The following is a 135678-nucleotide window of genomic DNA, read 5'->3' as shown; positions in this document are numbered from 1 at the left end:
GGGTTTTAGTGCCTGAAGAAGAAAATCTACCCTTTTTTTTTTTTTTTAAAACCAAGCTCTGGCCACTTTTATTAAAGAAAAATTTTGCATGATTTACTTTTCACCAGTCTATTCTGGCATGCTTCTAATGATATCAGAATCCCCTGGATCAATGACAATCAGTGTGCAGACTCTGTAGTATTTTCCACATGCTGGGCCCAGTTCAATCTCATTACCGCTGTAGTGATGGACACCGGTCTTGGCCAACCTGGCATAGTACTCTTTCAGATTTCGTCAGGACTGGACAGTTGTTGGTGAGGATGAGCAGGTTCAGTTTGTCTGATCATCTTCAGAGTCTGCTTGCACCCTAGCATGAACTTTCCACTTTTCATAACAAGTTGGAGCTGAGGGTTGATCAACTCCCGTGACTTTTTTATCTTTTTTGCTGCCACCATCTCCCTGCCTTAGGTGGGGGACAGCCCCCAACCAAGAGCAGCCACCAAGATGGCTGGGGAGGGAGAAAGGAAGGAGTTCCCACAATAAGAAGATCTACTTTTACCAAAGAAGAAAAAGTAAAGAATTGGGATGAAACTAGCCCAGGGGAAAAAGAGAAATCACATTACCTTGGCAAAAGAAGTAGCTCTGGATAATCTATTTATAGCAGTTGTTCAAATTCTAGGTGATCTTAGTTCTTCTCTGAAACAATACCCTCTTTTAAAGGGAAAAAAAGATTTTCAAATGTAGAATAACTCATTATTTCTTTACTGTCCTTACCACTTAATTTCCTTATATGTTGTCTAGAAATAGAAAATATCTGGAAAGAAAAATATAAACATTAAAGAATCTTCTAATTTTTTTTTGAGGCTAGATTTATTTCAATCTTGATAGTCACATTGAAGCACATGATTACTCTACAAATGATCCAAGTAAAATATGTGTTTTAATATTTTTATTGATCTGTTGACATTATATACCAGTTTAATAAACATTTTTATTTTATTATTATTTTTAAATATATTTTTATTGGTTGCAGAGAGGAAGGGAGAGGGAGAGAGAAATAGAAACATCAACAATGAGAGAGAATCATTGATCGACTGCCTCTTGCACACCCTACACTGGAGATTGAGCTCGAAACCCAGACATGTACCCTAACCAGGAATCAAACCGTGACCTCTTGGTTCATAGGTCAAAGCTCAACCACTGAACCATACCGGCCAGGCCAGTAAAACGGTTTTATAAAAGGAAACCCATATGAAGTAGACCAATAGTGGGCAACTGTAAGTGTATTTTACTTTTGTATCTCCATAAGTGGAAGATTGGAAATATATTTCTTTCATTCCATTTACCTTTACTCCCGTTTTAGAGATAGATGTACAGGAAAAGTTAAGAATTTAGTCACCAAACTTACATTTTCAAATATATTTTTATTGATTTCAGAGAGGAAGAGAGAGAGATAGAAACATCAGTGATCACGGATTGACTGCCTCCTGCATGCCCCCCCTCCCACACTGGGGACCAACCACACAACTGGGGCTTGTGCGCTGACTGGGAATCCAACCATGACCTCCTGGTTCATAGGTCACAGCAGCTGGGCCACGCTGGCTGGGCACCAAAATTACATTTTAAGAGAAACAAGTTTAAAGGGAGTCTGGAAGTGAATATGCACAGAGCTACCTAGTCTGGGGTACAAAGAAGTAGTGTTTGTGGATACATTGGAAAACATGGTTCTGTCTGGCTTCTGCCCAGTTTCCCAACAATACTCGGGCCTGGTCTCTGTCCCTCTGAGCCTTCAAGGTCTTAAACCTCTTTCATACAACCAATCAGAGTTCAGGGACTCTGTTAAAATATACATGAACAAGTTACTAGTATTTTCCTGCCTTTAAAGCCACGTGGGTTGTTTATGTTATAATTAAAAATGGCAAGCTTTCCCTGCCGATGGCGCTCTCGCAAACATGGTGAACGTTCCTAAAACCCGCCGAACTTTCTGTAAAAAGTGTGGCAAGCTTCAACTCCACAAAGCAACACAGGACAAGAAGGACAAGGATCCTGTGTGTGTGCAGGGAAAGCGGCATTATGACAGGCAGCAGAGTGGCTATGGCGGCAGACTAAGCCGATTTTCCGAAACTACAAAGAAGACGGTGCTGAGGCTTAAATGCTTTGAGCCCAACTGCGGACCTAAGAGAATGCTGGCTATTAAGAGATGCAAGCGTTTTGAACTGGGAGGAGATAAGAAGAGAAAGGGTCAAGTGACCCAGTTCTAAGCTTCATGTTTTGTTTTATTATATGACAATAAAATCTTGATATGTTCACTTCCAAAAAATGGCAAAATCTCTGTTGGGTTTACTTGGTGAACAATAATCAAGAATAATACAAAAGGAAAAATATCTTTAATTGGGAGAAGGAGAAGAATGAAAAGCTGCTTCAATTTCATGAATGTGTTGTTGGAATTTATACATAGACAATTTATATATGTTAATGAAATTAAGCCAGATTTCCTCCTAGACATTCATCTGCAACATTTTTTGAGAGCAGACATGTTCTGAAATAGCACAATCACGAGAGTGGCATTTAGGTGTGTTCTCTTTCAGGGTTAACACACTGCAATTTTACTCAGTCTGTTCATGTGTTTAATTGCCTTCTGTTATTATTTTTTATGCAAGAAACCCAGCCAGAGTCCAGTGAATTGGAGCAATTATGTTTGGCTTGCATTCCTTCAAGGGAGAACAGAGCCTACAAATTGCAATGAAGCCTACCCTTCACTGTGCTTTCAATAATCTGCCTCAGCCTGGCTGGCGTGACTCAGTTGAACCAGAAGGTCATAGTTTGATTCCTGGTCAGGGCACATGCCAGGTTGCAGGCTCAATCGTCAGTGGGGGCTGTGCAGGAGGCAGCCTATCAATGATTCTCTCTCATCATTGATGTTTCTATCTCTCCCTCTCCCTTCCTCTTTGAAATCAATAAAGTGAGTTTTAAAATAATAATAATAATAATCTGCCTCAGACCACATGTACAGGCAGAATGGAGGACTTAGGACATTGTTCAGACAAACCAAACCCCCCAAAATAACTTGGAGGAGAAAAATACCTTTTCTAAAATACAATATAGCTACTAATTTACACTGATTGGTTTTAAGTGTGTGTTTTATTCACCAGTTGTTCATAAATAATTGCTCACCACTTAGGTATTTAATATTCATGTGATAATTTGTGGGTGACACTAGTTATGAAAATGAAAACAATGGTTAGCACTACATGAAAAGACTGACTCAAATTGATCTCAGTCTTAATATTTGTAGAATCATTGTAATGATAATTGAGTAACAGGGCCACTAATTCCACGAGACTACTAAATAGTATGGAAATATCACTATACTGCAGCCAGACTTATAAAACAAACATTTTTGTGTTCCTGATTTTATTAAGTTCACATATCCAAGACTAGATATTTTCTTTTCTGTCTTTCTGCAGTTTTGAACTCTGATAGCTACGCAGTAATGCTGGCTTTCCTTCCGCCTCTTCACACCAGTTCCCACTGGGGTTGGCCCAACAGGCTACCCAGATCAGCTCCCAGGGGCTGCAGGAAAGCAGTTCTAGGTGGGCTCAGAAAATGCACAGCACATCTAATGTGTCTGAGTTCCTTCTCTACAGTAATGCTGGCTTTATTTTTTTCTCACTATTTTTTTTCTCAATAGTTAAGTATGTTGATTTCTAAAATATTACTTATATTGATACTTATATGTTTTACTGTCAGTTTTACCCCACAATTTAAGTCCTCGCTCTATCACCAATTCCTATATTTACTTATTTGACTTAAATTTAAATTTTGTCTCCTTAAGAAAACAGATCTATTTTGGATTTATACTATATTTAACTCCCCCCCACCTCCTTATCTTTTATTTAGATTTACTTTCCTGTTCTGTCAGTTTGACTGGGCTAAGAGATACTCAGATAGCTAATAAAACATTATTTCTGGATGTGTCTGGAAGAGATTAGCATCTGTATCGGTAGACTGAGTTAAGCAGATCACCCTCACCAATAAGAGTGGGCAACATCCAATCCATTGAGGATCCAAATAAGACAAAAAGGTGGAGGAAGGATGAATGTGGTCTCTACTTGAGCTGGGACATTTATCTTTTGCCCTCAGACATCAGTGCTCCTGGTTCTTGGGCTTTTGGACTCAGGCTGGGTCTTACACAATCATCCTCCCACATTCTCAGGCCTGCAGTCTTGGACTGAATTAAACCACCAGCTTTCCTGGTTCTCTGGCTTGCAGATGGCAGATCATTATTGCGGTTCTTGGCCTCAATAGCCATGTAAGCCAGTTCCTTATTTATATATATAATCTATTGGTCTTGTTTCTCTGGAGAACCCTGATACAGATACCCATAAAACTGTAACAGTGCTGGTTACCTTTTGCTTACCTTTGGGAAAGGAGTTGGGAGTGAGAATTGGGTGAATAGGAACTCCAATATATTGCTCTATAAACGTCTGTATTGTTTGGACCATTTGCAATGAGAATTTATTTGTGTATTATTTGTGCAATTTTAAAAAGAAAGAGAGAGAGAGAGAGAAACAGCATGGAACTGCTGTGAAACCAGCAAAATTTTGACAGATGGTCTGTCAGAACTACCAGGAAAAAATTTAAGCATTGGGAAAATAACAGAGAAGAAAATGTCAGGGAAATATCTTCAGTTAATTAACACTAAGAAAGAAAAGGAGGGGAGCGGTAGAAAAATAATCTAAATAATTAGAGACTAAAACTAAAGCAAAAGATCTGAGGGATCTTGAAGAGCTGCTCACCATGACCACAGCCCATTGCATCTGTGATTTATGAAGATCTTTTTGTCAAGTGAAAACATCCTGAATCTTTCTTACAGCTCTATTTCAGAAAAGCTGGAAGGCATCGTTTCATTTCAACACCCAAGAGGAAACGACCATGAGCCAAGAAAGATTTAAATATCCCCAGAGACAAGAGTTTTGCTTGCCAACTTTTAAGGAGCCAACATTACTTGTCATGATGAACCAAGATGCTAAGCAGAGAACAGATTCTCAAGTAAAAGGCAGGGACCAAGCAGAGTACATCTGCAAATCAGATGTTTTATTCAAGAGGCATTGTGTGTGTGTGTGTGTGTGTGTGTGTGTGTGTGTGTGTCTTTAAAATATTTAAATTAGAAAATTATTTCAGTCCTAGCTGGATAGCTCAGTTGGTTAGAGCGTTGAACCAAGTTTGGGGGTTCATTCTCCAGTCAGGACACATACAAGAAGCAACCAATGAATGCATAAATAAGTGGAACAATTACCTCTCTCTCCCCCTCCCACACTTGCTTAAAATAAATACATAAATAAATAAATAAATACATAAATAAATAGAAAATTAGTTGATACATGCTTTTTCTATCAAAATCAGACCACATGGAGGGGAGATTGCAGCAGCTTTCTGGATATGTAGCTGTCCATGTCACTGAGCTCCCTTATTCTCGCACATTACCGAGCAGTTTATAAAACACTTTCTCATGCATTATCTGAGGGGTTTCACAACAAGAAGTCTAGGGCTAGTAATGTTGATTTTTTAAGTGAGGAGGCAGCTCAAAGGAGTAGCTTCAACGAGGTGTTCCCCCCACACACACACACACCACACACACACACACACACACACACACACACACACACGATAGCTCAGGCAGAGATCGCTAATGTAGTTGATCTTTCCTTGAGCAATGCTTGTGTATTAGTACAGGAGAAAGAAAGCAGGTAGTTTTGGATGAAGTAGAGGAACTGGGATAGAAAATAATATAAAATAAGCTCGGAAAAGCATGTAAAGAAGGGAGAAAATGAGCAGTCTTGATTTAGCTGGAGGGTTTTTAACTGTTATGATTAAGCATACCAAACGCCACTGTAGAACTCTGAAAGAGAAAAGCCATGATGAAAACAGTGCTTAAGGAAAATTATTTGAAGAATTTAGCATAAGAGAAAACAGAAATATATTGTATTAGAAACAATGAGAGTGGGGCTGTATAGCAAAAGATTATGAAAATCAGAAATATCAAGCACAGGAAGATTCTTGAGGCCCTGGAAAGAAAAAAACATTCAGACTGTGAGGGAAGAATGAAGAACGAGTCAAAAGATATACACCAAGCTTTTATATCAAGTACACACACCAGAGTGACAGTGACGCTAGTAACCGGTGGAAAGGTTGAGAGGGTGGATAAAGGTGACCCAGCCAATTACTGATAAGCTTCAAGTCTCAATAATCAAGGGAAACTCTTATAAGGAATTGGTTGTATAAATCCAAAAAGCCATTTGTTTAGTCAGGTGATCATGACAATCAGGAGAATAGGGAGTTGCCCAGACATAAGGAACACCAGAGAGGTTCACTCAGTAGTAGCCAACAAAGAGAGCTCAGCCAGGCAGGGCAGATCCAGCAGATAGTGAAGGTTTCAGCAAACAGCAGCAGCCAAAGTAGGACTGGTGGTTGCATAGGCCCCAGCCCGTCTGGCTCAGTGGATAGAGTGTCAGTGCCCAGACTGAAGGGTTGAGGGTTTGATTCTGGTCAAGGGCATGTACCTCAGTTGCAGGCTCAATCCCCAGCCCCTCCCACCCCCCTTTCCTTTCACCCTCTCTAAAAATCAATGGAAAAATATCCCCAGGTAAGGATTCACACACACACACACACACACACACACACACACACACACACACAGTTGCCTAATATTTTTTTGTGTTGCTAAGCCTTAATTTACTTAGCCATTTAATCATTTTATACTTGATAATTTGATTTTTTCCCTTTGATCTTTGTTTATTGAAACAATGTCATAATGAACATACTTGTAAATATTTGTGTGTGTGTGTGTGTGTGTGTTCTGGGGATAAACTTCTTTTTTAAAAACTTTGAAAAAACAAACAAAATACTTGATACGGACAGCTTAATTTGCCTTTAAAAAGTTTGTGCCAATTTTCACCCCATCTGCAGAGCCTGACGGTGCCCATTTCTACACATCTGCATCAACAATGAATAATAATCATTTTATTAATGGTATTGCCAAATTGCTGACCAAACCAAGGGGTTTGCTTTATTTTTTATTAATGAGGCTGCACACTTATAAATTTCTTACTAGTCATTTGTTTTTCATAGAATTTTCAAATACCCTTTTAAGGCAAACTATGACAATCACAGGAGCCTATTTTCAAGAACTACTGCTAAAATCTCAGAACTAATATTTTTTGCAAAATCTGTTTTCTATTTCCTTTCAAGCTTGTAGCTGGGTAACAGGGACACTTGGCTTTAACTCCCAATAGCTCTTCACTATTTAATTGATGGGATGGAAAACTCTCATGGACATCTGAGACTATGTTAGTAACAGAGCCTTTGTTATCTTCTCCTGAATGCTGTTTTCTAGTCAGTCTTCATTGCAGTTCATTGAAAGGCTAAGTTGAATAGACTCTACATTGTATATTTTACTACTACCTATGATTAGGAGCCATCACTTTCTTCATGAAATAAGACATTGGACAATGGAAGTATTGACTGTAATTAATTTTCAAACAAGACAGTGGGTATATTTCTTTTCCCAAGGCTAGTGGTGGTAAGGGTAGGGAATTGTAGTAATTTCAAACAGAAATCATCCTACTTAGAGACCACAAAAATTGCTATAGTGAAAACCTCTTTGATTGCCCAAATTTCTCTTCTTCTGGGAGCTCTTACCTCCTCTTCTAACCCCTGAAGTCTACTTAAATTATCACCAGCAGATTGGTTCTGCTGTGGACAACTGTCCAAAACTGGGCCATTCCCAGTCCTTGGGAATTGGAAAACTCTCTCACCAGGTGGCTGGACCTGTAGGCTAATAAAAATTTGAGATGTTTTGGCAGCCAGGTTTTCTGCAATGTGAAAATAGAGAAAGCTGGTCAGCACATAAAGGTGGTAAATGAGAAATTGTACAGACTATTTCCTTAGTTCATTAGGATGCTACAGGCTCTAGTTCCAGTCCACTGACATGTGTGACTGACTATATCTTTATAATACACTAGAGGCCCAGTGCACGAATTCATGGCCTGAGGGGATTGGGTGGAAACTGGCTCTCCAACATCCCCTGGGGGTCCTGGATAGAGAGAGGGCGGTTCTCAGGTGACACACCCCAGAATCAAGCTCCCTCCTTTCTGGTTCCAGGTGCGTTACTCGCAGCTGCCAAGTCACAGCAACTCTGCAGCTCCTGCATTGAGCATCTGCCCCCTGGTGGTCAATGTATGTCATAGCTACCAGTTGGCTGGTAGACTGGTCAACCAATCAACCCATTGCTTAGGCTTTCATATATATTGATTCTCTCAAATCTCTCTCTCTCTCTCTCTCTCTCTCTCTCTCTCTCTCTCTCCCTTCCCGTCCCTCTTCCCCTTTATATCTTCTTCTTAATCACTCTTCTTAGTTCAAGCTAGGGTTGGTTTCTAGTGCTTGCAGACAAGATAATTCTAAATAATACAACCCAAATTTCTTTTTCTACCACCCTACCTGAAAATACAGAACATGCTAATTATTTTTTTTAATATATTTTATTGATTTTCCACAGAGAGGAAGGGAGAAGGTTAGAGAGTCTGAAACATCAATGAGAGAGTAACATTGATCAGCTGCCTCTTGCACACTCCCTACTGGGGATGTGCCCACAACCAGGGTACATGCCCATGACCGGAATCGAACCTGGGACCCTTCAGTCCGCAGGCCGATGCTCTATCCACTAAACCAAACTGGCCAGGGCACATGCTAATTATTTTAAACTGGTGAAGAAAGGATATGTTTCCCCCTTCTGCCTTTATCCCATCTGCTTGCTTTTGTTTAGTAGAGCAAAATACTTGTAACTTATTAGCACAGTGTTCTTGTAAATGTAATCAGTTTAATTGTGAATGTGATCAATTCAATTAGTAGATGTAATCAATTTAATTGTAGCAAAGTATTATTGTGTGATTGCCTTGAATATTCCTCTTATTCAAAAGAATTCTAAATCTTCTAAAGGACATTCCAACTAATTATTTTTCTAGGCAAAGGAGGCATGTTCTGAGGCATACTCTTTTTTAAAAATAGATTTTTGTTGATTTCAGAGAGGGAGCGAGAGACAGAAACATCAATGATGAAAGAGAATCATTGATCAGCTGCCTCTCATACACCCCACACTGGGGGCCAAGCCCACAACCCAGGCATGTGTCCCGACCAAGAATCTAACTATGACTTCCTAGCTCATAGGTCAACACTCAACCACTGTGTCACCCTGTCCAGGCTCTGAGACATAATCTTGAAAAAAATTTTCTATTCAAAAATATTTTCCTGTTTAGGGTGATGAAAACATTCTGGAATTCGATAGGAGTGATAGTTGCACAACCTCATAAATATATTTTTTAAAACCACTGAATTATACACTTTATTTTTTTTAGTTGTAATTGTAAGTATTTCATATGTTCCCCTTATTCCCCCATTGACCCCTTCTAGCCCACAACCCTCCCTCCCCAGACCTTCACCACCCTATTGTCTGTGTCCATGAGTTATGCATATATGCATACAAGTTCTTTGGTTGATCTCTTCCACCCACCCACCCTACTCTGCCTTCCCTCTGAGATTCCGTAGTCTGTTCTATGCTTCTATGTCTCTGGATCTATTTTATTCATCAATTTATTTTGTTTATTAGATTCCACATGAGTGAGATCATGTGAATTATACACTTTAAGTAGTGAACTTAATATGTGAATTAAATCTCAATTTTAAAAAGCAACAACAACAAAACTAGTCACAATGGATAATACATGTTTAATTTAGAACATAATGCAATAAAATTAAATTTCTCGATACAATACAGAAAAAAACATCTCTCCCCAACTACTATGCCAAAATTCCTCTAATTCCATTATTAGAGAAATTGGTCCTTTAATTGTGGCATTGTCACTTCTGGACAACCTTATTAATAAGAAAATACATTTTACAGGGGTATATTAAGAAACCAGTACTGGCCATTCACTACATTAGTTAACTTAGGCAGTGAGTAGCAAGCACTTAGATAATATGGTGGGAAAGATAATATGGTGGGAAAGAATAAGTTATTTTCAGTGTGGACAGTTGATGGGGAAGGAATTGTGGTGAGAAGGTGGGCAATGGTCAAATAATAGACTATGTGATGCTAGATTCTGAGCAACTAGAAGTTAGCATTAGTATTTGGGGTCATGATAGAGTAATGGGGTATCAGATTGAGGTGTAGGTAGAAGGAAGAAGAGGAAAGAGGAGTGTGAAAAAGGACAGAAGTCCTCAGAAGGGCATACAAGCCACACTTCATGTCCCTTACAATTGGCCTAGAATGGATCTAGTAGCCTGTTATCCACCTTCCCAGAATTCAGCACTTTCCATGGAAATCGATGTCAAAGAAAAATCTTAGAACAAAACTAAATTATTAATGGCCCCTGAAACAAAATGGACTTTTTATCTCTCTGACAACACCCTGGTTCTCCTTTGCTTGTTAACTGCTGATCACACAGCTTACATTTCGCTTGGTTCTCCAAGTGGCACAAGGACTTTTTGAATTCTTGCCATATTACAGAAGGACAGGATGGAGTTTCCGAAATGAGGTGTGATGGGTAAGTCTTAGTTACACATGCAGCCCAGCATTGGAAAACACAATAAAAAATAATTTTTAAAAATAGTTTTTATTAATCTTTTAAAATAAACTAAAGTTCCCATCCAAGATTAAAGTGAATTTGGTGGTAGAGGGTTAAGTAAGGACTTGTGCATAGAGAGTTTAGGTAACATGTTCCTTTCTCATCAAAATGTTTTGGGATGAATTTGTCCTAGCTTTTATCTTCGCTCATGTAAATAACTGCCTGTGCCGTGATAGGTAAATGGAATTAGCTACCGCTTGAGATAAGGTATATTCCATGAATGAAGTAGTTAGAGACTGAGAATTGTTATAATAATAACAGCTAAAATTTACTAAGTACTTACTATGCACCAGGGTTTGCTCCAAGCATTTTACACATACTAACTCATTCAAAGACTTATCACAACCCTGTGAGATAGGACAATTAGTATCTCTATTTACAAAATGAGAAAACTAAGGTTCCAAATTTAAAGTAAAATTCAAGGAAGCAAATAGGTTTGGTTAGTTATCTCTTATCCCTAGAAATTCTCCGTTCAATGTTAAAAATTGGAGGCTCTGGGTTTTGTCCCATCATATCAGTTCTAAAGCATCTTACCGTAAATGCCTTGTCCAAATGCCCGAGGACCGTCATGATTCTGCATGAATTCTGTGGGTATAGATCTAGAGTCTCCCAGACTACAGTGAACTCTGATACTTTGCTCTTGTGGCCTGAATGCCATGGGAAGGGCCTCTGACTTTATTCAGAGTGAGGTGGCAAATCATTTGAGCATTTGAGCAGAGAGGAGTGTCATGACTTTATTTTTGCTTTTCACAGATCACTCTAGTTAATATGTAGAAAATAGACTTAGGAGGAGGACAAGGATTGAAACAGAGAAACCAATTAGAAAGGCATTGAAACAGTCCAGGTGAGAAGAAATAATGGTCTAGATTAGGGAGCTGGTTGAGGATGTAACGGGAAATAGATGTTTTAAAATATGCCTGGCCAGTGTTGCTCAGTGGTTGAGCATTGACCTTTGAACCAGGAGATCATGGTTTGATTTCTGATCAGGGCACGTGCCCAGGTTGCCGGCTCCATCCCTAATAGGGGGTGTGCAGGAGGCAGCCACCAATGATTCTCTCTCATCATTGATGTTTCTATCTCTCCCTTTCTCTTTCTCTCTGAAATCAATACAAAGTATATTTTAAAAAATATATATCTCTCACAACTAGAACCATTAGGTTTTGCTGATGGCTTTACTGTGGGCTATCAGCCAAGTTTCTTGTCCTTAGGGACTGGTTGAAAGGTAGCTTTTTTATTCAATAATATGGAGAAATCCATAAAGAGAAGGGTAAGAAACCAAGTTCTTTCTTTGGATATTTTAAGTTTGACATGCCCTTTAGACATTAAGTGGCAATATGAAGTAGACATTTAAATATATGAATCAGTAATTTTCAGGAAAAGCAACTTTTTCTTCCTCCTCCCACCATGTTCTCAGGCAAAGATTTAACTTATATTGGGCTACAAATTATGGTGGCCATTTTATATATCCTCCCACTAGAAATAGATTAACTTCAATAAAGGACAAAATGTTATGCCATTTTCTGGTGGCAAAATTTCAGGCATTCACATTACTCCAATGTAGAGTGAATAAAAAGGGCATCTAAGTGCTGCTTGGGTCATATCTCATAAGTAAGTATTTATAGTACTTTATAGTCAGTCCTCATGAAAATCTCAATGCTTAGAAGTAGACACGCTGCCCTAGCCAGTTTGGCTCAGTGAATAGAGCATTGGACTGTGGACTGAAGGGTCCCAGGTTCTATTCCGGTCAAGGGCACATGCCTAGGTTGTGACTCATCCCCTGTAGGGGGCGTGCAGGAGGCAGTGGATCAGTGATTCTCTCCCATCATTGAAGTTTCTATCTTTCTTTGCCTCTCCCTTCCTCTCTGAAATCAATAAAAATATATTTTAAAAAAAGAAGTAGACACCCTTTATGGAAATGTCAATGAATACCTTGACATTAACCAGTTTGCAAAGAAATTTCTTGGATTAAGTATGTTCTCAGATTAAACAGATAGTTGGTAAAACTCATGCTTAAAATACACTCACTTCCTTTTGCTCATTGAATGACATTACTTATTTAATATGGATGAAGGAAAGAGGTAATTAATATTTTCAGGCTGAAACTTTATTAGGAAATATATAAAGACACAAAAATCACAACATCGTATCAGAATGTGTGAGAAAAATACAGTAAATAAAATGTGTTTTTTAAGTCAGATTTTTTTACAAAGTAAAAATGCCACAAATTTTCTTTGTAAAGTACACTGAAAGTTAAATTTTTGTAATTAGGCTTATAACTAGAAAACAAGGGAACTTTCTCCAAAATGTTCCAACAGAAAAGTGCTAGAACCACTCTTTTTTAAAAAACTGATTTCTTTTTAAAAAATGTTTTTATTGATTTTTTTTTAGAAAAAGGGAGAGGGAGCCCTAGCTGGTTTGGCTCAGTGGATAGAGAGTTGGCCTGAGGACTGAAGGGTCCTGGATTTGATTCTGGTCAAGGGCACAGGCCCGGGTTGCAGGCTCGATCCCTAGTAGGAGATATACAGGAGGCAGCCAATCAATGATTCTCTCTCATCATTGATGTTTCTATCTTTCGCTCTCACTCTCTCTTCCTCTCTGAAATCAATAAAAAAAATTTTTTTTTTAAAGGGAGAGGGAGAGAGAATGAAACATTGATCAGTTGCCTCCAATGGGGAACTGAACCTGCAGCCTGGGTACGTCCCCTGAGAATCGACTGGCGACCCTTTGGTGCACAGGACGATGCTCAACCAAGTCACACTGGCCAGGGCTAGAACAACTCTTATTTGATTTTTATATTATTGTTTGTTATTCCAAAATGTCCTTCAAAATAAAAACCCTTATCTTATTATGTCTTGCACTAAGTTTAGTGTCGTATTTAACATATCTAAGACAATACTTTACAAAATATCTTACACAATATTTACCTAGTTGACCTCTACAACAACCTTTTGGAACAAGTGTTATTAATATCTCCATTTGCAAATGAGAAAATTTGAGGCTCAAAAAGTCAAACAACATACTTAAGATTATATAATCAATTGAAGTTTTAAACTAGTCTAGTTCTTCAGATTCCATATCATGTTGCTTCTCTGCATTTTTCCTCCTCTCAACCCACAACACTCACTCAAATTTGACCTATTTTTCTCTGGCTTGAAACATTAACTTTTCTATATATAGAAGCTTTCTCAAGAACATACTGCCCTTGCCAATATATTTGCCCTTGCCAATATATTTACCCTTTCCAAGGGTGAAAGGACAACCAAATGCTCCCTGGCAGAGAAAAGGGAAGAACTTGACTGTGTATGTCATTTGTCCCTCTTCCTCCCCTATTTTCTTCTTCTACCTACAAATCTTATCCAGTTCTCTGTTTTGAGCATATTTTCATTTATCTCATTGAACATATTTATTATAACTGCTTTAAAGTCTTTTTAATTCCAACGTCTGGGTCATCTCATAGTTGACCTCTGTTGATGGTCTTTCCCTTGAGAATAGCTCTTACTTTCCTGTTTTGTGTTATTGTTTTTTGTTTGTTTGTTTGTTTGTCCTGGACATTGTGGATGTTACATTGTAGAAACTCTGACTTCTATTATATTTCTCTGAAGAATGTTGGCAGTGTTGTTTTAGCGCACAGTCAACTTGATTAAACTCAATGCACACTTTATCTCACCTGTGGTGGGTGGCGGCTCAAATCTCAGTTCTTTTGTTTTATCGTTAGCTTCACTGCTTGCAGTCTGACACCAGGCATACATAGTTCAGGAGTCAGCTAGAATCGTGGACAAGCTTTACACACTAAATTTTTGGCTCCCTTCTCTATCTTTCCTCTCTGAGATTCCTCTGTCATGCTCTGGCTGCCCCTACTTGTAACCAAGCTAGTTCTTCAGACCAGAAAGATAGCTAGCTTGCTATTAGCTTCTCTGTCCCTGCTGTGACTATGGTCAGCACTCAGGGAAAAGCTGCAAATAAATAGGAAAGTCACTTTGTCATAGTCCCTTCTTCCAAGTTTGAGCTCTTCTCCAGAAACTTACTGCTTTTGTCCAGTCTTCTTGGCCCTCAGGTAGTTATCTCCCCCCCCCACACACACACACACACTCCTCCCCGTGCCCCCAAGTTTATAATTATTACCTGCAGGAGGTTGATCTGGTAGCCATACCTGAGATATAACTGGATGGTTCTTCTCCATGCATGTCGGATGCTGCCATCTGGAGGCTTGAATGAGACTGAAAATCCAAAATAGCTTCACTCCTATGCCTCACACCATTCCTCTCATCCCTCCTCCTCCTCCTTCCATATCTCTCCTTCTAACCTTCCTGATTGTATTTATTCCACTCCTCACCTTCCATTAGTATCTTATTTTTACACTTTTAAGTTCGACTGAGTTCAATTTGACCACTGTGTGTTTCATGCTCAATTCTGGGCTGTGTGTGATGGATTACATCTTAGAATGTCTGAGGTTTAGTTGGGGAGGATAACCCATAACCTGGAAACTTCTGAAGCAAAATAGAGTATTTGCAATATTTATATTCTATATAAACTTTGTTTCTGATTAATTTCATCACTCTTATCTAGTTAATGGAGCTATGTACTTGAAATAGCCACCAAAATTGCTAAGGATGTCTGCAATACCCATCAAATACCCACAAATCTTTAGACACTCAGATGTAGCATGAAAAAATGGCAGAGAATAAAATATCCTATTCTGATCAGTGTGGCTCAGTTGAGTGTCGACCTATGAACCAGGAGGTCACAATTCGATTCCAATCAGGGCACATGCCTGGGTTGCAGGCTTCATCCCCAGTGTGGGATGTGCAGTAGGCAGCCGATCAATGATTCCCTCTCATCATTGATGTTTCTCTCTCTCTCTCTCCATCTCCCTTCCTCACTGAAATCAATAAAAAATATATATTTTAAAATCAGGAGCTGAAACTCCCCAATGTCCTAGTTTAAAAAAATATATTCTAATAATCATCAGTCAGCTTCTCTTGTAGGAAACAACTTTTGCTCCCTTCTTAAACTTCTCCTTCTTGATAAACTTAAGACAACTTGATGCAGAGATCCAGAAGTAATGATTCCTCTATCCTCATTACACTGCTATGTTAGCATGTAAAGGTCATTTACTCTCTCCGCAGAGAAAACAAACAAACAAACAAACAAAAAACAAAAAACAAAAAAACTTCCCTAAGATTTACAGAGTCCATTTAAATATGATACCTGTTTGAGAATTAGAAGAATGAACTGGAACTCAAAATCTGCAATGAAACAGTTTTATATGCTTTGCACTTAGTTTAAAATCCTCAATCATCTAAGAATTCTATAAAGGTCATATGGAAGAAAATAGTTTTTAAAAAAGAATGAATGGGCAACATTGATTTATAGACAACATTGAAACCTTACTCAAGTTTCCTAATCTTGCAATTTTAATTGGGGGGGAGGGGTCAATTGGGGAAAAAGGAGACATATGTAAAACTTTAGACAATAAAAAAAAGAGTCAAGGGAAAAAAATAATTTCAGGCCCTGACCGGTTTGGCTCAGTGGATAGAGTGTCGGCCTGCAGACTCAAGGATCCCAGGTTCGATTCCAGTCAAGGGCATGTACCTTGGTTGCAGGCACATCCCCAGTGGGGGGTGTGCAGGAGGCGGCTGATCGATGTTTCTCTCATCGATGTTTCTGGCTCTCTATCCCTCTCCCTTCCTCTCTGTAAAAAATCAATAAAATATATTTTAAAAAAATAATTTCAGAAAACTGAAAATATTCTCTCCCATCAGAAACATCTTCATTTTCCTTTGTTGTTGTTGTTTTGTGTGTGTGCACATGAGAATCATGACTCCAGTGTCACATACACTTGAGTTTACACCTTGGTGTGCTGTGCGACTTTGGTCAAGTTATCTGGTTACCTGAGCCTTGGTTTTCTTTTCTGTAAAATGAGCATACTGTCACTTACCTCAGAAGGTTATGTGATTTAATGAGATAAATTTACTGTCCATACAGTGGGCACTTAATAAATATTAATCTCCTTTTCCTGCACTTCTCCTTGAGAAAGGGAAAATAAAGACTTAATGTCACTTCTCAAACTCACAGTTAAAGAATTTTGGTTGTTATCTGGCTTCACATTCCTGCCACCTGCACAGAGAAGGAGTATTCCGGTAAATAGCGAAAGCTTAATGGAGTACTTAAGAGCCTGACCTTAGCAAGGACAACGATAATGATGATGATGACAACATTGAAACCTTACTTGAGGCACATATTTTAAGGCCTGACATTTTAAAATTCTGTCTTTAGATATTCAAATATGTTAACCTCCTAGCATAATGCCTGAGCTATTCAAATCATAGCCCACTTATTTAGTATCCAGGTCACGAAAAGGAAACAAATATCTATCTTTAATGCTTAGCCAGAAATACTAAACATTTGTCCTTTTTGATGAGAATGATGATACCTCTGAGTCCAAAGTCTTCATCTTATTAATAGAGGAACAGCACTGCTCAGTGGGCTACATAAGAACTGCACCTCCAAATGCAAGTGTGGTTGGGGGGGAACTTAAAATGAATCGTTTGGCTTTTATGAAACAAGTCAGTTCCTTAAAGCTTCAGGATAGGCTGCAGTCCCAAAAGCATTGGGAAGGGCACTCCATCCCGCCCAAAACTCATTGCTTGCTCCTGGGGAACAGCAACCAGCCTGGTGTAGGGGGCGTGGTGTGGACGTGAAATAGAAAGAGGTGATGAGGTGGAGATTTCCTAGGGACATTTCTGAGTTTGCTTGGAAAAAATACTTTCATAAGCTGCTTGGGAAGGAGAGTGAGATATCAGGGCCTGCTCAAACAACAAAAGATGTAAGCTGAATGGATATTGTTGTTGTTTTATCCTAAGAAGGAGGGGGTAAAAGCAGAGGAGAGGAAAAGGGCTGAGTAAGTAGGGCAACAGAAAGCCTACACTCCCCCGAAATCTCAGAAAATCCTACAGAATTCACAAACACTTAGTGTAAATGGGCTTTTTGTAGAACTCAGTGACAGGAGAAAGACAAAGAGATCCCAACTAACATCTGAGTTTCTGCCGAAAGCCTCATCTCCATTGCTGACCTTTTCTTTTGGAGGGGTGGGTGACATCAACAAATGACAAATCTCTTTTTTTAAAAAACACACCATAATTTTATTGATTACAGAGAAGAAAGGAGAGGCAGAGAGAGATAGAAACATCAACGATGACAGAGAATTATTGATTGGCTGTCTCCTGCATGCTCCCCACTAGGGATCAGGCCTGAAACCTGGGCATATGCCCTTGATGGGAATCGGACCCAGGACCTTTCAGTCCACAGGCTGATGCTCTACCCTTCAGTCCACAGGCCGATGCTCTATCCACTGAGCCAAACCGGCTAGGGCACAAGTGACAAATCTCTTCATCAGTCTCTTTGCCTAGCCCCTAGCTTCTCAATCTTTTTGCCTCTTTGATAGACAACTATGTTACTGACTAAAAAGCAGGCCCTCAAAGTCTAGACATCTGACTGTCCAACGGCATAGGAGCAACATTGTGAGATAGGTGTGAGAATTATCATTCCGTCTTTGGGAGAAATGGAGTATCATTATGTGATTTTCCAAAACAACACTCTGAATTTAGCATTGGTGCCATCTGAATTCCTGCCAAGGAGAAACATCTAATCAGGGGGTGATTGAGCAAAGTGCCCTTCGCCTGCTATGATAATGCTGCACATAATCAAAAAGCAGTTATTAAGTACTTCATTACATGCAGCGCTGTGCTGGATGCTGCAAGCCCACGGAGAGAACTCCGTGTACCTGGCCCCTCCTCTCTAGCCGACTACGGTGTGGAGAAGAGGGGCGGGGAGGGTACCCACCAGGAAGGATGCTAAAATTTCACAATTTTATGACTTCTTCACGTGTGCCAAGTCCCCTGTAGAGATTCGACATGTGCTTTAATACTTACCGTCACCTTAGGAGGTGAGTATCATTTTATAGGTAAGAATAATGAGGCTCAGCCCTAGCCCATCTGGCTTAGTGAATAGAGCGTCAGCCTGCAGCCTGGCCCTGATTAGTGTGCCTGCGGGAAGCAACCGATCAATGTGTCTCCACCAGCTCTCTGTCTCTCCCCCTCCCTTCCACTCTCTCTAAAAATCAATGGAAAAATATCCTCGGGTGAGGATTAACAAAACAAATAAATAAAATAATCTTTTTTTTTTTTTTTTAAAGAATAATAGTGAGGCTCAGAGGGGTAAGTTGTAGAACTGGAATGTTCGAGCTGAGTTTTCTGACTCCAAGGCTTTCCCCTGCACCACCTTGCCTCTGGGAGGACAGGTGGACAAGGGAAAAGGTGCTCTGAATAAAAGAACTATTTAAAACGATAAGATGGCGGCCATTTGGGGATGGAAGGCAGAGATAAAATAAGTCAGATAACTTGGGGTCAAAGAAAGAATGTCTTGTAGACATTCTGAAAAAGACTTTTAAATCAATACCCTAAATTTTTATGTAAGACATTTTGCTTATTAGCTCAGGCTGGAAATGCACCATAAAGCAGAGGCCTGAGGAGTAGTTGCCCCTTTCTCCCCCACTCCTTTCCTCATTTAGAGATGCTGAGATGCCTTTGGCCTTTAAAGCTTATGCTTCAGACAATGAATCTGCCCCAGACCCACAGGCATTCTGGGAGTAAAGCTGCAAGTTTACAGCAGGATCCACAACAAACCTACCCAACGAGAAATCTGCTCAAATGAAATCCCCGCTGCTGTTAGCGGCCTGGTAGTTTGCTGAGGACCCAGCTGAGGGTCCTGTCCCCGTGTAGCCATTTGCTCAGTGCCTGGTATGGGTCCGCCTCGCACTGCCAGCAGGTAATGTTGGTGTGCTTGGGTGCCTCCCCTGCCCTGCCTCGGGCACCTTACATTATTTATCTCCCTGTGCCCCCTACCAGCCCTGTTGGTGTTTCACCTACACCTTGACCTAATGAATACAAAGCACGCGTGACTGCTAGTCCAGTGCCCCTCTGATCCCACACCTCTCCTCAACTTTTACCAGGGCTGCATTTCTGTCATCTCTCCTCTTCCTTCCATCTGTCTCCTTCTACCATATCCTTCTTGCTCTGTTGATCTCACCTCCCACCTTCCATTTAGTATTTTATTTCTATATCTTTCCTCTCATTTCTCTTTGGGTTCAATTCAATGACCACTTGCTGCGTGTGCATTCTGGGCTGTGTGTGATGGATTACACCCTAGTGTCTGAAGTTTAGTCGGGGGAATAGGAATAACCATGAAACTCTTATTGATGTCAGGAAATAATTAGTATTGGGAATCAGTTAGAAAAATGGTGTGAACTAGAATCTAAATAGGCGAGGAAGGCTTTTGTCTCCTTATAACCTTCTAAACTCTGGGATACTTGGATTAATTTATCACTTGCTAATTTATCACTTACTAAAGGATAAAGGTCAATTGGATGTGAATAATATGAGAAAAAGAAATCTTCTTTAAATATTCAGGGTTGTTACAGCCTAGGCCAGGTGGCTTAATTGGGTAGAGTCTCATCCCAATATGCTAAAGTTGCAGTTTGATCCCCAGGAAGGTCACCTACAAAAATCAGCCAATGAATGCATGTTTAAGTGGAACAACACATTGATGTTTCTCTTTCTCTTCCTAAAAATTAATAAATAAAAAACTAAAAATTATCTTTAAAAAGTAATGAATAGTAAAAATTTCAGAGTGTGAAAAAAATTTAACAGGAAAGAAAGCATACTTCTATACTAGAGACTCAGTGCACAAAATTCGTGCGGGGGGGGGGGGTCCCTCAGCCCAGCCTTCACCCTCCCCAATCTGGGACCCCTCGGGGGATGTCTGACTGCCGGTTTAGGCCCAATCCTTGAGATCCTCTCACAATCCGGGACTGCTGGCTCCCAACTGCTTGCCTGCCTGCCTGCCGGATTGCCCCTAACTGCTTCTGCCTGCCAGTCTGGTTGCCCCCAACTGTCCTTCCCTGCCGTTCATCTTGTGCCCACATGGCGGCCATCTTGTGTGACAGTGTGAGGGTCAATTAGCATATTCTCTCTTTATTAGAATTCTTAGTCTTTCTCAGTAGAGATAACTATGAATGATTCTGGTATATTCTTGCAGAAATTTTTCATAATTGTACAAAAGCAAATATGTAATAGGTATTTTCACACAAATGGAAACATTTATATATATATTTGCAAAATGAATTGTTCTTACCTGGCTATCATTCTGCAGTACATATAAATCCATGCATATGGATCTACCCCTAGGCTTTTAATGTCAACTTCTATTGATACAATATTTAATTTAACTAGTTACCCATTGACAAATATTTAGGTTATTACTGTTTTTAATAAAGAGAAAGTTTTGGAAATAATGTTGCAACAAATATCTTTCTCACATTTTTTAGTACAACTGCAGAAAAAAATCTCCAGTCAAAGGATAAATAAGTATTTAAAACCTGTGTAAATGTTTATTTGGTAGGTTTGTCAAATTGCCCTCAAAATGTTGCAGTAATTCACACTGCTTCTAATAATGCATGAATGTTTCCCACACCCTCACGAATACTTTTGTCTTCAGCAATCTGATAGGTAGGTAAAATGGCATCTTTTGTTGTTTTATTTTGCATTTTTAAGATTATAAGTAAGGTTAAACATATATTTCTTATTCTGTTTGCCTTTCTATTTCTGTGAACTACTTGCTTTTATCATTTGCCCTTTAAAAAACGTTTTTAAACATTGATTTGAAGTGCTCTTTGCATAATAAGGAAATTACCTCTTTATCATGCAAGGTAGAGTTAGGATCATGCTATGATTCACAATTACATGATAAGCAGTTTTGTGTGTATTCCAAACTTAAAATTCTGTTTTTATTGTGATAAGATATTTATAACATATTTGCCATGTTGACCATTTTTTTTTAATGCTCACCCAATGATATGTTTATTGATTTTAGAGAGAGAGGAAGGGGGAGAGGGAAAGAACATGGATAGGTTGCCTCCCGTACACCTGGGACTGGGAATTGAACCCACATCCTATTTGGTGTGTGGGACAATACTCCAACCGTCACCAAGCAGGAGCCATGTTAACTAATTTCAAGTGTACAATTCAGTGGCATTAATTACATTTATAATACTGTGCGATAATTACCACTATTTATTTCCTCTAATTTTCATTACCTCAAATAGAAATCTTTTTTTTTTTTCAAACAGAAACCTTTACCCATTCAACCATAATCCCTCACTTCCATCTTTCCCCAGCCCTGGGTAACCTCATCTACTTTCCATCTCTAAGAACTTGCCTATTCTAGATATTTCATATAAGTGAAATTACAAAATATTTCTCCTTTTGTATCTGGTTTATTTCATTTAGCATAATAATTTCAAGGTTTATCTGTGTTGTAGCAAGTATCAGAACTTCGTTCCTTTTTATGACTGGATAGTATATTACATTTTAAAAATCTATTTGTCTATTGATGGAAATGAATTGTTTTCACCTTTAGGCTCTTGTAAACAAGTCTGTAGTGGTCATTGGCAATACAAGTGCCTGCTTTCAATTCCTTTGACTATATACGTAGGATTGGAATTACTGGGTCTTCTGGTAATTCTATGTTTAGCTTTTTGAAGAATTACCAAACTCTTTATTAGCTCTAAGACTATTTTTGTGGATTCATTAAGATATTCTTTATATGTAACATCATGCATTTTTTTGAATTATTTTACTTCTTTCTTTCCAATTTGAATGCCTTTTATTTCCTTTTTTAGTTAGCCTAGCTGTTGCTCAGTGGTTGAGCGTTGACCTTTGAACCAGGAGATCACCATTCCCAGTCAGGGCACATGCCCGGTTTCCAGCTCTCACTGGTCGGCTGCCTCCTGCACGCCCCTCCTGGGGAAGGAATCCGTCCTCCTGCCCCGGCTCTATCACTGAGCCCAACCGCCAGGGCTCACTTTTTCTTTAGTTCCTCTGGGTTCGGGGTCATGCATAAATAGTCTTCACTGTAAAACTGTAATTTTTTTCTAGAAGTTCTGTCGATTCATTTTTATGTTTAAATCTCTGAACTATGAGGAATTTATTTTGGCTTAAGGAATGTGGGAGTGATCCAGCTTTATTTTCTTCCAAATGGCTATTTTTCACTAAATAATCCATCACCTGGGGAATACTTATTTTAAAAAATATACAGCTCAAGTTGAAAAAGGGTAAAACTTTTTACTCCTAGAAATATTATACAAGGAAAGACCCAGACTCCGGAGAGCGCCTCCTGACACGGTGAAGTCTGCGCATTCGGAACCGAATCAGAGCCAGAAGAGGGAGCTACTGCTGAGGAAAGCCTGTGAGACGGGCCACTCGTTGGGTTTCTTTACTCTCGCCCATTGGTGCGATCTGTGAATATGTCATAGGGATTAGGATCTTTATTCTCTTCGTGCCCCCTCTACCGGTTTTAAGCTAAAAATAGGAACTCTAAAATCCTACTACTTGTTCTAATTATGCATGGAGCTCTGCCTGCAAACAAAAACTAAGAATGAAAAGAGTAAACGTTTTATACTTACCTGGCAGGGGAGATACCATGATCACGAAGAGTAAACGTTTTAAAAAGAAGTACGGGGCGGCCGAAAATATTTAAATTATTGGACTTGTAATGCGTCCTTTCATGCCCAGGTCTCTGGCCAATAGCGGACCTGAGCAGACGGGGAATCCCGAGGAACCGAGGTCACGCGGCAGCTGCGGCCCACGGGTCCGGTCTTCGGGGCGGGACACGCCCCTCCCCTGCCTCGACCAATCGGAAGTGAGGAGGCGGGGCCACGGGAGACCCGAGGCGGGGCAGGCGCCTGAGCGGGTGTGTCTGGAGTGGGGGCGGGCAGATCCCTGAAGGTGGCAATTTCCCGGGCCCACGGCGCCGGGGAACAGGTGGAGAGGCCGGGCTGGCCCGGGCTTCGGCCTCAAGCGTCGGGAAATGGCTGCGGGGGGCAGGCTGGAAGATGTGAGTGCACGCAAGTGGCGGGCGGCTGGCCCGGAATCCCCTTCTTCCTGTACTGGGCGCGCTGGGCGGAGACTGCGCGGGGAAGCCACCCTCACCCCTGGCGTCCGCGGCGGGAGGCGGTGCTTCCTGCGCGGGGCAGGCCTGGGGCGCGGGGTTGTCAGAGGAGGCATCAAGGTGGGGTGGGGTCGGCGACAGGCCGGCTGGGCCTTGTTTTCCCGGTCTCCGCCGGGTGGTGGCTGCGCGCGTGCCGGGTCCCAGGCGGGTGCCCAGCCCACGTGCCTGGCGCGTCTGTGATCCCGGAACTGAGAGCTTCCCCTGCGCGCGCCTGGCCTGACCGCCCTGGCTCCTTGCGCGTCTGGGCGCCCGGCCGCTGGGCTCCGCTCTCTTCCGCGGGGGCCTTTGGGGCGAATCTCCGCTCCCTGCGGGTCCCCTGCCTTGGCTCTGAAGGGCTGTGGTGTGGACCTGGCGCAGCTGCAAAGGGCAGGCGAGCAGCCAGCGTCCCACGGGCAGACCTGTGGCCATCATCACCAGGAAACCGACTTTGGAGAAAAACAATGGGCTGTTTTGAATTTAGGGAGGCTTGGTAGGAATGAAAGGAATGAGTCTGTTTTTCAGATGGATCCAAACCATATTACTAAAAAAACCCCAAACAGTGCCCTATTATATAGTGTACGGAGTGATAGCATAATTGCAAAAAATATTTCCTTAAGTATATTAAAACATTTTTAGGGGAAACATATTTATGCTCAGAATTAACTGAGTTACCCTATGGGCACAAAATAAGAACTTTGCATTATCAAAAATGCAAAGTTGACAGTTTACATTAAAGCATTCATTTGGATTAACAAATTAATAGAAATATTACTGCAGTCCTATCACTGCATGAGGTCCATCAGGCAAGACATATGAAACACAGTTCCAGCCCTACAAGAGGTAAGATTCTTTGGTAAATAGCGGCCATAGTTCTATTATCTTGACTAAATAATGACCAAACAGTTTCTAATAAGACTAAAAATTCCTCCTTTTCCCCCAGCGGAGATCATGGAACACTAACTGTAAAACCTGCAAGTAAATTTGAGACACATATATTTAAAGAAAAATTGATTTTCTTCTAAATTTTTAAGGGTGGGATGCATGAACTGACAATGTATGGAAATGAAATGAATATCTAAGTAAAGACTTAGAAAAATGCATGCAGTAAATGCTTCTTGGCTGATGCTAAGCTACGCCAGGGTTATTTGATCTGTGTAGCTTTTAGCTTCAGAATGAGTATAATCCCAGAAACCTGTTTCACCAACAATTACATAGCTAGGTCACTTTCAATCTGAGCAAGTTGCCTGCTTTCGTATTTTTGTGGGTATGAATTCTACCATTCAGTAAAAAGCTAAAAATGATCTGCCATGTATAGGCCCAGACACGTCAATGACTTAAAAGAGTCATTGTTAAGGTTAATTGATTGCAAGCAGTGAAAACCACTCTGGCTAACTTAAGGAAAACTGGGATTTCTCTGAAATAGGGCAGATGAACACCCAGGCCTCCGGAAGGACCCATATTGGTGTGGGCAAAAACGAGATATCTTCTACAGGTAGGAATGTAGTTGTCAGTAGTGAAAATGAAGAAATTATTTGTATTCAGGAGGCATCTTCCCTCCACCTTTCACTTGCAGATGTGAATTAGAGAATGATGGGGTGCTGTTTGTATGGATTTACTATATTTTCTGTCGGAATCATTGGACAGTGTCATTTGACATAGACATTATGTATTTATTGAATATTAAATGGGGGACAGAGAGAAGAAACTGTACTTCGGCCCCAACCCCTTCAATGTAGTCAGGGAACATAATACAAGGCAGCATAAGAAATATTCCAACTAAATATTAAGGGTACTGTGTCTCATAGGAGTTTTAAAGTAGAAAGAAAACACTTGTCTGGACAAGTTTTATAGAGAACATGAGTTTTGTTGGGTTTGGATCTTGAAAGATGAGTTGGATTCTGAAAAGATAAAAGAGTGTATTTGTGGGCATGCCAGAAAGCCCAGTCAGGCTAGAGGAGAAGGAGCATGAAACGGAAGACAAATAATAAAGTACAATAGTTCCTCAGCTAACATTGATGAGACGTCTTAGGAATTTAACTCTGGTTGATATCAATTAGCCTATGGTAAAATTGGTTTCATTATACTGCGTTTTACTTAAAGTTACAAAACCTATTGACGATGTTAGGTGAGGTCTTACTGTAGATTCTTGTTTTACAGTTAAGGTCTCAATGCTGGCTTTAGTTTAAGCTCCCAGGCCCCATGTGTTCAAGAAGTTGGGCAATAGTTTATCCATTCCACACACACATTAAGCCCCTGCTGTATATCCGGTGCTATAGTTACAAAGAACATAATACAATACAGAGTTCTGCCCTTATGAAGCACACCTATTCCAACAACTTTGATGTCTTGTGCTTAGTATCATCTATATTATAAAAGACCAGTGGCCTGAACGCTGAAACAACCTAATGACTGGTCCCTCCCCTGGCTTGTGAGCTGCTCATGGAGGCGAGGCGGGGCGGGTGGGGTGCAAGCTACTAGCAGCAGAGGGCTATGAGCGGCAGAGGTCAGGGCGTGAGCTACAAGTGGCAATGGGCAGGGCAACCAGCTGAGGCAAGCTTCTTGAGCACAGAGTCTGGGGTCCCCCGGTGGCGCGGCGGAGTCTGAGTCCCGCCAGCGCAGGGGGGTCTGGGTGTTGTGCAATTTCGCGCACTGGGCCTCTAGTCTATATATATAAAAAGCCAGTGACTGGAATGCCATAATGACTGAAATGACCGGTTGCTATGACGCCCACTGTAGCCAGTGAACCACCCGATCAGGGGGTGGGGCCAGCCAGCCAGCCAACCTCCTGCAGCCCCTCCCCCTGGCCGGCCAGCGACCCACAGCCCCTCCCCACAGCTGGCCCCACCCATAATCAGCCCCCACCAACCCGATCGGCCCACCGTCTCTCCTCCCAGCCAGCTCTGCCCCCCCACCCCAACCAGGGGCAGAGCCCGCTGGCAATTGCCCTCAGCCCCTCCCCCCAGCTGGCCTAGCCCTGATAGGCCAATTAGGGTGGGCCAGCCAGCCAACCTCCCACTGTCTCCTCCTCCCGACAGGCCTGGCCCCGATCCGCCCTGATTGGGGCCGGGCCAGCCAGACCCCACCTGTGCACGAATTCGTGCACTAGGCCTCTAGTAAGCTATAAAAGAGCCATTGAAACTGATCCAGAAATGACATTCTCATGCTAGAAATAAGAGACATTAAAAATTATAACTGTTTTCTATGTGTTGCAAAGGTTTTAAAGACACATGGAAGATATAAAATAGATCCAAGTCAAACTTGTAGAGATGGAAACTATAATATCAGGTGAAAAGGGCAGTAGGAACAGTGTTGAGGCATTAGAGAAGACAGCATTTTTGCTGGGACAGGTATTTGAAAGGTGAGGAAGACTACTTGGAGGCACAGCAGTTGGCATCAAGAGGGAGGGAGAAAGGTGGTGAGAGGCAAATCCTGGAAAGTAACTTGGGAATGGACTGTAAAGCACCTAGCCAGACTAAGTGTTTGGACTTTGTCATGCGGATAATGGGGAGGTACCCAAGGTTTGGGAGAGAGAAATGTGAATGTTTGTTTTGGAAGAACTCTAACTACAGTGAGAGAATTGCTAAGGTCTACAGATTGGAAGGTATTAGCATAGGCCATGAAAAATGATGAGAGCCTTGACTGAGATAGAATAGAGAGGAAAGAACAGATTTGGGAGTTAACATGGTAATGAATATTGTATTATATGGCAATGCATGATATACAGTATAAAGACTATTATATGGTAATGAATATTACATGGTAATGAATATTATCAAAGAAAAAGCAAGAATTAGAGATAATAGTAGCTAATATTTATTGATTGCTTACTCTGTACCTAGCAGTGTTCTAAGGACTTTTATGTGTAGTTACTTATTTAATCTTCCCAACAAAGCTATGAAGCAGGTGCTAGAACTATTCTCCTTTTAAAGGTGAGGGAACTGAGGCACAGAGGGATGAAGTAGCTTGTCCATAGCTGGGAAGCAGTAGAACTTACATTTGAACCCAGGCAGTTTGTCTTAGGAGCCTGCCCTTCACCACAGCACTTACTGCTGGTTGTCCCTACAGCTCTTGATAATCTCTCCTGATTATGATGACACCATCACTGAGTGAGGAAACACTGCAAGGACAGGTTTGGAACGTTCATTCATTCATCACATGTTCGCTGAGTGCCAACCATGGGTACTGGCATTACAAAGACATAGGAAGTGGGGACACAGTGGGTCTCAGAAAGTCTATTGGGGAAGACATAAGTAAGAGACCATCACAGGATAGTATGCGGGAGGAGTCAGCACCAAATGCTTGGGAAGACTGGGCGGGGTGGCATGATCCAGATGCTTGGCTGCCCCGGAAGGCTACCCATGGGAATTGCCCCAACTGAGCCTGGAAGGCTGCATGGACATTAGCTAAGGAAAGAGCTGTGGAAACTACAACATCTGCTGACCGAGAAAGAGCCAGAGGCAAAGGAGTCTTGAAGAGAAAAGAAGTAATCAGAATTGCACCATGAGTTTTTGGCAAACTAAACAGGAAACTGTCTAGGCATTGAATGTTAAAAATTGCAGACCAGTGGCTGGGTGGCCCAGTTGGTTGGAGTGTGGTCTCATACACCAAAAGGTTGTGGGTTCAATTCTCAGCCAGGGCACATACTGAGATTGTGGGTTTGATTCCCAGTGGTCCTGGCAAGTTTGGGAGGCAACCATGTGTTTCTTACATTGATGTTTTTCTCTCTCCCTTTCCCTCTCTAAAATCAGTGGAAACATATCCTTGGGTGAGGATTTTAAAAACTGTGGAGCAGCATTGAATGCCTGAGATTGGAAATCAAAGCCCCACATTACTGAATTATCTATATAATTAATCCTAGTGACCAACATACCACCCTCTACCCCTTCCAAAGTAGAAAGCCCTTATCTTCTGTCTCCTAATCCTAGTCTCTGGTTTCCCTTTTGCAAATTAAGGCATCATTTCCCTTTCATTCTAGGATACCTAGGTAACCTAAATTTGGTGCATTATCTGTGCTATTCATTTGCTAACTTATTACTCCCCTATAGTATCCTGTGCACTATTATTCTATTGCATGTTGTTTAGTCCTGCATGCCTTTACCCCTGGCCTCCCCAATGAAAATGTAATCTCCTTTTGACTGTGTCTTAAGTTTATATAACAGTTTTCCCTAAGAATCTTTTTTTAAAATAAAGTTTTATTGATTTCAGAGAAGAAAGGAGAGGGAGAGATGGAAACATCAATAATGAGAAAGAGTAAGCAATCAGCTGCCTCCTACATGCCCCCCCTGCAACCTAGGCATGTATCCTGATGGGAAATTGAACTGTGACCTCCTGGTTCATAGATCGATGCTCAACCACTGAACCACACTGGCTAAGAATCTGACATTGAGAGATTATTGTATGCACCAGAGACTGGACAGTATGCTGTTCTGTCAAGACAATACTGTTAAACATGATTAAGTAGATTTTGAAGTAGCAGTTGAACTTTTCCCAACTACTTCAGTGACATTGCAAGTGGTTGTTCTCATTGAGAATCTGACATCTACAAACTAAAGTCTCCTTGGAAGGTCTGTCAGGGTGCTCTGTTTCTATTAGTGCTCTAAAATATTTCTATCATAACTGAAAGTTTGTTTTAAGGCCTCTGAATAAAGCCTTCACCAGTTTTCCAGAATTTTATGGAGCACAGAGACATAGTTGAAGAATTGCAACCATATGTAATTATTTCATCAATAATACCAATAATGTTAAGTAAATCAATATCTAAGTATTGAGGGCTTGAAGAAAATTATTTGCTTTAGTCTCATTATGTATTACCTTGTTTGAAGATGAATGAATTAAGATGTCCTCTACCTGTTTTAATGATTGTTGTTTTCACCAATTTGTATGCAGAAGTTATCTAGAGGCTTATGTGTATTTTCAAAATTGGCTTTAGGTAGGGAGTATTATTTTTGCCTCTAACTTGTATACTGCTTTTTAAAACTTTATAAATTCAGTAAATTTGTCTTAGGAACATAATCCAGAAAGTGGCAATTATAGCTTGCTTCCTTTTTCCTGCACCCCAGGGTTCCTTGGATCCATCCCAAAGTGTTGAAGATGACCCCCTTCTGGACACCCAGCATCTTTCACATTATTCCTTACATGCTCATTTTAGACCCAGATTCCATCCTCTTCCTACGGTCATTATAGCAAACCTTCTCCTGTTAATACATGTAAGTTTGCCGCGAGAAAGTGATCCATCTAGAGGTGATGTTCTTTTTTTTTTTTTTTAATCTTTATTGTTGAAAGTATTACAGATGTCCCCTTATTTCTCCCATGCCTTCACTGCACTATTGTCTGTGTCCATTGGTTTATATGTATATGCATATAAGTTCTTTGGTTAGTCTCTTCCTACCACCCCCCAAACCCCCTGAAATTTTTCATTCTGTTGCATGCTTCAGTGTCTCTGGATCTATTTTGTCAGCTTCTTTTATGCATTAGATTCCATAAGTAAGATCATGTGATACTTATCTTTCTCTAACTGGTTTATTTTGCTTAGCATAATATTCTCCAGGTCCCTCCATGCTGTCTCAAAGGGTAAAAGATCCTTTTTTTTTAAGATCTGAAACAGCCCAAGTGTCCATCAATAGATTAGTGGATTAAAAACATGTAGTACAGCCCTAATTGGTTTGGCTCTATAATAGATAGTAGTGTCAGCCTGCAGACTGAAGGGTCCTAGGTTTGACTGCAGTCAAGAGCACATGCCCAGGTTGCAGGCTTGATCCCCAATGGGAGACGTGCAGGAGGCAGAGATCAATGATTCTCTCTCATCATCAATGTTTTTTTCTCTCTCTCTCCCTCTCCCTTCCTCTCTGAAATCAATAAAAATATATTTTTTTAAAAAAGATGTAGTACATTTACACAATGGAATACTATGCAGCTGTAAAAAGGAAGGATGTCTTTGAGACAGCATAGAGGTGACGTTCTTAAAAAAATACATAAGCTCATCCGGTGTTTCTCAGTGATTGAGCTTCAACCCATGAACCAGGAGATCAGCGTTTGATTCCTGGTCAGGGCACATGCCTGGGTTCTAGGCTGGATCCCCAGTGGAGGGTGTGCAGGAAGCAGCCAATCGATGATTCTCTCTCATTATTGATGTTTCTCTCTCTCCCTCTTCCTTCCTCTCTCTGAAATCAATAAAAAATATATTAAGTTGGTTATATTTATTAACATTTAAAATGTGCATACTAGCCCTAGTTGGTTCAGCTCAGTGGATAGAGCATTGGCCTGCGGACTGAAGGGTCCTGGGTTCGATTCAGGTCAAGGGCACATGCCTGATTATGGGCTCAATCCCCAGTAGGGGGCATGCAGGAGGCAGCCTATCAGTGATTCTCTCTCATCATTGATGTTTCTGTCTCTCTCTCCCTCTCCCTTCCTCTCTGAAATCAATAAAAATATATTTAAAACAAAAATAAAATGTGCATATTTTTCACTCATATCTCTACTTCAAAGAATTTATTGTGGGCATGTTTCCAGTATTATCCAGTTTCTTTAAGAGATTTAATACCGTAGTAATTACTCTGTGGCAGAGTTTCCCAAACTTCAGGGTGGATCAGACTTCCTGGCAGGCTTGTTGAATCGCCCCCAGATATTTTGAGTCAGTGGGTAAGAGGTGGGGCCTGAGAATTTGCATTAATAAACGGCCCCTGGTAATCTTGATGCCACTGGCCTGGAAACCACACTTGGAACTACTGCTCTGCAGCTTACTTCTTTTAGTCTGACGTATAGACATCCATCCAAACTGATGCACAGGGATTCCGTTAATTCTTTCATGGCTGAGTAATATTCTACTACATGGGTGGGTGTACCTTCATCTATTCAAGAATTCTATTGTGGATGGACACATAATCAATTTTCAAGTTTTGCAGATTTGGAGAATATTGCAGTGAATATTCATATCCATGTATACTAGGTACTGGTGCTTGTCCTCCTGAGGGATAGAGTCCTTGACGTAGGATTTCTGGGTCAAGATATTTCCAAGTGATTTTTCAATAGCAATTCTGACCAGCCAGCAATATATGAGTATGTCTGTTTGCTTGTATTTTGGCACCAATCTTTTACCTTTTTGTCATCTAATTGTATAGTTTTTATTGTTCTTTTAACACTGAAACTGGAAACAAATTTATTTTATTGTATTTATTTATTTTTTCCCCTCCTACTCCCTGGAAATTGTGAATGTGTTACCTGAATGGCAGAAGGGGTTCTGTGGATGTGCTTAAGTCAGGATGTGAGATGGGGAGATTATTCTGGATTGTACAGTGGGCCCAATGTAATCATGAGTCCTTAAGAGAGGGAGACAGGAGGGTCAGAGTCAGAAAAAGAGAAGTGACCATGGAAATAGAAGTCAGAAAAGAGAGATTTGAAGATGTCACCCTGCTGGCTCTGAAGATGGAGGAAGAAGACATGAGTGACAGAATGCAGGGGTCCCTAGAAGCTGAGAGAGACATGGACACGGTTCTCCTCTAAAGTCTCCAGATGAGCAGACTCATGAATTTTAGGCAAATAAGACCCATAGAAATAAACTTTTAAAATCATGATTTTTCTTTTACCTTTAAGGCACTCAGTTAACTGTTTGTTTGTTTTTTTTACTCTTTTCAGTAAAAGAGAAGTGGGCAGGAAACTGTCTTTAACATTAAGTGTCCATTTCTGTTATGATCAGATTTAAAGTGATTTTGTTTTCTTATTTGTGATTTTGTTTTCTAAGTTATCTCCAAATTTTTCTTCAAATTTTGTTTTAAAAGTTTGTAAAGCCCTAGCTGGTTTGGCTCAATGGATAAAGCATAGGCCTGTGGGCCCAGCTGGCCTGGCTCAGTGGTTGAGCATCTACCTATGAACCAGGAGGTCACGGTTCAATTCTCGGTCAGGGCACATGCCTGGGTTGCACGCTTGGTTCCCAGTGTGGGACATGCAGGAGGCAGCCGATCAATGATTCTCTCTCATCATTGATGTCTCTCCCTCTCTGAAATCAATAAAAATATATATATATTTTTAAAAGCGTAGGCCTGAGGGACTGAAGGGTCCTCTGTTTGATTCTGTCAGGTGCACATGCCTGGGTTTCGGACTTGATCCCCAGTGGCAGCATGCAGTAGGCAGCTGATTGATGATTCTCTCTCATTCTTGATGTTTCTATCTCTCCCGCTCCCCTCCTTTCTGAAATCTATAAAAATATATGTATTTTTAAAGTTTGTAAAAATACAGTGTTTTTTTAAACTTATTTATAAAAATTGGATATCAGAAATCATACGCTTAGAGGAGGTGAAGGGTTTGAGCAAAAAAGAAAAAAAGGAGAGAGAAATCCTGGACATGGACAACAGTGCAGTAATTGCAGCAGTGGAGGAGCAGAGAGGGGCTAAAAGGTGATGGAAAAATCAAATTAAATGAAACTTAAAAACAAAAAAGTTATAAGCATAAAGAGTATGTGGTGGGGTGGTGATAATGTTTCTGAAATATTGAATATTAAGCCTACTGCTTTCCTTTCCACCAGGTTGTGTTTGTTATTTTAGCATTTGTAACAGGTGTGCTTTGTTCTTACCCTGATCCAAATGAGGACAAGTGCCCAGGAAACTACACCAACCCACTGAAAGTTCAGACGGTCATAATCCTTGGAAAAGTTATTTTGTGGATTCTGCATTTCCTTCTTGAGCGCTACATTCAGCATCACCACAGCAAAGTAAGAAACCGAGGCTATCACATGATCTACCGATCAACAAGGCATCTTAAAAGACTTGCATTAATGATACACTCCACTGGTAAGTAAGTCCATTGTCTCTCTCAGCTTGTCTGTGGCTTCGTTGAGTAGCAAAAATTACAGCAAAAAAGAAAATCTGAAAACTTGATTTTATAATCAAATACAGCAGGTCCTTGAATAATGTCATTTCATGCAGCGTCATTTTGTTAAAATGTTGATGGGATGCCATAGGAACTTAACACTTATTTATATCAATAGCCTATGGTCAGATTTGTTTCTTTATACGCTGTTTCACTTAATGTCACAGAAACCTATTCACAAAGTTAAGTCAGGACTTACTGTAGATTCTCATTTTTGCGGGACTGATATGTGTTGTGGCCACTAAATTTTGGATCACCTAAATGTCGAAGCTTTTCTTATAATATATATCAGCTTCATTTTCCTCTGAAATCTGTGTTGGTTATTATAAGGGAGGGAATATCATTTTTCCTCTACCTTCCAGGTATTTGGCTGAGACCCCCACTGTAGTAAAAGACAGATTAACAGGAGAAAAACAAACAAGTTTAATAACATGTATGCCTCCTGTATACAGATACCCAGGATACTGTCACACCCCAAAATGGCCCAAGCCACTACCTTAAATACCATCTCCAGCTAAAGACAAAAGAAGATGCTGGGGTGGGAGGCAGTTATGGGCAGTTACCAGGAAAAGCAAAGTAAACAAGAATAAAGTTGTTAAGCAGATTTAAGTAGATGCCTTCTCCATTGATAAGAATTTCTTGAGATTTAGAGTCATCCTTCCCTTCCTGGTACAGAGAAGGAGACAGTCTTACAAATGGATAACTTCTCCGTTTTCAGAGCTTTTTCCCGGTGTCTGCTGTTCCTTAAAAATAATCAGCTTAAAGTAATCCTTATGCCAAAGAGTTATATTTTCAGGTGGCATTTTCTGCTCTCCTTCATTATGAACATGGAATCCATGTATTCCTGTGTCCATGTATTTCTATCTCCTTGTTCATCTCAAGGAGATAGAAACGCTGCTGCTATTTGATACCTGGAAGATAAGAAGAGGGAATTGTTTTATTTTAAATGAAACTCGGTCCTTTCTTTGCAGTAAGAGAGAAACTGTTAGGTAATAAGATGCATTATCCAAAACGAAGAAAGAAAAGCAAATTATGAAAGCAAGATCAGCATTTAGAATGCATGAGTGCCTGCTTCTCTTTACTGTTTGGACATTTCAAAGGCTTAATGGAATTAAGCTGAGTTTCTTTAGGTAATTAGTTTTGCCTTAATGTTATTATAAAGCTTCTGTCATTTTAAAATACCCTCTTTGATTGTGAGTCTGGAATAAATCTTTAAGCTGGATTAGAAATGAATACTTTTTGCAGAAAAACAGCATTACAGAATTTAATTTTTATTTTTATTCTGAGCTAGTGCATTTACTGAAGGGCAAACTGCAAACTGCAAGTTCATCCACTTGGTGACATTTTTAGTGAAGATGGAGGGCCATGCTAGCAGAGAAAGCAGCATCTTATAGAGGTGGCTGAACTGTGCTCATCCAGGAGGGGATGGCATTTACTGCTTGCTCCCTAAGAAAGAACTTGATTTTGTTCAACTTTTGATGTGTAGTGTTCTCTCCTGGCCAGAAGGTGTCACTATCATCTTTTGCTTGAGGGGGTGGGTAGAAAACTTTTTAAAAATGTTTTTGTTGATTTTAGAGAGGGAGAGAGAAAGAGATATCCGTCTGTTGCCTCTTGAAGGCACCCCAACAGGGGACTGAACCCAAAACCTGGGCATGTACCCTACTGGGAATCAAACCTGCCACTTCTGATGCATGGGACTATGCTCAACCAACTGATCCACACCGGCCAGGGCAAAAACCTATTTTTTAATTACTGAAAGACCTTATATGCTCTATAACCAAAATAATGTTCCATCGTAAGTGATTTTCTGGAAATAGTCATTTTGAGTCCACCAAAATGACTTTCAAATTGTTAAAAATGTGACCCTTAATCATAATCTCTTTCTAAATGATTGGACCCTTAGTTTAATCGCAATTGGCATCACTTGTATGTTGTTCATATAAGGATCCAGAATATCAAAGAGATTGGGGCAGGTATTCACCTTGTTTCTATTTTTCTTTAAGTATCTTTTTCTTATTTGAAGAAAAAGAGGTAAGTCATAGAAGATACAGAAGCTCCAGCTAATCAGAAGAGTATAACCATTTTTAAAATCAGATGTGATAGTATTGCTGGATATATTTTTTTAAATCTTTATTGTTGAAAGTATTACATATGTTCCCTATTTTCCCCTATTGACCCCTTTAAGCCCACCCTCCCCCCCAACCCCAGGCCTTCACCACCCTATTATCTGTATCCATGGTTTATGCATATATGCATACAATTTCTTTGGTTGATCTCTTACCACCCACCCATCTGCCCCTGAGTATTGCTGGGTATTGATTAGCTTTATCCTGATGCTTTTTGTTATTCTCTAGAGAGGAAAGTGCATTTATTTTATGGAAATGGGAGAAGGGGCTTTTCTTCTAAATAAGTTGAAAATATTTATCTAATTTATCTGTCCTCGTTCCTTAGATCCAAATACATTTTAATGTTCAGCCTGTGTTGCTCAGTGGTCGAGCATCAGCCCATGAACCAAGAGGTCACTGGTTTGATTCCTGATCAGGCCACATGCCTGGGTTGCTGGTTTGATCCCTAGTAGTGGGTATGCAGGAGGCAGCTGGTCAGTGTTTCTCTCTCATCAAAGTTTCTATCTCTCTATCCCTCTCACTTTCTCTCTCTAAAAATAAATAAAAACATTTTAAAATACATTTTAAACTCAGGGTTTGTATGATAAGTATTATTTCCCCAATTTAAATAGGAGGAGTCCAGGGTCAGAGTAAATTAATGGCTTTAGTTCATTAAAAGAACTAATAGAGCCTAGCTGGGTGGATCAGGGATTGAGTGTCAACCTATGAACCAGGAGGTCACAGTTGAATTCCTGGTCAGGGCACATGCCTGGCTTGCAGGCTCTATTTCCCATGAAGGGCATGCATCAGGCAGCCAATCAATGATTCTCTCTCATCACTAATGTTTCTATCTCTCCCCTTCTCTCTTCCTCTCTGAAATCCATAAAAATTTATTTTAAAAAAACAAATACAAAAGAAATATATCAAAATAAATTTTTAAAAATGAAAAAAGACAGCCAGGCCATTGTGGCTCAGTGGGTGAGCATTGACCTATGAACTAGAACAGTGATGGTGAACCTTTTGAGCTCGGCATGTCAGCATTTTGAAAAACCCTAACTTAACTCTGGTGCCCTGTCACATACAGAAATTTTTTTATATTTGCAACCATAGTAAAACAAAGATGTATATTTTTGATATTTATTTTATATATTTAAATGCCACTTAACAAAGAAAAATCAACCAAAAAAATGAGTTCACATGTCATAGGTCCGCCATCACTGAACTAGAAGGTCACAGTTCGATTTCCAAGTTTCCGGCTTGATACCCAGTGTGGGGCGTGCAGGAGGCAGCCGCTCAACCATTTTCTTTCATCATTGATGTTTCTATCCTTTTCTCCCTCTCCCTTCCTCTCTAAAATCAATAATAATAAAAATATTTTTTAAAAATGAAACAAAACAATACCACTGTGAGAAAGATAGTTATCCCCATTTTTCAGATGGGAAAGTCAAGGAACAGAGGGAGTCAGGCATTTCTCCAGGGTTAGCAGTATGTCCAGGTTTCCATCCAAGTGTCTGGAGCATTGTAGTGCTGCTGAAGGCAGTGCAGGTCTGCCATGAGCGTAGGTGGTGACCAGAATGGATACTAGGTTCCTCAAATAACCATGAATCCGGAAGAACTGGGGTAATGCACATTTCTAAAAACCACAATGCACAAAGGATGACCCAAAGGAATGTCACTGTTAATAATTCTATGAAGCAAAAAACCATTTCTTAGTTTTTAAGAAAGTTCTATTTCATATATTTGTATTAGGAGACATCATTAACTCTTTGATGTTTTGTTTTCTTTTATTCCTCCCTCAAAAGATGAGCAGATTTTTGATTTTTATCCTCCAACTTCCTTTACTTCTCTGTTTAAAGGGAGCCTGGGTGTGTGCATGGCCTGGGGTGTCACCTGGGCTCTGACTGACTCTGGTTATTTCCTCCTCCAGGCAGCACAGCTCTCCTCCTCACACTGTGCATACAGCATTCCTTCCCAGAGCCCAGCAGGTTGTATCTTGACCTCATTCTGGCCATCCTGGCCCTGGAACTGATCTGTTCCCTGACGTGTCTGCTCATCTACACAGGTGAGAACTACAACTAGGCCGTTCTTACAAAGACCCGCTTGCAGCCCCGCTCATTTGAGAACAAGGAAGCTGTTCTCAAAGCTTTTCTATGTAGCTGAGAACCTATTGAGCATCCCTATCTCTCATTGCTGACATTCAGACTTCTCTCATTTCAAATCCATAGGAAGATACCAGTGAGCCTCGTTTCTAGTTGTGTGTCATCCACAAGTTTCTGTCAATTAAAGTGAAGCCTTTCCAGTATAAAACGAAAAATTCCCAAAAGACCACCCATGTTTGATTCCTCAAAGGCAGTTGACATGTAAATCTCGCATTTACAATAAAAAGTAACTAACGACAAAATAAGTACAAAAATAATGCATGCAAAATTGCATTAAGGCCAACGTTGCTTTGGGATAAATCATTTAAGAACCTCTGTCTCTTCTCTTTTAAAGCTCTCAGTTGATTGATGACCTTGGTAGGCTTTCTGTCTCACCCTATATGTCATTGCCTTGAATGTCTGACAGTGAAACACACACAATAGAGCACTTAACTTAACCCTCCTGCATAATCCCCCTGAAAAATGTTTGCCAGATATTTAAACCCTGTGCTAGTGCTCATTGAGTTATTTGTGAAAAATATTTTTAGTTCAAGCTGATATGCAGTGAGTTTTTCTGGGTGGGCTAGCGGCATCCAAGCCCCTACTCTACTAAAAGTGTAATCTTGACCACCTCCTTAAGGCAGGAGATGGAAAATTTAGGACGCTGAAATATTACCTTGTTAAATAGCTTCTTGTTGTTGTTTTTTGTTCCTAAAGCTATCTTGTTCTGTGTTAAAGCTAATCATCTTAGTGTAACTTTTACTAGTATATACTTCATTAAAAAATACATACACTCTCACACACATCCTCACTCACTCACTCCCCTTCTCAGGATGCTAATTTGTTCTGGCTCTCCCCCTCTCCCCTCCCCCCCCGAAAAAAAACACCTTCCTCTCCACTCTTTCAGGTTTCCTCCTCTCTGAACCTCCCCCCACCTGCACATCATTCCTACTGAGTAAGGGGCTGCTTTCCAGGGCTGCAAGCTCTGCTTTATGGTCCTTTTGTATCCTGTTCTGGAATGTAGATTTATTTGTATTTTTCTCTGGGCTGGTAGCTCTTGTTACAGGGTAGTGTCCACAGTGGAGGCTTTGGAGCCCTGCTTCCCAGATTCGAGCCTTGGCAACTTGTCCAGCTTCCTTGGACTGCACTTTACTTGACTGTAGAAAATAAGGAGTAATAAAAGCACCCACCAAAGGGGGAGGTTCTGAGAACTGAATGAGGTCCAGTAAAATAGTTCCCCTGTGCCTTCTGTGCTTTTAGTCCACAAAAAAATAATCCCGGTTATTATTATCAATAATAGCAATGATCACTGTGTTCCCCGTGCTTAGTACAGGCTTGGCACATGATAAACTGTCAAATGTTTGAGTACATAAAAAACAACAACGAACCTATTGATTCTCTTTGTGAAGCATTTTTATGATATGATCTTTTTTGAAAATAGCCAATTCATGTAATTTGAATAAATGGAAATAGAAGTATTTTTTATAATTAGGTAACCTGACAATAATGACTTTATTATTTTAGTGAAGATTCGAAAATTTAATAAAGCCAAACCACAGCCTGATATACTTGAAGAAGAAAAAGTCCACGCTTACCCTAGCAATATTACTTCAGAGACTGGATTCAGGTAAGTTTTGGGTGGGGAATAAAAGTTGCAAGAGAAATAATTTCCTCCCTCCCACCCCACACCCCACACCCCACCAAAATCTAGGAACCATTCTACTTGGAGATTATTACTGTGCATTTGTGCCTTTAGAATTAGGTCTGTGGGTGGTTTTTTGTTGTTGTTGTTGTTGTTAATCCTCACCCAAGGATATTTTTTCATTTATTTTTAGGGAGAGTGGAAGGGAGGGAGGGAGGGAGAGGGAGAGGAACATCAATGTGAGAGAGACACATGGATTGGTTGCCTTCCGCTTGTGCCCTGACCCAGGCCAGGGATGGAACCTGCAACCCAGGTACACAACCCTTTGCTGTGTGGGCTGAAGCTCTATTCACTGAGCAATATGGGCCAGAGCTAGAATTAGGTTTGATGCTACTTCCTTTCAGCTGTGGTAAAGCCCAGTCAAATGAAAGAATCTCATTTTGGGATATTGCCCTGACTTACAATATCTACGAAAAGGTAACAAATGCAATATGCTGTATTTTCACCAGTTTTCAACTGGTTGGGACCCATTTGCAAAGAGACTAATGAGTATTGGTGAATATGTGTAACCCATTAATATTTTGATTCTTTGTAGGACTATTTCAAGTTTAGAAGAAATTATTGAAAAGCAAGGAGACATAATAGTATACCTGAAGAGACACAATGCACTGTTGAGTAAGCGGTTGTTGGCTTTCACTTCCTCGGACCTAGGCTCTCATTCAAATCGAATGTGAGAGTTCAAGGTCAAGACAGCAATTGCAGAGTGATCCAGGCTAATACAAGACTGACCACCTGACAAACTGTCATAGAAAATGGCAGCTTTTGCCGAGTGACATTTTACCACTCTTGTAGAGTACCTGAATTTGGTTCTCACCTGTGTGGCTATTTAATATGTAGAGCTGTGGATTATGTGATGGTGATTTGTCAAGCCTTGATATCTCAAGAATGTCTGTTTTACACATTTTGAAATTATTTAACTGCCTGGTTTATCCTAGGACCAAAGGTAAACCTTAAACATCTGCGTCAACACTTCTTCCACATGACATGAGAATCCTATTGATAATTTGGCTACTTATAGAGCGAGACTGGCATGCTAATGTATTTAAAACAGGGAGTTGGTCAAATAAGTTCTTCCCACTCTTAAACTGATGAGGAAAGACATTTCTTGTGTTAATGATTCTTCCAATGGAGCCTTCTCATATAGTTTATATGCTTGTGTAGTATTGGATGGCAGCTTGGCCCTTGTAGCATTTATAAAGAGGTTTCTCACTGTAGGATCAAATTCTCACTAGGTGATTTACCATGCAAACTCCTACAGTTTTCCATTCTCCAGAAATAAGATATGAAGATTACTTGGATCAGTGTTAGACTATCCATTGTTGTCTGTTACCTCTACAGCACCTTCTACTGGCAACACTTTAAACTTTCTCTTTATTTTTGCCCTCTTCAGGAAGTTGCCATGCATTTAAGTATTGACTATACTAGTATACCTTCACTGGATCAGTAAGTTCAGTGATAGCAAAGGGGTCTTCTGTGGCTTTGTCTAAAAAGAAAGGACACCTCTTTTAGTCTTGGATCAGACTTAAAAATAAAATGCCCTATCAACTTCTATACTGATGTTAAACTTAGGTAATTCTCCGGATAAATTGAGGTATTTTGAGCCTGGCTGGCATGGTTCAATGGTTGAGGGGCCACCTATGAACCAGGAGGTCACGGTTCAGTTCCAGGTCAGGGCACATGCCCAGGTTGTGGGCTCGATCCCCGTGTGGGGGGTGTAGGAGGCAACTGACCAATGATTTTTTTTCTCTCTCTCTCCCCTTTTCCCTTCTTCTCTGAAATCAATAAAAATATTTTTAAAAAATAAAGTGAATCATTTTAATGAATAAATGGCATTACTGCTGCAGTTTTCGTACTGTGCTCTTTATCAGTTTGCCCTTGGGGCCTTAACATGCTGCCTTAGGAAGACTTTCAGTTGAAAGCTTAACATGAGGGGGAGGGGATATCTGTGATAATGTCTGCTAATTTTTTATTTACTCTTAATTTTTGGGGGGTATTTAGTGGAATAATCAATATTTGGTTTGAAAATGCTTAACCAAGACACAAGTATCTGACAGGGGATGTTGTCATGATGTCACACACACTGTTACTTATAGAGGGCAAACACCTGTTTCTTTTAGATGTGGCCATTGTGGGGGCATTCTAAGAGTTCTGGTGTCACCTGCAGGCCATCCATTGAATCCCCAAAATGATGAGATTAATAAACTAAAAGGCCAAATTGTATTGTGAAAATCCTGGGTGTCTCCAAGTTTTCTGTACCCCCTTCCCATTTCCGCCCCCCCCCCCCCCCGCTCTTTTTAAATATATCTTTATTGATTTCAGAGAGAAAGGGAGAGGGAGATAGAAACATCATTGATCGTCTGCCTCCTGCTCACCCCCTTCTGGGGATTGAGCCTGCAACCTGGGCATGTGCCCTTAACCAGAACTGGACCTGGGACCCTTCAGTTGGCAGGCCGAAGCTCTATCCACTGAGCCAAACCAGCTAGGGCTTATCCTTCCTTTTTAGTAAGTATGTCTCAAACCATTGCCTTCTCTGAAAATCTGTCTCTGTGTTCTGAAAGAGTCTGTAAACTTTACTGCCAGCTGATTTCTTTTTCAAAAGGAAAACACTGATGGAAGATGGATTGATTCTTATTTATTTTTAAATTCCATTTGGATGTAGTCTGTTTCTAAGGTTTATGGGATGAACTTTGGTTTACAGAGAAAACGTTGTAGTTAACGTTAGGATGCTCAGGTTCCCATGTGTCAGCTGGGTGACCAGCAACACTCTTTTTAAACACAAGAATGAACATTGCAAACTATAAAATAATGAAACTAAACACCAGATCTAGCAAAACAGAAAAACCACAAAAGCAATTTAAATGTTAAGCATGCTATTCAGGAGGCAAATACTGTGCATCTAAAAAAACTACAAAGACAGACCCTGGTTTGTAGCTTACAGAGGACTAGGATTTCTGCCCTTTAGGATCAGTGAAATAAGGCAGAGAGCCCAAAGGTACCATAGGAGTCCAGGTCAGAGAATACCCTGGAGGGGAAGGGGGATTGAGGAACCCCAGGCCAATTCAAGAGTAAAGAAGCGAAGTAAGCGGCTACAGAAGATCCCAAGCACTGGGTAGAGCTTGAACCAAGAGTGCAGTGGGACCTGGACAATCCCCAGATCTTCTTGTCCAGTGTTGTTGAAACACAATGAAACTTTCTTCCTGACTTATGTGTTTAACAGGACCACCATTTCTCCCTTTCACCTTCCCTTGAAGGGGGATTAGATTTACTCTCATATTAATATGATACCCACTATTGTATTCACACACACCTTCCATTTTAAAAAAATTATTAAACTGGTCCAGTCTCTTAGAACGTTTTCATTCAGTCTGTTCCTATAGAGATCCTAAGAGGTTTTGAGTCAGGCCCTACATAGAAATAAGGCCTAAGAGGTCGATTAAGTGTCAGTGAAAGTATAGATGTGCGATTTGTCAGTCATGTTATAAAATGAGATCTCCCCCATCGCATAGTCCAGGAAAACGCCTATGCCTCTGGGCTTCACTTCAGACAAGAGAGGGATGGTGCCAGCTCCGGGGCAGCATAGCTGTTCCCCTGCCGCCTAATCCGCCAGCATCCCCCACAGGCCGACGGGCTCCTCCTCCACCTGGTGGACAGAGAATCTTTGCAAACCCCGAGCTCCCATTTGGGTTTGTCTCCCACGTCTACCTCTCAGAAATGCCTGCCGGAATGAAAGTATGGAAACCCCAGGACAACTGTGTTGACTGTAAATCTTTTTGGAAAATCAGGAACGTCTTGCATTCTCTTTGTATATCGCACACACTTTTTATCCTCAGAGATAGTCAGGGTAGGGTGTGCCGTTTCAGGGTCTAGAGCAGCCGTGGGCAAACTACGGCCCTCGGGCCGAATCCAGCCCGTTTGAAATGAATAAAACTATTGAAAAAAGAGACCATACCCTTCTATGTAATGATGTTTACTTTGAATTTATATTAGTTCACACAAACACTCCATCCATGCTTTTGTTCCGGCCCTCCGGTCCAGTTTAAGAACCCATTGTGGCCCTCGAGTCAAAAAGTTTGCCCGCCCCTGTAACCCCTTTGCAGCATCTTCAGCCTGCTCCCTCAGGGGCTCAGTGTGGCCTTTGAGCGACCTCCTGTGACTAACGGCACTTGCTCAGGGGCTGTGCCTGGTGGTGGGAGGAGAGACCCCGCACTGGGACACAGCAGGTCCAGGTCCTTCTCACAGAACAGGGCTCCTCACACAGGGGGTCCTCGTCTTGCTTTTTCCTCTGGCTCCTCTTGGATGGAAGCTGCTTAACAGTGTCAGTCATGTGGCATATTTGGGGGTTCCTGGAAGTGCCTGTCAGGAGGCTGGGGACCAGGTAATTGCCTTTTGTGTTTCTGGGTAACTCTGATACCCCCATCCTTCTCGCGCTACCCCCCCCCCCCACACACACACACATTGCATCCAGGTCATGCCCCCTCCCAGCCCTAGGAGATGGCTGTGGTCAACCTGCACAAGGTTCTAAGGTTCTGGCTCTTTCCAGAGTCCTGCTCACCGAGGCTGTGAGGTACTCATGCTGCCAGGACCACCCACCTGGGACTGACAGCACCTCCCTTCCCTGTAGAATCCACTGGTGGTTCATCAACTCCTTATCAACTCATTCATTGACTCCACTCAAACTTTACATGCTCACTTAAAACTTAATCATTAGCCCTGACCGTTTTGGCTCGGTGGATAGAGCATCGGCCTGTGGACTCAAGGGTCCCAGGTTCGATTCCGGTCAGGGGCGTGTACCTTGGTTGCAGGCACATCCCCAGTGGGGAGTGTGCAGGAGGCAGCTGATTGATGTTTCTCTCTCATCGATGTTTCTGGCTCTCTATCCCTCTCCCTTCTGCTCTGTAAAAAAATCAATAAAATATATTTTTAAAAAACCCCAAAACTTAATGATTAGAATCCTGGCCACAGAGACAATAGTCAGCGTCCATCCAGGGAGAAGAGACACAGAGAGCAATGCAGACTTTGCCTGTCTCAGTGTGGATGACCATTTGTCCAGGAGAGAGGAGGCGGCTTTGCTTCAGGACACAGATTCCTGCTGTCCAGACCTGTGCACTGAAGAGTGTCTGGCACCACCTGCTGGAAGACGTTTGAACAGAGGGACGGACAGTGCACTGATGGTGACAGCCAAAGTGACATAGGTGGTTACAATCAGCCGGACCAGTTTGGCTCAGAGGTTGAGGGTCAACTTATGAACCAGGAGGTGGTCACATGCCTGGATCTGGGTTTCACTCTGTCTGCCTCTCCCTTCCATTCTCACTAAAATAAAAATAAAAAACATATTGGAAAAAACAAAAATAAATAACAATGTGCTGATACAGGATGAAAGTGTGTGAAACACAGGCAGTTGCAGGATATGCAGGTTGCTGTCACTTGAAGACATACAAGGAGAATGTTCTCTATACAAACACATACATTAAATCACATCCATGTTTGCCCAAGCGAGCACCGGCCTTTCTCTCCGAGCACCGGGCAGGCGAACCTCGGGCCTGTTACAGCCCCCACCCCCTCACAGTCCGTCCGCACCCCCACAGGCCGCCGTCGCCCCGTGAGCAGGGAAAGGAGAACCGATGCTGCTGGGAGCTTGTCTGCTGCGCGGGAGCCTGTGGCGGTTGAGAACTGCAGCATGATTTTGTGAATCAGAAAACGGAGACAAGGACAGATTGTGGACACACCTCCTCGAAGGGCAGAAGCTATTAAGACAACCTCTGGATGAGACTTTTAGGCAATTTCTTTCTTTTAATCTTTATTGAGGAAAGTATTACATATGTCCCCTCTTTTCTCCCTTTGATACCTTAAGGCCCGCCCCCGCCTCTGACCCATTCAAATTCTGTTCACAAGAGTGAAGGAAACTGGGGCCGTTTCGTGCCCTTTGACCCGGATGTGGAAGACCCTGGCTGTGATGGGGGGCAGGGAGGAGCGCTCGGCGCCCCCCAGGCCTCCAGGACACGGATCAGAGACCGAGCGGAGTGGGTAGGTGAGCGGGTCCCAGGCCGCGGGTGGGCGGGACACAAGGAAGGACCAGATGCGGGCGCGGCCCGGGAGGCCGAGGTGGGGGCGCGGCCCGGCGACCCGCGCTGGCGCCTCCCCCCCCTCAAGGTGGGTGCCGGCGGCCATGGCGGAAACGGCCCTCCGAGCTCGGTGGGGGCCGCCGGCGGCCGCAGGTTCTCACTGGGTCTTTGGAACAGGGTCTCTGGCCGCCGAGTGGATACCTCAGCGGGTTCAGAGGGGAGGCCGGCGGGGAGGGGCAGTCCCAGCTGTGGCTGCGGATGGGACTCGGCTTCTGCCGGCCTGTGGGCCACGGTCCGGGCAGCTGCGGCCAAGGCCCGGGCTCCTGGTGAGGACCTGCTGGTGCAGGCGCTTGGCTCACGGCCGTGCGGTTTTCTTTCTCCGCGGACTCCCTGTGTAAGGTGCTGTTCTTTAGAATATATTTGTTCATTTCAGAGAGGAAGCGGGGGAGAGAATCATTGATCGGCTGCCTCCCGCAGGCCCCCACTGGGGATTGAGCCGCAGCCCCGGCTCTGCCCGACCTCCTGGTCCACAGGCCGAAGCTCAGGCCCTGAGCCACACTGGCGGGGCTCTAGTTAAGGTTTTACACACGTGTGTGTAATTACTTATTTGAAGACGGAATATTTACTGATATTTTATAGCTTCATATGTTCCCTTTTTACTCTGCAACAAACTGTGGAATTTGTTTTGGTGAAATCATGAGATATTCAGTGTTCCAAGGACTTCAAAGTGAATTTGTACATTAAATGCATTTTGTCAGTGTTGAGAAAAATCGACAGACCTACGATTAATTCATCCACATAAGGGTGATGCACCACCACGCGATTCTCCAAGAAGCAGCAGGCACTGACGGGTGAATGTGAAACCAGACCCCACAGCATCAGATCCCCGTGCAGAAGCCGGTCCAAAGTCCAGGTTGTTACCTGGACTTCTGATCCAACAGCTTAAATCAGAGGTCCCCACAGCCCCTCTTTGAGGTCCATTAATTTGCTAGTGGGGCTCACAGAACTCAGGCATTTACTTAGGTTTGCCACCTTTATTATAAAGGATACAGAGGGCAAGCCAGGTGAAGAGGTACAAAGGGAGAGATCTGGAAATACATTGAGGGCAGGAGCTTCCATCCCTGTGGAACTGGAGTGTGCCACCCTTCTGGCATTTGCAGACACTCCTCAAATCTCCAACTGTTTGTACTGTTTTCACAGAAGTTAATCTCTAGCCCCCGCCTGACCTCCCAGAATTCGGTGGGTGGGGCCCAAAGTTCTAATCTCATCAGTTGGTCTTTTTGGTGACCAAGCTACTGGGTGTCCATCTGGCCCCTTGCTGTCACATTATTGATATAAATTCAGATGTGCTCAAAGGGGGCTCCTAATAACTATCAAAATATACTCCTACCAATCACTCAGGAAATTTCAAGGGTTTTAGGAGCTCTGTGCCAGAAATGAAGGACAAAGACTAAGTATATTTCATACAATAGAAATAAAAATACTATGCAGAAATTCTTCAGTTATGTGTCTCACTCTTATTGTTTAAAACCACAGGTTTCAAGAGGTTTATTTCTGTTTATGCTGACACAAAATTAAAAGGGAAGCTGAGTGTTATTTTCCTTGTTCTATGTGCTCCTGAAAGAAAAGGGGTTCAAAGAACCCATCCCAATGACACAGGTAGTCTGAGATCAGATTTAGAATCTGACCCACATAACATTGAAGCAGATGGAATTTTATTGCCTTCCTTGTCTTTTCTCAGTCTCAATTTATATTATTGTGGGAGATTTGGGTGTGGATGGGAAGTGGGAACACAGAACGTGATGGATTTGGAGTGGAGGAGAAAGGGAACCAGTTTGAAACAACTGTGAGGAGGAAAAGAGATGGAATGTATCCGAGAGCTTTGAGATGAATGGAAAGAGGTGAAGTTTAAAGAAAGGAGTAGGAGAAAATACCTAGAATAAACAGAGAATCACAGAAGTTGAATTAAAAGAACTTTTTTAAATCAAGGAATATTTTAGGTACATATAAAAGGAGAGAGAATATTGTGAACCCAGGTACTATACTTATGAACTTTTTGCCACTCCTTACCTAGCTCTTGCGATTTTTGTGAAACAAATCCAAAGATATCACAGAATCACACTCATAAATTTTTCATTATATATTTCTGAAAGACTTGACTTACAAACTTCTAATGCCATTCATTATCTCAACCTAACACAATCATCATTAAATTCTTTTTACCTACAGATATCTAACTTACAAGTTAAATTTTGGCTAAGTATTTCAAGGTGAAATGAAATTAAGTTTATACATTGTAATTGGTTATTATGCTCTCTACATGTACTTTAATGTCTCTATTTTTCCTTCACAGGTATTATCTTTTCTTTTTACTTTTGTGTCGAAAAACATGGTCGACTTTTAGTAGTTTATCACAGTGCAGATTTTACTAATTACTTACTCAGTATATTAATAAAGATTTACCAGAGAAACAGAGCCAATAGTATGAATCTAGAAAAAGACATTTACTAAAAACTAGAGGCCTGGTGCACAAAAATTTGTGCACTGAGGGGGGAGGGGGTCTTTAGCCCGGCCTGTGCCCTCTCGCAGTCTGGGACCCCTCGGGGGATGTCCACCTGCTGGCTTAGGCCCACTTCCTGGGGGATCAGGCCTTAGCTGGCAGTCAGACATCCCTCTGGCAGCCTGGGACCCCTTGGGGGATGTCCACTTGCCAGAGGGGAGCAGGCCTAAGCTTCAGTCGGACATCCTTAGTGCTGCTGAGGAAGTGGGAGAGGCTCCCACCACTACCGATGTACTGGCAGCCATCAGCCTGGCTTGTGGCTGAGCAGAGCTCCCCCTGTGGGAGCGCACTGACCACCAGGGGGCAGCTCCTGCATTGAGCATCTGCCCCCTGGTGGTTGTTATGCCCAGATTTCAAGATCCCCCAAGACAGACCACTAGGGAGCCGAGTCCGATGCAAAAGCATAGAGTCATTTATTCAAGCCCGGGACTTGGTCCCCCCCTGCCTCCATTACTGGATGCAAGAGAGAGCCCCGAATCCCAAGGGAACAAAGAATTTATAGGGCTTGGGGTCGGGGGTAGGGGCACACTCTGACCACTGATTTGGCCGATTCTGGGTGGTTGAGTGAGGGCTGGGGGCTAGTGACGCAAGGGCAGGGTGCAGCTAGGGTCTGGTTACACAAAGACAGGGGGGTGGCTAGCATACTCTTGGCCTTGGGCTAGTTTCCCCCGCTTTCTCATTGGCTGAGATAAGGGCAGGCTGAGTAACTGATACATTCTGTGGCTTTCCTGGGAGAGGAGTTAGAGACACAGCTATCAGTTCCGTTCTGTCCTTTCAGTGGTCAGTGTGTGTCATAGTGACCAGTCATTCCCAGTTGTTCTGCTGTTAGGGTCAATTTGCATATTACCCTTTTATTATATAATATATAGGCCTGGTGCATGAGTGGGGGCCGGCTGGTTTGCCCTGAAGGGTGTCCCGGATCAGGGTGGGGGTCCCTACTGGGGTGCCTGGCCAGCCTGGGTGAGGAGCTGAGGGCTGTTTTCAGACTGGCCACACCCCCTTCAGGGTGGGGGTCCCCGCTGGAGTGCCTGGCCAGCCTGGATGAGGGGCTGGTGGCTGTTTTCAGGCTGGCCACAGCCCCTTCAGGGAGGGGGGGTCCCCACTGGGGTGCCTGGTCAGCCTGGGTGAGGGGCTGAGGGCTGTTTGCAGGCTGGCCAAGCCCCCCAGCGGTGACCCTCACCCCATGAGTATGTGGCCATCCTGGGTGAGGGGCTGATGGCTGTTTTCAGGCTGGCCACGGCCCCCAGCCACCCAAGCTCCCAGTGGAGGCTGGCTGGAAGCAGGTATCTGGGATTTATTTGTCTTCTATAATTGAAACTTTGTTGCCATGAGCAGAAGCCACAGCTGGCTCAGGGCAGGCGGGAAGCTTGGCTTCCTCCATCACCAGGGCAACCAAGCCTCCTGCTTCAGCTCCGTGGCTGCCGGCTGCCATCTTGGTTGGGTTAATTTGCATATAGCCGCTCTAATTGGCTGGTGGGTATCGCCTGGGGCATAGCGAAGGTATGGTCAATTCGCATCTTTTTCTTTTATTAGTGTAGATTATTGCCTCACAAGGTTGTGAGGCCTGAGATGTCTCATGATCTGTATTCTGCCAGCAGGAGACCCATGAGAGAAGGTGGTGCAGTTGGAAGAGCAGAGAATGAGAACAGGTTATACTGATTCCAGTGTGGGTCTGAAGGGCTGAGAACCAGCAGCACCTAGGCCAGGAGGTGAGTGTGCTAGCTTATTCATCCAACAGAGTGAATTCAACCTTTCCCCAGTTTTTGGTCTCTTCAGGCCCTCAGTGGAGTGGATGATCCCCACTGACATTGGGGAGGGCCACCTGCTTTGTTCATCCACAGATTCAAATACTAATCTCTCCCAGAAATCTCATAGTCATACCCAGAACTAGTGTTTCACCTGCTATCTGCATCTCCTGTGGCTCAATCAAGTTAACTCCTAAATTTAACAAGATTATCCTTCACAGGTTTCTCCATTCTTATATTTCCTGTAAATAGGTGGTTTGAACTCTGTGGAGATTTAGATTCATTTTTTCTGTCAAAACTTCTTCACAAATAGTGTTATGTATTCTCCTCAACAATTCTATGATATGTATTCTGTTACTCTTTTTAGTTGAGGCCAATGATAAATTTCCCTACAACAATTAATTCCTTTAGAGTTGCAAAATGATGATAGTCTCCATTGCTAACTCCTCCTTAAATATTGTCCTGGTAAATAATTTTGTTTACCATAGATACTTTTTCTTTTTAACATTTAAGGAACCATATTCTTTTTTAAAAAATATATTTTTCATTGATTTCAGAGAGGAAGGGAAAGAGAGAGATGGAAACATCAATGATGAGAGAGTATCATTGATTGTCTGCCTCCTGCACATCCCCTACTTACGGGGTAGGGGAGGGATATTGAGCCTGCAACCTGGGCATGTGCCCTGGGTCAGAATTGATCCCAGAACCCTCCAGTCTGCAGACTGATGCTCTAGCTACTGAGCCAAATCAGCCAGAGGTACTTTTTCATACAGGGATATAAGGATTAATCGATGATTGAACTGTTCTTTAAATGGCAATATTGTTCTGTCCACAGAAACCACATATGACTTAGATTGTGCTGGGGTTTTGACCACAAGGACTCCACAGCCCATGTTTAATTGGGGGAAAAGGCATTAAATACAGGCAAGAGTGACAGGAAGTCTGGGCATCAGCTGAAAACTGGGACTCTTTTTGAGCTCTCCTACTGCTTTGCACAGAGAGCAGACCTCAGCTTCTGGAAATTTGAACAGAGGGGGTGCAGGAGGCAGCAGACTAATGTTTAATGAACTCCCCTTAAATTCCAGGTGGGAGTCTGTATGACCTGCCAAGGTCACATACTCATTTTTCTCACTCATGGAGGATCACACTGATTAAAAAGACTGTCTTGGGTCAGATACGTTCATTGCACAATGGAGTCTGCAGCCTCCCTGACTGAGCTCCAGGCAGAGGCCAGCTGCCCCATCTGCCTGGATTACCTGAGAGACCCAGTGACCATTGCCTGTGGGCACACCTTCTGTCATTTCTGCATCCGCCAGCGCTGGGAAGGTCTACAGGGCACCTTTCCCTGTCCTGTCTGCCTCTACCACTGCCCTGACAGGAAATTGAAGAGGAACACCCAATTATGTTACATGATTGAGATTGTTAAGCAGATTCCCACCACAGGGAGCCAGAGGAAATTAAAAGAAGAAAAACCCCTGTGTGGGAAGCACAATGAGGTTTTGAAATTTTTTTGTGACAGCGCCGAGGAATTGTTATGTCCTCATTGCAAGGTCCCCTTAGACCACCAGCATCACTCCCTGATACCCATTGAGGAAGCTGCTGCTAGTTACAGGAGGAAGCTCAAAAGATACATTGGGGCGCTGTTGGTGGAGGTTGAAGATGCTGAAACGGAATATGAAAACCAAATTGCAAAAGATTTTGAAGTGCAGAAAAAGATGGAAAACTGGAGGAAAGAATTGCAGTATGAATGTAAAGAACTGAAGTGTTCCTTACAAGTAGAGCACAGTGTACTTAATGCTGGTCTATTTATAGAAGAGAAGGATGTTGAAGAAAAACTAACTGAAAATGGAAGGCAAGTTTCAAACCATATGTTCATACTAAACAAGTTTTTAAGTGAAATAGCACAGAAGTATTTACAGGCAGATGTGGATTTACTCACAGGTATTGAAGATATCTACAATAGGTATGAAAAGCTAGAGACCCCAGCAGTGTTTTCATATGAATTAAAGAAGAAGATTTTCACTCTCCCCCCACATTACTTGGGCCTGCATAAAATGATCCACATATTTCAGGCAGATTTGACACTGGATCCTGAAACTGCCCATCCAAGTCTCATTATCTCAAGAGATAGAAAAAGTGTGACCTATAGGACATCAGTTGGTCTTTCTAATCCCCAGGCACACACTTCTTACCCAGCTGTGCTGAGTTCTGGGGGATTTGATGCTGGCAGGCATTTTTGGCAGGTAGAAGTAAGAGGTATAGGTGCATGGTCCTTTGGTGTGTGTAAAGAATCTTTCCCCAGAAATACTCCCATAAAACCATTGCCAAGCAATGGCTGCTGGCAATATAAGCAGCGGGTTGGTATGTTTGGCCTTTTAGGACATCATAAGATTGGCATTTTTCTGGACTATGAGTTGGGAGAGGTTTCATTTTATAATTTGAGTAACAGGTCATACTTGTTTGCATTTACTGACATGTTTTCAGAGAAACTTATGCCTTATTTCTCCATTGCATCTTCTCCAGAAAGTCTTACAATCAGTATCATCAGAGTCTAGTGATGAACAATTTGGAAGAAATTTTGTATGTGCTTAGTTTCTTCCCTTGTTATTGAAAAGAATACTTATAAAGATCCTGATTCCAGTTTTGATTTTTGAATGTTGAAAGCTTTAAGGACTCACCCTTCTCTCCTCCCTAACCTTACACCTGAGAAAGCTAATGAGAAAGTCCGGGTGCTCTATCCTTGGGTGCAGGGGGGAAGTTCCAATCAAGCAAGTTTCCATCAGTGTCAGCAGGCTCCCAACAACAGCACCCAGTAACCAACATGAACACCACAAGCTAGACCCCTTTCCCTGTGCTCTCAGTCATTTTGGGACCTATTCTAATATCCACCCTTCTCTCCCCTGAAAACCTCATCATGTGAGTAATAAACTTTTCATATTCTTCTGATATGTTATCATCAGTGTGAACATTTGAAACCAATTTTGCATGACTTCCACCCTGCCTATATAAGCTGGTCACCACCATTGACATTGTGAGCAGGATTTTCCAGATATGAAGCCCCCCACCAGGGCGTCCTCCTCTGGCTTTGTGTGGTAACACACCCTGGTTCTCTAGGCAAGGGTGTCCTTGCAGATTGTGCTGCATTTGCTGAGTTTTATGGAGGCTGTGTTGTAGATTTGACTGACCTAAGTCAGAAGTTTCCATAAGAAACATTCTATTGACTATTATTTTCCATGTAATTTTTTGGGGAATTCTAATCGTCTTGCTTTTGTCTCCTGTTTTATAATATTTTTCCTGTTTTATAAAAATTTCATGTTCATGGCCCTAACCAGTTTGGCTCAGTGGATAGAGCGTCGGCCTGAGGACTGAAGGGTCCCAGGTTCGATTCTGGTCAAGGGTATGTACCTTGTTTGCGGGCACATACCCAGTAGGGAGTGTGCAGGAGGCAGCTGATTGATGTTTCTTTCTCATGGATCTTTCTAACTATCCCTCTCCCTTCCTCTCTGTAAAAATCAATAAAATATATTTTAAAAATGTCATGTGCAAGGCTGAGCAAAAGCAGGTTGACAATAGTGTTACAAATATGTACAGTAATTAATAACATAATACGAGAATAAACTTTTGCATGCTAACAACTGTAAACATACCTTTTTAAAAATTCTCACCTGAGCCTAGATGGAATAGTTCAGTGGTTGAGCATCAACCTATGAACCAGGAAGTCACAGTTTGGTTCAATTCTCAGTCAGGGCACATGCTCAGGTTGTGGGCTCAATCCCCCAGTATGGGGTGTGCATGAGGCGGCCTATCAAGGATTCTCTCTCATCATTAATGTTTCTAACTCTCCCTCCTCCTTCCTCACTGTAATCAATAAAAATATATTTAAAATAAAGTAAAATTCTCACCTAATGATGTTTATTGATATATAGAAAGAGGAAGGGAGTGAGAGCTGTGTGTGTGAGATACATCAATGTGAGAGAGAAGCATCTATCAGTTGCTTCCTGTACTCACCCTGAACATGGATTGAACCCGAAGCCTATGTGCCCTGACTGAGAATCAAACCTGCCCACTTTTTGTTGTATGACAAGACATTCCAAGGAACGGAGCCACTTGGCCAGGGCAATAAACCTACATTTTACAACCACTGTATGACCTGTAAAGGTCACATGCTCATTTTTGACCTTATGGGAAATTGTCAACCTTTGAGAACATGCTTCTGTGTGGATACCTGTATGGTATTGTTTACAATGTTTGGAAATAAAGTTTTACTATGCCTATCTCTGTACTATTTGTGTCTCCATAACTTGAAAAAGATGCTCAGCAGAGCTCTTACTGAGGTACAAGAGAACCCTTGCACTGACCAGAGTAGCCATGCGATGCTGTGGTAATCTCAGATGCTTACTCTTTTTTTAAAAAATATGTTTTTATTGATTTCAGAGAGGGAGAGAGAGATAGAAACATCAATGATGAGAGAGAATCATTGATTGGCTGCCTCCTGCACACCCCACACTGGGGATCGAGCCCGCAACCTGGTCATATGCCCTGATCGGGAATCAAACTGGTGACCTCCTGGTCCTGGGTCAATCTCAACCACTGAGCTACACCCGGCTGGGCTCAGATGCTTACTCTTGCAAAGTGTAATATAGGCCAGCAGGCAGCTCCATTACCCACCCACGGATCTAACTCCCTCCGTCATGTGTTGTCACAGCACTGGGTCAGTACAGCTAGAGAAAGAGGGAGCATTGAAGGGCCACCCTGAGCATTGAAGGCCAACACCAGGAAAAGACACACTTTTCTCCTTTTCCATTTTCTAGAAGTCATTGCAAGGCCCTACTTCGCTGCAAGGGATGAAGACGAATGCATGTACTGTGAGGTGAAAAGCTATTGTTTGCCACAATTCCTGAATCCAATTAGACATCAGTGAAATGTACATTAATGATGAGTGCGAGAATGAAAAGTCATTAGAGCTGGTAAAAATATTACCATAGGAATTTACAGTAGTTTGACTTAACCCTATAGCAGTTGTTCAGTAACGCCACCTATAAAGAAGATATTTAAGTAAAATCTTAAAACATTATTTGTTAGAAATATAAAGCACTATTATTTTGAAAAATGGTGAATCATTAGAAAAAGAATCATTGAAACTAATGTCTGAATATAATGGCATAAAAAAACATAATTGGGAGAGACTTCTGTTGACAAGTAGCCTCAGAGCTACCTTTTTTTAAAATATATATTTCATTTCAGAGAGGAAGGTAATCGAAAAAAAATGAAAACTGTTATTTCAATACAGAGCCGAACTGGTCATATAAGAAATTTACTCAATTCAATAATAAGAGTCATTTGATTATTTAAAATTTCCCCAAGCAGTCAAAATGACTGCTTTTGGGCAATATAGGTATAACACATATATATATACCGGAAATGAAGGAGGGGGGAGGTAACTACAATTATTAATAAACGCATTTATATGTTGTACAAAAAGTCACAAAATTCTAAGACATTGTGTCCTTATATACATAATTGTTTTTCTAATTGAAATTAAAAAGCAGTCAAAATGACTTCCTTGGGCAATCTAGTGTTAATGAGCAAATGGGAGTAAAGGGTGATGAGAGTGTGGACAGGGAATTCCAAAAGTCCAGAGTAGGTCATGCAAATGAAGAGCTGCAGGCCTCTGCTGAGCTGATTATCTCAGGGGAGATCCACCCCCTCCCCATCCACCAGCAACTCTGAACAGCTGCTAAGCCTCACCTGCCACATTCCCTCCTCCAGGGCAGAGCCACCAGTTGATAAGTTCTCATAGTGGTGTATATAGATGCCAGGGTCACAGCACTAACTTCACAGCTGGTACAGGACCCATCCCAGACCCGTCCTGGAGACTCAGTCCACAGACTGGCCCTAGGAAAGCTGGCACCAGGTGAGCTGGGAATCCTGGGTATGTGCGCAAAGGAAGTGTGAGCTCTGGGAGAGCCTTGGTTTTCTATGTCGTTGCTCTAGCAGGACCTGGACCTCAACTTGAATTTAGGTAAGTATAGGACACATGCTTTTACTATTGTGGAGTTTTGATGTGAGCCTGTCCTAAATGATCTAAGTACTTGGTAAAAATATGGTTACTGTGACCCCCATCTGATCTAAAAGGTAACAAATATGGGTGTGTGATAAAGCTGGTCAGAAGCCTTGTATGAAATGGCTTTTCAGAATGTCAGGTGTGTTTATTTTTTTAAAACCAGAGGTTCCAAGAGGCTTACCTAAATTGAAGTGTATGCTGACTCCAACCTGACAGGGAAGCTGAGGGTTATTTCCCTTGTTCCATGTGTCTCTGAAATGGGGGTCCTCACACTACGGCCCGCGGGCCACATGCAAATACAGATAATTGTATTTGTTCCCGTTTTGTTTTTTTACTTCAAAATAAGATATGTGCAGTGTGCACAGGAATTTGTTCATAGTTTTTTTTTTAAACTATAGTCCAGCCCTCCAACGGTCTGAGGGACAGTGAACTGGCCCCCTGTTTAAAAAGTTTGAAGACCCCTTCTCTAAAAGAATAGGGGACCAAAAACCCATCGCCAGGACACAGGCAGTCAGTTCAGACCTGAAATCCAGCCCACATAACCTACACGCAGATGGAACTCTAATGCCAACCTTGGTATTTCCTTATTTCAGTTTATCTCCACGGAAGAGATTTGTTTGGTGGGAATGGGAAGTGAGAAAAGGGAAGATGATGGATTTGAAGTAGAGGAAAAAGGGGACCAGTTTAAAACAACTGTGAGGAAGGAAGGAGATGGAGGGAGCTGAGAACTCTGAGATGAAGGGACATGGATGAAGCTTAAGGAAGGGAGTAGGAGAAAAATTTTTGGCTAGAAGAGAGCAGAGAAACACTGAAATATAATTCAAAAGGTCAATTTCAAAAATTAAGTTATAGAATATTCTAGGTATCCAGAATTGGAGAGAAAATATGAACTCATGCATGAGGAACCCATATGGTATAACTAATCTTTTTGCACTTCTACCTATAGTTGTACCAACCTTTCCCCATTTTTGTGCACGATATACCTATGATTTTACTTTCTAAATTTTTATTACATAATTTTAAAAGTGAATCTTAATTTACATAGTTGTATGTTAAAATATTTTTTAAAATTATTTTGCTTAAACAATTATTTTGATAGGGATAGGAAGGAAGACACAGAAAGAGAGAGAGAGAGAGAGAGAGAGAGAGAGCGAGAGAGAGAGAGAATGAGAATGATTGAGTAAGAGAAAGTTACATTGATTTGTTCCATTCAGTTATGCTTTTATTGTTTGCTCCTATTCAGCGCCCTGACCTGGGATCTAACCTTGTCATATTGGGACCAACTGAGCTACCAGGCAGGGCAATTTACATACTTCTAATGTCATTCCTTTTCTCAGTGTAACATAATTATTAGTCAGGTTTTTTTAATCCTCAAATATCCAATTTTCAGTTGAATTGTGATCAAATATTTCAAAGTGAAATGAAATTAGATTGATAAATATTAACACATAGTATGTCTTTTAAGTCTATTTTAATTCCTACAATCTCCGTCCCTGTGTGTTTTGTTTCCTCTTTATACTTGTGTTGAGGCAACATGATAGAATTTTCAACTGAGTTTATTAGAGTCCAGATTATACTGATTCCTTCCTTGGTGTATTATTAAAGGTTTGCCAGAGAAACAGAAGCAATAGTCTGTATCTGGAAAGGTATTTATTAAAAAGCAGTGACCCACAAGGCTATGGGGCCTGAGCTGTTCCATGGTCTGCAGTCTGCCATCAGGAGACCCAGGAAAGACGGTGGTGCAGTTGGAAGGCCTGAGAGTCTGAGAGCAGATGGTACAGATTCCAGTGCGGGTCTGAGGGGCTGAGACCCAGCAGCACCCAGGCCAGGAGGTGGGTGTGCTGGCTTATTCATCCAGCAGAGAGTGAATTGGGTCTCCCCCCGGCTTTTGTTCTATTCAGGCCCTCAGTGGAGTGGATGGTGCCCACTGACATTGGGTTGGGCCATCTGCTCTGCTCATCCACTCATTAAAATACTAACCTCTCCCAGAAATCTCACAGTCACACCCAGAACTAGTGTTTCACCTGCTACCTGACTATGCAGGGGACCAATCAAGCTGGCATACTAAAATTCAAACATGTGAAGGAAATTCTTCACATATTTCTCAATCCCTTATATTTCATCTAAGTAGCTGGTTTGGAACATGTTTGAAGATATTTAGGTTCATTTTTCTGGAAAACTATTATTCACAAGTAACGTTATGGTATCCCTTCAACAATTCTATGATATCTGTCACTCTTTTTGTGATAGTTAAGGCCAATGATAAATTTCTCTAATTGATTAATTCCTTTAGAGTTGCAAAATAGATCTTAGAATCCATTGCAAACATCTCCTTAGATGTTGTCATGATAAATGATTTTGTTTACCTGATGTTACTTCTGCTTGAATGGTCCTTTAAATGGCAATATCATTTTGTCCACAGAAACCACATATGACTTGGATTGCCCTTGTTTTTTGACCATGAACACTCTACATCCCTTGTGCAAAGTGGTGTTAAATACAGGAGAGGGTGGCAAGAAGACTGGACATCTACTGGTGACTGGAACTCTTCTTGGACACCACAGGGAGGGAGGCCTGAGCAGACCTCAGTTTCTCACTTTTCTTCACTCCTGGAGGATCACACTGACTGAAGAGACTAGACTGTCTTGGGACAGACACCTTCATTGCACAATGGAGTCTGCAGCCGCCCTGACTGAGCTCCAGGCAGAGGCCAGCTGTCCCATCTGCCTGGATTACCTGAGAGACCCAGTGACCACTGAGTGTGGGCACAACTTCTGTCCCTCCTGCATCCACCAGCGCTGGGAAGGTCTACAGGCCACCTTTCCCTGTCCTGTCTACCTCCACCACTGCCCTGACAGGAACAAAAGCAAGAGGAACACCCGATTATGTCACATGACAGGTTGTTCAGCAGATCCCTGGCATGAGGGGAAAGAGGAAAAGGCAAGAGGAACCCCTGTGTAAGAAGCACCGTGAGGGTCTGGCCTTGTTCTGTGAGAAGGACCTACAGCTGTTGTGTGCCCAGTGCAGGGTCTCCTCTGATCACGGGGATCACCCCCTGATGCCCGTTGGAGAAGCTGCAGCTACTCACAGGAGGAAGCTCAAGAGCTATATTGAGTCCTTGAGCGAGCAGATTAAAGATACTGAAATTCGGTCAGAAATGCAAATGTCGAAATGTTTCGAATTGAGACAGAAGATAGAAAATGAAAAGGATGAATTGCACTCTGAAGTTAAACAACTTAAACATTTCTTGGAAAAGGGACAGATTGCAAGGCTTATTAGTTTGCTAAATGAAGAAACAAATGTTCAAGAAAATTAATTGAAGAGAAAAACCAAATATCAAACCACAGTTCCATATTAAACAGTCTGCTTAGTGATATTATCAGTAACTGTTTGCAGACAAACGTGGATTTATCCACTGGTATTGAAAGTATCCACAGCAGGTATGAAAAACTAGAGACCCCACTATCTTTTTGTATGAATTAAAGAAGGAGAGTTGCCCTCTCTCCCCACGTTACTTGGGCCTGCATAAAATGATCGGCACGTTTTAGGTGGATTTGACACTGGATCCTGAAACAGCCCATCCAAGTCTCATTATCTCAAGAGATAGAAAAAGTGTGACCAATTGGCCATCATTTGGTCTTCATAATCTTCAGACACGCACTTCTTACCCAGCTGTCCTGAGTTCTGAGGGATTTGATGCTGGCAGGCATTTTTGGCAGGTAGAAGTAAGAGGCACAGGGGCATGGTCCTTAGGCGTGTGTAAGGAATCTTTCCCCAAGAATACTCCTATGCCACCATCCTCAAGAAATGGCTGCTGGCAGCTTCAGCTCTGGACTAATACATCTGTCACATGGGATTCAGGCAACTGGGAATGGATAGGCATTTTTCTGGACTATGAGTTGGGAGAAGTTTCATTTTATAATTTGAGAAATAGATCACATTTGTATACTTTCAGTGAAAGTTTTGCAGAAAAACTTAAGCCCTATTGTGCCTAGGACCTTCTTCAAAATCACTCGTAATGTGTATGGGCAAAGATGAATGATGAGCCGCCTTGTCATCTGTCCCATGTGATCTACTGTCTTCCTGTGTTAATAGAGAGTGCTTGTAATAAAAGGCATGTGTCCGTCTCTGTTGATTGCTGATGTCTTTTTAAAAAAATGTTTGTATTGATTTGAAGAGAGAGTGAGTGAGGGCGGATAGAAATATGGATGTAAAGAAAATCATCCATTGGCCTACTGCAACCCAACTAGGGGTCAATCCCACAACCGGGCTATGTGCCCTGAGAGTCACACTGGTGACCTTTGGTGTATGGGGTGACACTCAACCAACTGAGCCACACCATCAAGGGCTGTGCCGATGTCTTTTAATCCTCACCCCCTTGGCTTCACCATTTGCCTCCCCTGCACCCTCCTGCCCAAAGACACACATCTGGGCAAGCCATGCAGACAACCTCAGTGCTTCCTCACAAGGCAGAGAGGTGGGTGGCGGTTCTAACTCAGACTCTGCCTGCAGAGGAACTGGCCCCCCAGAGCCACCCCAACCAACCAAAAACCCCAAGCTACTTGCTTTTCTCCCTTCTCTCCAGCCATTTTTGGACCTGTAGTCACCGTCCTGTCCACATAAATCCTCATGAAGTGAGTAATAAACCATTTCATACCCTCTTGCTGTGTTTGTGCCACTAGCAGTCTTGACACCAGGACCAAATTTTGAGTCAGGTCTTCCCCATGTAGTGTGACCATAACAATGGTGCTTAGACTGTCTCAGGATCCTGGTTTACTTTTTTTCAAACCATAAAAGAACATTTGTTCAGAAAATCACAAAGGTAGAAGAAATGGGCTTAGGAAACAACTTGTAGAGGCAAATGTTGGGTCCCTGGAGCTTAGAAGTGAGGAAGGTCAAGGTGAACCACCTCTGGGATGGGGAGGGGAGAGGGAAGGGCAAAGCAGGAGCTGGCTCCCAGGAGGGAGAGTGTGCTGGGTCCTGCGTGCCCAGGGTTTTAAAGGTGGAGACTTTAGGGAGGTCCCAGGGGAGGATCTCAATAGAATGTACATCAGCTTCCTAAGTATGTCCTTCAAGGTCAGGGTCTCCACTGATTGATTGGTCCTCACCTGGGCAGGGGGTCATTACTCAATGCAGCTGGTCCTGAGGTCAGCTGGGGTGCTGCTTTTCTGGTTTTGCTGCTTTTCTGGGCCTGGGGCTGGCCCATGGTCATTGCCCTGCTCATGTCTGTCAAACTGCCCCCCACAGAGGAAACCCCTTGCCTTGGGGAGAACACACCTCACAGGAGAGGCCCTGCCCCCTGCCATGACCCCATTTTAATTCTTGGGATCTTCTGTTCCCAGGAGCATGGCATATTTGTGTTTGTTTTGCAGCTACCAGGAGACAGGTGGTTTTATCGCTCCTTTTCTGGTTTTATCTGTAATATTTATATTTGATATTCCCCATTTCTCCAGGGAAAGGTGTGAGAATCCATTACAAATTCTTTTCAATTATAAAATTTTCACAAAATAAAAGCGTTGCATCACTGATCCTTCCAAAAACAGTGTATCACAAATATATCTCATATTTTTTACATTGAAGAGGCATTGAATATTTCAAAACAATACACGAAATAGATCGACATAGAAAATAGGAAAAATATCTCATACTTTAAAAAAATATGTATTTTTTATTGATTTTAGAGTGAGAAGATGGGAGAGGGAGACAGAGAGGGGGAAACATTGATGTGGGAGAAAACATTGATTGGTTACAATGTGAGAGAGAAATATGTGTCAGTTGGCTCCCGTACCCACGCCAACTGTGAATCTAATACACAACCTGGGAACGTGCCCTGACCTTTCAGTGCACAGGACAACACTCAACCAGCTGATCCACACTGGCCCAGTATACAATTATAAAGTGTAAAAGGAATGCTCTCCTTCCCAGGAGCACACCTGAGCCTTCCCCCTCACCCATCCCCCACAATCAGGCATCTTCTAAACTCTAAGGGACCCCATGAGGCTTGCAACCAGGGCAGCAGTGGGCAGTGCCCGTTCATGTCAGGTACACCCCGTCCCTGCCCCCCCCCCCCCCCGAGCCTGTCCCCAAGGCTCCCTTTTCTCTGACTTCTTAGCCAAAGCAGCCCAGCCTAGGCTCATTTCCCCAACCCTTCCCTGTTTATAAGTGTCTGCTAAAATTCTCCTGGACTCGTGTTGTGAATTCTTTCCTGTATGAAGTCAAAAACCCACACACTCCTGGCTGGTCCTATGTAGACTGGTTCAGAGCCAGGTACCCTTTCCAGTACCATGAGGAGTAGCCCATTGGGTATCTCACTGCTTCACAAGTAAACTCGCTTTCACACACACTCACACACTCACACATACACAAAGTGTAAAGTTGCAAAAACCAAAAAGATGTAAGACTGCAAGGGACATAGCACATTCATAATGTAAAATAAAACAAGAAAAAAGGTTTTTTTGCTTGGATGTTTGTTTATTAATAGTATATTTCTGGAAATTACAGAAGAAACTGAAAAATGGTAATGCAGTATAGTAGCCTGAAAGCCTGGAGGTCTGGATGCAAAAAGCAATGTGCTTTTCAGTGTATTCTAGTATAATATCTGTGCTTTTACAAAAATTGTATATCATGCCTTTAAAAAAACACACACAAGTTTATTTGGCGTTCACTGGGAAATTGCTAGTGTCCAGGTTATAGAGTTGCTGGTTAAAGGAAACCCACTATCCTATTCACAGAATAGACAGCCATCCACATGGAGGAAGTCTCAAACCACATAACCTCTCTCTGTTGTCTGGGCTGTCAGTCTCTGATTGTGGGAACTCCTGGGGGATCTTTTCATCAAGGCTACTAACACAGGGCCTCACATTTAGCAAAGGCTTATACAAGGCCTGCCGGATGAATAATTAAATGAGGTGTCTGGTGGACCCTGGTATGATTTTAGATAGAGAAAAACGTCGATGTGAGAGTAACATTGATTGGTTGCTTCCCATACACACCATGACTGGGATCTAATTGGAAATATAGGCATTTACCCTGACATGGGATCAAATCAAGAACCTTTGGGTGTATGGGACAATTAATCTACTAACCCACACTGCTCAGGGCAAGACCAATTCTCTTCAACCAAATCTTTTGGGTTTGAATCTACCACTTAAAATGTAATTGAGCTCAGGGCTCAATGGGAGATGGCTATGATGTTAATGCCATACAAATTACTGAGTTAATATACAAGTTCTGTTCTGAAAAAGTATTGCCCTTGCTAGCTAACTCCATTGCTTGAAGCATCATCCGATTACAGGTTCAATTCCTGGTCAGGCATATACCCAGGTTGTGGGTTCCATCCTAGTCAGGGCATCTCTCTTTCTCTCTCTCTCTCTCTCTCTCTCTCTCTCTCTCTCTCTGTCTCTCTCTCTCTCTCCCTCCCTCCCTCCCTCCCTCCCTCCCTCCCTCCCTCCCTCTCTCTAAGCATGCCCTCAGGTAAGGATTAAAAAGTGTGGAATTCCCAGGTTTCTTATCATGGCTCCATGCTCAGATCACATCTTGGGTTCTTCAGCCCAGGCCTCCCTGGAAGAACAGGGTCCGCCAGACAGTTACACCTTCATTGTGCTGCTCTGATATTCTACCAAGCAGCCTGGGGGAAGCAGCCATCCAGGCTTCCCTAGGGGCTTAATAGCAAACCCTTGGTTTGGTTGGGATAGAGACTCTCATATTATCTGCCCATTGCTCCTGACAAAATCATCTGCCTGAGAGGCTGGAAACAGTCAGATCTGCATTTCTAACCCAGGTCTGTCTGATCTCATCAATCCCAGTTAGGCATCTCATTGAATTATGCATCCAGCAACTTTTTTCCATTGATTTTCAGAGAGAATAGAAGAGAGGGGTAGAGAGAAAGATAAACATGGATGTGTGAGGGACACATCCATTGGTTGTCTCCTTCAGGAGCCCTGACCAGGGCCTGGGACAGAGCCTGCAACCAAGGTATGTACTCATGACCAGAATTGAATGATCACATCGGAGTCCCCACTATGAGAGAACTGACTCTCCAGACAACAGAGATCATGTGACTTGAGGACGTCCTCCACAGGAATGACTGTGCCCAAACAGGGACTAGGATGAAGGTTTTCCTTAGCAAAATTAACACCTGAATTGTAAATATTTTCCAATGAACATCATTTAGGTTTATTTGTTGGGAAGCATTTTAAAAATTAGAACAATATAGATACATTTAGTAAAAATCACTTGTTAAGTAGGACACACTGAAAAGCAAATCGCTCTCTCACCTGGAGAGAGGTCACCCAACCTCCTTATACCCTTCCTGCCTGACTATCCTTAAGTGCCTTCTGTATCCATCCAAACACATCCTAATCATAATACACAAGCATAATACACAATTACAATACACAAGCATAGACACTCATTATATATTAACTAGGGGCCCAGTGCACAAATTCATGCACATTGAAAGGAACTGTGGGCTGGGAGGTCATGGTGGACACAGGGATGGGGCTTGTGCCATCCTACCCCCCCCCCCCCGCCTGGCCCCTCCTGCCACGTCCCTGGTCCCCTGTCTGCCCTGCAGCCCCCACTCCCACTGCAGCTTCTCCTCGCTGCTAACTGTGCCCACCCTGCTCAAACCCAGTGACAGCATGGAGCTATTAGGACCAGCATCTGACCGTGGTTGCTAGGGATGGCTGCTGCCCTGATCACTCCTCAGGATCAGGGGGACGTGGAGAAACCTTGAGGGGCAATTGGGATCAGCAGCCACCTTTCTCATCCGCTGCTGGCCACGGCCTCACTCCCACCCGCTGCTGGTATTGAAGCAGCTCACAGCCACTGATGGCACTGAGCAATAGGGGCCGCACTGGGCAGTGGCAGTGGGTGTGAGCATGGACGGCTCCAGTAGCAGGTGTGAGTCCCGGGCGGGACTACAGTGTGTAGGGCACCTGCCCCCAGAGCACGGGAGCAAACAATTTTCAGTAATCATCAGAAGCTCACCCTGATGACAGCAACTGGCGCTCCGCCTTGGTCTGGCACCCTGCTCATCTGCTCCAGTATCCCACCACAGCCGATGCCAGCCAAGTTCTGCCCTCTGCCACCTGCTGCCCATGCCCACCATGTTCCTCCCATGCCCCCTGGTGGTCAGTGCACATCATAACCACGAGTTGTTTTGTTTTCCGTTGTTCCACTGTTTGGTATATTTGCATACTAGCCTTTCATTATATAGGATTGTTTCATAATATAATATGAGACTACTATTTGCTGTGTTCTACACTTTCCTTTAAAAAAATAATTATAAGAGCTCTAGTAAGTTTGGCTCAGTGGATAGCTCATCGATCTGCAGACCAAAGGGTGGGAGTTCAACTCCAATCAAGGACACATACTTTGGTTGCAGGCCCTTCCTGCACCAGGGCCCTTGTCTGGGCTCATGCAGGAGGAACCTATTGTTGTTTCTCTCACGTCAATGTTTCTCTCTGTCTTTCCCTCTCTCTTCCACTTCCTCTAAAATTGAATGGAAAAAAATTCTTGGGTGAGGATTAACAAAAAATAAATAAATAATTTATAAGCATTTATTTGAGCCCAAAACGTTGACCACTGCTGTGAAGCAAGATATCAAATGCTCCCTACAATTTTCTTTTTACAAAAAATATATCTACAGATTTTTGTTTTGTTTTTCACATCAACATGCAGATATAGTTCATGTATTGCTTGAAACCCACTCCATGGTGAGAGATCTTGTGATGTTGATGGTGTGTTCTCTGGTCACTACCTCCTTGAGGGCAGAAAGGCCCTTCTTCTCTCCACCCTTCTTTGCTGGAGCCATTATGCCAGGCCCAAGTTGGAAAGGAAGCAAAGATTTTACTTTTATTATTATTAAAATATATTTTTATTGATTTCAGAGAGGAAGGGAGAGGGAGATAGAAACATCAGTGATGAAAGAGAATCATTGATCTGATGCCTCCTGCATACCTCCTACTGGTGATTGAGCCTCCCACCTGAGTATGTGCCCTTGACTGGAATCACACCTGGGAACACTTCAGTCCTCAGGCCAATGCTCTATCCACTGGGCCAAACCAGCTAAGGCAAGGTTTAACTTTTAATTTCAGTTTCTTCCTCAGCCAAATGGGATGAAAGGGTGAAATTCAAGGAAGGGTTACCAAGGTGCAAATCAGATTATGCATATTAACAAGGTTAGTCCCTCCTAGCCTGCAGTAATAAAGGAGATCTCATCAACCAGACTTCTAAAGATCCTCCTATTACCACCCTTGCCCACAAGTCCCACATCCAGGGAGGAGCTTTGGTGGGTGAGGTCTTAAAGAGATTCACCCTCCTAGTGGTATATATAGGCCAGGCTCACATTACTAAGCATTTAACTTGGAGGAGACTGGCTTTGGAGACTCTTCTTGGAGACACACTTCAGGGACTCACTCAAAGGAGCAGGCCCCAGGTAAGCTGGGAGTGGGGATGATACTGGTGCAGGAGGTGGGACCAAACTGAGAGCCACTGAGGTATTGCTTCCCACCCTTGACTTTCTGGGTGGCTACTCTAGCAGGGCCTTGACTTTACCTCATAAGCCAATCATCACTTGAATTCAGGTTATTTCAAGAAAAATACTTTCATTATTGCTGGTGTCCCTCAGTTAGCTTTGCCCTACATCAGTGATTTCGAACCTTTTGAGCTTGGCGTGTTAGCATTTTGAAAAACCCTAACTTAACTCTGGTGCCGTGTCACATATAGAAATTTTTTGATATTTGCAACCATAGTATAAAAAAGATTTATATTTTTGATATTTATTTTATATATTTAAATGCCATTTAACAAAGAAAAATCAACCAAAAAAATGAGTTTGCGTGTCACCTCTGACACACGTGTCATAGGTTCGTCATCACTGTCCTACATCATCTAAATGCTTGCTAAAAATATAAATACCAGGATCCCAACCAGACCTAAGGGGTGATGAATATCTATAAGTGCAAAGTGCTCTGAAGCGCTGGTCTGAAGGTGCCTGTGGGAATCTTCTTCTAGAATGTCTCATTGTCTGGTGTCAAATATTTTTGTTTAAAACCAGAGGATCCGGACGGATGTTGAGAGAACGAGGAGGAAGGAGAGAAAATGGCGTCCATGGATTACAGTACCTACAGCCAAGCTGCAGCCCAGCAGGGCTACAGTGCTTACACCACCCAGCCCACTCAAGGATATGCACAGACCACGCAGGCAGATGGGCAGCAAAGTTATGGAACCTATGGACAGCCCACTGATGTCAGCTATACCCAGGCTCAGACCACTGCTACCTATGGGCAGACAGCCTATGCAACTTCTTATGGACAGCCTCCCACAGGTTATACTACTCCAGCTGCCCCCCAGGCCTACAGTCAGCCTGTCCAGGGGTATGGCACTGGTGCTTATGATACCACCACTCCTATGGTCACTACCACCCAAGCCTCCTATGCAGCTCAGTCAGTGTATGGCACGCAGCCTGCTTACCCAGCCTATGAGCAACAGCCAGCAACCACTGCACCTGCGAGACCACAGGATGGTAACAAACCCGCTGAGACCAGTCAACCTCAATCCAGCACAGGGGGTTACAACCAGCCCAGCCTGGGATGTGGACAGAGTAACTACAGTTATCCCCAGGTACCTGGGAGCTACCCCATGCAGCCAGTCACGGCACCACCATCCTATCCTCCTACCAGCTATTCCTCGACACAGCCGACTAGTTATGATCAGAGCAGTTACTCTCAGCAGAACACCTATGGGCAGCCGAGCAGCTATGGTCAACAAAGCAGCTATGGGCAGCAGCAGCCCACTAGTTTCCACCCCCAAACTGGATCCTACAGCCAGGCTCCAAGTCAATATAGCCAACAGAGCAGCAGCTAGGGGCAGCAGAGTTCATTGCGACAGGACCACCCCAGTAGCATGGGTGTTTATGGGCAGGAGTCTGGAGGATTTTCTGGATCAGGAGAGAACCGGGGCATGAGTGGCCCTGATAACTGGGGCAGGGGAAGAGGGGGATTTGATCGTGGAGGCATGAGCAGAGGTGGGCGGGGAGGAGGACGCGGTGGAATGGGCAGCGCTGGAGAGCGAGGTGGCTTCAATAAGCCTGGTGGACCCATGGATGAAGTACCGGATCTTGATCTAGGCCCACCTGTTGATCCAGATGAAGACTCTGACAATAGTGCCATTTATGTGCAAGGTTTAAATGACAATGTGACTCTAGATGACCTGGCAGACTTCTTCAAGCAGTGTGGAGTTGTTAAGATGAACAAGAGGACGGGCCAGCCCATGATCCACATCTACTTGGACAAGGAAACAGGGAAGCCCAAAGGCGATGCTACAGTGTCCTATGAAGACCTGCCAACGGCCAAGGCGGCCGTGGACTGGTTTGATGGGAAAGATTTTCAAGGAAGCAAGCTGAAAGTTTCCTTTGCTCGGGAGAAGCCGCCAATGAACAGCATGCGGGGGTGCTGGGGTCCAACCCCAGCAGGTCCAGGGGTCCCCAAAGGTGTGGACGGAGTCGGCGAAGAAGGAATGACACGGAGACAGCGTTCAGTTGATCAGCAGCCTAGCCAGGATCTCTAGCCCGGATCTCCAGCCAAGTTCTGGTCTGGATCTCCAGTGAAGTTCTGGTTAGGATCTCCAGCCAGGTTCTGTGTCCATGTTCTCTTGCTAGGTTCTCCAGCCAGGTTCTGTCCAGGTTCTCCAGCCAGGTTCAGTCACCAGGTTCTAGTCAGGTTCTCTTGCCAATTTCTGTAGTCAGGTTCAGTCCAGGATCTTTTGCCATGTTCTCTCACTAGGTTCTGAGTCTAGGTTCTGTCCAGGATCTTTTGCCATGTTCTCTCCAGCGAAGTTCTTCTGTCTTTAGGTTCTGTGTAGGTTGTGTCTAGGTTCTGTGTCTCTTGATTCTGTCTTCTAAGTTCTGTCTCCTGTTGTCTTGTTACATCTGTATTTATACCAGTTGATTCAATCCTATCAATCTCTATTACAAAGGTTAGGGCATTTCTTATCTCCATTCCAGGGAGTAGAGATTATGTAGCTTAAGCATGATTGTTCATAGTAAAAGTGATTAATTACCCGCCTGGCACTTAGTTGAAGGGTTTTATTCCCTCCCTAACTTCAGGGGAAAATCCCTACCTGGGGAAACAACCTTTCTCAGAGAGGTGACCTTGGTTAAAACACATAGTGCCAAGAAGGTGAGCAAACATTTTAAGAACAGTATGCTATATATGCCAGGTCCTTTGAAACAGCAAGGATGGACCGGCTCCTGGCACGGGGGGGCATGCCGCCCCGAGAGGGCAGGGGGATGCTGCTGCCGCTCCGTGGAGGTCCGGGAGGCCTAGGAGGCTTTCCCCCAAGAGGACCCCGGGGCTCCCAAGGAAACCCATCCGGAGGAGGAAACCTCCAGCACCGAGCTGGAGACTGGCAGTGCCCCAATCCGGGGTGTGGAAACCAGAATTTCGCCTGGAGAACAGAATGCAACCAGTGTAAAGCCCTGAAGCCTCAAGGCTTCCTCCCGCCACCCTTTCCACCCTCGGGCGGTGACCGTGGCAGAGGTGGCATGAGGGGAGGAAGAGGTGGCCTCATGGACCGCGGTGGTCCTGGTGGAATGTTCAGAGGTGGCCGTGGTGGAGACAGAGGTGGCTTCCGCGGTGGCTTTGGTGGAGGAAGACGAGGTGGCCCTGGGGGTCCTCCTGGACCTTTGATGGAGCAGATGGGAGGAAGAAGAGGCGGGCGTGGAGGACCTGGAAAGATGGATAAAGGTGAACACCGTCAGGAACGCAGAGACCGGCCCTACTAGATGCAGAGACCCCGCAAGCTGCATTGACTACCAGATTTATTTTTTAAACCAGAAAGTGTTTTAAATTTATAATTCCATATTTATAATGTTGGCCAAACTATTTCGAAATGAAGGACTCTTTGCTTTTGCATTGGACTCACTGCCTCCGTGTGGGTTCTTGGGAATCTTGAAATCTGGGCACAACAAAACACTGATTGGTTGCTTCTCATATACACCATGACTGGGATCTAATTGGAAATATAGGCGTTTACCCTTATATGAGATCAAACCAACAACCTTTTGGTGTATGGGATGATTACTCTAATCTACTGACCCACACTGCTCAGGGCAAGACCCAACCTCTTTAAGCAGATCTTTTGGGTTTGAATCTACCACTTAAAATATAATTGAACATTACTGAGTTAATACACCAGTTCTGTTATGAAAATGTTTTGCGCTTGCCAGGTGGCTCAATTGCTTGAAGCATCATCCCATTATGGGTCCAATTCCTGGTCAGGCATACATGCAGGTTTTGGGTTCATTCCACCCCAGTCAGAATCTCTCTCTCTCTCTCTCTCTCTCTCTCTCTCTCTCTCTCTCTCTCCCCCCCCCCCCTCCCTCCCTCCCTTCCTCCTTCCCTCTCACTAAGTATACCCTCAGGTAAGGATTTAAAAAAGTGTGGAATTCCCAGGTTTCTTATCATGGCTCCATGCTCAGATCACATCTTCGGTTCTTCAGCCCAGGCCTCCCCGGAAGAACAGGGTCCGCCAGACAGTTACACCTTTGTTGCGCTGCACTGATATTCTACCAAGCAGCCTGGGGGTAGTAGCCATACAGGCTTCCTTAGGGGCTTAATAGCAAACACTTGGTTTGGTTGGGATAGAGACTTTCATATGGTGTTCCCATTGCTTCTGACAAAATCATCTGCAGGGAAGGCAGGAAACAGTCAGATCTGCATTTCTAACCAGGTCTCTCTAATCTCATTAATCCCGCTTAGAGATATCATTGAATTATGCATCCAGCAAACTTCCCCCCTCCCCCCCCATTTATTTTCAGAGAGAGTGAAAGGGGTGGGGTGGGGGGGACAGAGAAAGGTAAACATCGATGTGAGAGGGACACATCCATTGGTTGCCTTCTTCAGAGCCCAGACCAGAGCCTGTGATAAAGCCTGCAACCAAGGAATCTACCCATGAGCAGAATCGAACCTCTGGACTCTTCAATGCTCCATCCACTGAGCCAAACCGGCTAGGGCCATCCAGCAGACATTTTATGAGCTCTCAGTAGATGTGTGGCCCTGAGACAGAGCCTGGGTGCACAGATCACATCAGAGTCCCCCCTATGAGGGAACTGACCCTCCAGACAACAGAGATCATGTGACTTGAGGACTTTCTCCACAGGAATAGCTGTCCAAACAGGGTGAGCAAAACTAACACCTGGATTGTAGCAATTTTCTAATGAACATCATTTAGGGTTATTTTTTTGGGAAGCATTTTAAAAATTAGAACAATATAGATAAATTGAATAGAAATCACTTGTTAAGTAGAACACACTGGAAAGCAAATTGTTCTCTCACCTTGGAGAGAGGTCACCCAACCTCCTTATACTTTTCCTGCCTGCCCATCCTTACCTGTCTTCTGTATGGGAGGGGGTTAACTTGAAATGCAGGCAGGTAGGGCAGCGTCCAGTGGAAAACAAAGGCAGGTGAAACATAGGCAGGGGCAGACATGGCAGTTTGAGCAGCAGAACCACAGGAACCAACCAAGCAGAAACCATGAAATGTTTGTGGCCTCAAAGCAGGAGGTATGGGAAACCAAGGGAGGGTCTGCAATAACCAAGAGGTATGAACACATAGAAACAGAAAAAGTTCAGCATAGGAACAGAGAACGAACACATAGAAACAGGGAAAGTTCAGGGCTGTTGCTGGGCAAAAACAATTGAGGGAATCAATCAGGTGATGACACAGGTAGACATAGAGCAGGCTTGTTGCAAATACCAGTATGTACCCTGGACTGCAAGGCTTTACCAGGCAGCGCACTATTGGGTCCCCCTCCCCTTGCAGGGAGTATGAATCTGCTTGTAACAAATTTTCCATACTTTTCCTTTTTTTAAAAAAAAAATTATTATTTTTTAAATGTTTTTTTTAATATTTTTTATTGATTTTTTACAGAGAGGAAGGGAGAGGGATAGAGAGTTAGAAACATCGATGAGAGAGAAACATCAACCAGCTGCCTCCTGCACACCCCCCCCCCCCCGGGGATGTGCCCGCAACCAAGGTACATGCCCCGACCGGAATTGAACCTGGGACCCTTCAGGCCGGCGCAGGCCGGCGCTCTATCCACTGAGCCAAACCGGTTTGGCCATACTTTTCCTTAAATCTTCTGGTCCGTGTAGCTCATTCTTCCGAGATGGGAGTCGTGACCTTGGGGAAAAACACCTTGGCTCACAGTTCCAGACATCATATCTACCAAAAAAAAAAAAAATAAATACTAATCATTTGCAATATATAAGCATATAGACACTCATTAGATTTTAATAGTTTCATAATATAGTGTGAGACTACTATGTGCTGTGTTGTACATTTTCCTCTTAAAAAAATAATTTTAAGAGATCTAGCCAGTTTGGATCAGTGGATAGTCTGTCAATCTGTGGACCAAAGGGTCGGATTTCAACTCCAATCAAGGCCACATACCTTGGTTGCAGGCTCTTCCCTGACCCGGGCCCTTGTCTGGGCTCATGCAGGAGGAACCTATTGTTTCTCTCACATCAATGTTTCTCTCTGTCTTTCCCTCTCTTTTCCACTTTCCCTAAAATTGAATGGAAAAAAATTCTTGGATGAGGATTAACAAAAATAAATAAATAATTTATAAGCATTTATTTGAGCTCCAAATGATGATAATTGCTGGGAAGCAAGATATCAAATGCTCCGTACAATTTGCTATTTACGAAAAAATATATCTACAGGTCTTTGTTTTGTTTTTTTACACCAAAATGCAGATATAGTTCAGGTATTGCTTGAAACCCACTCCATAGATGTGCTTGTGATGTTGATGTGTTCTCTGGTCGCTACTCCTCGATGGCAGAAAGGCCCTTCTTCTCTCCACCCTTCTTTGTGGGAGCCACTATGCTAGGCCCGAGTTGGAAAGGAAGCAAAGATTTTACGTTTAATATATATATCTATATATATATATAGCCACGTGATAGAATGATCTAGTAGAATGAATTCCATGACAAATCATATAAAATAACCATTTTCTGAAAGACACCCACAGACCACCTGAGGACAAACCCAGAGGAGCCTCCGCGAAGCGGGACAAATAAGGTACTGACCCCAGGTCGGGGTTGGAGGGGACACGCGTCTGGGAATAAAAAAGTGAACGGCGTTCCCGGGTGGGTGCGCGGGGAGGGCCTCGTTGCCAGGGATCCGTGGCCACCGCGTGTGTCTGGGCGGCTGCGGGCGAGGCCTAAGGCATGTGGGGTAGGACCAGGACTAGCACCTCCTCCGAAGGACTCCGCAGGCTCTCGGGTGGGCGCCAGGCAGGGACCCCACTGCCACTCACACATGTAAACGTCGGGTGGGCACAGGCCACGCCTGGGCGCCCAGTATAAACAGCCACGACCATGGTGGCCTCCGTCCAACTGCAGTGCCCACCCCCCAGTTGGTCCCCCGCCCCGCAATCGACTCACATGCAGACGCCAGGGGTTGCCCAGCGCACCCACACCACTCTGGTCGAGGGGGCACCCCACTCCCCAAACAAGCTCTTTGGCTTAGAGGCTCCAGAAACACAGGGCCCCAGGAGGGGCCTAAATATATTTTTATTGATTTCAGAGAGGAAGGGAGAGGGAGATAGAAACATAAATGATGAGAGAGAATCATTGATCACCTGCCTCCTGCACACCCCCCACTGGTGATTGAGCCTGCAACCTGGGTGTGTGCCCTTGACCAGAATGAAACCTGGAACCCTTCAGGCCGCAGGCTGATGCTCTATCCACTGAGCCAAACCAGCTAGGGCAAGATTTTACTTTTCATTTCAGTTTCTTCCTCAGAAAAGATGGGATTAAAGAGTGGTGAGAAGTTCAAGGGAGGATTATAAAGGAGCAAATTAGATTATGCATACTAACAAGGTTAGTCCTCCATAGCCTGCAGGAACAAGAGGAGATCCCATCAACCAGACTTCTGAAGATCCTCCTATTACCACCCTCACACTCAAGTCCCACCTCCAGGGAGGAGCTTTGGTGGGTGAGGTCCTAAAGAGATTCACCCTCCTAGTGGTATATATAGGCCAGGCTCACAATACTAAGCATTTATCTGGTAGGAGACTGGCTTCAGAGACTCTTCTTGGAGACGCACTTCAGGGACTCACTCAAAAGCCCCAGGTAAGCTGGGAGTCGGGATGATACTGGTGCGGGAGGTGGGACCAAACTGAGAGCCAGGGAGGTATTGCTCCCACCCTTGGCTTTCTGGGTGGCTACTCCAGCAGGGCCTTGACTTTACCTCACAAGCCAATCATCTCTTGGATTCAGGTTTTTTTATGACACATGCTTTCATTATTGCTGGTGTCCCTCAGCCTTGCCCTACCTCATCAAAATGCTTGCTAAAAATTCAGATACCAGGATCCCAATCTGACCTAAGAGGTGATTTAATGTCTATCTGTACCTGGAAAGTGCCCTGAAGTGCTGGTCTGAAGTTGCCTGTGGGAACCCTCTTCTAGAATGTCTCAGTGTCTGTTGTCAAATATTTTTGTTTAAAACCAGAGGTTCTGCCCTAGTCAGTTTGGCTGAGTAAATAGAGCGCTCCGGTTCAATTCTGGTCCTGGACATATACCCAGGGTATGGACACCATCCCAGTGTTGGGCCTGCAGGAAGGAGCCAATAAATGATTCTCTCTCAACATTGGTGTTTCTATCTCTCTCTTCTCTTTTTCTCTCTGAAATCTACAAAAATATATTTAAAATATAAAATCAGAGGTTCCAAGAGGTTTCCCTAAATTGATGTGTATACTGACACCAAACTGAAAGGGAGGCAGTTACTATTTTCCTGGTTGCATCTGTCTCTGGAGGAACCGATAATCAAAAATCCCATCCCCAATGACTCAGGGGGACTAAGATCAGACCTGAAATCCAGCCCACATAACCTACAAGCAGATGGCACTTTAATGCCAGCCTTGGTCTTTGCTCAATCACAATTTATCTCAGTGTGGGAGATTTGTTGGGTGGGGATGGGATGTGGGAACAGGGAAGCAGATGATGGATTGGGAGTGGAGAAAGGGGACCAGTTTGAAACAGCTGTGAGGGAGAAAGATGAAGTGGATCTGAGAACTCTGAGATGAAGGGACATGGATGAAGCTTAAGGAGGGAAGTAGAAGAGACATTTTTGGCTAGAAGAGAGCAGAGAAACACTGAAATGGAATTCAAATGGTTAATTTTTAAAAAAGTAAATTATAGAATATTCTAGGTATTCGGAATAGGAGAGAAAATCTTATGACTCATGTATGAAGAACCCATATTTTACAAGTAACCTCTTTTGCAACTTCTTCCTATAGTCGTACCAACCTTTTGCCATTTCTGGGCAGGAAATCTCTATGAGTTTACTTGTAAACTTTTTATTATATATTTCTAAAAGAGAGTCTTAATTTATCACAAGCATCAAAATGCACAGTACTGAAAAGGGTGGCCTCCCTGTGCACACATGTAATATTTCAAAAGGAGAGGGTGATATGAAGGAGGCTGGGGCTTGATCACCAAAACTCAGCGCAATGAAAACCAACAATAATGAATAATGGGCACTCGAATTCAAATTACCAGAGGTTTTAAAGAGATGAGCGGGGGAGGGTCACTTATCAATTCCGTTTTGACCACCCAAATATTAAGGTGCTATTTTTAACAATAAGAAAAGATTGAGGGAAAAGAAAAAGAATATCTAAACCATTGAATGACCCGCTGTTGTTCCTGATAAACTTCACTCACATCTGCCTCCTCCATTCCCAGTTCTCCTGGAGTGTGATTATCAGCATTTCTCTGACCCTCCAAGAGAAACCTGAGCCAGTTCATTGAACTCCCCGTCTTAGACAGCATGATTCTTCGGGTTTCTTGAGGTGAGATGTCATTTTCACTTTGAAGTGAATCTCACTTCTGTCCTGTCCAGTGACTTTGAGTTGAATGTATCCTCCTTCCTTCTTATTCCCCAAGTGCCCTGTTGAGGGTTTTGCCTCCTGTTCCGACATGGTGACGGCGACTCACCTGGGGACTTCACAAAGAAGCGTCCTCTGGTAGGCAGGACCTCGCTCTTGGTTTACAAATTCTTGTCTCTTCCCCACAGCACAAGATCACTTTTTTTGTGATGGTCAAGGGCAATGATGAATTTGCTTAGATTGACTAATTTCTCTTAAGTTGCAAAATAGGTAGACTTTACTTCTAACTCCTCCTTAAATATTGTCATAATAACTGATTTGGACTACCTGACATGATGTTCATATGGGGAGGGAAGGGTTAATGCTGATTGAACTTTTAATGGTGATATCTTTTTGTCCACAGAAACTACTTATGACTTGTGTGTTGCTTGGTTTTTGACCAGGGTCCACAGCTGATCTTCACTTGCGGAACCTGACATTAACTACAGGAGAAGGTGGCAGGAAGTCTACACGTCAGCTGGCCACTGGAACTCTTCTGGGAAGCTCCTACTGACTTCCACAGAGAGGGAGGCCTGAGCAGACCTCCGCTTCTCACTTCTCCTCACTCCTGGAGGATCACACTGACTGAAAGGAGTCACCTTCACTGCACCATGGCCTTTGCAGCTTCCCTGGCCAAGCTCCAAGCAGAGGCCAGCTGTCCCATCTGCCTGGATTACCTGAGAGACCCAGTGACCATTGCCTGTGGGCACACCTTCTGTTCCTCCTGCATCCACCAGCGCTGGGAAGGTCTACAGGGCACCTTTCCCTGTCCTGTCTGCCTCCGCCACTGCCCTGACAGGAGCTTGGAGAGGAACACCCAATTATGTCACATGACTGAGATTGTTAAGCAGATCCCCACCTCAGGGAGCCAGGAGAAATTGCAGGAAGAAATACCCCTGTGTGGGAAGCACCGTGAGGTCCTGACCCTGTTCTGTGAGAAAAGCCTGGAGCTGCTGTGTCCCCAGTGCAAGGGCTCCTTAGACCCCCCGGACCAGCCCCTGATCCCCATTGAGGATGCAGCAGCTAGTCAGAGAGGGATGCTCAAAAGGCACATTGAGGTCCTCACTAACAGCCTTGAAAGTGATGAAGCTGTATATAAAAAGCAAGTTGCAAATACTTGGGAAGTAAAGAGAAAGATGGAAAAATGGAGGGAGGAATTGGACTATGAATGTAAAGAACTTAAGTTTTTATTGGAAAGAGAGCGAGATGAAATTGATAACGATCTGCCTATAGAAGAAAATGATGTTGAAGAAAAACTAATTGAAAATGGAAAGCAAATTTCATACCATATGTTCAGGCTAAACATTCTGTTAAGTGAAATAGAAGAGAAGTGTTTGCAGACAGGCCTGGGTTTACTCACAGGCATTGAAAGCATCCACAACCGCTATGGAAACATAGAGCCCCCAGCAGTGTTTTCATGTGAATTAAAGAGGAGTTGCTGTCTCCCCCCACATTACTTGGGCCTGCATAAAATGATCCGCACGTTTCAGGTAGATTTGACCCTGGATCCTGAAACTGCCCACTCAAGTCTCATTATCTCAAGAGACAGAAAAAGTGTGACCTATTGGAGACCAGATGGCCTTCCTAGTCCCCAGGCATGCACTTCTTCCCTGGCTGTCCTGAGTTCTGAGGGCTTTGATGCTGGCAGGCGTTTTTGGCAGGTAGAAATAGGAGGCACAGGTGATTGTTTCTTAGGTGTGTGTAAGGAATCCATCCTCAGAAATACTCTCAGATCACCATCCCCAAGCAATGCATGCTGGCAATATCAGCAGAAGACTAATGTACTCCACATTTTCTGTGCAGGGCAACATAGGATTGGCGTTTTTCTGGACTATGAGTTGGGAGAGATTTCATTTTACAATTTGAACAGCAGGTCATTCTTGGATGGATTCCGTGATACCTTTACAGAGAAACTGAGGCCTTATTTCTCCATCGGACCTTCTTCAGAATCCCTCACAATCAGAGTGAAGTGATGAACAACTCGCGGGGGATTTTGTTCGCTTATTTTCTTCCCTTTATATTGAAAGGAATACTTAGCATCAAAATCCTGTTTCCTCTTTTGATGTTTGAATGTTGAAAGCGTTAAGGACTCACCCTTCTCTCCTCCCTGACCTTACACCTGGGAAAGCTAATGAGAAAGTCCAGGTGCTCCATCCTTGGGTGCAGGGGGGAAGTTCCAATCAAGCAAGTTTCCATCAGTGTCAGCAGGCTCCCAACAACAGCACCCAGTAACCAATATGAACACCATAAGCTAGTTCCTTTTCCCTGTGCTCTCAGTCCTTCTGGGATTTATTCTAATATCTACCCTTCTCTCCCCCAAAATGTCACCATGTGAGTAATATACTTTGTCATACTCTTCTGATACGTGGGGAGTCATCATCAGTGTGAACATTTGAAACCAATTTTGGGTGCCTTCCTCCCTGCCTGTGCAAGCTGGTCACCACCTTTGACATTGTGAGCAGGATTTTCCAGATATGAAGCCCACCACCACGGCTTCCTCCTCTGGCTTTGTGTGGTAACACACCCTGGCTCCCTAGGCAAGGGTGTCCTTGCAGATTGTGCTGCATTTGCTGAGTTCTAGGGAGGCTGTGTGGTAGATTTGACTGACCTAAGTCAGAAGTTTCCATAAGAAACATATTCTATTTACTATTTGTTATTTTCCGTGTAATATTTTTGGGAATTCTAAATGTCTTGCTTTGTGTCTCGTGTTTTATAACAACTTCATGTGCAGGGCTGAGCAAAAGCAGGTTGACAATAGTGTTACAAATATGTACAGTAATTAATAACAAATAACAAGAGAATAAACTTTTGCCTGCCAACAACTGTAAACATACCTTTGTTTTAAATTTCTCAACTACACCTAGATGGAGTGGTTCAGTGATTGAGCATCAATCTATGAATCAGAAGGTCTCGGTTCATTTTGATTCCCAGTCAGGGCACATGCCCAGGTTTTGGGTTTAATACACCCCACTCTTGGGTTTAAGAGTGGGGTGCGCAGGAGGCAGCCTATCAAGGATTCTCTCTCATCGTTGATGTCCCTAACTCTCCTTCTTACTGTCTGAAATCAATAAAAAAATATTTAAAATAAAATTATCACCTGATGATGTTTACTGAGAGAGAGAGAGAGAGAGAGAGATGGAGGAGAAACAGAGAGAGAGAAGCATCCATCAGTTGCTTCCTGAACTCACCCTGAGCACGAATTGGACCCGAAGCCTATGTGCCCTGACTGAGACTCAAACCTGCCCACTTTTTGTTGTATGACAAGACATTCCAAGGAACGGAGCCAAGTGGCCAGGGCTGTAAACCTATGTTTCCCAACCACTGTATGACCTGCCAAGGTCACATGCTCATTTTGACCTTATGGGAAATTGTCAACCTTTGAGAACACGCTTCTGTTTGTATGCCTGTATGGTATTGTTTACAATGTTTGGAAATAAAGTTTTACTGTGCCTATCTCTGTACTATTTGTCTCTCCATAACTGGAAGAGTTTCTCCTCAGAGCTTTTATTGAGGTACAAGGGACCACTGCACTGATCAGAATGGCCATGCTATGCTGTGGTGATCTCAGGTGCTTATTCTTGTAAAGTGCAGTGTAGGCCAGCAGGGCGCCGTTCCATTACCCACCAGGGATCTAACTCCCTCCGTCATGTGTTGTCACAGCACTGGGTCAGTACAGCTAGAGAAAGAGGGAGCATTGAAGGGCCACCCTGAGCACTGAAGGCCAACACCAAGAAGAGACACACACTTTTCTCTTTTTCCATTTTCTAAAAGTCATTGCAAGGCCCTACTTCGCTGCAAGGGGTGAAGAAGAATGCATGTATTGGGAGGTGAAAGGCTACTGTTTGCCTTGATTCATGAATACAATTAGACATTAGTGAAATGTACATTAATGATGAGTGGGAGAATGAAAATCTTTCATAAGAACTGGTAAAAATATTACCATAGGAATTTACAGTAGTTTGACATAATCCTATAGCAGTTGTTCACTAACTTCACCTACAAAGAAGATATTTATTTTAATTAAAATATTATTTATTTGTTTGAAATATAAAGCACTATTATTTTTAAAATAGGTGACTCATCAGAAAATGAATAATTGAAACTAATGTCTAAATACAATGGCATAAAAAAACATAATTGGGAGAGACTTCTGTTAACAGGTAGAGTCAGAGCTGCCTTTTTAAAACATACATATATTTCATTTATTTCAGAGATGAAGGGAGAGGGAGAGATCGACGGAAATATCAATGTTGAAAGAGAATCATGGATCAGCAGCCTCCTGCATGCCCCCCACTGGGGATAGAGCCCCAAACCCAAGATAAACATCTATGTGTGAAGGATACATCCATTGGTTGTCACCTTCAGGAGTCCTGACCAGGGCCTGGGACACAGCCTGCAACCAAGGTATGTACTCATGATCAGAATCAAATCCCAGACCATTCAGTTTGAGGCCAATGCTCCATCCACTGAGCCAAACTGGCTAGGGCCACCTAGCAAATGTTGTATGAGCTCTCACTAGATATGAGGCCCTGAGCCAGAAGCCTGGATGCATAGATCATGTCGGAGTCCCCACGATGAGAGAACTGACCTTCCAGAGATAATGTGGCTTGAGGACTTCCTCCGCAGGAATGGCTGTGTCCAAACAAGGCATAGGATAAATGTTTTCCTTAGTGAGTAAAACTAATACCTGGATTGCAGCTATTTTCCAATGAACATCGTTTAGGTTTATTTGTTGGGAAACATTTTAAAAATTAGAACAACATAGATAAATTTAGTAAAAATCACTTGTTAAGTAGGACACACTGAAAAGCAATTGCTCTCTCATGGAGAGAGGTCACCCAACCTCCTTATACCCTTCCTTCCTTACCATCCTTAAGTGTCTTCTGTGTCCATCCAAAAACATCCTAATCATACACAACACACAAGTATAGACGCAGATTATATATTAACTAGGGGCCCAGCACACGAATTCGTGCACATTGAAAGGAGCTGTGGGCTGTGAGCACAGGGGCAGGTCTTGGCCCATTCTCCATGCCCCAGCCCACCTGGCCCCTTGTCCCCTGTCTGCCGGCAGCCCCACCGTGTGATGAAAGCACCGGCCCAGCTGGAACAGGCTGATAGCAGTTTTGAGCAGTGACTGCTTCCTTGGTCGCCACTCAGGAGCAAGGGGAGGTGGAGAAGCTTTTAGGGGCCCAGCAGTCACCACTTGCACCCACTAACGGCACTGAGCAATCAGGACAGGCGCTGGCCGCAGGCAGCTGCTGCAAACTGCAGCTCCAGTTCCAGCTGTGGGTGTGAGTGTTGCCTGTGCTGGCAGTGGGTGTGAGCGCCCAGTGGGACTGTGGTGCACAGGAGCAAAGAATTTTCAGTAACAACCAGACACTTGTCTTGATGACAGTGACCAGCACCCCACCATGGTCTGGCGCCCCCGCTCCACCATGCCATCATGGCCAATGCCCACCATGTTCCATGCCCGCCCCCTGGTGGTCAGTGCATGTCATAGTGACCAGTTGTTCAGTTGTTTGGTTGTTCTGCCATTGGGTCTATTTGCATATTAGCCTTTTATTACATAGCATTGTTCCATAATACAATATGAGACAACTATGTGCTGTGTTCTACACTTTCCTTTACAAAAATAATCAGAAGAATTCTAGCCAGTTTGGCTCAGTGGATACCCCGTTGATCTGCTGACCAAAGGGTCTGAGTTGAACTCCACACAAGGCCACATACTTTGGTTGCAGGCTCTTCCCCGACCTGGGCTCTTGTCTGGGCTCATGCAGGAGGAACCAACTGTTGCTCCTAGGTCAGTGTTTCTCTCCATCTTTCCCTCTCTCTTCCACTTTCCCTAAAATTGAATGGAAAAAAATTCTTGGGTGAGGATTAACAAAAATAAATAAATACATAAATAAATTATAAGCATTTATTTGAGCCTGAAATGATGACTATTGCTGGGAAGCAAGATATCAAATGTTCCCTATAATTTTCTTTCTACAAAAAATATATCTACAGGTTTTGTTTTTGTTTTTCACACCCACATACAGATATAGTTCAGGTATTGCTTGAAACCCACTCCATAGATGTGCTTGTGATGTTGATGGTGTGTTCTCTGGTCACTACCTCCTTGATGGCAGAAAGGCCCTTCTTCTCTCCACCCTTCTTTACGGGAGCCACTGTGCCAGGCCCAAGTTGGAAAGGAAGCAAAGATTTTACCTTTATTAGTATTATTTTAATATATTTGTATTGATTTCAGAGAGGAAGTGTGAGGGAAATAGAAACATCAATGATGAAAGAGAATTATTGATCAGCGGCCTCCTGCACCCCCCGCCCCCCCCCCCCCCCACACACACACACGCAATGGGGATTGAGCCTGCAACCTGGGCATGCGCCCTTGACCAGAATTGAACCGGGAACCCTTAAGTCCGAAGGCCAAGGCTCTATCCACTGAGCCAAACCAGCTAGGGCAAGATTTTACTTTTCATTTCAGTTTCTTCCTCAGAAAAGATGGGATTAAAGAGTGGTGAGAAGTTCAAGGGAGGATTATAAAGGAGCAAATTAGATTATGCATACTAACAAGGTTAGTCCTCCATAGCCTGCAGGAACAAGAGGAGATCCCATCAACCAGACTTCTGAAGATCCTCCTATTACCACCCTCACACTCAAGTCCCACCTCCAGGGAGGAGCTTTGGTGGGTGAGGTCCTAAAGAGATTCACCCTCCTAGTGGTATATATAGGCCAGGCTCACAATACTAAGCATTTATCTGGTAGGAGACTGGCTTCAGAGACTCTTCTTGGAGACGCACTTCAGGGACTCACTCAAAAGCCCCAGGTAAGCTGGGAGTCGGGATGATACTGGTGCGGGAGGTGGGACCAAACTGAGAGCCAGGGAGGTATTGCTCCCACCCTTGGCTTTCTGGGTGGCTACTCCAGCAGGGCCTTGACTTTACCTCACAAGCCAATCATCTCTTGGATTCAGGTTTTTTTATAACACATGCTTTCATTATTGCTGGTGTCCCTCAGCCTTGCCCTACCTCATCAAAATGCTTGCTAAAAATTCAGATACCAGGATCCCAATCTGACCTAAGAGGTGATTTAATGTCTATCTGTACCTGGAAAGTGCCCTGAAGTGCTGGTCTGAAGTTGCCTGTGGGAACCCTCTTCTAGAATGTCTCAGTGTCTGTTGTCAAATATTTTTGTTTAAAACCAGAGGTTCTGCCCTAGTCAGTTTGGCTGAGTAAATAGAGCGCTCCGGTTCAATTCTGGTCCTGGACATATACCCAGGGTATGGACACCATCCCAGTGTTGGGCCTGCAGGAAGGAGCCAATAAATGATTCTCTCTCAACATTGGTGTTTCTATCTCTCTCTTCTCTTTTTCTCTCTGAAATCTACAAAAATATATTTAAAATATAAAATCAGAGGTTCCAAGAGGTTTCCCTAAATTGATGTGTATACTGACACCAAACTGAAAGGGAGGCAGTTACTATTTTCCTGGTTGCATCTGTCTCTGGAGGAACCGATAATCAAAAATCCCATCCCCAATGACTCAGGGGGACTAAGATCAGACCTGAAATCCAGCCCACATAACCTACAAGCAGATGGCACTTTAATGCCAGCCTTGGTCTTTGCTCAATCACAATTTATCTCAGTGTGGGAGATTTGTTGGGTGGGGATGGGATGTGGGAACAGGGAAGCAGATGATGGATTGGGAGTGGAGAAAGGGGACCAGTTTGAAACAGCTGTGAGGGAGAAAGATGAAGTGGATCTGAGAACTCTGAGATGAAGGGACATGGATGAAGCTTAAGGAGGGAAGTAGAAGAGACATTTTTGGCTAGAAGAGAGCAGAGAAACACTGAAATGGAATTCAAATGGTTAATTTTTAAAAAAGTAAATTATAGAATATTCTAGGTATTCGGAATAGGAGAGAAAATCTTATGACTCATGTATGAAGAACCCATATTTTACAAGTAACCTCTTTTGCAACTTCTTCCTATAGTCGTACCAACCTTTTGCCATTTCTGGGCAGGAAATCTCTATGAGTTTACTTGTAAACTTTTTATTATATATTTCTAAAAGAGAGTCTTAATTTATCACAAGCATCAAAATGCACAGTACTGAAAAGGGTGGCCTCCCTGTGCACACATGTAATATTTCAAAAGGAGAGGGTGATATGAAGGAGGCTGGGGCTTGATCACCAAAACTCAGCGCAATGAAAACCAACAATAATGAATAATGGGCACTCGAATTCAAATTACCAGAGGTTTTAAAGAGATGAGCGGGGGAGGGTCACTTATCAATTCCGTTTTGACCACCCAAATATTAAGGTGCTATTTTTAACAATAAGAAAAGATTGAGGGAAAAGAAAAAGAATATCTAAACCATTGAATGACCCGCTGTTGTTCCTGATAAACTTCACTCGCATCTGCCTCCTCCATTCCCAGTTCTCCTGGAGTGTGATTATCAGCATTTCTCTGACCCTCCAAGAGAAACCTGAGCCAGTTCATTGAACTCCCCGTCTTAGACAGCATGATTCTTCGGGTTTCTTGAGGTGAGATGTCATTTTCACTTTGAAGTGAATCTCACTTCTGTCCTGTCCAGTGACTTTGAGTTGAATGTATCCTCCTTCCTTCTTATTCCCCAAGTGCCCTGTTGAGGGTTTTGCCTCCTGTTCCGACATGGTGACGGCGACTCACCTGGGGACTTCACAAAGAAGCGTCCTCTGGTAGGCAGGACCTCGCTCTTGGTTTACAAATTCTTGTCTCTTCCCCACAGCACAAGATCACTTTTTTTGTGATGGTCAAGGGCAATGATGAATTTGCTTAGATTGACTAATTTCTCTTAAGTTGCAAAATAGGTAGACTTTACTTCTAACTCCTCCTTAAATATTGTCATAATAACTGATTTGGACTACCTGACATGATGTTCATATGGGGAGGGAAGGGTTAATGCTGATTGAACTTTTAATGGTGATATCTTTTTGTCCACAGAAACTACTTATGACTTGTGTGTTGCTTGGTTTTTGACCAGGGTCCACAGCTGATCTTCACTTGCGGAACCTGACATTAACTACAGGAGAAGGTGGCAGGAAGTCTACACGTCAGCTGGCCACTGGAACTCTTCTGGGAAGCTCCTACTGACTTCCACAGAGAGGGAGGCCTGAGCAGACCTCCGCTTCTCACTTCTCCTCACTCCTGGAGGATCACACTGACTGAAAGGAGTCACCTTCACTGCACCATGGCCTTTGCAGCTTCCCTGGCCAAGCTCCAAGCAGAGGCCAGCTGTCCCATCTGCCTGGATTACCTGAGAGACCCAGTGACCATTGCCTGTGGGCACACCTTCTGTTCCTCCTGCATCCACCAGCGCTGGGAAGGTCTACAGGGCACCTTTCCCTGTCCTGTCTGCCTCCACCACTGCCCTGACAGGAGCTTGGAGAGGAACACCCAATTATGCCACATGACTGAGATTGTTAAGCAGATCCCCACCTCAGGGAGCCAGAGGAAATTGCAGGAAGAAATACCCCTGTGTGGGAAGCACCACGAGGTCCTGACCCTGTTCTGTGAGAAAAGCCTGGAGCTGCTGTGTCCCCAGTGCAAGGGCCCCTTAGACCCCCCGGACCAGCCCCTGATCCCCATTGAGGATGCAGCAGCTAGTCAGAGAGGGATGCTCAAAAGGCACATTGGGGTCCTCACTAACAGCCTTGAAAGTGATGAAGCTGTATATAAAAAGCAAGTCGCAAATACTTGGGAAGTAAAGAGAAAGATGGAAAAATGGAGGGAGGAATTGGACTATGAATGTAATGATCTTAAGTATTCCTTGGAAATAGAGTACAATGAATTTGATAAAGATCTACTTGTAGAAGAGAATAATGTTGAAGAAAAACTAATTGAAAATGGAAAGCAAATTTCATACCATATGTTCAGGCTAAATATTCTGTTAAGTGAAATAGAAGAGAAGTGTTTGCAGACAGGCCTGGGTTTACTCACAGGCATTGAAAGCATCCACAACCGCTATGGAAACATAGAGCCCCCAGCAGTGTTTTCATGTGAATTAAAGAGGAGTTGCTGTCTCTCCCCACATTACTTGGGCGTGCATAAAATGATCTGCACGTTTCAGGTAGATTTGACCCTGGATCCTGAAACTTCCCACTCAAGTCTCATTATCTCAAGAGACAGAAAAAGTGTGACCTATTGGAGACCAGATGGCCTTCCTAGTCCCCAGGCATGCACTTCTTCCCTGGCTGTCCTGAGTTCTGAGGGCTTTGATGCTGGCAGGCGTTTTTGGCAGGTAGAAATAGGAGGCACAGGTGATTGTTTCTTAGGTGTGTGTAAGGAATCCATCCTCAGAAATACTCTCAGATCACCATCCCCAAGCAATGCATGCTGGCAATATCAGCAGAAGACTAATGTACTCCACATTTTCTGTGCAGGGCAACATAGGATTGGCGTTTTTCTGGACTATGAGTTGGGAGAGATTTCATTTTACAATTTGAACAGCAGGTCATTCTTGGATGGATTCCGTGATACCTTTACAGAGAAACTGAGGCCTTATTTCTCCATCGGACCTTCTTCAGAATCCCTCACAATCAGAGTGAAGTGATGAACAACTCGCGGGGGATTTTGTTCGCTTATTTTCTTCCCTTTATATTGAAAGGAATACTTAGCATCAAAATCCTGTTTCCTCTTTTGATGTTTGAATGTTGAAAGCGTTAAGGACTCACCCTTCTCTCCTCCCTGACCTTACACCTGGGAAAGCTAATGAGAAAGTCCAGGTGCTCCATCCTTGGGTGCAGGGGGGAAGTTCCAATCAAGCAAGTTTCCATCAGTGTCAGCAGGCTCCCAACAACAGCACCCAGTAACCAACATGAACACCATAAGCTAGTTCCTTTTCCCTGTGCTCTCAGTCCTTCTGGGATTTATTCTAATATCTACCCTTCTCTCCCCCAAAATGTCACCATGTGAGTAATATACTTTGTCATACTCTTCTGATACGTGGGGAGTCATCATCAGTGTGAACATTTGAAACCAATTTTGGGTGCCTTCCTCCCTGCCTGTGCAAGCTGGTCACCACCTTTGACATTGTGAGCAGGATTTTCCAGATATGAAGCCCACCGCCACGGCTTCCTCCTCTGGCTTTGTGTGGTAACACACCCTGGCTCCCTAGGCAAGGGCGTCCTTGCAGATTGTGCTGCATTTGCTGAGTTCTAGGGAGGCTGTGTGGTAGATTTGACTGACCTAAGTCAGAAGTTTCCATAAGAAACATATTCTATTTACTATTTGTTATTTTCCGTGTAATATTTTTGGGAATTCTAAATGTCTTGCTTTGTGTCTCGTGTTTTATAACAACTTCATGTGCAGGGCTGAGCAAAAGCAGGTTGACAATAGTGTTACAAATATGTACAGTAATTAATAACAAATAACAAGAGAATAAACTTTTGCCTGCCAACAACTGTAAACATACCTTTGTTTTAAATTTCTCAACTACACCTAGATGGAGTGGTTCAGTGATTGAGCATCAATCTATGAATCAGAAGGTCTCGGTTCATTTTGATTCCCAGTCAGGGCACATGCCCAGGTTTTGGGTTTAATACACCCCACTCTTGGGTTTAAGAGTGGGGTGCGCAGGAGGCAGCCTATCAAGGATTCTCTCTCATCGTTGATGTCCCTAACTCTCCTTCTTACTGTCTGAAATCAATAAAAAAATATTTAAAATAAAATTATCACCTGATGATGTTTACTGAGAGAGAGAGAGAGAGAGAGATGGAGGAGAAACAGAGAGAGAGAAGCATCCATCAGTTGCTTCCTGAACTCACCCTGAGCACGAATGGGACCCGAAGCCTATGTGCCCTGACTGAGACTCAAACCTGCCCACTTTTTGTTGTATGACAAGACATTCCAAGGAACGGAGCCAAGTGGCCAGGGCTGTAAACCTACGTTTCCCAACCACTGTATGACCTGCCAAGGTCACATGCTCATTTTGACCTTATGGGAAATTGTCAACCTTTGAGAATACGCTTCTGTTTGTATGCCTGTATGGTATTGTTTACAATGTTTGGAAATAAAGTTTTACTGTGCCTATCTCTGTACTATTTGTCTCTCCATAACTGGAAGAGTTTCTCCTCAGAGCTTTTATTGAGGTACAAGGGACCACTGCACTGATCAGAGTGGCCCTGCTATGCTGTGGTGATCTCAGGTGCTTATTCTTGTAAAGTGCAGTGTAGGCCAGCAGGGCGCCGTTCCATTACCCACCAGGGATCTAACTCCCTCAGTCATGTGTTGTCACAGCACTAGGTCAGTACAGCTAGAGAAAGAGGGAGCATTGAAGGGCCACCCTGAGCACTGAAGGCCAACACCAAGAAGAGACACACACTTTTCTCTTTTTCCATTTTCTAAAAGTCATTGCAAGGCCCTACTTCGCTGCAAGGGGTGAAGAAGAATGCATGTATTGGGAGGTGAAAGGCTACTGTTTGCCTTGATTCATGAATACAATTAGACATTAGTGAAATGTACATTAATGATGAGTGGGAGAATGAAAATCTTTCATAAGAACTGGTAAAAATATTACCATAGGAATTTACAGTAGTTTGACATAATCCTATAGCAGTTGTTCACTAACTTCACCTACAAAGAAGATATTTATTTTAATTAAAATATTATTTATTTGTTTGAAATATAAAGCACTATTATTTTTAAAATAGGTGACTCATCAGAAAATGAATAATTGAAACTAATGTCTAAATACAATGGCATAAAAAAACATAATTGGGAGAGACTTCTGTTAACAGGTAGAGTCAGAGCTGCCTTTTTAAAAAATATATATATTTCATTTATTTCAGAGATGAAGGGAGAGGGAGAGATCGACGGAAATATCAATGTTGAAAGAGAATCATGGATCAGCAGCCTCCTGCATGCCCCCCACTGGGGATAGAGCCCCAAACCCAAGATAAACATCTATGTGTGAAGGATACATCCATTGGTTGTCACCTTCAGGAGTCCTGACCAGGGCCTGGGACACAGCCTGCAACCAAGGTATGTACTCATGACCAGAATCAAATCCCAGACCATTCAGTTTGAGGCCAATGCTCCATCCACTGAGCCAAACTGGCTAGGGCCATCTAGCAAATGTTGTATGAGCTCTCACTAAATATGAGGCCCTGAGCCAGAAGCCTGGATGCATAGATCATGTCGGAGTCCCCACGATGAGAGAACTGACCTTCCAGAGATAATGTGGCTTGAGGACTTCCTCCGCAGGAATGGCTGTGTCCAAACAAGGCATAGGATAAATGTTTTCCTTAGTGAGTAAAACTAATACCTGGATTGCAGCTATTTTCCAATGAACATCGTTTAGGTTTATTTGTTGGGAAACATTTTAAAAATTAGAACAACATAGATAAATTTAGTAAAAATCACTTGTTAAGTAGGACACACTGAAAAGCAATTGCTCTCTCATGGAGAGAGGTCACCCAACCTCCTTATACCCTTCCTTCCTTACCATCCTTAAGTGTCTTCTGTGTCCATCCAAAAACATCCTAATCATACACAACACACAAGTATAGACGCAGATTATATATTAACTAGGGGCCCAGCACACGAATTCGTGCACATTGAAAGGAGCTGTGGGCTGTGAGCACAGGGGCAGGTCTTGGCCCATTCTCCATGCCCCAGCCCACCTGGCCCCTTGTCCCCTGTCTGCCGGCAGCCCCACCGTGTGATGAAAGCACCGGCCCAGCTGGAACAGGCTGATAGCAGTTTTGAGCAGTGACTGCTTCCTTGGTCGCCACTCAGGAGCAAGGGGAGGTGGAGAAGCTTTTAGGGGCCCAGCAGTCACCACTTGCACCCACTAACGGCACTGAGCAATCAGGACAGGCGCTGGCCGCAGGCAGCTGCTGCAAACTGCAGCTCCAGTTCCAGCTGTGGGTGTGAGTGTTGCCTGTGCTGGCAGTGGGTGTGAGCGCCCAGTGGGACTGTGGTGCACAGGAGCAAAGAATTTTCAGTAACAACCAGACACTTGTCTTGATGACAGTGACCAGCACCCCACCATGGTCTGGCGCCCCCGCTCCACCATGCCATCATGGCCAATGCCCACCATGTTCCATGCCCGCCCCCTGGTGGTCAGTGCATGTCATAGTGACCAGTTGTTTAGTTGTTTGGTTGTTCTGCCATTGGGTCTATTTGCATATTAGCCTTTTATTACATAGCATTGTTCCATAATACAATATGAGACAACTATGTGCTGTGTTCTACACTTTCCTTTAAAAAAATAATCATAAGAATTCTAGCCAGTTTGGCTCAGTGGATACCCCGTTGATCTGCTGACCAAAGGGTCTGAGTTGAACTCCACACAAGGCCACATACTTTGGTTGCAGGCTCTTCCCCGACCTGGGCTCTTGTCTGGGCTCATGCAGGAGGAACCAACTGTTGCTCCTAGGTCAGTGTTTCTCTCCATCTTTCCCTCTCTCTTCCACTTTCCCTAAAATTGAATGGAAAAAAATTCTTGGGTGAGGATTAACAAAAATAAATAAATACATAAATAAGTTATAAGCATTTATTTGAGCCTGAAATGATGACTATTGCTGGGAAGCAAGATATCAAATGTTCCCTATAATTTTCTTTCTACAAAAAATATATCTACAGGTTTTGTTTTTGTTTTTCACACCCACATACAGATATAGCTCAGGTATTGCTTGAAACCCACTCCATAGATGTGCTTGTGATGTTGATGGTGTGTTCTCTGGTCACTACCTCCTTGATGGCAGAAAGACCCTTCTTCTCCCCACCCTTCTTTACGGGAGCCACTATGCCAGGGCCAAGTTGGAAAGGAAGCAAAGATTTTACCTTTATTAGTATTATTTTAATATATTTGTATTGATTTCAGAGAGGAAGTGTGAGGGAAATAGAAACATCAAATGATGAAAGAGAATTATTGATCAGCGGCCTCCTGCACCCCCCCCTTCCCCCCCCCCCCCACACACACACGCAATGGGGATTGAGCCTGCAACCTGGGCATGCGCCCTTGACCAGAATTGAACCGGGAACCCTTAAGTCCGAAGGCCAAGGCTCTATCCACTGAGCCAAACCAGCTAGGGCAAGATTTTACTTTTCATTTCAGTTTCTTCCTCAGAAAAGATGGGATTAAAGAGTGGTGAGAAGTTCAAGGGAGGATTATAAAGGAGCAAATTAGATTATGCATACTAACAAGGTTAGTCCTCCATAGCCTGCAGGAACAAGAGGAGATCCCATCAACCAGACTTCTGAAGATCCTCCTATTACCACCCTCACACTCAAGTCCCACCTCCAGGGAGGAGATTTGGTGGGTGAGGTCTTAGAGAGATTCACCCTCCTAGTGGTATATATAGGCCAGGCTCACATTACTAAGCATTTATCTGGTAGGAGACTGGCTTCAGAGACTCTTCTTGGAGACACACTTCAGGGACTCACTCAAAGGAGCAGGCTCCAGGTAAGCTGGGAGTGGGGATGATACTGGTGCAGGAGGTGGGACCAAACTGAGAGCCATGGAGGTATTGCTCCCCACCCTTGGCTTTCTGGGTGGCTACTCTAGCAGGGCCTTGACTTTACCTCATAAGTCAATCATCACTTGGATTCATGTTATTTTAAGACACATGCTTTCATTATTGCTGGTGTCCCTCAGTTAGCCTTGCCCTACGCCATCTAAATGCTTGCAAAATATACAGATATCAGAATCCCAATCTGACCTATGGGGTAACGAATAACCCTTATGTCAATACCTTTGTGGAAAGTGCTCTGAAGTGTTGGTCTGAAGCTGCCTGTGGGAATCCTCTTCTAGAATGTCTCAGTGTCTGGTGTCAAATTCTTTTTGTTTAAAACCAGAGGTTCTGCCCTAGTTGGTTTGGCTCAGTGGATAGAGCACATGGGTTCGATTCTGGTAAAGAGTATATATGTAGGCTACCGACTCCAGCCCAAAAGTGGGGCACACAGGAGACAGCCTATAAATGATTCTCTCTGGTCATTGATGTTTCTATCTCTCTCTCTTCTCTTTTTTTCTCTGAAATCAATAAAAATATATTTAAAAAATCAAATCAGAGGTTCCAAGAGGTTTACCTAAATTGATGTGTATGCTGACACCAAACTGAAAGGGAAGCTGAGTTCTATTTTCCTGGTTGCATCTGTCTCTGGAGGAACAGATGATTCAGGCAGACTGAGATCAGACCTGAAATCCAGCCCACATAACCTACAAGCAGATGGCACTTTAATGCCAGCCTTGGTCTTTGCTCAATCGCAATTTATCTCAGTGTGGGAGATTTGTTGGGTGGGGATGGGATGTGGGAACAGGGAAGCAGATGATGGATTGGGAGTGGAGAAAGGGGACCAGTTTGAAACAGCTGTGAGGGAGAAAGATGAAGTGGATCTGAGAGCTCTGAGATTAAGGGAAATGGATGAAGCTTAAGGAAGGGAATAGGAGAAACCTTCTTGGCTAGAAGAGAGCAGAGAAACACTAAAATGGAATTCAAATGGTTAGGTTTTTAAAAGTAAATCATAGCCCTAACCGGTTTGGCTCAGTGGATAGAGCGTCGGCCTGCGGACTGAAAGGTCCCAGGTTCGATTCCGGTCAAAGGCATGTACCTTGGTTGTGGGCACATCCCCAGTAGGGGGTGTGCAGGAGGCAGCTGATCAATGATTCTCTCTTATCGATGTTTCTAACTCTCTATCCCTCTCCCTTCCTCTCTGTAAAAAGTCAATAAAATATATTTTTAAAAAAATAAAAGTAAATCATAGAATATTCTAGGTATTCAGAATAGGAGAGAAAATCTTATGATCTCATGTATAATGAACCCATATTCTATAACTATGCTTTCTGCAACTTCTACCTATAATCATACCAACCTTTTGCCATTTCTGGGCAGAAAATATGAGTTTACTTGTAAACTTTTCATTATATATTTCTAAAGGAGACTCTTAATTTACATACTTCTTCATTAAAATTTTAAAATTATTTATTTTTTAGTTTATTTTTTATAGTGAGAGGTTGGGGTAAGGGGGAGAGAGAGAGAGAGAGAGAGAGAGAGAGAGAGAGAGAGAGATTGGAAATGAGAAAGGGAAATTGATTTGTGGTTCCATTCTGTCATACATTTATTGGTTGCTTTTTGTAAAGTGCTCTGACCTCGGATTTAATCTGAAACCTTGGCATATTGGGACTAACAGAACTACCTTGAGGTGCGTGGGACATTGGGGAAGTCCCTCTGCTTTGCTCATCCACAGATTCAAATATTAATCTCTCCCAGAAATGTCCTCACTTCACACCCAGAATCAGTGTTTCACTTACTAGCTGGCTATGTAGTGGACCAATCAAGTTGAAACATTATTCTTTAGAGTTTTCTCAATCCCTTATATTTCCTGTGCATAGGTGGTTCGGAACTCTGATGAGATTTATATTCATTTATCTGGCAAAACTTCCTCACAAATAATGGTATAGTCCCTCCAACAGTTGTATGATATATATGTTAGAAGCCCGTTGCACGAAGATTCTCGCAATAGGCCTTCCTTCCCCTGGCTGGCTGCACTGGTCTCTCTCCAGCACCAGGGACCCAGGCCTTTGATCCGGCCCCAGTGGAGAAGCCAAGCCTCTTCAGTCTTCAGTCTTCACTCTGGCTGGAGCCATCAGTCTTCGCTCCATGCCTGCATATGCAAATTAACCGCCATCTTTGTTGGGTTAATTTGCATACTCATCCTGATTGGCTGGTGGGCATAGCGAAGTAACACCAATGTGCACGTTTCTTTTTTACTAGTGTAGGTATATATTTTTAGGGAGGGAGGGAGAGAGAGTGCCAGAGAAGCATCAGTGTGACAGAGATACCGGAATTAGTTGCTTCTCTTACCTGACACAATCCCAGATGGAACCTGTGACCTTGAGGTGCGTGGGACAATGCTCCAAACAACTGAGCCACACAGGCCACTCTTTTTTAATATATATATATATATATATATATATATATATATATATATATATATATATATATTCTATTTATTAATTGCCTTTTAGACTTAGAGGAATGGGGGGACGAGAGAGAGAGAGAGAGAGAGAGAGAGAGAGAGAGAGAGAGAGAGATTTGTTCAACTACTTGTTACTGCATTCATTGTTTAATTATTGTATGGGCCCTGGCCTTTAACTGAACCTGGGCCCTTAACACATCCCTATCATGCTCCAGCCAACTGAGTTCCTTGATCACGATCACTTTTACAAAAAATATTAAAAGGAGCAGTGTTCTGTTGCACACACTTCTGCATGAATACTTTATGAAATAAAAATTAAAACTTTCCTGGAATCTTCTGAAAAGATTTTACTTTCTATTAAAATGCTTTCTCTTCAGTGAAGCCATCTTTGGAATTAGTTTTTACTATCACCTTATATGTCATCTTGTCTTCAACCTGATAATCTTCTTTTTGTCCAGACCTTCAGAGTTTCAAAGTAGCTTCAAGCTGAGGAAAGGTCATTTTTCCACAGTTCAGTTCACTGAAAAACTCCCACCTCCCACTGAAACTCATAGTCCAGGCCCTAACCCCAGTGGATAGAGTGTCAGCCTGTAGACTGAAGGATCCCAGGTTTCATTCAGGTCAAGGGCACAGGCCTGGGTTGTGGGCTCAATCCCCAGTAGAGGGCATGCAGGAGGCTACCAACCAATGATTATCTCTCATCATTGATGTTTCTATCTCTCTCTCCCTTTCCCTTCCTCTCTGACATCAATAAAAATATATTTTAAAAAAAAAGAAAGTCATAGTCCACGAGTGAAGCAATCACATTGCAAGAACTTCTGGGACAATTGGAAATATTATGAACACTTGCATTGGTCCACCTCATTTATCACAAGCCTCAAAATGCACCATCCTGAAAAGGGTGGCCTCCCTGTGCACACATGTAATATTTCAAAAGGAGAGGGTGATATGAAGGAGGCTGAGGCTTGATCACCGAAAGTCAGCACAAAGAAAGCCAACAATAATGAATAATGGACACTAGAATTCAAATTACCAGAGGTTTTAAAGAGATGGGGGGGGGCACTTTTTTTAACAATACAAGATTGAGGAAAAATAAAAAGGATATCTAAGCCATTGAGTGATCCCAAATTTGTTCCTGATAAACTTCACTCACATGTTCTTTCTCCATTCCCAGTTCTCTTGGACTGTGACTATCAGCAATTCTCTGACCCTCCAAGAGGACCCTGAGTGAGTTCATTGGAACTCCCCATCTTAGCATTATTCTTTGGGTTTCTTGTGGTTTGTTGTCATTTTCATTTTGAAGTGACTCTCACTGCTGTCCTGTCCAACGACTTTGAGTTGAATGAACCCCCCTTCCTTCTTATTCGCCAAGTCCCCTGTTGAGGGTTTTACCTCCTGGTCCAACATAGTGACGGTGACTCACCTGAGATCTCCACAAGGAAGTGTCCTCTGGTAGGCAGTGCCTCGCTCCTGGTTTACAAATCCTCTCTTCCCCACCGCCCCACAGCACAGCATCAGCTTTTTGTTTTGTTTTGTTGGGTTTTTTTGATGGTTGAGGGCAATGATGAATTTGCCTAGATTGACTAATTCATTTTAAGTTGCAAAATAGAATTTCCTTCTAACTCCTCCTTAAATATTGTCATGATAAATGATTTGGACTACCCGACATATTGTTCATACGGGGAGGGAAGGGTCGATGTTGCTTGAACTTTTAAATGATGATATCTTTTCCTCCACAGAAATCACTTATGACTTGCATGGTGCTTGGTTTTTGACGAGAGTCCACAGCTGATTTTCACTTGGGGAACCTGACATTAGACACAGGAGAAGGTGACTGGAAATCTGGGTGTCAGCTGGCCACTGGAACTCTTCTTGGAAGCTCCTACTGAGTTGCACAGCGAGGGAGGCCTGAGCAGACCTCAGCTTCTCACTTCTCCTCGCTCCTGGAGGATCACACTGACTGAAGGGAGTCTCTTCTGATAGTCACCTTCACTGCACCATGGCCTTTGCAGCTTCCCTGGCTGAGCTCCAAGCAGAGGCCAGATGTCCCATCTGCCTGGATTACCTGAGAGGCCCAGTGACCATTGCCTGTGGGCACAACTTCTGTCCCTTCTGCATCTACCAGTGCTGGGAAGGTCTACAGGGCACCTTTCCCTGTCCTGTCTGCCTCCACCACTGCCCTGACAGGAGCTTGGAGAGGAACACCCAATTATGTTACATGACTGAGATTATTAAGCAAATCCCCACCTCAGGGAGCCAGAGGAAAATGCAGGAAGAAATGCCCCTGTGTGGGAAGCACCGTGAGGTTCTGACCCTGTTCTGTGAGAAAAGCCTGGAGCTGCTGTGTCCCCAGTGCAAGGGCTCCTTAGACCCCCCGGACCAGCCCCTGATCCCCATTGAGGAAGCAGCAGCTAGTCAGAGAGGGTTGCTCAAAAGGTGCATTGGGGTCCTCACTAAACACCTTAAAGATGCTGTAAAGGTATATAAATACCAAGGTGCAAATATTTTGGCAGTGAAGAGAAAGATGACTAAATGGAGGAATAAACTGGACTATGAATGTAATGATCTTAAGTACTCCTTGGAAATACAGTACAATGAATTTGATAATGATCTACTTGTAGAAAAGAATAATGTTGAAGAAAAACTAATTGAAAATGGAAGGCAAATTTCATATCATATGTTCAGGCTAAGCAATCGGTTAAGTGAAATAGAAGAGAAGTGTTTGCAGACGGATGAGGATATACTCACAGGCATTGAAAGTATCCACAACAGCTATGGAAACATAGAATCCCCGGCCACCTTTTCATATAAATTAAAGAAAGAGATTTTCACTCTCCCCCCACATTACTTGGGCCTGCATGAAATGATCCGCACGTTTCAGGCAGATTTGACACTGGATCCGGAAACTGCCCATCCAGACCTCCTTATCTCAATAAGTGGAAAACAGGCGACATATTGGGAACCAGACCGCATTCTTAATCCCCAGGCACTGACTTCTAACCCAGCTGTCCTGAGTTCTGAGGGATTTGATGCTGGCAGGCATTTTTGGGTGGTGACCATAGGAGGCACAGGTGAATGTTCCTTAGGTGTGTGCAAAGAATCCTTCCCCATAAATACTCTCATATCACCATCGCCAAGCAATGGCTGCTGGACTCATACATTTGGCCCTTTCTTTATTCCAAAAGAGATTGGTGTTTTCCTGGACTATGAGTTGGGAGAGGTTTCATTTTATAATTTGAAGACCTGCTCATTGTTGTACGGAATCACGGCTACATTTACAGGAAAACTTATGCCTTATTTCTCCATTGTATCTTCAGAACCTCTTACAACCAGTATCATCAGAGTCTAGGGATGACAAATTTGAAAGAAATTTTGTATGTGCTTAGTTTCTACCCTTGCTGTTGAAAGAAATACTTACAATAAAGAGCCTGATTCCAGTTTTGATGTTTGAATGTTGCAAGTTTTTAGGATGCACCCTTCTCCTCCCTGACCTTAAACCTGGGAAAGCTGATGAGAAAGTCCAGGTGCTCTATCCTTGAGGGTAGGGGGAAAGTGTCAATCAAACAAGCTTCTGCCAACAGCACCCAGTACCTGCCATGAACACCACAAGCTAGTCCCTTTCCCTGTGCGCTCAGTCATTCTGGGACCTACTGTAATACCCAGCCTTCTCTCCGTCCAAAGCCTCATCATGTAATAAACTTTTTCATACTCTTCTGGTATGTGGTGAGTCATCATCAGTGTGAGCTTTTGAAACCAGTTTCAGATGGCTCCACCCTGACTATGCAAGCTGGTCACCACCTTTTCCAGATAGGAAGCCCCCCACCAGGGCGTCCTCCTCTGGCTTTGGGTGGTAACACACCCTGGTTCCCTAGGCAAGGGTGTCCTTGCAGCTTTGTTCTGCATTTGCTGAGTTCTATGGAGGCTGTGTTGTATATTTCACTGACCTAAGTCAGAAGTTTCGGTAAGAAAGATATTCCAGGCCAGCCAGTGATGCTCCCTCAGTGGTTGAGCATTGACCTATGAACCAGGAGTCAAGGGCACATGCCCTGGTTGCTGGCTCAATTCCCAGTAGGGGGCATGCAGAGACAGACAATTGATGATTCTCGCTCATCAATGATGTTCTATGTCTTTCTCTCTTCCTTTCTGAAATCAAGAAAATTTATGTTTTTAAAAAGAAATATATAGTATTTACTTTTTATTATTTTTTCCATGTGAGAGAGAAGCACCAATCAGTTGGTTCCTGTTCTTACACTGACCAGATTGAATCTGAAAATTCTGCTCTGAATGGGAATCCAATCTGTGACATCTTTGAGGTAGGAGATCACATTCAAACAAACTGAGCCACCCGGCCAGGGCTGTAAACCTACCTGTGACAATCCCTGTAGATATACAAACATCACATACTCATTTTTGGCATTAAGTGAAATTTCCAATCTTTGAGAATATGCTTCTGTTTGTATGCCTGTATACGTATTGTTTAAATATCCTATATAATAAAATCCTTATATGCAAATCAACTCAACGGTGGAACAGCCGGTCACTATGACGCACACTGACCACCAGAGGGCAGTTGCTCCATGCAGGAGCTGCCCCCTGGTGGTAAGTGTGCCCCCACAGGGGGAGCACCGATCAGCCAGAAGCAGGGCTCATGGCTGCCGAGCCCAGTGGCGGTGGCTGCAGCCTCTACCAACTCTATAGCAGCGCTAAGGAGCAGCCAGCAAGTGGGCTGTAAGGACCGAGTGGTCCCGGATGGCAAGAGGGCGCAGGTCAGGCTCTGAGGGACACACACACACACACCAGTGCATGAATTTTCTGCACCGGGCCTCTAGTTTGGAAATAAAGTTGTGGTTTGCATATCTCTGTACTGCTCATCTATCTCCATATCTTGAAAAGATGCTCAGCAGAGCTTTCATTGAGGTATAAGGGACCACTGCATTGACCAGAGTAGCCCTGCTATGCTGTGGTGATCTCAGGTGCTTATTCTTGTAAAGTGCATTGTAAGCCAGCAGGGCGCTGCTCCATCACCCACCAGGGATCTAACTGTCTCAGTCATGTGTTGTCACAGCACTGGGTCACTACAGGTAGAGAAAGAGGGAGCATTAAAGGGCCACCCTGAGCATTGAAGGCCAACACCAGGAAGAGACACACTCTTGTCTTTTTCCATTTTCTCAAAGTCATTGCAAGGCCCTACTTCTCTGCAAGGGGTGGAGAAGCATGCATGTACTGGGAGGTGAAAAGCTACAGTTTGCCATAACTCCTGAATCCAATTAGACATCAGTGAAATGCACATTAATGATGAGTGTGAGAATGAAAAGTCACTAAAACTTGTATCTAGATCAGTGATGGCGAACCTTTTGAGCTCGGCGTGTCAGCATTTTGAAAAACACTAACTTAACTCTGGTGCTGTGTCACATATAGAAGTTTTTTGATATTTGCAACCATAGTAAAACAAAGACTTATATTTTTGATATTTATTTTATATATTTAAATGCCATTTAACAAAGAAAAATCAACCAAAAAAATGAGTTCAGAGGTGACACGCGTGTCATAGGTTTGCCATCACTGATCTAGATTAACATAGATATTTACAACACTTTGACTTAATCCTATTAGTAGTTGTTGGGTAATTTCCCCCAGTAGAGAAGACATTTCAGCCGTAACCGGTTTGGCTCAGTGGATAGAGCGTCGGCCTGCGGACTGAAAGATCCCGGGTTCAATTCCGGTCAAGGGCATGTACCTTGGTTGAGGGCACATCCCCAGTGGGAGGTGTACAGGAGGCAGCTGATCGGTGTTTCACTCTCATCGATGTTTCCAACTCTCTATCCCTCTCCCTTCTTCTCCATAAAAAAATCAATAAAATATTTAAGGAAAAAAAAATGGATCCAAACTAGATTACTACAAACAGTGCCCTATTTTACAGTGTACAGAGTGATAGCATAATTGTAAAAAAATCTTTTCTTAAGTATATTAAAACATTTTTGAGGGGAAAATATTTGTGCCCAGAATTAACTGAGTTATCCCAATCAAGGAACCCACCCCAGATCTGGATCATGCCCCAGGTTACTGAATTGTCTATATAATCCTATCACTCACACACCACCCGCCACCCTGTCCGAAGTAAAAAGCCCTTATCTTCCGTTTCCTAACCCTATTCGTGAGCTTCCCTTTGGCCAATTAGGGATTCATTTCCCTCTCATTCTAGGATGCCTAGTTAACCTAAATTTCTTGCATTAACTGTGATAGTCATTTGCTAATTTATTACCTCTCTATATTATCCCCTGCACTATAGCCTATTATATGCTGTTTAGTTCTGCATGCCTTTATCCTTAACCTCCCCAGTGAAAATGTGATCTCCTTTTGGACTGTGTCTTAAGTTCTTCTGTCTTGGGCAAAGTGCCTGATATTTAACAGTTTTCCCTAAGAATCTTGTTTTTAAAAATATTTTTATTGATTTCAGAGAGGAAGGGACAGGGAGAGAGAGATAGAAACATCAATGATGAGAGAGGATTGTTGATTGGCTGACTCCTGCACACCCACACTGGGAATCGAGCTTGCAACCCCTGCAACCCAGGCATGTGCATGACCAGGAATTGAACCCTGTCCTCTGGTTCATAGGCTGACACTCAACCACTGAGCCACACTGGCTGGGCTTCCCTAAGAATCTGAAATTGAGAGATTGTTGTAGAAACCAGAGACTAGAAAGAACTGTCCTGTCAAAATAACACCGTTAAACATGACTCACTTGATTTTTAAGTAGCAATTGAATTTTTGCCAACTACTTCAGTGACATTGAAATAGTTGTTCTCATTGAGAATCTGACATCTACACTAAAGTCTCCTCAAAGGTCTCTCTGGGTGCTCTGTTTCTATTGTGCCCTAAAATATTTCTATCATAGCTAAAAATTTGTTTTAATACCTTTTAATAAAGCCTCCACCACCTCTCCAGAATGTTATGGAGCACAGAGACATAGTTGAAGAATTGCAACCATATTTAATTATTTCATCAATAATATCAATAATGTTAAATCAATCAATCAATATCTAAGTTTTGAGGGCTTAAAGAAAAGTATTTGCTTTAGTTTCATTATGTATTATGTTGTTTGAAGATAAATGAATTAAGATGTCCTCTACCTTTTTTAATGATTGCCATTTTCACCAGTTTCTATACATAAGTTATCTAGAGGCTTATGGTATATTCACAAAATTGGCTTTAGGTAGGGAGTATGTTTTTTTTGCCTCTCACTTGTATAATGCTTTCTAAAGCTTTATAGTTTAGTAAAGTGTTCTTAAAAACATAATCCAGAAAGTGGTCATCATAACTTGCTTCCTTTTTTCCATAGCCAAGGGTTCCTGAAATCCATGCAAGAGAGCTAAAGACCCTCCTTTAGACACCCAGCTTCTTTCACATTATTCCTTACATACTTACTTTATTTTATTTATTTTATAATTCTGCCCCCTCTCACATACTGGGAGCCCTCAGGGGATGTCCTACTGATGGCTTAGCCCCGCTCCCTGCTCCCCTTGGGAAGCGGGCCTAAGCTATAGCCTGGCCTCCCTTTGTGGGAGGCGATCAGGCTGATCAGGGGAAGGCACCAGCCCCATCACCCCGCTGCTGCAGCCACTGCCAGTCACCGCAGCCACCAAGGTTTTTTCATCAACATGGACTCCAGTCCCTTCACCATGAAAAAATGACAACTGTCTTTAGGCATTTTCAAGTGGTGTCTTTCATAGGATATGACATTTCTTTCTTTCCTTCTTTTTTTATCCTCACCTGAGGATATGTTTCCATTGATTTTTAGAAAAATGTGGAAGAGAAAGGAAAAGACAGAGAGAAACATAAAAGTGAGTGTCCATGGGTTATGTGTACACCCAATAAGTTCTTTGGGTGGTGTCACTGATGTCTGATTGGATTCGGGAATCATGGCAAGCAGTAGCTTTTCACCTCCCAGTACATGCATGCTTCTCCACCCCTTGCAGAGAAGTAGGGCCTTGCCATTACTTTGAGAAAATGGAATAAGAGAAAAGTGTGTGTCTCTTCCTGGTGTTGGCCTTCAGTGCTCAGCGTGGCCCTTCAGTGCTCCCTCTTTCTCTAGCTGTACTGACCCAGTGCTGTGACAACACATGACTGAGAGAGTTAGATCCCTGGGTGGGTAATGGAGCAGCGCCTGTTGGCCTACATTGCACTTTACAACAATAAGCAACTGAGATCACCACAGCATAGCAGGGCCACTCTGATCAATGCAGTGGTCCATTGTATCTCAATGAAAGCTCTGCTGAGCATCTTCTTAAGATACTGAGATAGACAAATAGTACAGAGATAGGCAAACTATAACTTTATTTCCAAACATTGTTAACAATACACAGACAGGCATACAAACAGAAACATGCTCTTAAAGGTGGGCAATTTCACTTAATGCCAAAAACAGGTATGTGACCTTTTGAAGTCATACAGGGATTGGAAAAGGTATGCTGACAGCCCTGGCCAGGCGGCTCAGTTTGTTGGGATGTGGTCTCCTACACGAAAAAGGTTGCAGATTGGAATCCCATTCAGGGCACATAGGTTTCAGGTTCAATCTGGCCAGGGCAAGTACAGGAAGCTACTGATTGGTGCTTCTCTCTCACATAGATGGTGGAGGCAGACAGGACAGGGAAAGTGCCCTGTAGACCTTCCCAGCGCTGGTGGATGCAGGAGGGACAGAAGTTGTGCCCACACTCAGTGGTCACTGGGTCTCTCAGGTAATCCAGGCAGATGGGACAGCTGGCCTCTGCTTGGAGCTCGGCCAGGGAAGCAGCAAAGACCATGGTGCAGTGAAGGTGACTATCAGAAGAGACTCCCTTCAGTCAGTGTGATCCTCCAGGAGCGAGGAGAAGTGAGAAGCTGAGTTCTGCTCAGCCCTCCCTCTCTGTGCAACTCAGTAGGAGCTTCCATGCAGAATCCCACTGGCCAGCTCACATCCAGTCTTCCTGTCACCTTCTCCTATATTAATACCAGGTTCCCCAAGTGAAGATCAGCTGTGAACTCTGATTGCCTTAACTACCTTAACTGGTTTGGCTCAGTGGATAGAGAGTTGGCCTGCAGACTCAAGGGTCCCAGGTTCGATTCCGTTCAAGGGCATGTACCTTGGTTGCGGGCACATCCCCAGTAGAGGGTGTGCAGGAGGCAGCTGATGGATGTTTCTCTCTCATCGATGTTTCTAACTCTCTATCCCTCTTACTTCCTCTCTGTAAAAAATCAATAAAATATATTAAACAAAACAAAACAAAAAAACAACAAAAAACCAAGCACCACCCTGGCCACTTTGGCTTAGTGGATAGAGCATGGGCCTGTGGACTGAAGGGTCCTGAATTCGATTCTGGTCAAGGGCACATGCCTGGGTTGTGGGCTTGATCCCCAGTAGGGGGCGTGCAGGAGGCAGCCAATCAATGATTCTCTCATAAGTAAATTTTAAAGATCTTATTGACTTTATTCAAAAGTTTAATAGGCAGCATCTGATGGGGAAAATAAGACATTTTGAGGGGACTAGCCATCTGAATCTGTGCCAGTAACCTAAAGCCCATTCTTGATGGCCTATGATTAAGTCACTGCCCCTTTCTCCACAATCTGGTCTGGCAAGACCTGTTTTCCCAATTACTTTCAATTTTAAAAGGGGCCATAAACAAAGAATGTAACAGCTTAGCTACAGGGGAGCTCACTGACACCACCCAGACCAGGCATTTAGATACAATCTAACTTCATTCTAACTGACTCAGGAGGGGCTCTGCAAGCCCACCACAAAAGGCTGGTAGTTAGGAAACAGAAAACAAAGAAACTAAAGGGTATAAAGAGAAGGCTTCCTCCATATTGGTTTACTCAGGATTTGGAGAACTGACCCCCTGAGTCACTGTACTAGGACTGAAGCACCCATCTTTTTTTTTTTTTTTAATATATTTTATTGATTTTTTACAGAGTAGAAGGGAGAGGGATAGAGAGTTAGAAACATCAATGAGAGAGATACATCGATCAGCTGCCTCCTGCACACCCCCTACTGGGGATGTGCCCGCAACCAAGGTACATGTCCTTGACTAGAATGGAACCTGGGACCCCTCAGTCCGCAGGCTGACGCTCTATCCACTGAGCCAAACCGGTCAGGGCTGAAGCGTCCATCTTATATAAAAACTGCTGTTTGAAATTTTAACTCTGCTATTTCTGGCTTCTGTAAATGCTTGCTTGCTTAAATAATAAGGAAAACAAGACTACTCCCATTTCAGAGAGGCCATTAAACCTTCCCCAGATGAAGTTATCAGTGCTGGCATCAGGCCAAGCCTTTGGTTGCGGTCTCAAAGCCCCAGCACATAAGGCCCTTTAAGAACTTGCAAAGGGAACCAGAAAAAACCCCATATTGGGGAGACAAAGAGGGTAAGATAATATAAATACAGGAAACTTCCTGTGTGATTTCACCCAGAATTTGAGAGACATTTTCCTCTGGGCCCAGCGCGTAATAAATGTAACTCCATCTCTCTAAACGTTGCTTGGTTCTTCTCCGGTTTTTCTGTAACAGTACATGTGAAACGTCTGAAAATAAATGGGTTTATCCTGGACCTCTAAGTACTCCTGTGTATTTTTTGGTCACCTGGCAAATTCTGTAACACATCCAATCTTACAAGCTCTGAGATAGAAAGGAGCTCTGAGAAACTGTAAAAAATGAAAGGCTTTGTAGGCAAAAGGGAGCAGGAGGTTATAGACAAAAGAATGGATTGGATATTGCAAGGTTACTTTCCTTTGGGGATTGAAAGGGCTCATCAGACAGCTGACCTAACTAGTACTGATCAGGTGATTCCTGATTGACGGGTTTAAGATTCAATTTCTGGGAAAGCTGTATTTAATTCTTAGTTTGATGACATGGACCTTAGCATAAGTAATTTCTTTTGGGGGTATTTTTTTAAAATATATTTTTATTGATTTCAGAGAGGAAAGGACAGAGAGATAGAAACATCAATGATAATCATTGATTGGCTGCCTCCTGCATGCCCCCTACTGGGGATCAAACCTGCAAACCAGGCATGTGCCCTTGACCGAAATCGAACCTGGGACCCTTCAGTCCGCAGGCCAACTCTCTGTCCACTGAGCCAAACCAGCTAGGGCTGGGGGTATTTTTTATTTTATTTGTTTATTTTTTATTTTTTGTTTCAGCGAGAGGAAGGATGGGAGAGAAAAAGAGAGAGAGAAACATGTATCAGTTGCTTCGTGCTCACACCCCAACCCTGGGAATGAACCTGCCCCCATTTGGTGTACAGGAAGATTCTCCAAACTAAGTCATACTGCCCAGAGTTGGGGCCTGTTTTCTTGTGCTTAACATGTTTATTAGAATTAGTGGGATTATAAGGGCAAAGCAACGATTTTTCAGTTATTGATGGATAGTTCAGCAGGGCTTTCTTATGAAAAGGTTTCCACTCCAGCTGTCTGGAGCGCTGGAAGGCCTACCTCCCAAAGCCAAAACAGGCTACTACCAATTTGTTCAATCTTCCCAATACAATAAGCTTAGTAAACAGGGCAGACATGTAATTTTATATTATTAATAGGTTTCTGCATTTTTTTCCATAACTGTTGCTTCTTTTTCTACATGGGGAGTTGTGTTTTTGTGTTTGTTTGTCTGTCTTGTTTTGTAGGCATTCTTTATTTAGAGATGATATTTTACTACTAAAACTGAAAATATTTCCCCTGGTTTTGTTTATACTCAATTTGCATGTTTTAAATGTCTTTATTCTCTGGATCACATTTCACAAATGAGGCTTTTGGGGCACATACTGCTGTTGAAGGGGAACAGAATATGCCACCCTAACATATGCGTCTTTGGGGGCTGGTGGTGTTTGAAAGGCTGCTGGTGCTGCAGAATATCTGGAACCGGTGAGGCTGCCCTTTTGTGAAGGAGATTTACATTTATAAGGGAAATCTGCACTTGTAAGGGTGTTTCTGTATCAGGAAGAGGGTGACTCTGAAGCTCTAGAAACTGCTTATCAATGGAGAAGGCACCCATTGAATCTGCCTGACAATCTTTCCCTTGTTCACTCTGCACCGTAACTGCCCCACCCCCACCACCCTTATTCTGTCTTTAGCTGAAAATTATATTTAAGGTGATGGCTTAGGCCACTTTAGGGAGATATTCTGTTCCTGGGTCTCTCCCAGGTGTATAGGAGGTGTACATGTTATTAAACTTGTTTTTCTCTTGTAATTCTGTCTTTTTATTACTGGGATGTCTCAGCTAGGAACCTAAGATGGCAGAGGGACAGTTGTATTTCCTTATACAATATACTGTAGAAGAGTAAGGATGAAAAAAAGCAAACTAAATTTGGTAAATGTGAATTGGGAGCCATTAAATACTGTGTTTTAAACCCAGAGCTTAACTTCTACCTCCTCATAAGTAAAAAAATGTATAGTGATATTATTATTCTTATATACCCAATTCTAAGAGTTTGGGATTGTAAAAGAAAGAAAAAATTCCCTTCTACCACTGTAGGTTCTGTGGCTGGTCTAAGAGTTAAATTGACATAAAATAGATTTGTTGTGGGCTGTGGGAACAGCACCAGGGGTCTGACTGGTGGGGTCCGTCCCAACCTGGGTTCAGCAACCTCGGTACTTGGGTTCTGGTTGGAAAGAATTCAGAGCCAAGACCCCAGATTGTAAGAGAATGTTTATTTGGTAAATCACAGAGATAGAAGTAATTCCTAGAACAAATGGGCTTAGGAACCAATTGTGGAGGTAAAGGAAGGGCCCTTGGAGCTTGGGAGTGAGGGAACTAATGGTCACATGCCTGGGCGGGAGGTGGAGAGGGCTGAGAATGCTCTGAGGAGAGTCCTCTGTTCTAAAGGTTTCAAGGATAGAGATTTTAGGAGAGGTCCCAGGGAAGGATCTTAATAGAATATTCAGAAATTTTCCTGGTGTGTCCTTTCAGGGTTGTGGTCTCCACTGATTGATTGGCAGGCACCAGGGCAAAGGGTCATTATTCAATACACCTGAGGCTGATTTTGTTGCTTACCTGGCTTGGAGCTGAAATACAACTGAGGCATAGATGTTATCTGTAGGGAGGAAAGGCCAAGGGGTCCGAACTGCATAATCAGTAATGCAATAGGTCAGTGGTTCTCAACCTTGGCTGCACATTAGAATCACCTGGGAATCTTTTTAAAATCCTGATTTCTGGGCCTCATCCTCTGGAAATTCTGTTTCTTTGTTACTAATGTTGTGGCCCCACCCCATAACAAAGGAACAGAATTTCCAGAGGATGAGGCCCAGAAATCAGGATTTTAAAAAGATTCCCAGGTGATTCTAATGTGCAGCCAAGGCTGAGAACCACAGCAATAGATGAGGAACAGTCAGCCTGGGGGAAGAGTCCCACCCTACAATTGATTGTACCTTGCTGGGGATCTAGGGCTTTCATCCTGGTGGCCTTCTGTCACCTTTAACACACATTAAACTTGACCAAATAATCAAAAATATACAAAAAGAGAAAGTAAAAACAAAATAGATATCTACAAAGATGTTTTCTTCAGCGCAGGTTTAAACTTCAAAATAGTGGAAACATTGGAAATATCAGTTGTCTGTGTTGGGTGACTAAAGTACATTACAAAGTGTTAAACACATTCTGTTCAAGAGACTGCAAGCAAAACTTAAAGAAAGATGGTAGTGCCAAATGTATTGCTATTGAGAGAGGCACAGAAAATTGTAGATGGAAGAAAGCAGGAAATTCCCACTTCAGTCCAGTCTGAGCTGTTGTCTCTTCCCTCAGACCACGGGGCCACATAACTGTACTTAGAATTTTGTATTTTAGAACATGAATACGCTATGTATTATGTAAAGAGTCTGGGGAAACACTTCCTTATTAAACACAATACTAATTATGGCACAGCATGCAGCTGTGCTCAAACCAAATGTGAAAAGACTATAAAAAGCTTCATGTCAGGTGATGTTTTGCCAAATTTCTCAAAACTTATTTTATAGCAGTTTGGGCTTCACCCTGTGGGCTCTGGAGGATGACCCTGTGACCTGGGACTAGTGTCTACCAGGCCTCTGCCAGTCCTGCCTGTTTACACAGGTACAGGCTAGATAGAATGTGCCCTGGTTTCCCCAGATCCTTCCCAAGCCCACACGGCTCAGGGTCTGTCTCTTAGGCACCAAACACTCTAGGCGAGCTTCAGCCCAGTTCTTCTTTCCCTTTCTCCAGGTCCTTCCTACCTTTGGCCTCGGATATTTTTTCGGGATGGGGGGGATTGGAAACTCTTTATTTCAATTGTCCTTAAACATTTCTCTAAGTATAATGTAGGTGTAACTCCCATTTACTTATATAACCCTGCTCGCAAGTGACACTCTTCTCTTTTTTTAATTGAGATATAATTGACCTGAGGGCATTTGAATACCATTAACCTGGAGCCCAGCAAAGCTTACCAGCTATCAGTCTCCTTCCTTATTTCCCCCTCTTCCTTCAGAGTCAAATGCAGATATTGTTCTCCTTCAGGACAGAGTAGGATCTGGGGCTCTGTTGTATTTTTAACAAATATTGCAGGCAATTCTGGACAAGGCTCTTTGAGGGCCTAGGAACCATAATACATGGGATCTGTTTTGAAATAACCCAAGACTGAGTTGGATTCCCTGTCGACACGTGATCTCTCCAAGGCACCAAGTGAAAGGGTGAATCAAGAAACAGGGCTCTACTTTAGTAGGGGCTAATAAAAGAAAGCTCATTCTGCTGGCCTAAGCCTTGCACAAACATGCTCCCCTTGAGTGGTTATTTTACAGAAATTCCTGAAGATCGTCACCCCTGCACAGCGCCCCGCCCCTCTCCCCCCCGCACCCCCCCTCTCCAAGGATGTCTGGTGCCAGCAGCCAGCAGAAGGACAAAGGGCAAGGCCATAAACTAGGGACCTGATATGTGTGTCAAGCTGAAGCCCGCCTGCACCTCTCTTGGCATGGGTGACGGCACACAGGGCAAGGGAACCTGTCCTGCAGATCAGCCCAGGACTGCTGGGTGCAGGAGCGACAGAAGCTGTGCCCACATTCGATGGTGACAGGGTCTCTCAGGCCATCCAGGCAGATGGGACAGTTGGTTTCTGCCTGGAGTCCTGCCAGAGCTGCGTCAACCGCCATTGGGCCCTGAAAGAAGGACGGGACTGAGGTGGGTTTCTTCAGGAGGTTGGGCTCTGGGAGATCTCTCCACCGAGAAGCAGATGCACCCTCAGATCTCACTGGCCTTGCTGTCCTGAATGGCTCATTCCTCTGAGACCAATGGCTGCCGTGTCCAGAGGAGCTCCGTTCACCACCTCCAGCTGATCGCAGACTAGTTGAGTCCAAGTTCAGAAATTCTTGGTCAGAAAGCAGACATGGTTCTAAAGTGCCTATGCATTCCTGGAGATGAGAAAAGATTGTTGCATGTAAAAAAGGCTACCATTGTGGTCCTGCTCACTGCCACATTTGAAGCAACCACTGATTTGTGTCTCTATCAGCACAACCCACCTAAACCAAGTCACCCACAGTGGTGCTGCATGGGACTGGCAAGTGTATGATTTGGGACTAGATCACCTGTCCTGCGTCAGTTTCCATCCTTAGTGACCTACCATCTGGGAAACGTGGGGATAGCTACTAACATTCTTATCTCTAAGAGAGTGTGGCAAAGAAGAATAAAATTCCCAACTTCAATCATTTTAATCTTGAGAAAAACCTAAGAAAAGGAGCTGGCACTGTTTGGCTTAAACAGTTTATTTTTTATAGTGCTGAATCCATAACATATTAAAGTTTACTTGTTTTTCCTTTAACTTTTCAGTTGTAGGATACATCCAGGTCTGTACAGAAAAGTAGATGGGATTTCGACTAGGTTAGATTTCCTTGAGGACCCTCCAACTCAAAAAATGGATTTTCATGTCATGCTCAGAATGAATAAAGTTGGAGATTAGATTATCAATGTAAATTGAAACAAACACACATTCAAACAACTGTTCTTTTAAGTCATTGTCAATGGTGAGCTACCCACTAGTGACAAGAATTTGTGGGAACAAGATCCTAAGGAGAAGAAATGAATATAAAATAATCAATTACAAGAATTATGGTAGAATGTTTTCATTCTCTTTAACTGAGGAAGCCATCTGGTATGACTGAAAATCAGAAAATTGATATTAGTTTGTCAAACCATCTAAATAGCTCCTATAGCCCTAGCTGGTTTGGCTCAGTGGATAGAGCGTCAGCCTGCGGACTGAAGGGTTGCAGATTCAATTCCAGTCAAGGGCACATGGCCAGGTTGTGGGCTTGATCCCCAATGTGGGGTGTGCAGGAGGCAGCCGATCAATGATTCTCATCATTAATGTTTCTGTCTCTCTCTCCCTCTTCTTTCCTTTCTGAAATCAATAAAAACATTTTTATTTTTTTTTAAAAAGACTCTAAAACAGTGTGCTCTGTTCTGTGGAGATTGCTACCAGTTGTCTTATGCCACTGGGGCTTGCATCTTCCAATTGGCCTGTATTTGTTGTAAGGGCCCAAAGAAAAGAAGGGGAACAAGTATTTTGATGCAGTGGATTTGACCAACAGCAAAGGCGAGTGCAAGGATATGTCTAATGTACACACAGAGACACCAGCTCTGAGTCCGCCTGGACAAAGGGAGCTCAGGGTCTGTTTGCAGAGCCTTCTGGTGGTTTCTGTTTCCTTACTGAGGCTGTCCTCCCTGAGAAGCCTGGGGCCCATGCTCAGCTCCAGCACAGTGGGTCTTTTCCAGGCCCCTCCCCCCAATGGCCCCGCCCCCGATTGCCCCCCCCATGGGGGTGGGGCCGGCCAGCCAATCTCCCTCGGCCCCTCCTCTCAGCAGGCTCAACCCCATAGGGCAGGCTGGCCAGACCCCACCAACGCACGAATTCATACACAGGCCTCTAATATATATATATATATATATAGCTCCTGTTACCCTGGCCAGTTCGGCTCAGTAAATAGAGCATTAGTCTGCACAGGTCAAAGGCAGGTACATAGGTTACAGGCTCCTCTGGGCTGGGGCCCTAACTGGGGCTCTTGCTGGAGGCAACCAATCCATGTATTTCTCTCACATGGGATGTTTCTCCCTGTCTTTCCCTCTCTCTTCCACTTTCCCTAAGCATCAATGGAAAAATATCCTGGGGGAAGGATTAACAAAAAATTAAAAATGGGTAAAGGAAATTAATCATAGAAACAAATGATCAATCATGAAATCAAAGCAGATCATTTTGAAAACTCCAGAGACGTCAGAGTTGTCTACAAAGGCCATAGTTCTTTGTACCTCAAGGGACTGGCAAAGGTTTCAAAAGACTCTGAACCAAGCCACGCTGCCTGGGCTGAGATCCTGGCTCCCCCATTTATGGCCAGGTGACCTTTGACAAGTCAGAGTGTATTTTTGGAGGAAAATGTGCCTAACAGCCAGCCTGGTCCAGAGAAAGTACTCAATGGTAACTAATAACAATACCCGGCCTTTCCATACTCACAACGCTATGGTCAAAGAACACATGTTTTGTGGTCACCACTCCTACCCTTGACAAAGCTACCTCTAGCCGCCAGAACTCCCCTCTAGCCGCCAAGTCCATCAGCATTTACTGGAGCCTCCTCTCATTGGCCCTGTATCCACAGGGATCTAATCATCACCCTCCCCTACAGGCCTTGTTCCCACTCAAGACCACAATCCTTCCCTCAGCTCCAGCTCCGCCAGCGCCAGGCTGTCTGCACCTGTCACCTTCCTTCCCTTTTCTAGCAGGTTCAGCTCCCTCTGATCCCAGCACCTGTACAAGCAGATCCCCTTAGGTTTGTCTCCAGTGCCGAGGCCAGCTCCCACTGCATTGTCACTTCTTTCTCATCCCAGCATCCCCTGACTCCGTGATGGCTCACTTCCCCTAACACAGGGTCAGAACAGGAAGGACGGAATCATGAATTCCCCTTTCACTGACTGCTGCAAACTCATGCAGGTTTGAGAGATCTGCATTCCCGAGATCTGAGAAAATAGTGCCTGCAAGCAAGCAGATGGTTAGATTAAGGAAGATCAAAGGATTGAAGTATGAGGTCTATCAGGGCCTCAAGGCTCTCATCTGTCCACTCCCCAGCTATACACAAACCGGCCCTCAGTGAGCCATCCTGGAAGGGATTCCACAGGCAGCTTCAGACTAGCACCTCTTGGCGCTTTGTCACACACAGTTATTAGTCACCCTTAGGTCAGGTTGGGATCATGGTATTTTTAGCAAGCCTTTGGATGACTTTAGAACAAGGCTCACCCAAACCATAATGAAACATGTTATACATGGACACAGGCAATAGGGTAGTGAATACCTGGGAGGTGGTGGGAGGAGGGTGGGGTGGGGGGGGACTGGAGGGAAAATGGGAGATATCTGTAATACTATCAACAATAAAAATATATTAAAAAAATAACATAAAATAGGATTCTCTCTTATCGGAGAAACCAAGATGGCGGCATAGGTTAACGCTGGAGTTTGCTGCCTTGAACAACCAATCAAAAATACAACTAAAAGACGGAACGGACATCATCCAGAACCACAGGAAGGCTGGCTGAGTGGAAATTCTACAACTAGGAGGAAAGAGAATATCATACCCAGACTCAGAGGAGGCGCAGTGCTGAAGTGAAATACTAAGGTGCGGAGTGCGAGGTTGTTGTTTTCAATCGGGAGGGAGTTTCAGACTCTGAGCTCCAGATGCGGGCAAGTCTCTAGGGACCCAGACTCAAACGGGAGAAGCGGGACTGTCTGGCTTCGGTAGGAACTCAAAGGCAGCTTTCTCTCCGAGGTTTGCAGCGGTTGCTGGGACTCTATGAGGCAGAGCCCCTAGGGACGGAACTGAGAGCAGCCATAATTGCTCACTCCCCCCTGTAGACCCCTGGGGACCCGCCCCACCCAAGCCCTGCTCAGAGCCATTTGCCGGATAGCCTCAGGCAAATGCTAGATTAGCACCGCCCTAGAGATCCAGCACAGAAGCTCTCCCACTGCAGACACAGCTGACTCTCATAGCCAGTTAGCCTGGAGGTCAAATCACCCCCGGTATTGCCGACAACAATCAAGGCTTAACTACAACAAGACTGCGCACAAAGACCACTAGGGGTTGAACCAAGAAAGCATAAAAAATGCGGAGACAAAGAAACATGACAGAAATGGAGGATATAGAGCTAAAAACCGCAATTTTAAGGTCTTTCAATAATTTTCTAGAAACTTAATTTTCAATAAACATAGTGAGATCCTCAAGAAATCTAATGAGACCCTCAATGTTGTGATAAAGAACCAACTAGAAATTAAGCATACACTGACTGAAATAAAGAATATTATACAGACACCCAACAGCAGACCAGAGGAGCGCAAGAATCAAGTCAAAGATTCAAAATGCGAAGAAGCAAAAAACACCCAACTGGAAAAGCAAAATGAAAAAAGAATACGAAAATAGTGTAAGGAGCCTCTGGGACAGCTTCAAGCGTACCAACATCAGAATTATAGGGGTGCCAGAAGATGAGAGAGAGCAAGATATTGAAAACCTATTTGAAGAAATAATGACGGAAAACTTCCTCCACCTGGTGAAAGAAATAGACTTACAGGTCCAGGAAGCGCAGAGAACCCCAAACAAAAGGAATCCAAAGAGGACCACACCAAGACACATCATAATTAAAATGCCAAGAGCAAAAGACAAAGAGAGAATCTTAAAAGCAGCAAGAGAAAGAAACTCAGTTACCTACAAGGGAGTACCCATACGACTGTCAGCTGATTTCTCAACAGAAACTTTGCAGGCCAGAAGGGAATGGCAAGAAATATTCAAAGTGATGAATACCAAGAACCTACAACCAAGATTACTTTATCCAGCAAAGCTATCATTCAGAACTGAAGGTCAGATAAAGAGCTTCACAGATAAGGAAAAGCTAAAGGAGTTCATCACCACCAAACCAGGATTATATGAAATGCTGAAAGGTATCCTTGAAGAAGAGGAAGAAGAAGAAAAAGGTAAAGATACAAATTATGAACAACAAACATGCATCTATCAACAAGTGAATCTAAGAATCAAGTGAACAAATAATCTGGTGATCATAATAGAATCAGGGACATAGAAAGGGAATGGACTGACTATTCTTGGGGGGGGGGGGAGGAAGGGGTGTGGGAGATGCGGGAAGAGACTGGACAAAAATCGTGCACCTATGGATGAGGACAGTGGGTGGGGAGTGAGGGCGGAGGGTGGGGCGGGAACTGGGAGGAGGGGAGTTATGTGGGAAAAAAAGAGGAACAAATGTAATAATCTGAACAATAAAGATTTAATTAAAAAAATAACATAAAATAAAGGCTGGATATTTAAGGGAGGTCTTAGATCAACAAAAAAAACACACAAATGTGTTATAAAAAATAACCCAAAAAAAAGGACAAATGTAATACTTTCAACAATAAAGATTAAGAAAAAAAAAAGTATATGAAACAGCAAAACAAACAAACATATTTGAATAAAAGTTAGGATTCCCTTGGGAAGTGGGATCAAGGCCTACAGGAGCCTGGGCTCAGGAAACCAAGGCTCCTACCTCCTGTGCCCACATGATCCTGTCCCCGGGCTCACGTGGGACCCATTCCTAGGAGGTGGGTCTCTGAGGACACTCACCATCACCTTCTCACACACAGATATTCCCATTTCCAACCCCTCACGAGTTAGATCTGGGTATCCATATTTTTAGCAAGCATTTTGGTGACCTAGTATAAGGCTCCAAAAGGGTCAAAGAAATCATAATAAACCTCATGTGTATTTCTTTGTGTTTGGTTGTTGTTGTTGTTTTTTATTGATTTCAGAGAGGGAAAGATAGAAACATAAACGATGAGGGAGAATCATTGATCAGCTGCCTCCTGCATGCCCCCACTGAGGACAGAGCCCACAACTGGGGCATGTGCCTTGACCAGGAATTGAACCGTGACCCCTGGTTTATAGGTAAATGCTCAACCACTGAGCTACACCAGCCATCCTCCTAGTTCAGTTGTTTATAGATCATCCTGATAGTCAGTGTATATACAAGAATCAACCAATGAAGGCATAAATAAGTGTAACAACAAATCAATCTCTTTCCCTTCCTCTCTCTCTCTCTCAAGTCAATTTATAAAATTAATTAATGAATAAAGTCAAACCCCACAGGGAATATAGTAAATAATGGTATAACCACGTATGGTGTTGGGGGTACTATACTTATGGGGGAGTCACTTCGTAAGGTATATATAAATGTCTAACCACTATCCTGTACACGTGAAACTAATATAATGTCAACTGTAATTGAAAAATATAAATAAATAAAACCAAATTTGAGTTTGGATTCCCTTTCAAGGTGCAATGTCTCAGCCTGTCTCAGCTGGGTGTTCAGGAAGCCCCAGCCCAGGTCTTACCTCCCGCAGCCACGTGGTTCCACCTCCGGACTCATCCGAGCAGCCGGTCCTGGGACGGTCTGTAACTCTGGTCACTGAGTCCTTTCTCTCAGAAGGGCCCTTGAAGCCAGTCTGTCACCAGATGGTGTGGTCTGTGATGAGAGCTTGACCTGAATTTATATAAGAGGGTGGGACTATTAGGCCCTCCACCATGCCCAGCAGAGAAGGGTGGCTCCTCCTCTGCGAGGAAGGGGTGGGCCAGGGGGGAGGTGAGAGGAAGTTCAGAGATGCTGGTGGGAGGGCAGAGGGATCTCCTGTGATTCAGTCAGGCCAGATAAAGTCATAGGCATAACCTCATTTGCACATTTTTAATCCTCCCAGAGGCATTTAATCCCATCTTTCTTGCTGAGGAAACTGAAATCTGAACGGCTGGGGCCTGTTGCTTTTCTCACCCAGGAATGGGTGACTCGGGGCCCCCGTGTCACCCCCTCTTCAGGATGTGCCATCTCAGCGCCTACAGGACAAGGAACGGGAGGCTTTACCCTCCAGCTTCAGACGTCTGGGTCCAGCCCATCCCTTGCTCCCTGCGTCCTCACAATAAGCTGTGACCTGTTCCCGTGACGGCACAATCCCCCTCCCCAGATACGGGCAGCTTACAGACACAACTCCGAACCTGCCTGCCACACAGGAGAAACTGTGAAGTCCCAGCCAAGCAGACACTGTGCAGCTGCTGATGGGTGGTTCCAGTTACTTTGTTTTCATTCAGTTTTCCTTGAAGAGGGTTGTCTTTGACTTGTAATTTTTTTAATGTTTTTTTTTTTTTTAATGTGGAATGCATCACAGGATTTGCTGGACAGCCTTACGCAGGGGCCATGCAAATCTCTCTTCTCTGTATCATTCCAATTTAGCATATGTGCTGCCGAAGCCAATACTAAATATATTTTTATTGATTTCAGAGAGGACGGGAGAAACAGACAGAAACATCAATGATGAGAGAATCATCCACTGGCTGCCTCCTGCATGCCCCCACTGGGAACAGAGCCTGAAACCCGGGCATGTGCCCTGACCAGCAATCGAACCATGATCTCCTGGTTCATAGGTCTATGCTCAACCACTGAGCCATGCCAGCCGGGCTTGACATGTAATTTGAAAAGAGCTCCTTCTCTTTTCCTAGCAAACTCTTAAATTGTCGCAACTCAGAATGTACTAGTAATTCCCCCATTTGCTTCTCCACCTTCAAAAGCAATTCAAATGATTTTGAGACTTGTATTTCTAACCCCTTTGCAGCATCTTCAGCCTGCTCCCTCAGGGGCTCAGTGTGGCCTTTGAGCGACCTCCTGTGACTAACGGCACTTGCTCAGGGGCTGTGCCTGGTGGTGGAAGGAGAGACCCTGCACTGGGACACAGCAGGTCCAGGTCCTTCTCACAGAACAGGGCTCCTCACACAGGGGGTCCTCGTCTTGCTTTTTCCTCTGGCTCCTCTTGGATGGAAGCTGCTTAACAGTGTCAGTCATGTGGCATATTTGGGGGTTCCTGGAAGTACCTGTCAGGAGGCTGGGGACCAGGTAATTGCCTTTCGTGTTTCTGGGTAACTCTGATACCCCTTTCCCTCTCTCCACTCTTCCCCCCCCACCCCTACCCCCGCCCCCGCCCCCACATACACACATTGCATCCAGGTCACGCCCCCTCCCAGCCCTAGCACTGGCTGTGGTCAACCTGCACAAGGTTCTAAGGTTCTGGCTCTTTCCAGAGTCCTGCTCACCAAGGCTGTGAAGCACTCATGCCTGGCCTGGGTGTTGCTGCCAGGACCACCGACAGCACCTTCCTTCCCTGTGGAACACACTGGTGGTTCATCTGGAAGGTCAGAACCTGGCCTGGTTCCCCTTAAATTCCAGTAGGGAGTCTTTTCCTGGTGTTTTAATAGCGGCCAGGGGAAAGGGGAGGCCATGGCAGGGCACAGGAGGGAAGTGTGTAAAAGCTGAATTGTTAATTAAAAATTGAATTTATGGAAGCAAGGTGTGTAATTTTCAGAACATTCTGATGTATTGAAGGATCCTGGATAATTTGAAACACAAAGTACTGTACTCTTTTCAGCTAACAGCTAAGTAGAAAAGCTGCTAAACTTGAACTTCATTCCTGTGTTTTGCCTTATATATCTTCTTATATATTTTTTTAAATCCTCACCAGAGGATATTTTTCCATTGATTTTTTTTTAAGGGAGAGTGGAAGAGAGACAGAAAGACAGAGAAACATCAATGTGTGAGAAACACATCGATTGGTTGCCTCCTACATGGGCCCCGGGGAAGAGCCTGCAACTGAGGTATGTGCCCTTGACTGGGATTGAACCCGGGACCCTTCAGTCCGAAGGCCAACACTCTATCCAATGAGACAAACCAGCTAGGGCTGCATCTTCTTATAGATCCAATCATCTCCTTATCAATTCATTCATTGAGCCCTCCATTCAACAAACTTTACATGCTCACTTAAAACTTAATGATTAGAATCCTGGCCACAGAGACAATAGTCAGCGTCCATCCAGGGAGAAGAGACACAGAGAGCAATGCAGACTTTGCCTGTCTCAGTGTGGATGACCATTTGTCCAGGAGAGAGGAGGCGGCTTTGCTTCAGGACACAGATTCCTGCTGTCCAGACCTGTGCACTGAAGAGTGTCTGGCACCACCTGCTGGAAGACGTTTGAACAGAGGGACGGACAGTGCACTGATGGTGACAGCCAAAGTGACATAGGTGGTTACAATCAGCCGGACCAGTTTGGCTCAGAGGTTGAGGGTCAACTTATGAACCAGGAGGTCACATGCCTGGATTTGGGGCTCCATCCCAGTGTGTGTGTGTGTGTGGTGGTGGTGGTGGGGGGGGGGGGGGGGGAGTGCAGGAGACAGCCGACTAAGGTTTCTCTCTCACATCAAAGTTTCACTCTGTCTGCCTCTCCCTTCCATTCTCACGAAAATAAAAATAAAAAACATATTGAAAAAAAACAAAAATAAATAACAATGTGCTGATACAGGATGAAAGTGTGTGAAACACGGGCAGTTGCAGGATATGCAGGTTGCTGTCACTTGAAGACATACAAGGAGAATGTTCTCTATACAAACACATACATTAAATCACATCCATGTTTGCCCAAGCGAGCACCGGCCTTTCTCTCCGAGCACCGGGCGCGGAGCCTGGGCCTGTCACAGCCCCCGCCCCCCTCACGGTCCGCACCCACAGGCCGCCGTCGCCCCTCCCCTCCCCCCCAGCAGGGAAAGGAGAAACGATGCTGACTTTTAGGCAATTCCTTCCGTCTCTCTCTTTCTTTCTCTCTTTCTTTCTCTTTCTCTTTCCCTCCCTCCCTCCCTCCCTCCCTCCCTCCCTCCCTCCCTCCCTCCCTCCCTCCCTCCCTCCCTCCCTTCCTTCCTTCCTTCCTTCCTTCCTTCCTTCCTTCCTTCCTTCCTTCCTTCCTTCCTCTCTTTCTCTCTTTCTTTTTCTTTTCTTCCCTTTTTTAAAATCTTTATTGTGAAAAGTATTACATATGTCCCATTTTTCCTCACATGGACTCCTTAGGGCCCACCCCCACCCCTGACCCGTTCAAATTCTGTTCACAAGAGTGAACGGAAACTGGGGCCGTTTCGTGCCCTTTGACCCTTTGACCCTTTGACCCTTTGACCCTTTGACCCGGATGTGGAAGATCCTGGCTGTGCTGGGCGGAGAGAAGCTCACATCGCCACACTAGGCCGCCCGGAGACTGCTCAGCGCCGAGCGGAGACCGAGCAGAGTGGGTAGGTGAGCGGGGTCCCAGGCCGCGGGTGGGCGGGACACAAGGAAGGACCAGATGCGGGCGCGGCCCGGGAGGCCGAGGTGGGGGCGCGGCCCGGGAGGCCGAGGTGGGGGGCGCGGCCCGGGAGGCCGAGGTGGGGGCGCGGCCCGGCGACCCGCGCTGGCGCCTCCCCCCCCTCAAGGTGGGTGCCAGCGGCCATGGCGGAAACGGCCCTCCGAGCTCGGTGGGGGCCGCCGGCGGCCGCAGGTTCTCACTGGGTCTTTGGAACAGGGTCTCTGGCCGCCGAGTGGATACCTCAGCGGGTTCAGAGGGGAGGCCGGCGGGGAGGGGCAGTCCCAGCTGTGGCTGCGGGCGGGACTCGGCTTCTGCCGGCCCGTGGGCCACGGCCCGGGCAGCTGCGGCCAAGGCCCGGGCTCCTGGTGAGGACCTGCTGGTGCAGGCGCTTGGCTCACGGCCGTGCCGTTTTCTTTCTCCGCGGACTCCCTGTGTGAGGTGCTGTTCTTTAGAATATATTTGTTCATTTCAGAGAGGAAGCGGGGGAGAGAATCATTGATCGGCTGCCTCCCGCAGGCCCCCACTGGGGATTGAGCCGCAGCCCCGGCTCTGCCCGACCTCCTGGTCCACAGGCCGAAGCTCAGGCCCTGAGCCACACTGGCGGGGCTCTAGTTAAGGTTTTACACACGTGTGTGTAATTACTTATTTGAAGACGGAATATTTGAAGGGAACATATGCTCCCTTTTTACTCTGCAACAAACTGTGGAATTTGTTTTGGTGAAATCATGAGATATTCAGTGTTCCAAGGACTTCAAAGTGAATTTGTACATTAAATGCATTTTGTCAGTGTTGAGAAAAATCGACAGACCTACGATTAATTCATCCACATAAGGGTGATGCACCACCACGCGATTCTCCAAGAAGCAGCAGGCACTGACGGGTGAATGTGAAACCAGACCCCACAGCATCAGATCCCCGTGCAGAAGCCGGTCCAAAGTCCAGGTTGTTACCTGGACTTCTGATCCAACAGCTTAAATCAGAGGTCCCCACAGCCCCTCTTTGAGGTCCATTAATTTGCTAGTGGGGCTCACAGAACTCAGGCATTTACTTAGGTTTGCCACCTTTATTATAAAGGATACAGATGGCAAGCCAGGTGAAGAGGTACAAAGGGAGAGATCTGGAAATACATTGAGGGCAGGAGCTTCCATCCCTGTGGAACTGGAGTGTGCCACCCTTCTGGCATTTGCAGACACTCCTCAAATCTCCAACTGTTTGTACTGTTTTCACAGAAGTTAATCTCTAGCCCCCGCCTGACCTCCCAGAATTCGGTGGGTGGGGCCCAAAGTTCTAATCTCATCAGTTGGTCTTTTGGTGACCAAGCTACTGGGTGTCCATCTGGCCCCTTGCTGTCACATTATTGATATAAATTCAGATGTGCTCAAAGGGGGCTCCTAATAACTATCAAAATATACTCCTACCAATCACTCAGGAAATTTCAAGGGTTTTAGGAGCTCTGTGCCAGAAATGAAGGACAAAGGCTAAGTATATTTCATACAATAGAAATAAAAATACTATGCAGAAATTCTTCAGTTATGTGTCTCACTCTTATTGTTTAAAACCACAGGTTTCAAGAGGTTTATTTCTGTTTATGCTGACACAAAATTAAAAGGGAAGCTGAGTGTTATTTTCCTTGTTCTATGTGCTCCTGAAAGAAAAGGGGTTCAAAGAACCCATCCCAATGACACAGGTAGTCTGAGATCAGATTTAAAATCCGACCCACATAACATTGAAGCAGATGGAATTTTATTGCCTTCCTTGTCTTTTCTCAGTCTCAATTTATATTATTGTGGGAGATTTGGGTGTGGATGGGAAGTGGGAACACAGAACGTGATGGATTTGGAGTGGAGGAGAAAGGGAACCAGTTTGAAACAACTGTGAGGAGGAAAAGAGATGGAATGGATCTGAGAGCTTTGAGATGAATGGAAAGAGGTGACATTTAAAGAAAGGAGTAGAAGAAACTACCTAGAATAGAACAGAGAATCACAGAAATAGAATTTAAAAAAATTTTTTTAATCAATGAATATTTTAGGTACACATAAAAGGAGAGAAGCCCTAACTGGTTTGGCTCAGTGGATAGAGCGTCGGCCTGAGGACTGAAGGGTCCCAGGTTCGATTCTGGTCAAGGACATGTACCTTGGTTGCAGGCACATCCCCAGTGGGGGGTGTGCAGGAGGCAGCTGATCGATGTTTCTCTCATCGATGTTTCTTTCTTTCTTTTTTTAATTAAATCTTTATTGTTCAGATTATTACATTTGTTCCTCTCTTTTCCCCCCATAACTCCCCTCCTCCCAGTTCCCGCCCCACCCTCCGCCCTCACTCCCCACCCACTGTCCTCATCCATAGGTGCACGATTTTTGTCCAGTCTCTTCCCGCATCTCCCACACCCCTTCCCCCCCCAAGAATAGTCAGTCCATTCCCTTTCTATGTCCCTGATTCTATTATGATCACCAGATTATTTGTTCACTTGATTCTTAGATTCACTTGTTGATAGATGCATGTTTGTTGTTCATAATTTGTATCTTTACCTTTTTCTTCTTCTTCCTCTTCTTCAAGGATACCTTTCAGCATTTCATATAATCCTGGTTTGGTGGTGATGAACTCCTTTAGCTTTTCCTTATCTGTGAAGCTCTTTATCTGACCTTCAGTTCTGAATGATAGCTTTGCTGGATAAAGTAATCTTGGTTGTAGGTTCTTGGTATTCATCACTTTGAATATTTCTTGCCATTCCCTTCTGGCCTGCAAAGTTTCTGTTGAGAAATCAGCTGACAGTCGTATGGGTACTCCCTTGTAGGTAACTGAGTTTCTTTTTCTTGCTGCTTTTAAGATTCTCTCTTTGTCTTTTGCTCTTGGCATTTTAATTATGATGTGTCTTGGTGTGGTCCTCTTTGGATTCCTTTTGTTTGGGGTTCTCTGCACTTCCTGGACCTGTAAGTCTATTTCTTTCACCAGGTGGAGGAAGTTTTCTGTCATTATTTCTTCAAATAGATTTTCAATATCTTGCTCTCTCTCATCTTCTGGCACCCCTATAATTCGGATGTTGGTACGCTTGAAGCTGTCCCAGAGGCTCCTTACACTATCTTCGTATTTTCGTATTCTTTTTTCATTTTGCTTTTCCAGTTGGGTGTTTTTTGCTTCTTCGCATTTCGAATCTTTGACTTGATTCTTGCGCTCCTCTGGTCTGCTGTTGGGTGTCTGTATAATATTCTTTATTTCAGTCAGTGTATGCTTAATTTCTAGTTGGGTCTTTATCACAACATCAAGGGTCTCATTAGATTTCTTGTAGATCTCATTAAGTTTATCGGCAGTTTCTAGAAAATTATTGAAAGACCTTAAAAGTGTGGTTTTAAGCTCTATATCCTCCAATTCTGACATTTGCATCCTGTTTCTTTGTCTCCGCATTTTTTATGCTTTCTTGGTTCAACCCCTAGTGGTCTTTGTGCGCAGTCTTGTTGTAGTTAAGCCTTGATTGTTGTCGGCAATACCGGGGGTGATTTGACCTCCAGGCTAACTGGCTATGAGAGTCAGCTGTGTCTGCAGTGGGAGAGCTTCTGTGCTGGATCTCTAGGGCGGTGCTAATCTAGCGTTTGCCTGAGGCTATCCGGCAAATGGCTCTGCGCAGGGCTTGGGTGGGGCGGGTCCCCGGGGATCTACAGGGCTGGCGGAGCAAGCATTTATGGCTGCTCTCAGTTCCGTCCCTAGGGGCTCTGCCTCATAGAGTCCCAGCAACCGCTGCAAACCTCGGAGAGAAAGCTGCCTTTGAGTTCTGACCGAAGCCAGACAGTCCCGCTTCTCCCGTTTGAGTCTGGGTCCCTAGAGACTCGCCCGGATCTGGAGCTCAGAGTCTGAAACTCCCTCCCGATTGAAAACAACAACCGTGCCCTCCGCCGCCAGCCCGCTCTGCGTGCACTCCACACCTGAGTATTTCACTTCAGCACTGCGCCTCCTCTGAGTCTGGGTATGATATTCTCTTTCCTCCTAGTTGTAGAATTTCCACTCAGCCAGCCTTCCTGTGGTTCTGGATGATGTCCGTTCCGTCTTTTATGTGTACCCTTGAATTGATTGTTCGAGGCAGCAATCTCCGGCGTTAACCTATGCCGCCATCTTGGTTTCCGATATTTCTAACTTTCTATTCCTCTCCCACCCTTTTTAATTTTTTTTGTAAAAAAAAATTAAAAAAAATTCAAAAAGAAATCAAATATTTTTTACAAGAAGGATAGAGAATATTGTGAATCCAAGTGTGAAGAACCCAGGTACTATAATTATGAGCTTTTTTTTGTTGTTGTTAAAATATATTTTATTTATTTTTTACAGAGAGGAAGAGAGAGGGATAGAGAGTTAGAAACATCGATCAGCTGCCTCCTGCACACCCCCTGCTGGGGATGTGCTCACAACCCAGGTACATGCCCTTGACTGGAATCGAACCCGGGACCCTTCAGTCTGCAGACCGACACTCTATCCACTGAGCCAAACCGGTCAGGGCAATCATGAGCTTTTTAAATATATATATATTTTTTTTATTGATTTTACAGAGAAGAAGGGAGAGAGTAAGAAACATCGATGGGAGAGAAACATCAATCAGCTGCCTCCTGCACACCTCCCACTGGGGATGTGCCCGGATCCAAGGTACATGCCCTTGACCGGAATTGAACTTGGGACCTTTCAGTCCACAGGCCGACACTCTATCTACTGAGCCAAACCAGTTAGGGCTAATTATGAGCTTTTTGCCACTCCTTTTCTATAGTCCTACTAAATTCTTGCCATTTTTATGAAACAAATCCAAAGACATCACAGGATTTAACTTACACATTTTTCATTATATATATTTCTAAAAGAGACTTTACTTATAAACTTCTAATGCCATTCATTATCTCAACCTAATATAATCATCATTAATTTTTTTTTTTTTACCTACAGATATCCAACCTCCAAATTAAATTTTGTCTAAGTATTTTAAGGTGAAAGGAAATTAAGTTTATACATTGTACTTGGTTATTATGATCTTTACATGTACTTTAATTTCTGTATTTTTTCCTTCACAGGCTTTTTTATTTTCTTTTTACATTTGTGTCAAAAAACATGGTTGACTTTTCAGTAGTTTATCAGTCTGGATTTTACTAATTAGTTACTCAGTATATTAATAAAGGTTTACCAGAGATACAGAGCCAAGAGTATGAATCTAAAAAGACATTTATTAAAAAGTATTGCCTCAAAAAAAAAAAGTATTGCCTCAGCCCTAACCAGTTTGGCTCAGTGGATAGAGCATCAGCCTGCAGACTGCAGGGTCCCAGGTTCGATTCCAGTCAAGGGCATGTACCTTGGTTGCAGGTACATCCCCAGTGCGGGGTGTGCAGGAGGCAGCTGATGGATGTTTCTCATCGATGTTTCTAGTTCTCTGTCCCTTTCCCTTCCTCTTTGTAAAAAATTTAATAAAATATATTTTTTAAAAAAGTATTGCCTCAAAAGGTTGTGGAGCCTAAGATGTCCCATGATCTGTAGTCTGCAAACAGGAGACCCAGGGAAGACGGTGGTGTAGTTGGAAGGCCTGAGCGTCTGAGAACAGATTGTACCAATTCCAGTATGGGTCTGAAAGACTGAAAACTAGGTGCACTCAGAATAGTAGATGTGCTAGCTTATTAAGTCCAGCAGAGAGTGAATTCAGCCTTTCCTCAGTTTTTGGTCTCTGTAGGCCTTCAGTGGATTGGAAGATGTCCACTGACATTGGGTTGGGCTATCCGCTTAGCTCATCCATGGATTCAAATACTAATCTCTCCCAGAAATCTCCTCACAGTCACACCCAGAACAAGTGTTCCACCTGCTCTCTGCATCTCCTGTGCCCAATCAAGTTTAACACAATTACCCTTCACAGGTTTCTCCATCCTTTATATTTCCTGTAAATAGGTGGTTTGGATCTCTGTAGAGATTTAGGTTCGTTTTTCTGTCAAAACTTCTTTACAGATAGTATTATGTAGTCCCTTCAACAATTCTATGATATGTGTTTTTGTCACTCTTTTTTAAAAAAAAAATGTATTTTTTTTTATTGATGTCAGAGAGGAAGGGAGAGGGAGAGAGAGAGAGATAGAAACATCAACGATGAGAGAGAATCATTGATCGGCTGCCTCCTGCACACCCCACACTGGGGATCGAACCCACAACCTGGGCATGTGCCCTTGACTGGAATCAAACCTGGGACTCTTCAGTCCACAGGCTGACGTGCTATCCACTGAGCCAAACCAGGAAGGGCATCTTTTTCTGATAGTTGAGGCCAATGATAAATTTCCCTAGAACAGTTCATTCATTTAGAGTTGCAAAATAGATGATAGTCTTCACTGCTGACTCCTCCTTAAATATTGTCCCAGTAAATAATTTGGTTTACCAGAGATAGTTTTTTATATAGGAATGTAAGGAGTAATTGCTGATTGAACTGTTCTTTAAATGGCAATATCGTTCTGTCCACAGAAACCACATATCACTTAGATTGTGCTGAGTTTTTGACCATAAGGACTCCACAGCCCATGTTCAATTGGGGAAAAAGGCATTAAATACAGGCGAGAGTGACAGGAAGTCTAGGCATCGGCTGAAAACTGGGACTCTTTTTGGACTCTTCTCCATTGCACAGAGAGCAGACCTCAGCTTCTCACTTTTCCTCACATCTGGAGGATCACCCTGACTGAAGAGAGTGTCTTGGGTCAGATACCTTCACTGCACAATGGAGTCTGCAGCCTCCCTGGCCGAGCTCCAGGCAGAGGCCAGCTGCCCCATCTGCCTGGATTACCTGAGAGACCCAGTGACCATTGAATGTGGGCACACCTTCTGTCATTTCTGCATCCGCCAGCGCTGGGAAGATCTACCGGGCACCTTTCCATGTCCTGTCTGCTTCTATCACTGCCCTGACAAGAACTTAAAGAGGAACACCCAATTATGTCACATTATTGAAGTTGTTAAGCAGATTCCCACCACAGGGAACGAGAGGAAATTGCAGGAAGAAAAACCCCTGTGTGGGAAGCACAATGAAGTTTTAACACTTTTTTGTGACAGCGCCGAGGAGATGTTATGTCCTCATTGCAAGGTCCCCTTAGACCACCAGGATCAGTCCCTGATACCCATTGAGGAAGCTGCTAAGAGTTGCAGGAACAAGCTCAAAAGATACATTGGGGCGCTGTTGGTGGAGGTTGAAGATGCTGAAACGGAATATGAAAACCAAGTTGCAAAAGAATTTGAAGTGCAGAAAAAGGTGGAAAAATGGAGGAAAGAATTGCAGTATGAATGTAAAGAACTGAAGTGTTCCTTACAAATAGAGCATGATGTATTTAATGCTGGTCTACTTATAGAAGAGAAGGATGTTGAAGAAAAACTAACTGAAAATGGAAGGCAAATTTCAAACCATATGTTCATGCTAAATAATCTTTTAAGTGAAATAGCAGAGAAGTATTTACAGGCAGATGTGGATTTACTCACAGGTATTGAAGATATCCACAATAGGTATGAAAAGCTAGAGACCCCAGCAGTCTTTTCATATAAATTAAAGAAGGAGAGTTGCAATCTCCCCCCACATTATTTGGGCCTGTATAAAATGATCAGCACATTTCAGGTAGATTTGACACTGGATCCTGAAACTGCCCATCCAAGTCTCATTATCTCAAAAGATAGAAAAAGTGTGACATATAAGACACCAGATGGTCTTCCTAATCCCCAGGCACTTACTTCTTACCCAGCTGTCCTGAGTTCTGAGGGATTTGATGCTGGCAGGCACTTTTGGCAGGTAGAAGTAAGAGGCACAGGTGAATGGTCCTTAGGTGTGTGTAAAGAATCTTGTCTCATAAATAGTCTGATATCACCATCCCCAAGCAATAGCTGCAGGCACATTGATCTTTGCGCTAGTATATGTGGAACATGCCCTAGAGGACATATCATGCGGGTTGGTATTTTTCTGGACTATGAGTTAGGAGATGTTTCATTTTATAATTTGAATAACGGTTCATACTTGTATGGATTCAGTGGTAAGTTTAAAGAAAAACTTATGCCTTATTTCTCTAGTGCACCTTCGTCAAAATATCTTACATTCATTATCAGAGATGAATGATGAACAACTTGGAAATTTTGTATGTGGTTATTTTCTTCCCTTGTTATTGAAAGGAATGCTTGTATAAAGATTCTGATTACAGTTTTGATGTTTCTTGAAAGCATTCAGTATTTACCCTTCTCTTCTCCCTTTACCTCATGCCTGGGAAAACTAATGAGAAAGCCTTTGGTGCAGGTAGGAAGTTGCAATGAAGCAAGCCCCTGTAGTGCCAGTATGCTCTCACCAACGTAGCACCCAGTAACCGCCATAAACAATAAACTAGTATCTTTTCCCGTGCTCTCAGTCATTTTGGGACCTCCTCTGAGACCCACTTTACTTACCGCCAAAAACCTAATCTTGTGAGTAATAAACTTTTCATACTCTCCTGGTATGTGGTGAGTCATCATCAGTCTGAATATTTGAAACCAGTTTTGGATGGCTCCACCCTGACCATGCAATCTGGTCATAACCATTGGCATTGTGAACAGGATTTTTCAGATATGAAGCCCCCCACCAAGGTTTCCTCTGGCTTTGTGTTGTAACACTCTGGTTCCCTAGGCAAGGGTGTCCTTTCAGCTTTGTTCTGCATTTGCTGAGTTCTATGGAGTCTGTGTTATAGATTTAACTGACCTAAGTCAGAAGTTTCTATAAGAAACATATTCTACTTTTTATTATTTTCCATATAATTTTTTGGGAATTCTTGTCTTGCTTTTGTCTCCTGTTTTATAAACTTTTTATGTACAGGACTGAGCAAAAGCAGGTTGACAGTAGTGTTACAAATAATACAGTAATTAATAAAAAATAATATCAGAATAAACTTTTGTGTACTAACTGTAAATATACTTTTGTTTAAATATACTGATATATTTATTGATAAATATATAGAGGAATGGAGAGACACACAGAGAGGGAGAGAGACAGCGAGAGAAACATTGATGTGAGAGAGAAACATCCATCGGTTGCTTCCCATAGGTGCCACGACCAGGTATTGAACATGAAACCTATGTGCCATGACTGGGAATTGAACCTGCACCACTTTGGTATATGAGACAACTTTCAATAAACTGATTCACCTGGCCAGGGCTATAAACCTACTTTTTACCACCCCTGTATGACCTGTGTTACATTGAAACCCTTGGTTGGGCTCCAGCTGCCTGTTGTTGTGTCCAATAACGAAGGCAGGGTTGAGTCATCATATTAGGTGTTTATTGAAAAGGCTAGGCAACCAAGAAGACCGGGTGCTTACAAGCATCAAATCCTGCCTTCCAGCAAGATTCAGGGGACAGGATTATAAAGGGGAAGGGGCTGGGGTGAGGAATGTAGCTACATGCAGGCCGGGGAGGGAGGGGGGGTCCGCAGACTCAGCTCTTGTAATTAGTCATCAGGTAATTAGATGCTATTGATGAGATGTTTTGACTCCTGGTGGGTCAGCCTGACAATGCTTGTGGGTTCTGCTTGCTTGGTTCACAGCTGAGTCACCTCTCCAATCCCTTCACACAGGCCTTGAAGAGGAAACTTTGAGAAAAACTTAACCCCCTATTCACATAAGTATATGTGTTCTAAGAGTTAAAATAAATTTTTTTCAGGTTGATTCAGGTGCTTCATCTATCAGGTTATAGGTCCCCCCTATCACCTGCAAACGTCACATATTCATTTTTGACCTTATGTGAAATTGCCAACCTTTTAGAACATGCTTCTGTTTGGATGCCTGTATGTGTATTGTTTACAATGTTTGAAAATAAAGTTTACTATGCATATCTCTGTAGTATTTGTCTCTCCATAACTTGAAAAGATGTTCAGCAAAGCTTTCATGAGGTACAAAGTCTGCCTCCCATACAAAGATACCACACAACCAAGCTATGTTTTCTGGCCCTTTACAACAATAATGACCTTTTCTTCAGTGTCATGTAACACGTTCCTTATTTTCCTCTGAGTTGTCACCAAAGGACATTTCACATTCATTTTTCTACCAACATTTTCTGGAAAATATATGTCTTCTCCAGGGCTAATTTATCTTATTTGTAAAAGCCTTCGCTGTTAGGCTAGTAAATCCTATTTCTGTGAAGACAGAAATACTTTGAGGGGTAGAGGGGTTGGGGGCGGAGGGGGGGCGGGGGGGTTGGGACAGAATCCCAGTGGAATTGTTCCTTTAGGATAGGAAATTTTAAGAATTTATATCCTGGTCTTCTCTTAATACTATAACAAAAAGCAGTCTTGTACCTGAGCTTACAACTTGATTGAAACAGTTTTTAGTGATTTTATTAGTCATCTTACAGCAAAGTCCCTTGAATACTATTTCATTATTATTTACTAGAGGCCCAGTGCACAAAAATTTGTGCACTCGAGGGGGGGGGGGTCCCTCAGCCCTGCCTGTGCCCTCTCCCAATCTGGGACCCCTCGGGGGATGACCGCCTGCTGGCTTAGGCCTGCTCCCTAAGGGATTGGGCCTAAGATGGCAATCAGACATCCCTCTGGCAGCCCTCAGAGGATGTCCACTTGCCAGCGGGGAGAAGACCTAAGCTGCAGTCAGACATCCTTAGCGCTGCTGAGGAGGCAGGAGAGGCTCCCACCACACTGTTGAACTGGCAGCCATCAGCCTGGCTTGTGGCTGAGCAGAGCTCCCCCATGTGGGAGCTCACTGACTACCAGAGGGCAGCTTCTGCATTTAGCATCTGCCCCCTGGTGGTCAGTGTGTGTCATAGTGACCAGTCATTCCCAGTCTTTCTGCTGTTAGGGTCAATTTGCATATTACCCTTTTACTATATAGGATAGAGGTCTGGTGCACGGGTGGGGGCTGGCTGGTTTTCCCTGAAGGGTGCTCCGGGTCAGGGTGGGGGTCCTGCTTGGGTGCCTGGCCAGCCTGGGTGAGGGGCTGAGGGCTGTTTTCAGGCTGGCTGGCGACTGAAGCTCCCAGCCTCTCCTTTTTTTCTTTTTCTTTATTCTGGGATTTATTTACCTTCTATAATTGAAACTTCATTGCTGTCACTGGAGCTGAGAGCCGGCTCCAGCTCTGAGGCCATGGCCTGCTGAAAGCAGGTATCGGGTTTGTTTAGCTTCTATAATTGAAGCTTTGTTGCTTTCGGAGCTCAGAGCCGGACTGCGGCAGGCAGGGAACCTTGGCTTCCTCCATCACTGGAGCAAGCAAGCCTCCTGCTCGCTTCAGCTGCGTGGCTGCTGGCCGCCATCTTGGTTGGCGGTTAATTTGCATATCACCCCGATTAGCCAATGGGAAGCGTAGCGAAGATACGGTCAATTACCCTTTGTGTCTTTTATTAGATAAGATGCCTCTTTGCTTAAAGACTTTCTTCTTGGCAATGAGATTGAAATGAATCAACTGTTTCTCTACTAGTTTTTTGCTTCATAGGAATCACTCTTTTATAGATGGTAGCATATAATATTTGAATTTTTTAAAAAATATATTTTATTGATTTCAGAGAGGAAGGGAAAGGGAGAGAGAGATAGAAACATCAAGGATGAGAGAGAATCATGGAAAGGCTGCCTCCTGCATGCCCCCCATTGAGATCAAATTGGAAACCCAGTCATGTGCCATCACCTGGAAATATACTTTGACCTCCAGGTTCATAGGTCCATGCTCAGCCACTGAGGCATGCCAACTCAGCAAATGTTTAATTTTTAAGGAATGAGGATGGTGTCAACCATAATTGAAAATAAGTTTTTAAAAAGAAAATTGGTAAATTTTGACAGTCAATATAAAAACCAAATTCCCTAATAAGCAATATGACACAATTTAATTGATAAAGAATTTTAGAGCTCAAAGAATTCCTCTCAATGAAAGTAAAAATTAGGCTGGGATTTGAAGAGAGAATGCCAGTACAAGGGAGTAAACAATATATAAGGGGCACAGGGCTGCCACGGACCAACCTGCCTGCACAAAAGTGCTGTGGCTGAAGGGTGCCATGCCCTGAGAGTGGAGAGAGGGCAGGACTGCAGAGTGCTGGAGATGGCGGGGTGAAACTGGTGGGCTTCTCACATCCCAAGGTGAGAAAAGAAATGGGCCTCCCTTGGCCTTCAGCTGCCTATTCATCAGCAGAGATGGGATTAAAGGGTTTTGAGAGTGTGGTCTGGGAATCCCAAAAGTCCAGAGTAGATCATGCAAATGAAGAGCTGAAGGCCTCTGCTGAGCTGATTATATCAAGGGAGATCCACCTTCTCCCATCCACTGGCATTTCTGAACAGCTGCTAAGCCCCACATGCCCCTCCTCCAGGGCAGAGCCACCGTTCTGATCAAGGAAGTCCTCATAGCCCACCCTCCTAGCACTATATATATATGCCAGGGTCACAGCTCTAACTTCACAACTGGTACAAAACGAATCCCACACCCTTCCTGGAGACTCAGTCCACAGACTGGCCCTAGGAAAGCTGGCACCAGGTGAGCTGGGAATCCTGGGTATGTGCGCACGGGAAGTGTGAGCTCTGTGAGAGCCTTGGATTCCTATGTTATTGCTCCAACAGGACATGGACCTCAACTGGCAGGCCAATCCTAACTTGGATTCAGGTACATATACGGCATATGTCTTTATTATTGTGGGAGTTTTTTACGTGAGCCGGACCTAAATCATCTAAGTACTTGGTAAAAATACAGTTACTGTGACCTCCATCTGACCTAAGAGGTAACTAATATGAATGTGTGATAAAGTGCCCAGAGGTGATGGTCTGAAACCTTGTGTGGAATTGGTTTCCAGAATGTCAGGTGTGTCTAGTGATAAATTCTTATTTTTTAAACGAGAGGTTCCAAGAGGCTTACCTAAATTGAAGTGTATACTGACACCAATCTGGCAGGGAAGCTGAGGGTTATTTTCCTTGTTCCATGTGTCTCTGAAAGAATAGGGGACCAAAAACCCATCCCCAGGACACAGGCAGTCAGTTCAGACCTGAAATCCAGCCCACATAACCTACACGCAGATGGAACTCTAATGCCAACCTTGGTATTTCCTTATTTCAGTTTATCTCCACAGAAGAGATTTGTTTGGTGGGAATGGGAAGTGAGAAAAGGGAAGAAGATGATGGATTTGAAGTAGAGGAAAAAGGGGACCATTTTGAAACAACTGTGAGGAAGGAAGGAGATGGATGGAGCTGAGAACTCTGAGATGAAGGGACATGGATGAAGCTTAAGGAAGGAAGTAGGAGAAAAATTTTTGGCTAGAACAGAGCAGAGAAACACTGAAATATAATTCAAAAGGTCAATTTCAAAAATTAAGTTATAGAATATTCTAGGTATCCAGAATTGGAGAGAAAAAGAAACTATATGGTATAACTAATCTTTTTGCACTTCTACCTATAGTTGTACCAACCTTTCCCCATTTCTGTGCAGGTCATAGCTATGGTTTTACTTTCTAAATTTTTATTACATATTTCTAAAAGTGACTCTTAATTTACATAGCTCCATGTTAAAAAAAAATTTTTTTTTCCAAGGGGCAGAGGATCTGCTGCAGCTGATACTCGCCTGCTCGGGTTGGGTTTTTCAGGCTGCACCTTAAAATATTTTTTTAAAATTACTTGCTTAAAAAAAATTTTTTTTATAAGGATAGGAAGGCAGAAAGAGAGAGAGAGAGAGAGAGAGAGAGAGAGAGAGAGAGAGAGAGAGAGAGAGAGATTAAGAGAAATTTATATTGAGTTGTCCCATTCAGTCATGCTTTCATTGTTTACTCCTTCTAAGCGCCCTGACCTGGGATCTTACCTTGTCATATTGGGAATGGAGCTACCGGGCCAGGACAGTTTACATACTTCTAATGCCATTCAATATCTCAATGGCACATAATTATCAGTCAGGTTTTTTTTTTTTAATTCTCAAATACCCAACTTCCAATTGAATTATGATCAAATATTTCAAAATGAAATGGGATTAGATTTATACATAATAACTGAGTAGTGTGGCTTTGAAGTCTTTTAATTTCTACAACCTCCATCCCTGTGTTTTTTAAAAATATATTTTTACTGATTTCAGAGAGGAAGGGGAGAGAGAGAGTGATAGAAATATCAATGATGAGAGGAAATCATCAATCATCTGCCTTCTGCACACCCCACACTGGGAATGGAGCCGGAAATCATGGTATGTGCCCTGACTGGGAATTGAACTGCAACCACCTATTTTTTTGTTTGTTTGTTTTGTTTTTCTCTTTTTACAACCTCCTGTTTCATAGGTGGATGCTCAACTACTGAGCCACACCAGTCAGGCTCTTCCCATGTTTTTCTTTTTATATCTGTGTTGAAGCAATATGATAGAATTTTCTTTCTTTCTTTTTTTTTTTTTTAATATGATAGAATTTTCAGTTGAGTTTATTACAGTCCAGAATTTACTGATTACTTAGTGTATTATTAAAGGTTTACCAGAGAAACAGAACCAATAATATAAATTTTAAAAGACATTTATTAAAAAGCAGTGGCTCAATTTAAAAAAAAAGGAAAAAAAGCATTGGCTCACAAGGCTATGGAGCCTGAGCTGTTGTCCCATGGTCTGCAGTCTGCCATCAGGAGACCCAGGAAAGACGGTGGTGCAGTTGGAAGGCCTGAGAGTCTGAGAGCAGATGGTTCAGATTCCAGTGCGTGTCTGAAGAGCTGAGAACCAGCAGCACCCAGGACAGGAGGTGGGTGTGCTGGCTTATTCATCCAGCAGAGAGTGAATTCAGCCTCCCTCAGCTTTATTCTATTCAGGCCCTCAGTGGAGTGGATGATGCCCACTGACATTGGGTTGGGCCATCTGCTCTGCTCATCCACTCATTAAAATACTAACCTCTCCCAGAAATATCCTCACAGTCACACCCAGAACTAGTGTTTCACCTGCTACCTGTTTATCCAGTGGACTAATCAAGTTGACATGTTAGAATTGAAACATGTGAAGAAAATTCTTCACATGTTTCTCCACCCCTCATATTTTCTGTAAATAGGTGGTTTGGAACATGTTTCATGAGATTTAGGTTCATTTGTCTGGAAAAGCTTCTTCACAAATAATGTTATGTCATTCCTTCAACAGTTCTCTGATATCTGTTTCTCACTCTTTCTGTGATAGTTGATAATGATAATTTTCCCTAAATCGATTAATTCCTTTAGAGTTGCAAAATAGATGATAGTTTTCCTTGCAAACACCTCCTTAGATATTGTCATGATAATGATTTTGTTTACCTGATTTTACTTCTGCTTGAACGGTCCTTTAAATAGCAATATCATTTGTCCACAGAAACCACATATGACTTGGATTGTGCTTGGTTTTTCACCAGGAGCACTCTACATCCTTGTCCAATGTGGTGTTAAATACAGGAGAGGGTGGCAGGAAGACTGAACATCAGCTGGTGACTGGAACTCTTCTTGGGAACTCCTAGTGCCTTCCACAGGGAGGGAGGCCTGAGCAGACTTCAGCTTCTCACTTTTCCTCCCTCCTGGAGGATCACACTGACTGAAGAGACTGTCTTGGGACAGACACCCTTTCTGCACAATGGCCTTTGCAGCCACCCTGGCTGAGCTCCAGGAAGAGGCCAGCTGTCCCATCTGCCTGGATTACCTGAGAGACCCAGTGACCACTGAGTGTGGGCACAACTTCTGTCCCTCCTGCATCCACCAGCGCTGGGAAGGTCTACAGGACACCTTTCCCTGTCCTGTCTGCCTCCACTACTGCCCTGGCAGGAGCTTGAAGAGGAACACCCAATTATGTCACATGACTGAGATTGCTAAGCAGATTCCCGGCATGAGGGGAAAGAGGAAACGGCAAGAGGAACCCCTGTGTAAGAAGCACCGTGAGGGTCTGGCCCTGTTCTGTGAGAAGGACCTGCAGGTGCTGTGTGCCCAGTGCAGGGTGTCATCCAACCACCAGGATCAGCCCCTCATCTCCATTGAGGAAGCTACAGCTAGTCACAGGGGGATGCTCAAAAGTTACATTGAGTTCCTGACTAATCACCTTGAAGATGCTAAAATGGAACATGAAAACCAAGTTGCAAAACTTTCAAAGTGAAAAGAAAGATGGATAAGTTCAGGGAGGAATTATATTATGAATGTAAAGAACTTAAGTATTCCTTTGTAAATTTCCATTAGTGTCAGCTGGCTTCCACCAATAACACCCAGTAACCAACATGAACAGCACCCAGTAACCAACATGAACACTACAAGCTAGTCCCTTTTCCCTGTGCTCTCAATAAAGTTAATGTCAGTCTACTTAGAGAAGAGAAGGATATTGAAGAAAAACTACCTGAAAATGGAAGACAAATTTCATACCGTATGTTCAGGCTAAGTCATCTGTTAACTGAAATACAAGAGAAGTATTGGAAGTATCCACAACAGCCTTGGAAACCTAGAGCCCCTAGCAGTGTTTCCATGTGAATTAAAGGAGAGTTGCTCTCTACCCCTGCTGGGGTCCAACCAGGTCCAGGGGTCCCCAAAGGTGTGGACGGAGTTGGCGAAGAAGGAATGACACAGAGGCAGCGTTCAGTTGATAAGCATGGTTGGGTTCTCTTGCCTGGTTCTATTGCCAGGTTCTGTAGGTTCTCCAGCCAGGTTCTGTAGCCAGGTTCTGTCCAAGATCTTTTGCCATGTTCTCTCGCTAGGTTCTGTCTCTAGGTTCTGTCTCCAGTTTCTGTCCAGGATCTTTTGCCATGTTC

The 135678-nt window shown here is 43.6% G+C and overlaps 8 protein-coding genes, 1 non-coding gene and 6 pseudogenes across 12 annotated transcripts; 10 read left to right on the top strand and 5 right to left on the bottom strand.

Moving 5' to 3' along the window:
- Positions 1-93: 93 nt before the first annotated feature.
- On the bottom strand, positions 94-434 carry LOC132234273 (large ribosomal subunit protein eL30-like; annotated as a pseudogene).
- A 1497-nt stretch (positions 435-1931) lies between these two features.
- LOC132234272 (large ribosomal subunit protein eL42-like) lies at positions 1932-2270 on the top strand. The gene has a single exon (XM_059695304.1). It carries the CDS (start codon positions 1932-1934, stop codon positions 2238-2240), a length of 309 nt encoding a protein of 102 aa, XP_059551287.1. The 3' UTR covers positions 2241-2270.
- A 21178-nt stretch (positions 2271-23448) lies between these two features.
- On the top strand, positions 23449-40420 carry TMEM192 (transmembrane protein 192). Of its 3 annotated transcripts, XM_059697768.1 has the most exons (6): positions 23453-23612; positions 29765-29911; positions 33223-33487; positions 37599-37733; positions 39334-39436; positions 40047-40420. In XM_059697768.1, the coding sequence occupies exons 1-6, from the start codon at positions 23586-23588 to the stop codon at positions 40183-40185; spliced, it is 816 nt and encodes a 271-aa protein (XP_059553751.1). In that variant the 5' UTR covers positions 23453-23585; the 3' UTR covers positions 40186-40420. The 3 variants fall into 3 exon arrangements, with proteins under 3 accessions (XP_059553753.1, XP_059553752.1, XP_059553751.1); XM_059697770.1 differs by lacking the exon at positions 29765-29911 and having other exon boundaries at positions 23449-23612; XM_059697769.1 differs by lacking the exon at positions 37599-37733 and having other exon boundaries at positions 23450-23612.
- Positions 40421-45440: 5020 nt separating this feature from the next.
- Positions 45441-54143, top strand: LOC132235432 (tripartite motif-containing protein 75-like). 2 transcript variants are annotated; one of them, XM_059697765.1, is made up of 3 exons: positions 45441-45535; positions 49732-49842; positions 50964-54143. In XM_059697765.1, the coding sequence occupies exon 3, from the start codon at positions 51069-51071 to the stop codon at positions 52431-52433; it is 1365 nt and encodes a 454-aa protein (XP_059553748.1). In that variant the 5' UTR covers positions 45441-45535; positions 49732-49842; positions 50964-51068; the 3' UTR covers positions 52434-54143. The 2 variants fall into 2 exon arrangements, with proteins under 2 accessions (XP_059553748.1, XP_059553746.1); XM_059697763.1 differs by having other exon boundaries at positions 50714-54143.
- Positions 54144-55674: 1531 nt separating this feature from the next.
- LOC132235429 (tripartite motif-containing protein 75-like) lies at positions 55675-60072 on the top strand (annotated as a pseudogene).
- A 6943-nt stretch (positions 60073-67015) lies between these two features.
- On the top strand, positions 67016-69827 carry LOC132235437 (RNA-binding protein EWS-like). Its single transcript, XM_059697771.1, is given in 2 exon segments — positions 67016-68397; positions 69185-69827. Coding segments are annotated over 2 exon segments (1896 nt in total). The 5' UTR covers positions 67016-67048; the 3' UTR covers positions 69732-69827.
- A 4006-nt stretch (positions 69828-73833) lies between these two features.
- On the bottom strand, positions 73834-75987 carry LOC132236131 (small ubiquitin-related modifier 1-like; annotated as a pseudogene).
- A 500-nt stretch (positions 75988-76487) lies between these two features.
- On the top strand, positions 76488-77849 carry LOC132236130 (tripartite motif-containing protein 60-like). Its single transcript, XM_059699522.1, has one exon. It carries the CDS (start codon positions 76488-76490, stop codon positions 77847-77849), a length of 1362 nt encoding a protein of 453 aa, XP_059555505.1.
- A 4602-nt stretch (positions 77850-82451) lies between these two features.
- LOC132236129 (small ubiquitin-related modifier 1-like) lies at positions 82452-84605 on the bottom strand (annotated as a pseudogene).
- A 500-nt stretch (positions 84606-85105) lies between these two features.
- Positions 85106-86467, top strand: LOC132236128 (tripartite motif-containing protein 60-like). Its single transcript, XM_059699521.1, has one exon. The coding sequence runs from the start codon at positions 85106-85108 to the stop codon at positions 86465-86467; it is 1362 nt and encodes a 453-aa protein (XP_059555504.1).
- Positions 86468-94942: 8475 nt separating this feature from the next.
- On the bottom strand, positions 94943-95244 carry LOC132236127 (small ubiquitin-related modifier 1-like; annotated as a pseudogene).
- Positions 95245-95836: 592 nt separating this feature from the next.
- LOC132235434 (tripartite motif-containing protein 60-like) lies at positions 95837-97186 on the top strand. Its single transcript, XM_059697767.1, has one exon. It carries the CDS (start codon positions 95837-95839, stop codon positions 97184-97186), a length of 1350 nt encoding a protein of 449 aa, XP_059553750.1.
- An 18819-nt stretch (positions 97187-116005) lies between these two features.
- LOC132236265 (U6 spliceosomal RNA) lies at positions 116006-116116 on the bottom strand. Its single transcript, XR_009453221.1, has one exon. It is a non-coding gene; the product is annotated as a U6 spliceosomal RNA (small nuclear RNA).
- Positions 116117-125475: 9359 nt separating this feature from the next.
- On the top strand, positions 125476-127309 carry LOC132235430 (tripartite motif-containing protein 60-like). The gene has a single exon (XM_059697761.1). The coding sequence runs from the start codon at positions 125720-125722 to the stop codon at positions 127091-127093; it is 1374 nt and encodes a 457-aa protein (XP_059553744.1). The 5' UTR covers positions 125476-125719; the 3' UTR covers positions 127094-127309.
- Positions 127310-134441: 7132 nt separating this feature from the next.
- The window catches only part of LOC132235435 (tripartite motif-containing protein 60-like), a 2474-nt pseudogene continuing 1237 nt past the window's right edge, over positions 134442-135678 (top strand).

Source organism: Myotis daubentonii, chromosome 5 (assembly GCF_963259705.1).
Source record: "Myotis daubentonii chromosome 5, mMyoDau2.1, whole genome shotgun sequence".
NCBI lineage: Eukaryota > Metazoa > Chordata > Mammalia > Chiroptera > Vespertilionidae > Myotis > Myotis daubentonii.
Note: the sequence above shows the minus strand (reverse complement) of the source record. Positions and strands in the feature narration are given on the sequence as shown.

Excerpts from the sequence above, each read along its gene's own strand:
- LOC132235432 (XM_059697765.1), top strand. The coding sequence starts at position 51,069 with ATGGAGTCTGCAGCCTCCCTGACTGAGCTCCAGGCAGAGGCCAGCTGC.
- LOC132235434 (XM_059697767.1), top strand. The coding sequence starts at position 95,837 with ATGGCCTTTGCAGCTTCCCTGGCTGAGCTCCAAGCAGAGGCCAGATGT.
- LOC132236130 (XM_059699522.1), top strand. The coding sequence starts at position 76,488 with ATGGCCTTTGCAGCTTCCCTGGCCAAGCTCCAAGCAGAGGCCAGCTGT.
- LOC132234272 (XM_059695304.1), top strand. The coding sequence starts at position 1,932 with ATGGTGAACGTTCCTAAAACCCGCCGAACTTTCTGTAAAAAGTGTGGC.
- LOC132235430 (XM_059697761.1), top strand. The coding sequence starts at position 125,720 with ATGGAGTCTGCAGCCTCCCTGGCCGAGCTCCAGGCAGAGGCCAGCTGC.
- LOC132236128 (XM_059699521.1), top strand. The coding sequence starts at position 85,106 with ATGGCCTTTGCAGCTTCCCTGGCCAAGCTCCAAGCAGAGGCCAGCTGT.
- TMEM192 (XM_059697768.1), top strand. The coding sequence starts at position 23,586 with ATGGCTGCGGGGGGCAGGCTGGAAGAT. Across the intron at positions 33,488-37,598 it reads ATTAATGATACACTCCACTG|GCAGCACAGCTCTCCTCCTC; the intron begins GTAAGTAAGTCC and ends TTCCTCCTCCAG. Across the intron at positions 39,437-40,046 it reads ACTTCAGAGACTGGATTCAG|GACTATTTCAAGTTTAGAAG; the intron begins GTAAGTTTTGGG and ends GATTCTTTGTAG.